Here is a 144,179-nt window from a genome sequence, read left to right on the forward strand (position 1 = left end):
CTTCCAGGTTCCTCCGTGTTATGAAATGTTTCACGGGTTCGTCATTGTTCTTTATTGATGTGTAGTATTCCATTGTGTGACCATACCATAATTTATTTATCCTTTCATCCATTGACGGGCACCTTGGCTGATTCCATCTTTTTGCTGTTATAAACAGTGCTGCAATGAACATGGGTGTGCATATATCTGTTCATGCAAAGGCTCTTATTTCTCTAGGATATATCCCAAGGCATGGAATTGCTGGATCGTACGGTAGTTCTATTTCTAGTTTTTTAAAGAAGTACCAAATCGATTTTCAAAGTGGTTGTACCATTTTACATTCCCACCAGCAGTTTAGAAGTGTTCCAGTCTCTCCACAACCTCTCCAACATTGATTATTTTGTGTTTTTTGGATTAATGCCAGCCTTGTTGGAGTGAGATGGAATCTCATTGTAGTTTTGATTTGCATTTCTCTAATGGCTAATGATCGTGAGCATTTCCTCATGTATCTGTTAGCTACCTGAATGTCATCTTTTGTGAAGTGCCTCTTCACATCCTTTGCCCGTTTTTTAATTGGCTTATTTGCCTTTTCGTTGTTGAGTTTTTGCAGTATCATGCAGATTTTAGAGATCAGGCGCTGATCAGAAATGTCATAGCTAAACACTTTTTCCCAGTCTGTAGGTAACCTTTTTACTCTTTTGGTGAAGTCTTTGGATGAGCATAGGTGTTTGATTTTGAGGAGCTCCCAGTTATCTAGTTTCTCTTCTGGTGTTTGAGCATTGTCAGTAATATTTTGTATACTGTTTGTTCCACGTATTAGGGCTCCTAGCATTGTCCCTGTTTTTGCTTCCAAGATCTTTATCATTTTAGATTTTATATTTAGGCCTTTGACCCATTTTGAGTTAGTTTTTGTGCATGGTGTCAGGTATGAGTCTTGTTTCATTGTTTTGCAGGTGGTATCCAGTTTGCCAGCACCATTTGTTAAAGAGACTGTCTTTCCCCCATTTAACTGAGTTTGGATCTTTTTCAAGTATCAGCTGCTCATACGTGGATGGATTTATGTCTGGATTATCAGTTCTGTTCCATTGGTCTATGTATCTGTTGTTGTACCAGTACCAGGTGTTTTGACTACTGTGGCAGTATAACAGGTTCTAAAATCAGGTAGTGTGGGGCCTCCTACTTTGTCCTTCTTTTTCAGTAATGTTTTACTTATCTGGGGCCTCTTTCCCTTCCATATGAAGTTGGTGATTTGTTTCTCCATCTCATTGAAAAATGCCTTTGGAATTTGGATTGGAATTGGGTTGTATCTATAGACTGCTTTTGGTAGAATAGACATTTTTACAATGTTAAGTCTTCCTATCCATGAGCGAGGTATGCTTTTCCACTTACGTAGGTCTCTTTTGGTTTCTTGCAGTAGTGTCTTGTAGTTTTCTTTCTAAAGGTCTTTTATGTCTGTGGTTACATTTATTCCTAAGCATTTTATCTTCTTGGGGGCAACTGTAAATGGTATTGATTTGGTGATTTCTTCTTCTATGTTGTCTTTGTTGGTGTAGAGGAATCCAGATGATTTTTGTATGTTTATCTTGTATCCTGATAATCTGCTGAACTCGTCTATTATTTCAGTAGGTTTTTTTTTGGAGGATTCTTTAGGATTTTCTGTGTATGAGATCAAGTCATCTGCAAATAGAGATACTTTTAATTCTTCCTTACCAATCTGGATGCCCTTTATTTCTTTTTCTAGCCTAATTTCTCTGGTTAGGACCTCCAGCACAATGTTAAATAAGGATGGTGATAAAGGACATCTTTGTCTGGGTCTTGTTCTCAAGGGAAGTGCTTTCAGACATCATTTAGGATGATGTTGGCTGTTGGCTTTGTACAAGTGCCCTTTATCATGTTGAGGAATTTTCTTTCTATTCCTTTTTTGCTGAGAATTTTTAGCACTAATGGGTGTTGGACATTGTCAATGTCTTTTTTATGCATCAATTGATAAGATCATGTGGTTCTTGTCTTTTGTTTTATTTATAGTGATTGTATTTCTAATGTTGAACCATTCCTGCATACCTGTTATGAATTCTGCTTGGTCATGGTGAATTTTATTTTATTTTTTGATATGTTATGGAATTTTATTGGCTAGAATTTTGTTGAGGATTTTTGTATCTAAGTTCATGATGGATATAGGTATGTAATTTTCTTTTTTTGTGGTGTCTTTACCTGGTTTTGACATCAGGGATATGCTGGCTTAATAGAGTGAGTTTGGGAGTTTCCATCCTTTTCTATGCTCTGAAATACCTTTACTAATAGTGGTGTTTTCTCTGCAAGTTTGATAGAATTCTCCAGTGAAGCCATTTGGGCCAGGGCTTTTTTTTTGTTGGGAGTTTTTTAATTACCTTCAATCTCTTCTTTTGTTATTGGTCTATTTAGTTGTTCTACCTCTGTTTGTGTTAGTTTAGGTAGGTAGTTTGTTTCTAGAAATTCATCCATTTCTTCTAGGTTTTCAAATTTGTTAGAGTACAATTTTTCATAGTAGTCTGATATGACTGTTTTAATTTCAGTTGGGTCTATTCTGATATTGCCCATCTCATTTCTTATTCGGGTTATTTGCTTCCTCTCCTGTTTTTCTTTTGTCAGTTTTGCCAATCGTTAATCAATTTTGTTAATTTTTTTCAAAGAACCAGCTTTTGGTCTTGTTAACTCTTTCAATTGTTTTTCTAGTCTCTAAAAAAAAATTTTTTTTATTTCATTTAATTCTGCTGTAATTGTTATTTTTTCCTTTATTATGGTGTCTGAGGGTTTCTTTTGTTGCTCTGCTTCCATTTGTTCAAGTTGTAAGGATAATTCTTTGATTTTGGTCCTTTCTTCTTTTTGGATGTGTGCATTTTTTGATATAAATGGACCTCTGAGCGCTGCTTCTGCTGTGTCCAAAAGGTTCTGATAGGAAGTGTTTTCCTTCTCATTGGATTCTATGAATTTCTTTATTCCATCCTTCATGTCTTCTATAACCCAGTTGTTTTTGAGCTAATGTTGTTCAGTTTCCAGGATTTAATTTCTTTTCTCTGCTTTTTCTGTTATTCATTTCTACTTTTATGGCTTATGGTCAGAGAAGGTGTTCTGTAATATTTCAATGTTTTGGATTCTGTTAAGGTTTGCTTTATGATCTAATATGTGGTCTATTCTAGAGAATGTTCCATGTGTGCTGGAAAAGAAAGTATACTTGGCTGCTGTTGGGTGGAGTGTTCTGTATATGTCTAAGAGGTCAAGTTGGTTGATTGTGGCATTTAGATCTTCTGTGTCTTTACTGAGCTTCCTCCTGGATATTCTGTCTTTCACCAAAAGCGGTGTGTTGAAGTCTTCTGCTATAATTGTGGCACTGTCTATCTCACTTTTCAGTGCTGTTAGAGTTTGTTTTATGTATCTTGCAGTCCTGTCATTGGGTACATAAATATTGAATATGGTTATATCCTCCTGGTATGTTATCCGTTTAATCATTATGTACTGTCCTTCCTTATCCTTTGTGTTGGATTTAACTTTAAGGTCTATTTTGTTAGAAATTAATATTGCCACTCCTGCTCTTTTTTGATTCCTGTTCACTTGATATATTTTTTCCATCCTTTTAGTTTGTGTCCCTAAGTCTAAGGTGTGTCTTTTGTAGGCTGCGTATAGATGGAACATGTGTTTTTATCCATGCTGCCTCTCTCTGTCTCCTTATTGGTGCATTTAGTCCATTTACATTCAGCGTAATTATGGATAGGTATGAATTTAGTGCTGTCATTTTGATGTCTTGTTTTGTATATTGTTGACAGTTTCTTTTCCCCACTTAATTTTTTGGTGCTGAGAAGTTTATCTTCAAATATTGTCTTCTTATTCATTATTGTTTATTTTGTTTTTTTCTGAGTATTTTTTTCTTGTATTTTATTTTGATATGTAGGATTGTTAGTCTTCTTTGTGGTTACCTTAATATTCACCCCTATTTTTCTAAATTTAAACTTAACTTTTATTTCTTTATATTGCCTTGACTTCTCCATATGGAAGATCTATGACTGCATTTCTTAGTCCCTCTTTATTGTTTTAACGTTGTCTTCTTTTATATAATGACATCGCTGTTTACCTGTTTTGAGCGTTTTTTATCTTGATTTATTTTTGTGATTTCCTTATTGGGTTGACATCTGGTTACTCTGTCCTGTGTTCTAGTCTTGGGTTGATATCTGATATTATTGATTTTTCTAACCAGAGAACTTCCTTTAGTATTTCTTGTAGTTTTGGTTTGGCTTTTACAAATTCCCTAAACTTCATACTTGAGAGACAGTTTTGCTGGATATATGATCCTTGGTTGGCAATATCTTTTCCTTCAATGCTTTATATAAGTCATTCCATTGCCTTCTTGCCTGCATGGTTTCTGCCGAGTAGTCCGAGTTTATTCTTATTAACTCTTCTTTGTAGGTGACTTTTCATCTATCCCTAGCAGGTCTTTATCTTTGGTTTTGGCAAGTTTGGTTATAGTATGTCTTGGTGACTTTCTTCTAAGATCTACCTTATGTGGAGTTCAATGATCATCTTGGGTTGATACTGTCTCATCTTTCACGGTATCAGGGAAGTTTTCTGCCAACAAATCTTCAGCAATTCTCTCTGTATTTTCTGTTCGCCCTCCCTGTTCTTGTACTCCAATCACTTGTAGGTTATTTGATAGAGTCCCACATGATTCTTAGGATTTCTTCATTTTTTTTTAATTCTTTCATCTGATTTTTCTTAGACTATGTTGGTGCCAAGCATTTTATCTTTAATCTCACTAATTCTCCCTTCCACTTCCTCAATCCTGCTCGTCTGACTTTCTACTGAGTTGTCTAATTCTGTAATTTTATTGCTAATCTTCTGAATTTCTGATTACTGTCTCTCTGAAGATTCTTGCAGCCTATTACATTTTTAATTATGTTCTTGAATAACCTTTTTAATTACTTCAACTGCTTTATCTGTGTGTTCCTTGGCTTGTTCTGCATTTTGCCTGATCTCCTTCCTGATTTTGTTCCTGATGTCATGAAGAGTTTCTGTATATTAATCTTTTGTATTCTGTATGTGGTAATTCCAAGAAGGCACCTTCATCCAGAAGATTACTTGATTCTTTGTTTTGAGAGCTTGTTGAAGGGATCATCGTCTGCTTCTTTATGTGATTTGATATTGACTGTTGTCTCCAAGCCATCTATTAGTTATTATATTAGTTTATTTTATGTTTGCTTACTGTATCCTAGCTTCTTGCATTGTTTAGTTTTTATGTGCCCAAATAGGCTGCTTGAGTGAGCTAGCTTGATTATTTTTGCCTTTGAAGCTCTAATATCCTGTCTCCAGATGCCTAGAGTTGTTACCAGGTATATGAGCTTAGGAGTCCATTCAATTTTCTTGCATGGATTCAGCTCAAGTGTCCAGGTAGTTGGTCACCAAGTGTGTGGTACAGGCTCTGTCTTACAGTTAGAGGGGCAGGGTGATTGGTATAGGTACCCCTATCTCATTGCAGCAGGGGGTCACACTCTGAACAAGGCAGGGGGCTGACAACAGTCCCCCAAGTGTCTATGAGGAAAGCGTGTCCCTGTTGCCTAGAGTGCACAGGTTGGGGGGTTCTGAAGCCAGACCATGGGTACCCAATGCTTTTGGTTATAAGGACTGGGAGGTACCAGTTATCCTTGGACCCCTGTCATGGGTGGCTAGGTGACATGGGTGGAGCCACCAGTCCTTGGGCCCGTGATGTGGGTAGGTGAGGACCCTGTTTAATAGGCAAAGGGGTGTCAAACATCAAACACCCACATCTCCACTGCACAGCTGAAACAGTTGCAGTCTTCCAACAAGGGCCTATTTTCCTGAAATGGGCCCACACAGGTCCATGCAGGGGGGAAAGGTATTCAAAGTCCTCAGACCGTTTGTGCCTGGACAGGAGCTACTTCTGTCCCGAGCTCCCCAGCTTAGTGGAGTTGGCAGATTATCTTTTCCCCCAATTGTGGATTTGTTCCTTTTTCCAGTGCTGGGAGAATAGCTTCGAGAGCTCAGCAGGGCCTATCTCAGGCCCAGGAAAATCGACAGCCACTGAAGCCTGCTTGAGGCCTGGGGCCTGGTAAAATAAATGCAAGTACTTAGCTTTTGTTGAGAGCACTGTTCTCCTCTGATTCTGGAGATGTGAGTAGGCAGTGTGGCTCACTGTTTTTCACTGAGCAAGCCGCTACCACCGGCCCTTCTGTGGTTTCTCCAGGGAATGATGCCTGAGGGTTCCTGGTGATTCAGGTCCAGAAACTCCTCTCTGTTTCTGAGCCGCCTCTCCCACCCCCTGCTGCTCCATCCATTTTCTAACTTTGCCTTTGATGTTCAGGCCTCATAGGTTGTCATAAATATAATTGTTTCACTTGTTTTTTCTTCTCTTTGTTGTAAGAGGGATCACCAGAAATGTCTGACTACTCTGCTGTCTTGGCCCTGCCTCAAAGATTGTTTCTTTTTGTGTGTGAACATTTTCATAAGTTTTTACAGTAGTGGTCTCATACAGTATTTGTCCTTTTGTGATTGACTTATTTCCCTCAGCATACTGCCTACCAGATTCATCCATGTTATGTGATGCTTTGCAGATTCATCATTGTTCTTTAACGTTGCCTAATACTCCATTGTGCGTATATACCATAGTTTGTCATCCACTCATCTATTGATGGGCATCTAGGATGTTTCCATCTTTTTGCTACTGTGAACAATGCTGCGATGAACATGAGTGTGCATATGTCTACTAGCGTGACCTATCTTATTTCTCTAGGATATATTCCTAGGAGTGGAATTGCTGGAACATATGGCATTTCTATTTCTAGCTTTCTAAGGAAGTGCCATATCGTTTTCCAAAATGGTTGTATCATTTTGCATTCCCACCAGCAGTACATAGGAGTTCTGATCTCTCTGCAGCCTCTTGAATACTTCTTTTCTTTCTTTTTTTTTTTTTTATTCATGCCAGTAATGCTGGGATGGGATGGGATTTCATTGTGGCTTTGATTTGCATTTCTCTAATGGTTAGTGATCTATGAGCATTTCCTCATGTGTCTGTTGGCTGCTTGAATGTCTTCCTGAATGAAGTGTCTGTTCATTTCCTTTGCCCACTTTTTAATTGGTTTATTTGTCTTTTTGTTGTACAGGTATTGAATTTTCTTGTAGATTTTAGAGATTAGACCTTTGTCTCATTTGCAATAGCTAAAATTTTTTTTCCAAGTTTGTAGGTTCCCTTTTTATTCTTTTGGTGAAGTATTTTGATGAGCATAAGTGTTTAATTTTTAGAAGTTATCCAGCTTATCTTCTGGAGTTTGTATGTCGTTGGTTATGGTTTTTATCCTGTTAATGCCATGTATTAGGGCCTCTAGCATGGATCCTATTTTTTCTTCTATGAACTTTACAATTTTGGCTTTATATTTAGGACTTGATCCATTTTTAATTAGTTTTTGTTTTCGGTGTGATGTATGGGTCCTATTTCATTTTTTTGCAGATTGACATCCAGTTTTGCCAGTGCCACTTGTTAAAAAGACTGTCTTTTCCCCATTTGATGGACTTTGGACCCGTGTCGAAGATCAGGTGACTGTAGGTGGATGCATTTGGTTCTCAGTTCTATTCTATTGGTCAATGTATCTGTTGTTGTACCAGTACCAGGTTGTTTTGACCACCGTAGCTGTATAGTAGGTTCTGAGATCAGGTAGTGTGTGTCCTCCTACTTTATTCATCTTCAATAGTGCTTTACTTATCTGGGGCTTCTTCCCTTTCCATAAAACTAATGGTTAGTTTTTCCACCTCTTTAAGGAATGTTGTTGGTATTTGGATTAGGATTGCATTGCATTTGTAAGTTGCTTTGGGTAGAATTGTCATTTTCACAATGTTGAGCCTACCTATCCATGAGCATGGTATATTTTTCCATTTATGTAGGTCTCTTTTGGTTTCTTGCAGCAGGGTTTTGTAGTTTTCTTTCTATAGGTCTATTACATCCCTGGTTAGATTTTTTTTTTTAGATTTATTCCTAAGTATTTTATTTTTTTAGGGGCTATTTTAGATGGTGTTGTGTTCCTGATTTCCTTTTCATCATTCTCTTTATTGGTGTATAGGAATGCAACCGATTTTTGTATATTTATTTTATATTCTGCTACTCTGCTGAATCTTTCTCTTAGTTCCAGCAGTTTTTCTCTTTAAGTCTTTTGGGTTTTCTACATATAGTGTCATATCACCCACAAGTAGGGACAGTTTAACCTCTTCATTACCAATTTCGATGCCTTTATTTCTGTTCCATGCCTTATGGCTCTAGCTAGAACTTCCAGCACAATGTTAAATAGGAATGGTGACATAGGGCATCCTTGACTTGTTCCTGTTCTTGAAGGGAATGTTTTCAGCTTCTCTGCATTAAGAATGATGTTGGCTATTGGTTTTGCATATATGCCCTTTATTATGTTGAGAAATGTCCCTTCTATACTTATTTTATTGAGAATTTTTATCAGGAATGGGTATTGGATCTTACCAAATGCCTTTTCTGCGTCAATTGAGATGATCATGTGATTCTTTTCTTTCCTTTTATTTATGCGGTGGATTACTTTGATTGATTTTCTAATGTTGAACCATCCTTGCATACCTGGTATGAATGCCCCTTGGTCATGATGTATTATTTTTTTGATATGATGCTAAAATCTACTAACTAGAATTTTTGAGAATTTTTGCATCTCTATTCGTGAGAGATACTGGTCTGTAGTTTTCTTCTTTTGTGCGGTCTTTGCCTGGTTTTGGTATCGGGTTATGTTGGCTTCACAGAATGAATTTGGCAGTATTGCTTCCTTTTCTATGTTCTGAAATACTTTGAGTACTACTGGCATAAGCTCGTGTCCAAATGAATTCTCCAGTGAAGCCATCTGGGCCAGGGTTTTTTTGTGTGTGTGTGTTGTTGGGAGTTTTTTTTTTTTTTTTTTTTTACTTATCTTTTTAATCTATCATCTTGTTATGGGTCTGTTCAGATTTTCAACATCATTTTAGGTTAGTTTGGGTAGGTACTGTGTTTCTAGAAATTTGTCCATTTCCTCTAGGTTTTCAAATTTGTCGGAGTATAGTTTTTTGTAATACTCTGTTATGATCCCTTTCATTTTTCAGTTGAGCCTGTTGTAGCATCCCCCATTTCGTTTCTTATTTGGGTTATTTGTGTCCTCTCCTGTTCCTCTTTTGTCAGTTTGGCCAGTGGTTTGTTGATTTTGTGGATTCTTTCAAAGAATCAACTTTTTTTTTTTTTTATTCTGTCTATTGTTTTTCTATTCTCTAATTTATTTCTGCTCTGATCTTTATAATTTCCTTTTTTCTCATGGCGTGGGCTTCTTTTGCTGTTCTCTTGTTTTCTATTTGTTCAAGTTGTGTAGCTAATGTTTTGATTTTGTCCCTTTCTTCTTTTTTGATGTCTATGTCTATTGCTATAAACTGAACTCTGAGGACTGCCTTTGCTGTGTCCTGCAGGTTTTGGTACGATGTGCTTTCATTCTCATTTGACTCTAGGAATTTTTTATTCCCTCTCTGATTTCTTCTATTACCCAGTGTTTTTTAAGCAGGGTGTTATTCAGTTTCCATGTTATTGATTTTTTGCCCTTGCTCCTGTTGTTAATTTCTGCTTTGATGGCCCTGTGGTCAGAGAAGAGACTTTGTATTATTTCAGTGTTCTGGATTTTGTTGGGGGTTGCTCTGTGGCCTAAGATGTGGTCTATTCTGGAGAATGTTCCACGTACATTGGAAAAGAATGTGTACTTTGCAGCTGTTGGGAGGATTGTTCTGTATATGTCTGTGAGATCAAGATAGCTGATTGTGCTCTTTAGCTCTTCTGTATCTTTGCTGATGTTCTTTCTAGATGTTCTGTCCTTTACCAAGAGTGGTGTGTTGAAGTCTCCTACTATTATTGTAGAAATGCCAATTTCTCTTTTAAGTACTTTTACAGTTTCTCCTATGTATTTTGGAGCCCTGTCATTGGGTGCACAGATGTTTATTATGGTTAAGTCTTCATGATGGATTGTTCCTTTAATCATTATATAGTGCCCTTCTTTGTCTTTTATGGTGGATTTTGTTTTAAAATCTATTTTAACTGAGATTAGTATTGCCACTCCTGCTCTTTTTTGGTTATTATTTGCTTGATATTTTTTTCCACCCTTTGGATTTTAATATATTTATGTCTTTTTTTCTAAACTGTGTCTCTTGTAGACAGCATACTGGTGGATACTATTTTTTTATCCATTCTGTCACTCTCTGTTTCTTTACGGGTGTGTTTAGGCCATTTACATTCAGTGTAATTACTGATAGGTGTGAGTTTATTGCTGTCATTTTGTAGTGCTTTTTTCTGTGGTGCTGACATTTTCTTTGTTCCTCTTACTCTCCTGTGCTGAGTTCCTTTTGTTTGTGGATTTCTTTCTCATTTCTTTTGTTTTTATTGAGATTTTGTTTTTCTTCTTTATTTTGATGAGTAGGTTTGCTAACTTTCTTTGTGGTTACCTTGAAATTTACCCTTATCTTCCTAGGTTTGAACTGGTCTATTATTACTTGCTATTGCCTTGCCTTCCTTTCCAATAGAAAGTTCTATACCTACACCATTTATTCCCTCTTTTATTGTTCTGACATTGTTGTCATTTACAGATTAAGCTCTCTGGTTCCCAGTTGTGATTCTTTTGGTTTTGGATAGTCCTTGAGAGTTCATTTCCTTCATTGGTATCTGGCTGGTACAGTGTTGCATCCTAGATTCAGGCTGTGGTCTGATGTTTGTTCTCAGACAGAAGGATTCCTTATAATTCTTGTAAGTTTTGTTTGTTTTTACATATTTATCTTAGTCATCTACTGCTACTGTAACAGAAATACCACAAGTGGATGGCTTTAACAAAGAGAAATTTATTTTCTCACAGTCTAGTAGATTACAAGTCTAAAATCAGGACTTTGGCTCCAGGGGAAGGCTTTCTCTCTCTGTCAGCTCTGGAGAAAGGTCTTTGTCCTCAATTTTCCCATGGTCGAGGAGCTTCTCAGGTGCAGAGACCCCAGGCCCAAAGGACACCCTCTGTTCCTGGTGCTGCTTTCTTGGTGGCATGAGGTCCCCATCTCTCTGCTTGTTTCCCTTTCTTTTTAGGTCTTGAGAGCTAAAATGTGGTGCAGGCCACACCCCAGGGAAACTCCTTTTACCTTGGATCAGGGAGGTGACTTGAGTAAGAGTGGTGTTAAAATCTCACAGTAATGCTCTCAACATAAATTTACTCTCGACATAAATTTACAATCACAAAATGGAGGACAACCACACAATACTGGAAATCATGGCCTAACCAAGTTGATACACACATAATTCAATCCATGACATTCCACCCTTTGGCCCCCAAAATCACATCCTTGCAACATGCAAAACATAATCATCCCATCGTATCATAGCAAAAGTCTTAAATCCAAGTCCAAAATCCAAAAATTCCTCTTCATCTGTGAAATCTAGAATATGAGTTATCTGCTTCCAAAAGTACAATGGCAGAACAGGCACAAGTTAGACATTTCCATTACAAATGGGAGAAACTGGAGGGAAAGAAGGCACAACAGGCACCAAGCAAGTCAGCAGAACACATTACATTAGCCCTCAAAGCTTTTAAAATAATCCTCTGTTCTCTGAGACAATTTACATAATAGCCCTGCCCTCCAGACTCTAGGTATTGGCCACCCTCTCCAGATTCTGAGTGGAGGCCCCTTGACACTGGGCTTAAACTCTGCCTTCCAGGCCCAGTGGAACAGCAACTCTGCTCCCTCAGCTTTAGACTCACTATTCTCCTCTTCAATCTGAGTGACAACTCCACCCTTAGAAATACCAGAGGCCATGGCTCCACCCTTTGAAACCCCTGAGGTCATGGGTGTACCTTTTGAGACTGAGGCAGCTCTTGTGTTCTTTGTCTCTTCAGTTTTTGCTTCCTGGTTTCTTGGCCTCTCTGCTCCTCAGGCCTCACACCCGCATCTGCCTGCTGGGGCAAGTGTTCCAAAGCTCTGTAGCACACCGATAAGTGCCTGGAGGCACTCCCACTCCACCAGGAAGCCTCCTGCACACAGGCACTCAGCTCTGTCACTCCGTGGGTCAGCTCCAATGCCATCTTACACTGGTCTCCTGATTCTGCTGCTGCTGGTTCTCTTCTGTTACCACTTCTCTGCTGCTGCAGATTCTCTGCCGCACTGGTCCTCCCGCTATCACAACTCTATCCATTTACAGTTTCAAAACAACTTCCACATTTTACATATCTATTAGAACCGCACCCCACTCTCTGGGTACCAAATTCTGTCTTGGTCAGTCTAGTGCTGCCATAACAGAAATACTGCAAGTGGATGGCTTTAACAAAGAGAAATTTATTTTCTCACAGTCTAGTAAGATATAAGTCTAAATTCAGAGCATCGGCTCCAGGGGAAGGCTTTCTCTCTCTGTCAGCTCTGGAGAAAGGTCTTTGTCCTCAATCTTCCCATGGTCCAGGAGCTTCTCAGGTTCAGGGACCCCAGGCCCAAAGGACATGCTCTGCTCCTGGTGCTGCTTTCTTGGTGGTATGAGGTCCCCAACTCTTTGCTTGCTTCCTTTTCCTTTTATCTCTTGAGAAATAAAAGATGGTGCAGGTCATACCCCGGGGAAACTCCTTGGATCACAGAGATGACTTTAGTAAGCATGGTGTTACAACCCCACCGTAACCTTCTCAACATAAAATTACAATCACAAAATGGAGGACAACCACACAATACTGGGAATCATGGCCTAACCAAGTTGATACACACATTTTGGGGGGGACATAATTCAATCCATGATAATATTCCCTTAATTTCTGTTTATCTGGCAATGTCTTAATTTCACCATCATATTTGAATGAAACTTTTGCAGGGTATATTATTTTTGGTTGGCAATTTTTTTTTTTTTTATTTCAAGGCTTTATGTATGTCATCCCATTGCCTTCCTGTTTGCATGGTTTCTGCTGAATAATCAGATCTTAGTCTTACAAAAAAAAAAAATTTTTTTCTTTAGTCTTATTGTTTCTCCTCTGTGACTTTTTGTTTTTCTTGAGCTGCTCTCAAGATTTTTTCTTTGATTTTAGTGGGTGTGATTATGATATGCCTTTTCTTTTGGAGTCTATCCTATATGGGGTTTGTTGAGCTTCTTTGATGGTCAGCTTTTCATCACTCATGATATTAGGGAAGTTTTCTGTTAGCAATTCTTCAATGATCCTCTCTGTGTTTTTCGTTTTCTCCCCATTTTAAAACTCTGAGTACTCGCAAATTTTTGCTTTTGATTGTATCCCACATAATTCTCAGGGTTTCTTCACTCTTTTTTCTGATATTTCCTCAAACAGAGTTGTATTCCAGTATTTGTCTTCAATCTCACCAATCCTGTCTTCCATCATTTCAAACCTGCTCCTCAGCCCTTCTGTGATACTGTCCATTTCTGGAATCTTGTTTATCTTTTGGGTTTCTAATTGTTGTTTTTCTATGATTTCCAGTTGTGAATTTATTTTGGCATTTTGTTCCTCTGTCATTTTCTTGAGTTTTTCCATTTTTGTCCATATTTTCCATGAATTTGTCTATTTTTTCCTCATTTTTATCTGCTTTTTGCTTCAACTCTTGGATAGCTCTGAATATTAGAGATTTGAATTCCCTTTTCCATGAATTTGTCTATTTTTTCCTCATTTTTATCTACCTTTTGCTTCAACTCTTGGATAGCTCTGAATATTAGAGATTTCAATTCCCTCTCAGGTAGTTCTAGTGCCTTTTCTTCTACTGGAAAGTCATCTGCAGTTTTATTTTGGATGCCTACTGTAATCATCCTGTCCTTTTTTTAAAATATGGTTTGATATTGTCTGCTGTCTTTGGGACATTCAGTAGTTATTTTCTTCATTTATTGACTGTAGATTTGTTTGTTTCATCCTGATTTTTTGTTTTATTTCGTTATGTTTGAGCAGGCAGGCTGTGCATTCTTTGTTGTTTGGTCATCTGTAGTCATGATACTTTTCACCTCCTTGTCCAATGGGCATGGACAGTCACTCAGCTACGGTGCAGCAGGGTGGGCCCAGCTAAAGGGGAGGGGTTGGAATGGGTTGTTTGTGGCCCACACTAGGGCCGACAGGTGCGCTAGGAATCAGTGCTGGGAACGTTCTGGTAGGCTGTGCCTGTGCATTTCAGTGGTATGATGTTCAGCGCACAGTGCAGGTAAGCAGGAAAAAGGGGGGAGGTTGTGATGCGTGGAGCCCATGTGGTTATGGGAAATAGGAGAGAGAGGAGAGATAAAAAGAAGGCAAAAACAAAGGGAAAAAATGTGCTAAGGGAGCTTGTCATTGGAATGGAGAGATGAGAAACTGAGAAATGGAGAAAAACAAAAATGAAAAAAAAGAAAAGGAAATAAGAAGGAAACAAAATAACTATATAAGAATTTGGAAAAGAAAGAAAAAAGAAGAAAAGCCCCTAGAGGTCCCACTGGTGCAGCTGCAAAGAGCAAGGAAGTGGCTCCCAAGCTGCACATAATAGCCTGACTAGAAGGGATACAGATGTCACACAGTACCAAGCATTTAGGAGACAGGAAAAGAAGGTAACTATAGAGAGATGAGAACTGGGAAATGAAGAAAGACAGAGGAAGAAAGAGAGAAAAGAAAGAAATGCCTCCAGGGGTTGCGTAGCCTGGTGAAGTGGCTCCTAAGCCTTGCAGTGCAGCCTGGCTAGAAGGGGCTCCCAAGCCATGAAAACATTTAAAAAGTAATAAAACAGAGAAACAGAACAAAGCAAAACTAAACAAAGCAAAAAAAAAAAAAAAGCCCTAGGTATCCCACCAGCATGGTGTCCTGGGCTTGGGAAGTTGTTCCCCAGTCAAGTGGCACTTTACAGCCTTTCAAGAAGAAGCAAAGATGGGACACAGAGCCAGGTGTTCAAAAGAAAGGAGGGAGAGGTGTTGGGAGGAATGGAAGAAACCAAAAGAAATGGAAAAAAGCAACAACAGCTCAGGGAGCTGGACAGTGTGGACAGGGTGGATCCAGCGGGCCAGGGGCAGAAGCAGTTACCTCCCAGCCAAGAGACTGAGGCCAGAGGGAATCAGAGGAGGCCAAAGAGTGGGTGGGAAGAAGGGTGAGGTTAGGAAAGCATATATTGCTGGTTACCGGATGCTCTGTTTCCTGCTGGGAGCTTCGTGACACTGCTTTCCCTTACTCCTTGTCCCTCAATCTCTGATGTGTGTGGGATGAATCCAAGTGGGCGTGGGCACTGCACGTCCCAACTGGCCGAGCCACCACAGCCAGCCAGGAAGTGAGGAGGTAGAGCAGCAGGGAGAAGATGGGAGTGGGAAAGCTTGTATTGCTGGTTACCAGGTTTTCTGTCACCTGCTGGGAGCTCCGTGAAGCTGCTTTCCAGTGTTTCCTGTCCGATGATCTCCAACAGGAGTCCAAGATGGTGAAACCATGCTGCATTAGCTGTTAGGGGACTGCCACATGTATCTGTCCTTGCTCTTTGTTCTCTGTCAGTTTCTTATTCGATCGGTGTTTGGTTGAGTTCATTATATCTTCTTTTGACACTTCAGGTTCCAGGAATGATGTTTGTCTCTGTTTTACTTAGATTTTCAGGTCTTTGCTGTGGAGTGACAGCATGGTGCGTCTGTCTATAGTGCCACTTTGGCCAGAAGCCTCACAACTGCTTTTCAATATAAAGGTTACAGACTAACTGTTAGCAACATGCAAAACCTCCAAGAACATCTTTGCCTTGATCCCTCCCTGAGAGATCTCTCAGAGAGCAAGCCTCCCAGCTTACTACACATTCTTAGTTAAGCCTCACGATAATGCTCTGAAGTAGGCATTAAACCCAGTGCCGTCAAGTCTCTATTTTACAGATGGAGAAACTAAGCCTCTATGATACTGAGGGATTTGTTAACTAAGAAGTGATGGAGATGAACTCCAGCCCTACCTCATTCTTCTCCATAATGTATGCCACAATATCTCTGATTCCAACCTGACACTTAAGACTTCTAGCTTTTTATTCAGAAATGCCCATCAAATTGTTGAGTCTTCTCCTGCTTTTCCTGTGCGCTCCAATTAAACTGTTCTAATTTTTCTTAAGATATGATCAAGCAAGAAATGATTACATTCACCTTACTTGACAAGTGGCTTTATCCGTTCTTGTCACATTATCACCATTCAGTTTGAGTTTGTTGGCCCAGAAACTAGGACACAGGTATGTCTTGTCTGGAAGAGACCCCTACATGCCACATACCCCACTTCAGTGCATCAAATTGGCACCAGGAACAGTATTAAGAACGCTTAGGTCTGTAAATGACCTTGCAAAGTTACTTAGGCAGGCACTGATGGGGAACTGCCTTCTTCCTTTCTGGTACAACCATGATTTTATTTGGGTCCATGCTTTCCCCATGTACCCACCCTCAGTTCCAGGGGTAATTTTTTTTGGACCTTGCCAAACATGTGACCCTCCCTTAGGTTCAAGGCAGGGTGTTTAACCCATTTCTAGCCAATAAGACATAAGAGGAAGTCTGCTGGGAGTCTAGAAAATGGTCCCTTCTCCTCAAATGAAACCACCAACAAGGAGCCTCCGTTTCTTCATCTGGATATTGGCACGCATGGATGTGATGGCTACAGGTACAAAGGCCATGAGAGAGTCATCCCAGAGGTCAAAGTCCAGTCACTCAAAAGGCAGGCCCTTGATGGCATAGCCGAATCACAGGCTAAGGAAAGGTTAACATAGTCGTTTTCTTCCTGAAAAGTTTTCTTTTGTTTCACCTGGAGAAAAATTAAGACTGGGAAAGTGAGAGGAAACTCAACAGTTTAATGAAGATTTCTAGAATCCAGACTATTGACTTCCTATTATATGAGAAAATAAATTTCCTTTCTTTGTAAGCCAGTTGAGTTAGTATTTTCAGATACTTGCAGCCAAAGTCACCCTAATTGGAAGTTACTGAATCCACCCTGTTATTTTTGGGCACTCTCTTATTGTGCCCCATCAATGGGGGAATCTACCTACTTTAAAGTAAAATCCCACAGTCATAGATCTGCTATAACAAAAACACCACAAGTGGATGGCTTAACAAACAGAAATTTATTCCTTCACAGTTTAGGTGGCTAGAAGTCTGATTTCAGGAAGCTGGCTCAAGGGGAAGGTTTTCTCTCTCTGTCAGCTATGGAGAAATGTCCTTGTCTCCTTTCAACATCTGCAGGCCTGGTGTTCCTTGGAGATCTCCATGTGTCTTGGCATCGAACTTTCCCTGGGCCTAAGAGTTTTTCAGTGCAGGGACCCTGGGCCCCAAAACATGTTATACTTCCAGCTCCTCTCTCTTAGTGATAGTAAGTTCCCTTTCTCTCTGCTCACTTCTCTCTAATTTTATCTCTTGTAAGCTAAAAGGTATGATTCAAGTAAAGGTGTGACTTGAGTAAGGGTGTGACTTAAGTAAGGGTGTGATTGAGTAAGGGTGTGACTTGTGACCCTTTTGTAAGGCTGTGACTCAAGATACACCCCACAGTGATCCTGTCTTATTATCACATAGAGGTGTGTATTTACAACACATCACAAAATGCAGGATAGTTACATCAGATCAAAAAATGGAGGACAATACCAAAAAAATGGAAGTCAATACACCAGGAGGCTATAACCATAGTAAATATATATGCACCCAATGACAGGTCTCCAAAATACATAAAACAAACTCAACAAACATTGAAAAGAGAAATAGACAGCTCCACAATAATAGTAGACTTCAACACACCACCTGTGGAAGATCTAAATACCACAATCAACCAACCTGACCACATAGACATATACAGAACACCCCACCCAACAGCAGTCAAGTAAACTTTCTTTTCCAATGCACATGGAACATTCTCCAGAATAGACCACATGTTAGGCCACAAAGCAAGCCTTAACAGAACCCAAAACATTGAAATAACACAAAGCATCTATTCTGACCATAAACCCATAAAAGTAAAAATCAATAACAGAAAAACCAAGGGAAAAAAAATCAAATACATGGAAACTGAAGAACACCTTGCTCAAAAACTACCGAGTTATAGAAGAAATCAAGGACAGAATAAAGAAATTCATAGAATCAAATGAAAATGAAACACATCTTACCAGAACCTTTGGGACATAGCAAAAGCAGTGCTCAGAGGTCAATTTATAGAAATAAATGCATACAACCAAAAACAAGAAAGGGACAAAATCAAAATGCTAACCCTACAACTTGAACAAATACAAAAACAGTAGCAAAAGGAGCACTTGGGCACCAGAAGAAAGGGAATAATAAAGATTAGAGCAGAAATAAATGAAATAGGGAATAGAAAAACAACTGAAAGAGTCAACAAGACCAAAAGCTAGTTCTCTGAAAAGATCAGCAAAATGGATAAACCATTGGTCAAACTGACAAAAGAAAAACAGGAGAGGAAGCAAATAACCCAGATAAGAAATAAGATGCGTGATATCACCACAGACCCAACTGAAATTAAAAAGGATCATAATAGAATAATATGAAAAATTGTACTCCAACTAATTTCAAAACCTAGAGGAAATGGACAAATTTCTGGACACATACTACCTACTTAAACCAACAACGAGGTAGAAAAACTAAGTAAACCTATAATGAAAGAAGAGATTGAAGAGGTAATAAAAAAAAATCCCAATATTAAAAGCCCTGGCCCTGACAGCTTCACTGGAGAATTTCACCAAACTTTCACAGAAGAGTTAACACCAATACTACTAAAGGTATTTCAGAACATAGAAAACGATGGAATACTCCTGAAATCGTTCTATGAAGCCAGCATAGCTCTGATAACAAAACCAGGTAAAGACACCACAAAAAAAGAAAATTACAGACCCATATCCCTAATGAACACAGATGCAAAAATCCTCAACAAAATTCTAGCCAATATAATTCAATATATCAAAAATAGAAGTCATCATGACCAAGTGGGATTCATATCAGGTACGCAGGGATGATTCAACATTTGAAAAACAATCAACGTGATCTATTACACAAATAAACAAAAGATAAGAACTACGTGATCTTATCAATCAATGCAGAAAAGGCATTTGATAATGTCCAACATCAATTTATGTTTAAAAACTCTCAGCAAAATAAGAATAGAAGGGAAATCCCTCAACATAATAAAGGGTGTTTATTCAAAGCCTACAGCCAACATCATCCTAAATGGAGAGAGTCTTAAAGCAATCCCCTTGAGAATAAGAACCAGATAAGGATGCCCTTTATTACCACTTTTATTGAACACTGTGCTGGAGGTCCTATCCAGAGCAATAAGGCAAGAAAAAGAAATAAAGGGCATTCAAATTGGTAAAGAAGAAGCAAAAGTATCTCTATTTGCAGATGATGTGATCTTATACACAGAAAACCCCAAAGAATCCACAAGAAAACTACTGGAACTAGTAAAAGATTTCATCAGCACATCAGGGTACAAGCTAAACATACAAAAATCAGTTGGATTCCTCTGCACCAACAAAAAAAACTTCCAAAATGAAGTTACCAAATCAATATCATTTACAATAGCCCCCAAGAAGATATAATACTTAGAAATATATCTAACTGGAGACGTAAAAGACGTACACAAAGAAAACTACAAGACACTACTGCAAGAAACCAAAAGAGACCTACATAAGTGGAAAACATACCATGCTTGTGGACAGGAAGACTCAACATTGTAAAAATGTCTATTCTACCCAAAGTGATGTGTAGATACAATGTAATTCCAATCCAAATTCCAACGATATACTTTAATGAGAAACAACTCACCAACTTCATATGGGAAAGGAAGAGGCCCCAGATAAGTAAAGCATTACTGAAGAAGAAGAACAAAGTGGGAGGCCTCATACTACCTGATTTTAGAACCTATTATACTACCACGGTAGTCGAAAACAGACTGGTACTGGTACAAAAACAGATACAGGGACCAATGGAACAAAATTGAGAATGCAGATGTAAAGTCATCCACCTATAAGTGGCTGATATTTGACAAAGGCCCAAAGCCTGTTAAATGGGGAAAAGACAGTCTCTTTAACAAATGGTACTGGCATAACTGGATATCCATCCACAAAAAAATGAAACAAGACCCATATCTCACATCATGTACAAAAACTAACTCAAAATGGATCAAAAACCTAAAACGATGAAGATCATGGAAGAAAAAATAGGGACAATGCTAGGAGCCCTAATACATGGCATAAACAGAATACAAACCAAAACTAACAATGCACAAAAGCCAGAAGAGAAACTAGGTAACTGGGAGCTCCTAAAAATCAAACACCTATGCTCATCCAAAGACTTCACCAAAAGAGTAAAAAGAGAACCTACAGAGTGGAAAAAAAAATTGGCTATGACATATCCAATAAAGGTCTAATCTCTAAAATCTACAAGACACTGCAACACTTCAACACCAAAAAGACAAGTAACCCAATTAAAAATTGGGCAAAGGCTATGAACAGACACTTCACCAAAGGAGACACTCTCGTGGCTAAAGATACACAATGAAATACTCACAATCATTAGCCATTATGAGAAATGTAAATCAAAACTACAATAAGAAACCATCTCACCCCAACAAGGCTGGCAATAATCCAAAAAAGACAAAATAATAAATCTTGGAGAGGTTGTAGAGAGACTGGAACACTTATGCACTGCTGGTGGAAAGGTAAAATGATACAATCACTTTGGAAATTGATCTGGTGCTTGCTTAAAAAGCTAGAAATAGGAGCTCCATACGATCCAGCAATCCTACTCCTTGGAATATATCCTAGAGAAAAAAGGGCTATCACATGAATAGGTATACGCACACCCATGTTCATTGCAGCCCTGTTCACAATAGCAAAAAGATGGAAACAACCGAGATATCCATCAACAGATGAATTGATAAACAAAATTATGGTGTATAAGCTCAATGAAATACTATGCAACGATACTGAATGGTGATGAATCCCGAAACGTCTCACAACATGGATGTATCTGGAAGGCATTATGCTGAATGAAATTAGTCAGTCACAAAAGAAAAAACATTGTACGAGACCACTATTATAAGAACTCAATAAAAGGTTTAAACACAGAAGAAAACATCGTTTGATGGTTATGAGTATGGGGAGGGAGGGAGAGGGGAGTTCACTAGCTAGCTAGACAAGAATCATCTCAGGTGAAGGGAAGGACAACATACAGTAAGGGGAAGTCAGCACAACTGGACTAAAACAAAACCTAAGAAGTTTCCTGAACACAACCAAACATTTTGTGGGACAGAGTAGCAGAGGCTGGGGTCTGAGGGCCATGGTTTTGGGAGACATCTAGATCAGTTGGCATAACAAAGTTTATTAAGAAAATGTTCTGCATCGCACTTTGGTCAGTGGTGTCTGGGGTCTCAAAAGCTCGCTAGCAGTCACCAGTGACCACCCGGACAGGGAACACAACAGAGTCCTAGATGGAGGCGGAGAAAAGTGTGGAGCAGAGATCAAATTCTAGTAAAAAGACCAGCCTTAATGGTCTGACAGAGACTGGAGGAACCCCTGAAACTATGGCCTCCAGGTGTTCTGTTAATCCAGAACTAAAACCATTCCCAAAGCCCACTCTTTAGACAAATGTTAGACTGGATTATAAAACATAAAATAATACTTTTGAAGAGTGTGCTTCTTAGTTCAAGCAGATGCTCAAGACCAAATGGGTGGCTCCTGTCCGGAGGCAGGATAAGAAGGCAGGAAGGGGCAAGAACTGGTTGAATTGACACAAGAAGCTGGGGTGGAAATGGGAAGTGTGTTGTCACACTACAGGGATTGCAACTAATGTCACATAACAATACGTGTATACATTTTTGTATGAGAAATTAACTTGAACTGTAAACTTTCACCTAAAGCGCGCGCACACACACACACACACACACAAAAAAAACACTATTGTTACATAAGACCACTACTTTATATACTGCTAAGAAAGAAAACCCTCTGCCAGAAAAACAATGATAGGTCATCACCTGTAGATTTATCCTTGTTTTGGAGAAGACAAAATGTATTTTGAAAATGTGTGTGCCATAAAATAAGAGTCATAGAACTTGGTATCTTCCCCTTGCACAACTGCCCCAAAGAAACACAAAGGGAGAGAAATCACACCCGGAAGCCTTGCCTGCAACTGAGGAAACATCTCTGTACACAGCATCCCTGGGTGCATTCTCCTGGGTCCCATGGGAGTAGCCTGTGCTGGGAAGCCACTTCAGGTCATAGTGTCCTGGGTTCAGGAGTGGGATTCCTATCACAGTGCGTTCCACAACTTTCCTTAAGAAGCTTGACTCTGTACGGTGTCATTTGGGTGGCCTGAAGTTAACGCCTGCTGAGACGCTGCTGTACGCCTACCTCATCCTCTGCCATGGGGACCCGGAGGTTTCTGAACATCTCTTTGAGGCATTCATGCCTTTTTCTCCACGATCCTGTGTGTAAAGATATCAGGCAGCCAGAGTAGAGTGTACAGGATCAGCTTTCTGACCTAGCTGTGTAGTTTTGTGTCCCCAGCACCTCCTTCTGAGCTTTCTCTGTGTCACTCATCCAACCTTTTGTCTAACTGGGGTATGTGCCTATGTGTTGGCGCATATGTGCATGTGAGTGTATGTGTGTCTATGTTTGCATGCTTGTGTGCTGAGTTCTGTGTGACCGAAGCCACAGATGTAACATGTATGGCATTCAGTGGATAGGTTTCCTGCCACACGGAAAAAACTGGCTTCAGTGAGAGGGAAGAATGAAGCCCGTGTTCCAACAGAAGCAGAGGAGAGACAGGAGAACAAGGGTCTGTGGTGTTTTCATGTCTGGTTCCAGCTTTGTTTCATTTAGTTGAAGCCCAGTCACATTCCTGCTCTTGGGACTATGGTACACTTTAGAAATCTTAGAATAAAACATTTGTTTTATTGCTTTCAATTAGGATTCCATCTCTCACAACAAAATGTCAATTCAGTGTATCAGCCTTCACTGAGCAGTGTGTGGGGTTTGAAAAAGAAGCCCTCCAGACTCGGCACTGCCACCTTCTCTTACAACAGAGTGAAATTTTCTTGGTAAAAGTCACCAGTTGGGTAACCCTGGGTTTCCTAGTCTTACTGTTCCTATAGTTACAAACTTCTGCCACTTAGTCTTTGAAAGAAACAAACACAACTTAGACCAATTACATTACTAAATAAAGAAATTACCTTGCCCAAACCACACATCTTTATCATTGGAAGTCAAATAAATATCAAACTTTTACAAGTATGCATAAGCTCGTTCACAGAAAAAAAAAAGGCAGGGAAGTAGTTGTCAAAAGGGAAATGATTACTTGCTTTCAAGATATGGTTTCTGGGTATAATGAAACATGCAATAAATAAATGACCCTGCCAATAATGACACATCAACATTAAGATTGCCAAGGGAACAGTGGGCCTGATGAATTTACTTTTCAGCAGGGATAACAAATGTCATGCCCACAGTAGGATATTGACTGCTAAATATCTTTCCTACAGAGCAACCTTTCCTACCGAATTGGAAACAATTCATGTGTCCATAAACCAATGAATTGATAAACAAAATGTGGTATATATGTATAATGGAATATTGCTCAGCCATAAAGAGAAATGCAGTCCTGATGCATGCCACCATAAGGACGAACCTTGAAAATATGATGCTGAGTGAAATAAGTCAGACACAAAAGGACAAATATTATACAATCTCACTTATATGAAATTTCTAGAGTAACAAAATGCATGGAGACAAAAGTTTGTTAGTGAGGAAGAGCCAAGATAGTGGATTAGTAAGACACACCATACTGTGCCCCTACAGCAAAGACCCAAAAAAACCAAGTGAAACAGAGGCAAATAAAAATCCTGAAACTCTGAACAACAAAAAAGAAGGATAAAGAATCTAATCAAACACTGACAGGAAGGAAAAATTACGAGAAAGCAGTGAACGAGGAGTAACATTAAACGGAAAGGCTCTGCCAGCCATCCCGGCTCAATATGGCTACCGTAAGACCAAGCCGTAGTGATCCTGGGTGAGGAACACAGGGAGGGAACCTCAGGGCATTCTCATAAGAGACGAAGACACTGTACAGACACACCCAGAAAGAAGTGGGGTGAGTGGGTTGTGATCTGGGTCTAAGGAAGGAAAACACAGAAAGGAGAGCAAGAACTACAGGGATCCTCCTGTCCACAGGGCGGGGACAGAACCGAGATCCAGAGCCAGACATACTCATTAGCAGCAGTCCCTGACCTCTAGGGTGAGTGGCATGCTCAAGGAGGTGGATCTGTGGATATCAGCAGGAGGTCTCCCACCGGAACCTGGGTGGCCCCACCTCCTTGCATTAGGTCAGGGGCAGGTCCCAACTGCTGGCTGCAGTGAACAAGAAGTGTCCTGGCACCCACATCTGAGAGCCAGAAGGGTGTACTCCCCTTCCCCCCATCCTCCTGATCGGGATTGGCAGAGGGTCTTACACCCCAGCCACCCTGCCTGACTGGAGACCATATTATGAGTCCATCCTTTCCCCTCCACCCAGCCCTGTTCACAACCCCCCTCCTGCCCACCTCATGAATGGTAGTAGGTGCACTCCCAGACCTCCTACCACTCCCTCCCCCACCTACCACATAGTGAGAGGTGGCAGCAGCACTTCCATGCACACACCTGCCCACCACTCTCTTCCCCCTCCTTCTACCCAATGAGAGGCAGACACAGGACGACTGCATGTGCACCACCAGTTGCTTTCCACCCCAACCTGCACGCCTGCCTGTAATGTGCACCGCACCCATCCGAGCAAGAGGCAGCATCAATGCAACCCCCCACACACCTGCCCACTGTCTCCTACCCATTCTCCTCACCTGGGGAGGGGCAGTGACCACATGCATGCACTCATCCATTGCCCAAGCCCTGTCTAGCCCTGTGAGAGGTGGCAGTGGAGAGGTCACACACGCCTGCCCACTGTTTGCCCTTCTGCCTCCTCAGAGAGAGTCAGAGGCAGTGCAACTGTGCACACGCCCATCTGCCACTCACCCCCCACATCCAGCAGAGGTGGAGACCACACCCCCACTAGCCCCACCTGTTACCCACCAACTGTCTGCTCTTGCACCACTAGTCCAATGATAGATGATGGCCAACACCTGCCAAAACCCACCCTCAGCTGCTCCACAAGACCAGCAAGCAGCAACTGATGCTCACACACCCAGCTACTGCCCCACCTGGAGAAAGGTAACGAGCACTCCAGTGCAGCCAGACTAGTGACCAGGGTAGCATGCCCATCATGCCTGCACAGATACATCAAAACAAAACAAAAAAAATCAGGATGCAGCAAACAAACATACAATCGATCAATAAATGTAATAACACCTTAATGCCTTGGAGACAAAAAAACAGTATCAAATCACCTAAAGAAGTAGGACAAGATGGCTCCAGGAAGTGACAAAAATAAAGAACCAGAAAACCTCCCCAAGGGAGAAATGGTAATGGAGCTACTTGATAAGACACTCAAAAGACTCTCCAAGAGAGGACCCTATATATGTCTTTTGAGTGTCTTGAAAAAAAAAATTTTTTTTTTCCTCCAAGAGATCAAGAAGGAGATTGAGGAAAACCTAGACAAAATCAAAGAAAACACAGGCAAAACACTAGAAGAATTCAGGAAAACAATACACAAATAAAACAACAAAACAAATAGACAATTAGAAACCATACAAAAACAACAACTAGAAATCAAGAAGATTAACAATAAAATATTAGAAATAGATAATGAATGCACATAGGAGAAAAATCAAGTCGATGGAAGATAGAATCAGCAAAATAGAGGACAAATCCCTTAACACTAATCTGTTTGAAGAACAATCAGAAAAATGAAGAAACCCTAAGAGTTATGTGGGGCACTATCAAAAGAATAATTTACACGTGATAGGAATTCCAGAACAGGAGGAGAGAATAAAAAAGCACAGAGAGAATTTCTGAAGATTTGTTGGTGTAAAACATTCCTAATATCATGAAAGGCGAGAAGATATCCGTCCAAGAAGCACAATTAACCCCATACAGGATAGATCCAAAAGATCACCAAGACATATCATAATCAAATGTTCCAAAACCAAAGACAAAGACGAAGAAAATCCTGAGATCAGCTTGGGAAAAACAAAAGATCTCCTAAAAAACGGAACCAATAAGACTAAGCTCTGATTTCTCAGTAGAACCATGCAGGCAAGAGGGCAATGCAAAAACATTGCCCATTTATGGTTTGTGTTTTTTTATAAGACTCTGAAAGAAAAAAATTGCAAGCTAAGAATTACATATCCAGCAAAATTACCTCTCAGACACAATGGCAAAATAAGGAAATTTCCAAATAAAAATTAAAGGAATTTGTGAAAACCAGAACAACTCTACAAGAAATATTAAAGGGAGTCCTTCTGACAGGAAACCAACAACATAAGACAAACATCTGAGATTAAGACAAATGACAGCATCAGCCAGATACTAACCCAGATGAAAAATCCTCAAAAGTGAAATAAAGCTATACTGAAAATAGAGTACCAGAGATGTCAATCTGTAAACGACGACAACTTCAAACCCAAAGGGGGAAAAATGGTATAGCTGTAGAACTTCCATATGGAGAGAAAGTCAAGGCTATATCAAGAAATAAAAGACTGCTTTAAACTTTAGGAAGGTAAAAGTAAACTTCAGGGTAACCACAAAGAAAACTAACAAACCTACTCATCAAAATAGAAAAAAAGAAAATCATAAAGACTCAGTAAACACAAAACCAACAACAACTAAGGAAATGAAAGAAAATCCACAAACAAAAAGAACTCAGCACAGAAAATTATGCAGAATAAAGAAACCATCAACACCACACACACACACACAAAAATGACAGCAGTGAATTCTTACCTATCAATAATCACACTGAACGCAAATGGTTTAAATGCACCAGTAAAGAGACAGAACGGATTAAAAAAAACATGACCTATCAATATACTGTGTCTGTAAGAGACACACCTTATACACAAAGACATAAATAAACTAAAAATCAAAGGCTGGAAAAAATATATCAAGCAAACAGTAACCAAAAAAGAGCAGAAGTGGCAATATTAAGCTCAGATAAAACAGGCTTTAAGGCAAAATCCACCATAAACAACAAGGGTGGACATTATATAATAATTAAAGGGTCAATCACTGAGAGGACATAACCATAATATACATGCACCCAATAATAGCACTCCAAAATACATAAAACAAACCCTAACAGCTTTGAAAAGAGAAATAGACAGCTCCATAATAACAGTAGGAGACTTGTAACACATCACTTTTGAGGAAGGCCAGAACAACTAGAAAGAAATTCGACAAAGATACAGAAGACCTAAATGTCACAATCAACCAACTTGACCTCTTAGACATACACAGAACACTTCATGCAACAGTAGAAAAGTACACATTGTTTTCCAACACATATGGATCATTCTCTACAATAGACTGCATCTTAGGCTACAAAGCAAGTCTCAATAAATACAAAAACATCAAAATAATACAAAGTATCTTCCCTGATCACAACTGTATAAAATTACAAATTAATAACAAGAAGAACAATTAAAAAAAAATCAAATACTAGGAAACTGAATAAAACTTTGCTTGAAAACCACGGGGTAACAGAAGAAATCAAAGATGAAAATTAAAAAATTGCTAGAATCAAATGAGAATGAAAATACAACATACCAAATCTTTGAGACACAGCAAAAGCAGTGCTCAGAGGTCATTTATACCAATACCTGCACACATCAAAAAAAGAAGAAAAGGCCAAAATCAATATATTAACCCTAAGACTCAAACAGAAAAAGAGCAGCAAAACAAGCACACAGCCGACCAAAAGAAAAGAAATAATAAAAATTAAAGCAGAAATAAATGAAACAGAAAAACAATTTTTTAAAACTCAACAAAACTAGAAGGTGGTTCTTTGAAAGGATCAATAAAATCAACAAACCACTAGCCAAATTGACAAAAGGAGACGATACAAATAACCCAGATAAGAAATGAGATAGGTGACATTAGAACAGAACCAACTGAACTAAAAAGAATCAGAATACCATGAAAAACTGTACTCCAACAAATTTGAAAGCCTACAAGAAATGGGCAAATTTCTAGAAACACGCTACCTACACAAACTGAAGTAGAAAATCTGAACAGAACCATAACAAAAGAAGAAATTGTAGAGGTCATTTAAAACAAACAAACAAACAAACAAACTCCCAACAAAAAAAAAAGCCACAGCCCAAATGGCTTCACTGGAGAATTCTACCAAACATTCAGAGAAGAGCTGACACCAATACTACTCAGACTATTCTAGAACATAGAAAAGGAAGGAATACTCATGAATTCATTCTATGAAGCCAGCATAACCCTGATGCCAAACCAGGCAAAGACACACTAAAAAAGAAAACTACAGACCAATATCCTTCATGAACATAGATGCAAAAATTCTCAACAAAATTCTAACCAATATAATTCAGCATCATATTAAAATAACAATAAAAATACATCATGACCAAGTGGGATTCATCCCAGGTATGCAAGGATGGTTCAACATTAGAAAATCAATCAACATAATCCACCTCATAAATAAAACAAAAGAATCACGTGATCATCTCAATCGATGCACAGAAGGCATTTGATAAAGCCCAACACCCATTCCCGATAAAAACCCTCAGCAAAATAGAAGGAAAATTCCTCAGCATATGAAGGGCATATATACAAAACCAGGAAACCCTGGTGGTGTAGTGGTTAAGTGGTACGGCTGCTAACCAAGAGGTCAGCAGTTCAAATCCACCAGGCGCTCCTTGAAAACTCTATGGGGCAGTTCTACTCTGTCCTATAGGGTCGCTATGAGTCGGAATCGACTCAACGGCAGTGGGTTTTGTTTGGTTTTTGGATACAAAACCAACAGCCAACATTATTCTCAGCAGAGAGAGAATGAAAACATTCCCCTTGAAAGTGGGAACCAGACAAGGATGTCCTTTATCGTGACTTTTATTCAATATTGTACCATAAGTCCTAGCTGGAGAAATAAGACAAAGAAGGGAAATAAGGGCATCCAAATCGGTAAGGAAGAAGTAAAACTATCCCCATGCACAGACAATATGATCCTATACATAGAACATCCCAAGAATTCCACAAGAAAGTTACTGGAACTAACAGAAAAAAAAAAAAAAAAAAAAGGATTCAGCAAAGTGGCAGGGTAGAAGATCAGTTTACAAAAATTAGTTGGATTCCTCTACACTAAAAAAGAAAACTCCAAAAGGGAAATCAGGAAATCAATACCATTTACAACAGCCTCCCAAACAATAAAATGCTTAGGAATAAATCTAACTAGGGATGTAAAAAACTTACACAAAGAAAACTACAAAATACTACTGCAAGAAGCCAGAAGAGAACTTTGTAAATGGAAAAACATACAGTGCTCATGAATAAGAATACTTGTTGTTGTTAGGTGCCATTGAGTTGGTTCTGACTCATAGCGACCCCTATGTACTACAGAAAAAAACATTGCCCAGTCCTGCGTCATGCTCACAATCGTTGTTATGCTTGAGCCTATTGTTGCAGCCACTGTGTCAATCCAACTCATTGAGGGCCTTCCTCTTCTTCACTGACCCTGTACTTTACCAAGCATGATGTCCTTCTCCAGGGATTAACCCCTCCTGATAACATGTCCAAAGTATGTAAGATGTAGTCTTGCCATCCTTGCTTCTAAGGAGCATTCTGGTTGTACACATGGAGGAAAAATACTTAGCATTGTGAAAATACCAATGCTACCCAAAGTGATCTATAGATACAATGCAACCCCTATCCAAATTCCAACAATGTTCTTTAAAGAGATGGAAAAACTAATCACCAACTTTATATGGAAATGAAAGCACACCTGAGTAAGTAAAGCATTGTTGAAAAAGAAGAACAAAGTAAGAGGTCTCACACTTCCTGATCTCAGAACCTGCTATACAACCACAGTAGTCAAAACAGCCTGGTACTGGTACAACAGACACATAGACCAAAGGAACAGAATTGAGAACCCAGAATGAAATTCATCTGATGAACACCTATGAACACCTGACCCTCAACAAAGAGTTGAAGTCTATTAAATGGGGGAAAAGATAGTCTTTTCAAAATAGTGCTTGCAAAACTGGATATCAATTTGCAGAAAAAATGAAACAGGATCCATACCTCACACCATAGGCAAAAACTAACACAAAATGGATCAAAGACCTAAATGTAAAACTTAGAACTATAAAGATCATGAAAGAAAACAAAGGAACAACACTAGGGGGTCCTAATCTGTGGCATAAATAAGTATCAACCGTAACTAAAAAAAAAAAAAAGAACATGTTTCAGAAGATAAGCCGGATAACTAGAATCTCCTAAAAACTAAACACCTATGCTCATTAAAAAACTTTACCAAGAGAGTAAAAAGATAACCCACAGACTGGGGAAAAAAATCTTTGGCAATGACATATCTGAAAAAGGTTTAATCTCTAAAATGTATAGAAAATGTCAACAATTCAACAACTAAAAGACAAACAACCCAATCACAAAATGGGCAAAGGACATGAACAGACACTTCATCAAAGACGACATTCAGGCAGCCGACGATAAATGAAAAAATGCTTGTGATTATTAGCCATTAGAGAGATGCAAAAGAAAACTACAATGAGATACCACCTCACTCCTGTCAGAATGGCACGGATCAAAAAACGAAAAACAATAATTACTGGTAAGGCTATGAGGAGATTGGAACTCTTATACATTGCTGGTAGGAATGTAAAATGGTAAAAGCACTATGGAAAACAATACGGCGCTTCCTTAAAAAGCTAGAAATAGAAATACCATATGATCCAGCAATCCCACTCCTAGGAATATATCCTAGAGAAATAAGAGCCATCACTGAATAGACATATGCACACCCATATTTACTGCAGCATCATTTGCAATAGCAAAAAGTGGAAACAACCTAAGTGCCCATCAACAGACAGATGGATGAACGAACTATGGTACTTACACACAGTGGAATACTACACAACGATAAAAAAAACAACGATGAATCCATGAAACATCTCACGACATGGATGAATCTGGAGGATGTTATGCTGAGCAAAATGAGGCAATCACAAAAAGACAAACGTTATATGAGACCAGTATTATAAAAAGTCAAGAAAAGTTTTATACGCAGAAAGAAACAATCTGTGATGATTACCAGGGAGGGGAGGAGAGTGGAGGGACAATCACTAACTATACAATAGACATGTGTTAACCCTGGTGAAGGGAAGGCAATACACAGTATAGGGAAAGTCAGCACAACTTGACCAAGGCAAAGGAATACACTGAGAAAAACACACACACACACAACATGCAAACATAGTAAATATTGTGATACAAACAACCCTACAAACAATAATTTACAAGCAGATGCATAGGTAGATGAGTATGCTGAATAGGGGTAGGAGGGAGTATAGGAGTACACCCACGTACATAGATAGGTTTGGCTGTGGATATTTTTACATACATATTTGTATGCAGCATGGATATTCATATATATAATAGAACGCACAGGGAGGACAGCCATAGAAGCTTCCTAGATACCACCGAACACCTCGCAGGACCAAGTGCTGGGGCTGAGGGGTAGGGAACACGGTCTCAGGGAACATTTAGGTCGACTGGCATAACATAGGTCGTAAAGAAAATACTCTATATTTTACTTAAGTGCCTAGTTTCTGGGGCCTTAAAAGTTTGCAACTGGCCATCTAAGATACAACTATTGGTCTCATCCCATCTGGAGCAAAGGAGAATGAAGAAAAACAAGGACACAAGGAAACAATTTGTCCAAAGGACTAATGTACCACAGGAACCACAACCTCTCCTAGCCTGAGACCAGAAGAAGTGCTACCACCCAGCTACCACCACCTACCTGTCTGACAAGGATCACAATAGAGGGTCCTGGACAGAGCGGGGGAAAAATGCAGAACAAAATTCAAATTCCCAAAAAAGACAAGACTCCCTGTTCTGACAGAGATTGGAGGAACCCCTGAGACTAGGGCCTTTAGAAAACCTTCTAACTCAGAACAGAAGCCACTCCTAAAGTTCACCTTTCAGCCAAATATTAGACAGTTTATAAAACAAACAGTAACACACATGAGGAACGTGCTCCTTAGAACAACCAGGCAAATGAGGCCAAGAGGGCAACTTCTGCCCAAAAGCAAGGATAAGAAGGCAGGAAGGGGCAGGAAAACTGGAAGAAAGGGAATGGGGAAACTGGGGTGGGAGCAGGGAGAGTGCTGACACATTGCAGGGATTGCAATCAATGTCATGAAACAATTTGTGTATAAATTATTGAATGGGAAACTAATTTCCTCTGTAAACTTTCACAGAATGCACAATAAAATGTTAAAAAAAAAAAAAAAAGAAAGAAAAGTTTATTAGTGGTTACCAGAGGCTGCGGTGAGGAGGAAATGGGAAGTTATTGCTTAAGGGGTATTGAGTTTCTGGTGGTTGTTTTCGTGCGTGTTGAGCTGATTCCGACTCATAGCAATCCTGTAGGACGGGGTAGAACTGCTGCATAGGGTTTCCTAGGCTGTCATCTTTACAGGGGCAGATCACCAGGTCTTTTCTCCCACAGAACCTCTGGTGAGTTCAAACCACTGACCTTTCAGTTAGCAGCTGAGGTCTTACCCATTTTGCTACCAGGGCTCCAGTTTCTGGTGAGAGAGATGACGATCATTTGGAAAAGGATAGTGGCAATAGTGGCACAACATGGTGAATGTAATTAATGTCACAGAACAGTATACTTAAAAATGGCTCAAATGACATGTGTTTTGTTACAGAAATTTTACCATGGTAAAAAAATTTTTTAACCTGTAACCACAGTTTCAATATAAAGAAAACATCGGGCATATCTAAATTGAGAGACATTCTACAAAATACTTGACAGTACCCTTCATAACTGTCAAGGTCCTCATAAACAAGGAAAAACTGAGAAACCATCACAGGTCAGAAGTGACTAAGGACATAAGATGACTAAGTACAATGTGGTATCCTTCATGGGATCCTGGAACAAGAAAGGGATGTTATTGGAAAAATTGGAAAAACTGGTGAAATACAAATGCAGTTTGTGTTTATGCTGTTAGTTTCTTAGTTTGGACAAATATACCATTGTTATGCAAGATATTAACAGGGAAAGCTGGGTCAGCACCAGTCAATGCAAGGACCTGAGAGCACTTTAACGAGCCCTAGCGGCACAGTGGTTAAGCGATCAGCTGCTAACTAAAAGGTCAGTAGTTCGAACCCACCAGTGGCTCTGTGGGAGAAAGATGTAGCAGTCTGCTTGATAAAGAATGGAACCCTATGAGGCAGTTCTACTCTGCCTATAGGGTCTCTATAAGTGGAAATTGACTCCATGGCAACGGGTTTGCCCTGGGGCTTTTTTCTGGTGAAAGTTATATGGGAAATCTGTACTATCTGTGAAACTTTTCTAAAAAATCTAAAATTATTCCCCCCCAAATATTTTAAATACCAAAACGACAATAACTTCTGGGTATTTTTAAAAGTCAAGTTGAGCGTCACTGCTTTAAGAGGAAATAGAGAAGTATATAAAGCATTCCAGTTTGGGGGTAGGGGCAGAGGTCTAAGTTCAGCATCCTTAAGGTTGGAGATCCCAGTAAATCACCACCACCACCATTTTGCATAGGGAACTGAAGCGCTTCCTGCAGGAAATATCTGAGAGGAGCTGGAGGGACTTAGGTGGACATCCTAATGAAACACCCACTCTGGCCTGGGACCCTGAAGGACTACAATCTAGAAGTGGGAACACAGGTTTTGATCAGGAATGGGTGGGGGTAGCTTTTGACATGCTAGCAATGTCTCATATCATGACCTCAGTGGAGGTTACCTGGGTTTTTGTTCTACATCAGTTCATTAAGCTGTACATTCATGTTTTATATGCTTTTCTATATTTGTTATATTTCAAGCCCCCCCCCACAAAAAAAAAAAACTTTTTTTTTTTTCCCGATACTATTGCCTAGCTTGAAAGCATTTTCTATCCAGGCCACTATCTTAAATTGAAATAGAAGGAAAAAAATTTAGTGTTTCCCCAAAAGCTGTTCACCTGGGCCTGGCTGGTAGTATAAAGCACCAAATGTAAAAAGTAGAGTCCTGGACCCCGATCTCTGAGATTCAATCTCAGTAATTCTGGGAGACACCCCAGGAATCTGTATTTCCATCGAGCAGATGGATGAATTTGGCAATGATCTTTAGAAACTTTGTCTGTGACCACCAAGTGCTCTACAGAGAGCAGGACTTAGTGAACTTTGGGCCCAGATGAGGGACGTTGACTTTGAAGGCCCTCTGAAGCCGAAAAGTTTCACAACTCTTGGAGTAGCAATCAGCATGCAACAGTTTTGAGAGAATATAAAAGTTATTTTTGTCAGTGTCTTATTTCAACTCAAGAAAGCAGAACTCTCCATCCAACCCGACAGTTTGCAAATAAAATGTTAAAACAAGAAGTTGCTCCCAAAACATGGTTTAGTGTAAGGGAATTTTATAATAAAGTGCCCCTCTTGGTCCTCAAATATGAAAGTTATACAAAATATCTTCTTAAGACCGAATCATAAAGGCTATTTCTGAACCAAAGTTCCACATAGAGACAAATCTCAAAGACTGTATTAAGTAATAACTGCAAAACTGGTTAAGATAGACGTGAATATACAGATTCAAGAAGCCCTACCAAACCCATAGCAGGATAAATAAAAACAAATCCCCCCCCCAAAAAAACTACTAAAAACCAAAGACAAGGAAAAGAATATTAAAATCTGCTATAGGAAAAATGGTAGATTACCCTTAAATGATTATCAATTAGTCTAAAAGATGACTTCTCAACAGAAACAATGGAAAGCAGGTGGGAATAAAATCTTTAGAGTCCTAAAAGAAAACCAGCCTAGAATTAAAAACCCGTGAAAATATTCTTCAGTAATGAACGTGAAATATGTATTTCAGATAGATGAAAACAGAATGAATATTTTACCAGCAGACCCACACTAAGGGAAGTTACAAAGGGCACTTTCAGGCAGGAAGAAAATCATCCTAGTGGGAAGCTGGAAGATGTGGAAAGGAAATAAAAGCAATAAGTAAATAAATAAATAAGGTCATGGGTAAATCTAAATGAATATTGTCTGTATAAAATAATAATATTTTACTAAAAATAAGAATAATACCTTATAGAATTTAAAATACAGACAATTAAAATGCATGATATGTAAGTCACGAGGAAATCATGTGTTGTTAAAGTGTTACATCTTGGCATTGACTAGCAAGTGGATAAAGCTTACCAATTGATATGAGAGCTTAATAAGTCAAGGATACAACTTGTAATCTAGGGTAAAAACTAAAAGAGTACTAAGTTTAAACTTCCAGCTAAAGGGGAGAGGGTAAGGAATGGAATAATACAATCTTTAGGGAAGGCAAGAAACAGGAAAAATAGCAAGCAATTAGTAAAACGGCAGATTTAAACCCAAATATATAAGTAATTACGTTAAATGTAAATGAACTAAATGTATCGCTTAAATTACAAATATTTTCAGAGTGGCTTAAAAATGAGAATCTACATCTCATTAAAATGAAATTTTATTTTTAAAAACATATTGAGAGCAAATGGAGGAATATGATATGTAGTTCCATGGATTAAAGACAGAGATACCAATTCTCCCTAAACTGATCTATAGGTTCGGAGCAATTCCAAACAAGATCCCCAGAGAGAGAGAGAGAAGAGAAATTTAATAAGCTGATTCTGAAGTATGGAAATGTAAAGGGCCAAGAACGGCCAAAGTACTCTTGAAGATAAACAGGGTGCAAGGGCTTATTGTTGCATTGCTGTGTGGACCATGAGGTGTTAGCTTGTGGACAGGTATGTAAACCAGCGTGTGTCGGGGGGCGGGTATTTGGTTAGCATCACCGCAGAGTCTTTTTAAAAAAAAAATGGTGATGGGTCAATTGGCTATCTATACAAAAATAACTGGAAACAAGACAGTATCTCACAACATATGCAAAAATGAATTTCAGGTGGATTCTAAACAAAGCTTCTGGGAAGAAACAGGAAAATAGCCTCATGACCTTGGGTAGGAGAGACCTCTTTAAAAAGGCACAACAGAAAAGATTAATAAGTTGGACTAAATTGTAAGTGAAGAACTTTTGTTCATTCAAAGACACCATTAAGAGAATTGTAAAAAACAAACTACATGGTGAGAATAGATATTTGTAATGTAGGACTCCTACTCAGAATACCTAAAAAACTCCTACACATCAATGCAGGAAAAAAACAGACAGCAATTTACACAGGCACTTTATCAAAAAGGCTAGTAAACATGAAAGGGTGCTCAATCACATTGGTAATCAGGGAAATAAAAGTTAAAATACAATGAGATACCTTGCTGCCGGCCAAGATGGCGGACTAGGTGGACGCTACCGCGGATCCCTCTTGCAACAAAGACTTGGAAAAACAAGTGACTCGATCACATACATAACAATCTACGAACTCTGAACAACAAACACAGACTTAGAGACGGAGAACGAACAAATATGGGCAGACAGCGATCGTTTTCAGAACCAGGAGCCAGCATACCAGGCAGGTGACCTTCGGAGCCCAATCTGGGGCAGAGCCCAGGGGGGCAGACGGCACAGACAAGGGGCCCAGCCCTACCCCCTGAACCCATCCCAGGAGGGAGTCTAGCTGGTTGGCGCAGGCGGCGTAGCGGCGCAGCCGGTGGGAGAAGCACCCAGGACGCAGTGACTGATCTTGGAGCGGGGAGAGCAGCGTCCCAGCCGGGAGTATGGTGGGAAGCGGGCGTGGCGCGAGCGTGAGGATCAGCTATATTTCCCTAAAGGGACCCTGGGGGGGGTCAGGCGTTCTTGCAGGGGACGCCCACCCAGTTCGCGCGTGCAGCGCGACGCACCGGAGGGAGAAGTCCCCGGGAGGAAGTGACAGGTCTTGGAGCGGGGAGAGCAGCGTCCCAGCCGGGGAGCCGTCCTGCAGGGATTTTGGCGAGAGCGGGCGGGGCGTGAGCGTGGGGTCCAGTTATATTCCTCTGAATAGACCTCGGGGGTGGGCCCAGCCGTTCGTGTGGGAGACGCCCACCCAGTTTGCGCGAGCGGAGCGGAGCGCCGGAGGGAGAAGTCCCCGAGAGGAAGTGACTGGTCTTGGAGCGGGGAGAGTAGCGTCCCAGCCAGGGAGCCATCCCGCTGGGTTTTTGGCGGACGCGGGCAGAGCGTTAACGAGGGGATCAGCTCTATATTCTGTGGTGCTACACTCCTAGCTCTCTGATCCCTCCCCCACCCTCCCCAGGCGGCTCCATTAACATCCGAATACCCTGAGCCAGAGGGAGAATTCAGACAGGGATCTGACTGCATTTTCTTTTAGCCGACTACCTGGAAAATCTAGTTTCCCAGTGATGGCTCGGAGACAGCAGTCCATATCAAACCACATAAAGAAACAGACCATGACAGCTTCTCCAACCCCCCAAACAAAAGAATCAAAATCTTTCCCAAATGAAGATACAATCCTGGAATTATCAGATACAGAATCTAAAAAACTAATTTACAGAATGCTTAAAGATATCACAAATGAAATTAGGATAACTGCAGAAAAAGCCAAGGAACACACTGATAAAACTGTTGAAGAACTCAAAAATGTTATTCAAGAACATAGTGGAAAAATTAATAAGTTGCAAGAATCCATAGAGAGACAGCATGTAGAAATCCAAAAGATTAACAATAAAATTACAGAATTAGACAACGCAATAGGAGGTCAGAGGAGCAGACTCGAGCACTTAGAATGTAGACTGGGACATCTGGAGGACCAGGGAATCAACACCCACATAGCTGAAAAAAAATCAGATAAAAGAAAAAAAAGAAGAAACCCTAAGAATCATGTGGGACTCTATCAAGAAGGATAACTTGCAAGTGATTGGAGTCCCAGAACAGGGAGGGGGGACAGAAAACACAGAGAAAATAGTTGAGGAACTCCTGACAGAAAACTTCCCTGACATCATGAAAGACGAAAGGATATCTACCCAAGATGCTCATTGAACCCCATTTAAGATTGATCCAAAAAGAAAAATACCAAGACATATTATCATCAAACTTGCCAAAACCAAAGACAAACAGAAAATTTTAAAAGCAGCCAGGGAGAAAAGAAAGGTTTCCTTCAAGGGAGAATCAATAAGAATAAGTTCAGACTACTCAGCAGAAACCATGCAGGCAAGAAGGGAATGGGACGACGTACACAGAGCACTGAAGGAGAACAACTGCCAACCAAGGATCATATATCCAGCAAAACTCTCTCTGAAATATGAAGGAGAAATTAAGATATTTACAGATAAACACAAGTTTAGAGAATTTGCAAAAACTAAACCAAGACTGCAAGAAATGCTAAAGGAGATTGTTTGGCCTGATGACCAATAATATCAGGTACCAGCACAATACAAGGTCACAAAACAGAACGTCCTGATATCAACGCAACTCAAATAGGGAAAGCACAAAAACAAACAAATTAAGATTAATTCTAAAAAATAAATAAATAAACAAAATAATACACATAACAGGGAATCATGGAAATCAATAGATAAACGATCACAATAATCAAAAAGAGGGACTAAATATAGGAGGCTTTGAACTGCCAGATGGAGAGTGATACAAGGCGATATAGAATGATACAAGTTAGGTTTTTACTTAGAAAAATAGGGGTAAATAATAAGGTAACCACAAAAAGGAATATCAATTCCATAACTCAAGAAAAAAGCCAAGAAAAACGTAACAACTCAACTAACATAAAGTTAAACATTATGAAAATGAGGATCTCACAATCTACTAAGAAAAACGTCTCAGCACAAAAAAGTATGTGGAAAAATGAAATGGCCAACAACACACATGAAAAGGCATCAAAATGACAGCACTAATAACTTATTTATCTATAATTACGCTGAATGTAAATGGACTAAATGCACCAATAAAGAGACAGAGAGTCACGGACTGGATAAAGAAACACGATCCATCTATATGCTGTCTACAAGAGACACACCTTAGACTTAGAGACACAAACAAGCTAAAACTCAAAGGATGGAAAAAAAATATCAAGCAAATAATAAGCAAAAAAGAAGAGGAGTAGCAATATTAATTTCTGACAAAATAGACTTTAGACTTAAATCCGCCACAAAGGATAAAGAAGGACACTATATAATGACAAAAGGGACAATTGATCAGGAAGACATAACCATATTAAATATTTACGCACCCAATGACTGGGCTGCAAGATACATAAATCAAATTTTAACAGAATTGAAAAGTGAGATAGACACCTCCACATTTATAGTAGGAGACTTCAACACACCACTTTCGGAGAAGGACAGGGCATCCAGTAAGAAGCTCAATAGAGACACGGAAGACCTACCTACAACAATCAATCAACTTGACCTCATTGACTTATACGGAACTCTCCACCCAACTGCTGCAAAGTATACTTTTTTTTCTAGTGCACATGGAACATTCTCTAGAATAGACCACATATTAGGTCATAAAACAAATCTTTACAGAATCCAAAACATCGAAATATTACAAAGCATCTTCTCAGACCACAAGGCAATGAAGCTAGAAATCAATAACAGAAAAACTAGGGAAAAGAAATCAAATGCTTGGAAAATGAACAATACCCTCCTGAAAAAAGACTGGGTTATAGAAGACATCAAGGAGGGAATAAGGAAATTCTTAGAAAGCAACGAGAATGAAAATACTTCCTATCAAAACCTCTGGGACACAGCAAAAGCAGTGCTCAGAGGCCAATTTATATCGATAAATGCACACATACAAAAAGAAGAAAGACCCAAAATCAGAGAACTGTCCCTACAACTTGAACAAATAGAAAGTGAGCAACAAAAGAACCCATCAGGCACCAGAAGAATACAAATAATAAAAATTAGAGCTGAACTAAATGAATTAGAGAACAGAAAAACAATTGAAAGAATTAACAAAGCCAAAAGCTGGTTCTCTGAAAAAATTAACAAAACTGATAAACCATTGGCTAGACTGACTAAAGAAAAACAGGAAAGCAAACAAATAACCCGAATAAGAAACGAGAAGGACCACATCACAACAGAGCCAAATGAAATTAAAAGAATCATTTCAGATTACTATGTAAAATTATACTCTAACAAATTTGAAAACCTAGAAGAAATGGATAAATTCTTGGAAAAATACTACCTACCTAAACTAACACATTCAGAAGTAGAACAACTAAATAGACCCATAACAAAAAAAGAGATTGAAACGGTAATCAAAAAACTTCAAACAAAAAAAAGTCCTGGCCGGGACGGTTTCACTGCAGTTCTACCAAACCTTCAGAGAAGACTTAACACCACTACTACTGAAGGTATTTCAAAGCATAGAAAAAGACGGAATACTACCCAACTCATTCTATGAAGCTACCATCTCCCTGATACCAAAACCAGGTAAAGACATTACAAAAAAAGAAAATTATAGACCTATATCCCTCATGAACACAGATGCAAAAATCCTCAACAAAATTCTAGCCAATAGAATCCAACAACACATCAAAAAAATAATTCACCCTGATCAAGTGGGATTTATACCAGGTATGCAAGGCTGGTTTAATATCAGAAAAACCATTAATGTAATCCATCACATAAATAAAACAAAAGATAAAAACCACATGATCTTATCAATAGATGCAAAAAGGCATTTGACAAAGTTCAACACCCATTTATGATAAAAACTCTTACCAAAATAGGAATTGAAGGAAAATTCCTCAACATAATAAAGGGCATCTATGCAAAGCCAACAGCCAATATCACTCTAAATGGAGAGAACCTGAAAGCATTTCCCTTGAGAACGGGAACCAGACAAGGATGCCCTTTATCACCGCTTTTATTCAACATCATACTTGAAGTCCTAGCCAGGGCAATTAGGCTAGACAAAGAAATAAAGCGTATCCAGATTGGCAAAGAGGAAGTAAAGCTATCACTATTTGCAGATGACATGATCGTATACATGGAAAACCCTAAGGAATCCTCCAGAAAACTACTGAAACTAATAAAAGAGTTTGGCAGAGTCTCAGGTTATAAAATAAACATACAAAAATCACTTGGATTCCTCTACATCAACAAAAAGAACACCAAAGAGGAAATAACCAAATCAATACCATTCACAGTAGCCCCCAAGAAGATAAAATACTTAGGAATAAATCTTACCAAGGATGTAAAAGACCTATACAAAGAAAACTATAAAACTCTGCTACAAGAAATTCAAAAGGACATACTTAAGTGGAAAAACATACCCTGCTCATGGATAGGAAGACTTAACATAGTAAAAATGTCTATTCTACCAAAAGCCATCTATACATATAACGCACTTCCAATCCAAATACCAATGTCATATTTTAAGGGGATAGAGAAACAAATCACTAATTTCATATGGAAGGGAAAGAACCCCCGGATAAGCAAAGCATTACTGAAAAAGAAGAAGAAAGTGGGAGGCCTCACTCTACCTGATTTCAGAACCTATTATACAGCCACAGTAGTCAAAACAGCCTGGTACTGGTACAACAACAGGCACATAGACCAATGGAACAGAATTGAGAACCCAGATATAAATCCATCCATGTATGAGCAGCTGATATTTGACAAAGGCCCAGTGTCAGTCAATTGGGGAAATGATAGTCTTTTTAACAAATGGTGCTGGAATAACTGGATATCCATTTGCAAAAGAATGAAACAGGACCCATACCTCACACCATGCACAAAAACTAACTGCAAGTGGATCAAAGACCTAAACATAAAGACTAAAACGATAAAGATCATGGAAGAAAAAATAGGGACAACCTTAGGAGCCCTAATACAGGGCATAAACAGAATACAAAACATTACCAAAAATGATGAAGAGAAACCCGATAACTGGGAGCTCCTAAAAATCAAACACCTATGCTCATCTAAAGACTTCACCAAAAGAGTCAAAAAGACCACCTACAGACTGGGAAAGAATATTCAGCTATGACATCTCAGACCAGCGCCTGATCTCTAAAATCTACATGATTCTGTCAAAACTCAACCACAAAAAGACAAACAACGCAATCAAGAAGTGGGCAAAGGATATGAACGCACATTTCACTAAAGAAGATATTCAGGCAGCCAACAGACACATGAGAAAATGCTCCCGATCATTAGCCATTAGAGAAATGCAAATTAAAACTACGATGAAATTCCACCTCACACCAACTAGACTGGCATTAATCCAAAAAACACAAAATAATAAATGTTGGAGAGGCTGCGGAGAGATTGGAACTCTCATACACTGCTGGTGGGAATGTAAAATGGTACAACCACTTTGGAAATCCATCTGGCGTTATCTTAAACAGTTAGAAATAGAACTACCATACAACCCAGAAATCCCACTCCTCGGAATATACCCTAGAGACACAAGAGCCTTCACACAAACAGATATATGCACACCCATGTTTATTGCAGCTCTGTTTACAATAGCAAAAAGCTGGAAGCAACCAAGATGTCCGTCAGCAGATGAATGGGTAAATAAATTGTGGTATATTCACACAATGGAATACTACGCATCAATAAAGAACAGTGACGAATCTCTGAAACATTTCATGACATGGAGGAATCTGGAAGGCATTATGCTGAGCGAAATGAGCCAGAGGCAAAAGGACAAATATTGTATAAGACCACTATTATAAGATCTTGAGAAATAGAAAAAACGGAGAAGAACACATACTTTTGTGGTTACAAAGGGGGGAGGGAGGGAGAGGGTTTTTTATTGATCAATCAGTAGATAAGAACTGCTTTGGGCGAAGGGAAAGACAACACTCAATACAAAGAAGGTCAGCCTAATTGGACTGGACTAAAAGCAAAGAGGTTTCCGGGATAAAATGAAAGCTTCAAAGGTCAGAGGAGCAGGGGCTGGGGTCTGGGAAACATGGTTTGAGGGGACTTCTAAGTCAATGGGCAAAATAATTCTCTTATGAAAACATTCTGCATCCCACTTTGAATTGTGGCGCCTGGGGTCCTAAATGCCAACAAGCGGCCATCTAAGATACATCAATTGGTCTCAACCCACTTGGAGCAAAGGCAAAGGAAGAACACCAAGGTCACACGACAGCTAAGAACCCAAGAGACAGAAAGGGCCACATGAACCAGAGACCTACATTATCCTGAGACCAGAAGAACTAGTTGGTGCCTGGCCACAATCGATGTCTGCCCTATCAGGGAGCACAACAGACAACTCCTGAGGGAGCGGGAGACCAATGGGATACAGACCCCATATTCTCATAAAAAGACCATACCTAATGGTATGACTGCGACTAGAGGAATCCCAGAGACAATGCTCCCCAGAACTTTTGATGGCACAGGACAGGAACCATCCCCGAAGACAACTCATCAGGCATGAAAAGGACTGGTCAGCGGCGGGGAGAGAGATGCTGATGAAGAGAGAGCTAATTAAATCAGGTGGACACTGGAGAGTGTGTTGGCAACTCTTGACTGGAGGGGGGGTGGGAAGATAGAGAGAGAGGGAAGATGACAAAATTGGCACGAAACGAGAGACTGAAAGGGCTGACTCAATAGGGGGAGAGCAAGTGGGAGAAGGGAGTAAGATGTATGTAAACTTACATGTGACAGACTGATTGGAATGGTAAATGTTCACTTGAAGCTTAATAAAAATTAATTAAAAAATACAATGAGATACCTTTCTGTACACATCAGAATGGTTAAAATTAAAATGACTGATAATACCACATGTTGGCAAGGATAAGGAGAAATGGGAATTCATATACTAAAGTTGGAAGTATAAATTAGTACAACCACTTTAGAAAACATTTGGGTTTATCTTCCAAAGGTGAACATATGCATGGCCTTATGACCTGGCAATTTCCATCTATAGACCCTACAGAAATGTGTGGACCAGTGAACCAAGAGTCACTCACCCACAGGAATGTTCATAGGAGCACCACTTATAATAGCCTCAAACTATAAACAGCCCAAATGTCCAACGACAGTAGAATGGATAATACGTAAACACGTACATACACACACATGTATTTATGTAATGGAAAACTACAGCAATGAAAATAGAAACAGCAGTTATATGCAACAATTTGGATGAATTTCCCAAACATAACATTGAACGAAAGAAATCGGACACCATAGAATATATATATAGTTTGGTTCCATTTATATAAAGTTTAAAAAATTGGCAAAACTAGATGCCGTGTATGGGATGCATGCTTAGGCAGGTAAAACGATAACAAAAGTGAGACAGTAAGTAACATAAAAGTCAGGCCCTCCCTGACATTTGGACCTTCTTATTCGAAGGGACACAAGGAGGCCTTTGGGATTCCTGACAATGCTGTATTTTTTTACTTTGGCTAAACAGGTGTGTTCTCTTTGTGATAAATCACTGGACTATACGTTTTTATTTTATGCATTTTTCTGTATGTGTGCTACTCTTTACAATTAAAAATATATTTTTTTAAGTAATAAGGCATACATTTCATGTGCTATATAACATCCCCAAGGGATCCTAGACAACACCTCATGTCAACCATTTTATTATTGATGCAGCAAAATAGATGAATATTCTCACCAAGTAGGTTAAATAAAGGCAATGAATAGCTTCACTTAAGTTCAAGATGGGCTTGAGACAAAATTTTGAGGGGAAAAAAAGGTCTGTTTCTAGAGTTTTTTAGATTTCAGAATGATGGTAGTAACAACAACAAAAAAGTTGTGAAAATCTATACCATTGATCCAGTCTTATTTGGAAAGGAAGCAGGAAAAAATGTGGCAGAGAACCTTCCAGATTTCTGTGAATGTATATTTATTATGCCAAACAGTTTGTGGTCACTGGGATGGTGGCAAGCCGAGTCTGGGATCATGAAGCACTGTTCTTTTACATTTATCCATTCCTGTATTGTTTAAATTATTTTCATTTAGCAAAAAACAATAATAATAATTCAAATTGAGGAAAATGTATGTTGTGCCAAGGATGGTGCTTGTGCTGCAGATGGAGAGTGACACTGAAGTTTGGTCTGGCAGATGGTTCCTTAACTGAGGCAAAGATGTTGATGTGCACCAGAAACTGAGCTAGAAGGCAGACCCTCTAATGTTTGCAGAAGTCGATGGCAAGCCAGGAGCCCTGGTGGTGCAGTGGTTAAAATGTTTGGCTGCCAGCCGAAAGGGCAGCAATTCAAACCCACAAATCTCTCAGCAGGAGAAAGACGTGGTAGTCTGCTTCCATAAAGGTTTACAGCCTTGGAAAACCTATGGGGTAGTTCTGCCCTGTCCTACATGGTTGCTAGGTTTGGTTTTTTAATTGCAAGCCAGGACTGCTCTTCCCAAAGGCTGAGTGCCCTCTCCCAACTGAACCTGCCATAGATTGGGTGAGGCAGGCTGGACATCCAGCCTTTTTACTCTTACAGCAATTTCTTTAAGGAATACCAAAGGGGCATTGCATCAATGTCAAATGAACACAGGAAAGAAATCCTGGAAGATGGAGAAAAAGGGAGCCTTGATCAGAAGCTCAGGAACACTGTTAATTATTTCTGTGGTAAGCAGGGGAGCATCAGTGATGACCATGTAGGGTAACTGCAAGGAAACATCAAAGTAGGAAAGTAAATGGCCCAATGGCTTTTTATACACCTTAGTTTTTCTTTTCCATATCTATCATTTGAGGGAGGCAGGTTCCTTCACAGATCAGTTAGTCGTGTATATTAGGGAACAGTTCAGAATACCTTTCTTTCTTGTTCACATAGTCTGTGTAATATGAAATTGGAAAGTTGTTTGATACCCTAGATAAGAACCAACTGGTATTCACAGGCCCAGAGATCACAAATTTATTTGATTTAATCCTATTATGCAGCAAAATTCTCAATGATACAGGAAAATATTATATAACTCAGATTAGAGATCACTAAAACTCAAATTGGCAACCCCTCCAAAAAAAAACCACCATCTCCAGGAAGTCTTCCTCATGGTTCCAATTTCCTCATTTCTGTATCCAACATACTAATTCCTGTATCTACTTAGAGTGCAATAGCAAGAGCCTTTAAGAAAATGAAGCAAAAAGCTGTCACCAAACACTTGGTTTGAACCTGGCTCATGAGTGCAGGCTCAGACAGATCAAGTCCAGCCCCAGCTCAGCCACATTTCCACCTCTTCTGTGGGGTGTGGGTATCTCCCTCCAAAGGTGATAGTGAGGGCAAGAGAGGAAATGGGAGCTACAGGGGTGGTCCCAGGGCTTGGGGCAGGCGCTCAATAGGTTTGCTGGGGACCATGCTGCAGATGACATAGCACATGTACACCTGGCCCTGTGGGATCTCCCTTCTTGAGGTTCTGTTAGCTGTGTGCGGCTCAGTCGGATCACCATAGTGGCCTCTCTGCTAGTAGATGAGATGGAAATACGCAGTGCCTCTTCTTCACCATATACTTCGCTGCTGTGGATGAATCAGGGATGAGGGTGTGCTCAACACTGTCTCATAATCTACCATTAGGTAAATATTGTGCAATCAAACATTAGCCACGATTAAAAGGTACTGCTTAATTCCTTCTTTCCTAATCAGACTATAACTTACCTTCATGGCTTATGGCCATTACCAATGTAACTGACTGCACTGGCTTGTTGGTGCACTTAATTCGCTCAGATGGGCCCTCTTTGATCCTGCTCTCAAGCTATCAGACGTCTCTCTCTGCTCTCATGGAGCAGCCTGCTCTTCTCTTTGCTACTCAGTTGTGTTGACTGGGGCCTTGGTTATGAGTGACAGAAAACCAGAAGCAAAGGGTGCAGTCCGGGCAGGGTGGGTACAGTTTGACTGGAGGGCCTCATGGGTCCCATCTCTCCTGGACTTGCCCCATTCACAGGCAGACTCTCCTTCTGTGCTGTGAGAAGGCTACTACCTAGTCTTCTCATTCTCTCTGGCTCCAATCCAGCAGGGTGGACAGCCATCCCTTTTCCGAAGGTGTCTCTGCACTGTTTCTCAGTGTCCCTGACAGTGTCACATGCACAGCCCTGGACCTGTCACTTAAACCAGAGTAATGCAAAGCTGTGAATAATACAGCTGGAGGTGGGGTCATCAATGAAGTAGGAGACAGGGTGGATCTCAGACAGCAATGAAGGTATCTTTACCGGAGAAGGCTGAGCAGGAAAAACAGGGGCCCTGGCTTGTTTAAGTTCTGTATGTAACCCTTTGCTGTTCCTGCCTTGGTGAGGGTGTGTGGTCCAGCAAGAGAGCAGTCCTGCCATGAACCCCCACAGGACCCCCAGGTGCTACAACGGGTCTCTTCCAGCACATTCAGTCTACCTCAGATGGCATCTGACCCACCCCCTCAGCCGCTGCCCTCCCCCCAGCCCCAAGCTCCATGGCACAGGAATGAAACACTGCCACCTGGGTCCAGCTGCCCCTGACTCCAGCTTGTGGACAGTGTTGGTCCTGGCCTTGTAGAGCTTACTCAGGCCTTCAGATGCCATCCCTAATGGCACAAATTTACCATGTTCTCCTCAAAGACCTGCTTCTTGATTTGGTGATGGAGACAGAAAATCCCTCCGCCCACATCTGCAGACAGTATCCCTCCCACTGGAGAGACTGTGCTACCTGCATGTGTCGTCATCGGCCCTGACTTTGGCTGCCTTGACATCTTTTCTGCTTCCTCATTCTCGTCTGTGTTCTCAACCAGCACTGACCAATAGAATGTCCTGCAATGATGAGGGTGTTATCCCTGCTGTCCGGCATGGCAGCACATCGATCACGTGTGGTCTTACACATTTTAAATGTGGCTACTGTGACCAAAGAACTAGTTTTTAATTTGATTTGATTTAACTTAATTTAAATCTAAGTGGTCACATGTGGCTAGTGACTGGACAGCACAGTAATCTAGAAACAGGTAAATTTACTAATCACAGTCAAGATCGGTGGGATATTATTGTATATCTCCACTCTGTAAGAAGATAGGAAAACCCTGGTGGCCTAGTGGTTAAGAGCTATGGCTACTAAACAAAACGTTGGCAGTTTGAATCCTTGGAAACCGTACGGGGCAGCTCTATTCTGTCCTACAGGGTCACTATGAATCGTAATCCATTCGGCAGCAATGAGTTTTTGGTAAGAAGATGGACTTTTTAAAAAAAAAAAACTTAAAAGTTTTCTTTTTACAGTGAATAGGCCCCTTACAGTTTTATCCTTAGGATTATATTCAGCAAAAGAGAATAGCATTATTTGATCAAAAACATCACAACAAACAAGAGAATGAAACAAAGTAAAGCTTTATTGGACACCCCGGCAGATCAGTCTGTGTGGCTCTTATACCCCTGTCCAGCTTTCTATCAGCAATTTTGTGGATTGCATCATGATAAGCACAGATGAGACAACCTGACCCTGCTTGGCACTCTCCCCATGCACGCTTAGGTAGTGAATACTAAGATTTATTGATTTACATCATTTCGCTAATGTTCAGAAGACTTAAGGCACATTAATTTAAAAAGCAAAACAAAAAACCCTTGATTCAGTGCTTCAAGTCTCAGCATAGGGCATCAGTTGCTACTATCACCCAGCCCCATAATGAGGAATAGGCAGTTGTTTTCCCAGGGCCCAAACCCACAAAATCAGTGCTGTAACAAGTTGCCTGAGTTCTCACTGATAAGCCCATGTATGGGAGCAGTCTCGATCCCCAATCAAGGGGCATGAAAGGAAAAAAAAGCTTTCCAGATCACAGCTTGGAGAAAAGAACACGTGACTGGGTGAGCTACTGGGTGAGCTTTCTGGAGTTGTTTCATTATGACAAACCAGGCCCAGTAAAGCAACACACAAGGACAGGGTACTGCAGATCTATCCCTCTCAAGATGGCTGTGTTTAGATGGAGTACAAATAATTCCAAGTCAGACTGCCAAGTTTGCTAAACAGTAATCAAAAGTGCTCCCTCTGATCCTCAGTACAACTCCCCACCAGGAGAGGCAAAAAGGGAGATTTTCCTAACTCTAGGTGTTATAAAGAACGTGTACTATATTTTCCCAAAATACAAATGTACAAAAATAAAATCTCTGCTTTTTGTACCTAGAAACATCTGGGAAAACAGTACTGCTTCTAGTTCTAAGGTATCTGGGCAGGTATGTTTTACCGAGTTTCTCACCTTCATCTCAAGAGGACACAGAAGTGGGGACAGGAATGACTTCCACCCCAGGAAGCCAAATTCAGGACAAATGAAATGAATCCCACACACGTTTGATTGTACCTCCTATGGGTTACACTTCTTGGTTTGCCAGCAGAAGAACAGGATTTAAACACAGACTAATTCACATTAGTAACAGTGGTGACTATGTGTTGGGAGACGACTGTGTCTGGGATGTCTAGGAAAAAACCAATTTCAGAGCTACATTCTGAAAAAGAAAATTAGGGACCTAGGCACTTGGTTTTGATAAAGATTCACAGGTTGAGGCATGTCCTCCTGACTCAGAGTTAGGCCACTTGTCTTTGTGCTTCTGGTAGGCGCTCAATATCTCCATGATGACACTGGGGTCCTCCAGGGTGGTGGTGTCTCCTAGGTCCTGAGTCTCACCGGTGACTATCTTCCTCAGGAGCCGCCTCATGACCTTTCCAGACCGTGTTTTGGGGAGACGTTTCACCACCTGGCAAGGAATGGATACAGCATTAGTGTTTGGGGTGGTAACATTAGCACTCAGTACTGGTTGGTTGATGAGTACGTCCCTACTCAGAGAATGGTAGGGGCCAAAGGACTCCTCCAGCTTTTTTCTCCTACAATCTGCACCTGAAGCTGAAAGCAACCCAAGGGCAGGATAAAAAATTCTCAAGGTGTCTGTGATCAAGTCAGGGGTCTCTAAGGCCCCCCCGCCCCTGCCCGCCACCCAGGGTTTATACCTCACTGCTGATGCTTCTGTTTCCTGCAGTTGCCTGTGCCACAGGAGAGCTTCCCACAGCAGCACAGCCATGCACAGAGCAAGGTGCCTCATCCCCACCCTGGCCTGGGACTCACTGGGCTTTGTCTTACGTAAGAGCAGAGAGCTACTTAAGAGGAAACCCTTGTCTTAGTGTTTGAACGTTTAATCTTTAACATTTTCAAACAGTCATGACACATTCTATATAAACGATGATACATGAAGAGCCGTGTTTAAGATCTTTGATAGCAACACTGTTTATAAATAAATCGGCTCATCTAAGCTACGGCTGCTAACCAAAAGGTCGGCAGTTCAAATCCACCAGCTGCTCCTTGGAAACACTATGGGGCCGTTCTACTCTGTCCTGTAGGGTTGCTATAAGTTGGAATCAGCTTGACCGCAACAAGAAGAGGAATTCAGGTATCCCTGAAACTGGTCAACAGGCCATCGGTTTGACATTTAAAATGTCAAATGTTCTGATGGAGCAGAAGAACAGTGGGATGCAGACCTCAAATTCTCATAAAAAGACTAGGCTTAATGGTCTGACTGAGACTAGAGGGACCCTGGGGTCATGGTCCCCGGACTCTTTGTTAGCCCAAGAGAGGAACCATTCCCAAAGCCAACTCTCCAGACAGGGATTGTACTGGACTGTAAGACAGATAATGATACTGGTGAGGAGTGAGATTCTTGGCTCAAGTAGACACATGAGACTATGTGGGCAACTCTTGTCTGGAGGTGAGATGAGAAGGAAGAGGGGGACAGAAGCTGATTGAATGGACACAGGGAATACACGGTGGAGAGGAGGAATGTGCTGTCTCATTAGAAGGAGAGCAGCTAGGAGTACATAGAAAGGTGTGTATAACTTTTTGTATGAGAGACTGACTTGATTTGTGGACTTTCACTTAAAGCACAATAAATAAATAAATTTAAAATAAATAAAATGTCAAGTGTTGTTGGGTGCCATCGAGTCAGCTCTGACCCTATGTACAACAGAATGAAAAACTGCCCGGTCCTGCGCCATGCTCGCAATCATTGTTATGCTTGAGCCCATTGTTGCAGCCACTGGGTCAATCCATCTCATTGAAGGTCTTCCTCTTTTCACTGACCCCCTACTTTACTAAGCATGATGTCCTTCTCCAGGGACTGATTCCTCCAGACAACATGTCTAAAGTTTGTCAGACATAATCTTGCCATTCTTGCTTCTAAGGAGCATTCTGGTAGTACTTCTTCCAAGACAGATTTGTTCATTCTTTTGGCAGTCCATGGTATATTCAATATTCTTCCCCAATGCCACAATTCAAATGCATCAATTCTTCTTCCATCTCCTTTATTCATTGTCCAGCTTTCACATGCACAGGAGATGACTGAAAACACGATGGCTTGGGTCAGGCACACTTTAGCCTTCAAGGTGACGTCTTTGCTTTTCACCACTTTAAAGAAGTCTTTTGGAGGAGATTTGCCCAATGCAATGCGTCTTTTGATTTTTGACTGCTGATTCCATGGGTGTGGACTGTGGATCCAAGTAAAATGAAATCCTTGACAACTTCAATCTGTTCCCCATTTATTAAAACATCAAGTAGTAAGTGAAAATGGTGAAGACCAGAGGCTTCCAACCGCCATCTGAAGAGAAGTTGGGCCTCCTACCTCAGAGGACCATCACCAAGCCAAGACATCACTAGAAGTGGAGTATTGATAAAGGAGGGCACAAAAAGGCTGAGGGAGCTGAACAGGTGACCCATTTCTTCCCACCAAGGGACTCAAACACGGACTCCCTCAGACAAGGTCTAGCTATACCTACCTTGCTAGCACCAGGAAGTATGGGGAAAGAAATTGTTAAGAGACCACATGAAGGCTGGAGAACTCTAATACTGCCTACATGTTTCTCTATTTAAAACCCCTAATTTCTTCACCACCCAGTCCTTTTGCTATAACCAGCCTGCATAAGCCAAAGGAAGAGCCCATCTAACCCTGACTAGAACTGTTTCCTAGAAAGGGGAGCTGTGTAAAATTTGGGTGCTATGTCCCCCCCTCCAACACACACATAATGCAGCAATGCACCATCCTTACCTACCACCCAGGAAAAACCAAACGGCTAATGTTAATTTGGTAGCACTATGCTCATGTGAGATCATGTTACTTGTTACGTGCAGGAAGGGGAGAGGAGGCTGAAGAGCCACTCACCAAAATCTGATCAGGCACAGCATACTTGGCGATCTTGGTGGCCACTGCTGACCTGAGCTCCTCCACCACCATGTCTGAGTCATCTGGCTCAACTTTCAACACAACGAAGGCAAAGGCAGCTGGAAGGAAAGCAACAGTTTGGGTGTGCTAGACTATAAGCCATCCCCAAGGAAGAATGCTATACACAAATCACCATCAACCCAAAGGACTTTCAAACCACATGAGGATGACACTGCAGCAGCTCTTTTCTTTAGCTGCAACCTTAAAGTTGCCTTTTGGTGGGCACTCCTATTTCCATTCGAAGTGAAAGTGAGTCTAACAGCTCTACAGGAGGTCTCTGTGGTGGTCCTGTGTAGGATGGAGAACTTTACAGCATGGCTATTCCTGACTGGCCATGTGTGGCCCTGGGCAGATATTTAACCTCCCTGAACGGATCCCTCCCTGGGGGATTCCCATAATACAGGGTGACAGGAGATACCTGTGAGGTGGTACATGGGGCACAGCAAGCTAACACTCGCCTCGTGTGCATGTGCTGGCTAACACAGCAGCCCTATTTCACATGTTCTCCAACCCCCACGTGGCTGGTGGCAGAGCAGTTCCATCACAGCAGAGTTCTGTCGGGCTATGATGCCTACGCAGATTAACATAAGCACTAGGTTTGGTTTTCCAATGTTCTACCATGTACCACAAAGGACTGAGTGGCTCTCAGTGTCTCCACCTGGAATTAATCTTGGTTTGGGGTGTGATGCAGGAATCAGACTCCACTCTTATCCATGTGAAGAGCCACCTTGTTCCAGCAACAAAGGCCCAGCCAAAGACACCTGACGGTCCACAAGACCCACAGGCTTCACTTAGATCAAGCACAGAACAGACGGAGTGGGACAGAGAACCACACAGCATTGGCAAGCCATTGTAGCACCTGCCAAGAACTGCTATGGATTACTCTTGTGCTACAGATAAGCATTGCCCACATTGTTAGAAGTCAAGAAATGTCCATCACCAGAGCTGTGACAGATGAACTTGTCACGTGCTCAGGGTGTGAGAGAGACTGCGTGGCTGCAAAGAGCCCATCAAGCCCCTGTCCTAGGGCCAGAGCTCCACACTGGACCAGCCCCAAGGAATCCCTGTGAGAGCAGTACCACTGACGAGACCTCTGCCCCAGTGCAGCTGCAGAAGGGGAGTCCCACCAGAACACCCCAAGAGACAGGGTGACTCTAATATGCCCTCACACTGGGTCTGAAATTCACAGCTCAGTGAGCTGCCCTTGGTCTTGCACTTTTTTTCTAGGGTTCCTCCAGGACTGACAAGCTCCCAGAACAGTAAGGAAAAGGCCTGGGATGTGGCTCAGAGTCAGGGAGAGGGAACTTGCCCCTTCCACCACCCAGGCCCCGCCAGTGTGCTCTGGCCTTAGCCGGGAGTCTCAGGCGCAGGCGGTCTCCCAATCCTGAGAAGGTACTGGTCCCCTCAAGCCCAGACACAGGGGTTTGCCTGCACTCTGAGTAGTGCACAAGGCCCCTCGGAGACTACACGACCATGTCTTCTATGCATCTCCCATGTGTCTCCCTTCATAGCACAGAGACAGCAGGCCTCAGGGGCACATTCTTTTCATGGAAAGGAAAATGCTATTTTTAAGCATTTGAAGAAAAGTGTAAAGAAAGTGTCTGAGTACGGACAGAACAGTGCAAACAACAGTCGAGGGGTAGATGACACTGGGGATACACTGCGACATGGGATGCCCCTGCCTGCGGGCAGCAGAGGCCATCTGCTGGCACTGCCCTAGCACAGTGGCACTGTCCTGGTGCAGGGTCAGCATGTGTCCAGGCCACATCAGGCCAGTGAAGTCCGAGCAGACTTGACATTTTGATACTGAGTGTTCCTGCCCATCCCCAGTTTACCCCACAGTGTGTCCTCAGTACAGAAGACCACCCAATCACTCACTCTGCATCCATCAGTATGTCCATGTGCAGTGGGGGCTAGTGGTCAGATTCCTCCAGAAAGAGCACCACTAGCTACAGAACAGGTCAAGGGCACACCCAGACCTGCATAGCCACCACCAGGCACTGGGCCATGCCAGTGGGAGGAGATGATGTGAGCAGGGCAGGGGACACTTCATTACGGAAACTCTGACAGTGTCCTTGGCTGCGAGCAAGGCCGGGTGAGGACATTCTCTGAGTTCCAAATCAGTCATGGCTCCTTGGAATGTCAGAATTGGCCCTAATCCCACACACGTGCCGTTCAGCACCATCACCTAATATCCGTGCTCATGAGAGCCAGTTTGACAACAGTTCCCCCATCCCCACCCACCATGTCCCCTTCCCCTCAGAAGGAACAGGAGGAGCCCTGCTTGGACACTCACCTTCACCCTTAATATCGTGGGGGTAGCCAATGACAGCAGTTTCTGGCACAGAGGGGTGGTCAGCCTATGAACAACAAAGAACAAAAGGGGACATACAGTGCCACCAGGTACCAGAGGTGAAGCCACAACTCAGGGTGCCAATTCCTGACCCATCCTGCCCAATCTGAGGTCAGCAGGGGCACCCTGGGGCAGAGGGGGCCTGCCTTGCTCACCATTGCATCCTCGATCTCTGCTGTCCCAATTCGGTGCCCACTGATGTTGATGACATCGTCCATCCGCCCTGTGATCTGGTAGTAGCCACCTTTGATGCGGTGTGCACCATCCCCAGAGAAGTAGTAGCCTGCACCCCAGAAAGGGGGACTCAGTGCCAAAGCTCCCAGTTCCCATCCTCCAATGAGGACTACCAGGGCCATGTCTGGGCCACTCAGCCCAATTCTTGCCTGCTGGGCCCCACTTCTGCCTCACCCAGTCCTACTGGAGACACGTGCCTACATGGTTCTGTGTGGCTGTATTCTAGTAAGGAGTTCAAAAACAACAGAACGCTGACAGCGTCAAGACTGGAACTGTCTAGGGAATAGAAGATACATAAGGAGCACAAACCAAGAAGCTTCCAAAAAAAAAGAACGATCCTTGTTTACAAGCTTGAGACCGAAAACTACTGATGGCACCAACACACAGGAGATGGTGCTCAAATAAGCTTCCAACCCAGTGACACAAAAACAAACTGGGAAAAAATTTTAAAATGTCCCAGAAGGAAACTCCCTGCCATTAACAACATCTTCCAGGGTGATTTCTCCACTGTTTCTTTTGAGAGCTTGCAGGAGTACCTCCCTGAGTAGGGTCATTCCCCATGAGATAAGGAGAGTCAGGGGGGCAGAGTTGCAGGCAGGTTTGGGGGGGGGAGGTTCACACCGGTGCCTCTGAAGTGCTCATTCTGAGCTGCAGAGCTACACTACACTCTCACAGTACTAATCTAGAAACATCTCTGAGAGTGTGGCCCAGCAGTCTACAGAGAGGTCTGCAGGGCCCCACCTGGCCTGCTCACCGGGGTAGGCCATGAAGTAGGCATCCATGAATCTGGGGTGGTTCCCGTAGATGGTCCTAGCCATGCCGGGCCAGGCCTGTGAGATGCACAGTGCTCCAGAGACGTTGTCACCCTCCAGAACGCTCCCCTGCAGACAGGCAGGTCCAGGCGTGAGGGACAGGCATGTCCTGCCTCAGCCCAAGTCCAACAAATGAGAACTGGATCCAAAGGAGCTGCCTCTAAGGGTCTAGGGTGGTCCCAAGCTCATCCCTGCCCCCTGGGCGTTTTCTTAGAGAGAGACGGGTGCTGGTGCAGGACCCCCAGCCTCCTCGTACCAGCTCTGGGCCCATGTGATATGAGCGCAGCATGCCTAGACATGCAGGGACTGTGGGGGTACAGTGGCCCTGGATAGGGAGGGAGGCTGCCCTGTGAACACACACACACCTTCTCGTCCATAATAACTGGGACAATGCCAAAGAAGGGTCTCATGGCCATGCTGGGAATGATCTCTGCACCCTCTTCTGAGGGCCGTGGCGCGATGCAGATGCCGCCTGTCTCTGCAGAAGAGGAAGGGAGCCAGTGGGCCTGGGGCATCACCACCTTGTCCAGATTACACGACAAAGGGGCACAGCCAGCCACACACTGGTTCCCCTTGAAGAGTGTGTTTTAGGGAGGGGCAAGGAAGCAGAGGTCCTTATGGCCTGAGGACCTTTTTTTACAGCAACCCAGACCTGGCTTCTGACCCCTGAGCTACAGAAGCAAGATTGGCCAGGGCTCCCGGTACCCAGCTGCTGGTAGGTGCTGACCCCCACTGCTCCTCACATCCTGCTTCCGTCAGGCCGTGGCTTAAATGCAGATGATGCAGCCTACCCACTCACAGGGAAGACAGAGGAGAAAGCTCCGGTCTGCGCCCTCCACACAGACCAGTGAGGAGGTATGCACATATGCAGTCTTCACACCGTTTCTAGGCTCTGTGGGTGTGGACACGTCTCTAGACTCAGTGCAGGGAGCCTCTGGGGGTGCCCTTATGAGTGTGATGGCAGCTTAGCCATCCAGACATCTCACTTCCTGCTGCTCCAAGAACAAGTCCCCCAATAGCTACATTCATTATACCATTATATACAAGGATGTGCCCCAGACGTTGTAGTAAGTCAGATACCCAAGAGGAGAGGGGACAAACCAAATAAAAGTGCCACAGAGAAAATTCTGTTTCCTACTAAAATTTAAATGTAGACTCATGGTCCCTTAGACAGTATTAGGACTTGGCCTCTACAGATACGAGTGAGCATTAAACTCAACCTGACTCTATGCAAGGCCCTGAGCAACACGCTTTAGGTGTACTACCTAACCTAACCCTCCCCAGTAGCTGTGAGGCAGCACCTCCAATTTATGAAGAAGCAAACTGGGCTCAGAGAGATCACTACACACCTCACATCTCACCATAGCCTGACTGCAGAGCTTCCTCATGCTGAGTGCCACATGGCTGTAGGGTTGAGGCCTGGGTGACTGGACTGCACTCACCTGCTGTGAGTGCTAAGCTCACCCCACCCTCACCCTACACCCCCAAGCTGGCACCCAGCAGACCAGGTTCAGTGTCCTCACCCAAGACAACAGCTGCCCAGGAGAGCCTGTGCCCAGTGATCCCACCACATCCTCAGGGATGTTCTCACCTGTCTGCCACCAGGTATCAACCAGTGTGCATCTGCCATCCCCCACCACATTGTGCAGCCACTCCCAGGCCTCATGGTTGATTGGCTCTCCCACTGAAACCACACAGTGAAAGGAAAAAGGCATCAATAAACCTCAGAACAAGCTGAAACTAAAAGGATGGACTGTGGAGGGGGAGAAACCACGTGACTTCTCTGCAGTACACAAAAAGAGATTGAAAAGGCAGTAGGGTATGTCACGCTATGTCATCCAAGAAGTGCAGATTTCACTGCCACACTCTGCGTTACAGAGTCAAAAATCAAGAAGGTGGCAAGAGTGTTCACATACACCATGGGATGTAATTTGGTACAGCAATTTTGGGGAGCCATCTGGACATTTACCTTAACATTTAAAAATACAAACACCCGATACTACTTTTTTGGACCACTGTTTGTTTGGCAAAATCTACTAAATACATTGTGACTTGTTGTTAGTTGTGGCCAAGTCAGCTCTGACTAATGGCGACCTTATGTGTAACAGAAGGAAATGTTACCTGGACCTGCACCATCCTCACGATCATTGGTATGTTCGAGCCCATTATTGCAACTATTGTGTCAATTCATCTCATTGCGGGTTTCCTTCATTTTCCCTGACTCTCTGCCCTACCAAATACGATGTCCTTTTCGACCAAATGCTCATTCCTGAGGATGTGTCCAAAGTAAGCAAGACAATGTCTTGCCATTCTCGCTTCTAAGAAAAATTCTGGCTGTATTTCTCCAAGACGAATTTGTTCCTTCTTCTGGCAGTCCAACACCACAATTTGAAGGCATCAGTTCTTCTCTGTTTTTTATTGTCCAGCTTTCACATGCATTATGATACAATTGAAAAGACCATGGCTTGGATCAGATGCACCTTAGTCATCAAAGTGACATCTTTGCTTTTTAATAAAAAAGCAATTTGTAGCAGATTTGCCCAATGCACTACGTCGTTTCATTTACTGACTGCTGCTTCCAAGGATGTGGACTGTTGAACCAAGTAGAATGAAATCTTTGACAACTTCCATTTCTTCGCCATTTATCATATTGTTTATGGGTCCAGTTTCGAGAATATTCATTTTCTTCACATTCAGGTGTAACTCATACTGAAAGCTGTATTGAACATATTACCAAACATAAAACCCAATTACTCAAAAATATCACTCTTGGGTAATGCAGAAATGAGTGTTTATGTCCCCCAAAAGACAATGTCCAGAACAGCACTCCTCATAACAGGAAGAAACCAAAGATTGTCATCAAAAGTAAAATGGAGAAGTGAAGAGTGGTGCGTGCAGGCAATGAAGTACCATATGGCAGTGGACATGGGTGAAGCACTGCCGCGGCAGGGGCACGATGAATCTAGAGCACGGGGCTGCTGAGCAGAGAACAGCACGGAGAGTACACGCGGGGGACCCCATGTGTGTGGGGCTCAGGAGCAAGCAGCAGAGGTCAGAAAGAGGGTAGACCGGGTTTCTGAGTGGGAGGGGCACCCTGGAGACTTCTGGGCTTGGTATGGGTGGTAGGGATAGGTAGGTGTATGTGCAGACACTCCTCAAGCTGAACACTCAAGATGTGTGCACTTCACAGTATTTTATACTTCAACAGGAGGGAAAAAGAAGTACCTATCTCCTGTGACTCCATCAGCCAACCTTCTGTGTCTGCCCTGGCGAAAGGCCCACACAGGGCTCACATAAGCCACAACTTGCCAGTTTAGACATATTGCTGCTCATGCAATGAAATGTTTTCACACAGGTTGCCTCTCGCTCAGAACTACCCACAACCCAGCAACTCTCTGATGTCTGTGGTGGCAGGGGTCTCTGGGGTCCCCACAAGGGGGAAAGAAGAAGATGTCCACGGCACATTCTCTGGGAAACGCCAGTGCCACGTGTCCAACCCTGTGGACAGGGTGAGTAAGCCACAGTAGTCCCCCAGAGTGTGGGCACCTCTTGCCACGTTGCTGAGTGATGGTCAACAGCGCAGGACAATGGTGCAGTATGAGAACGTTCCTGCCAAGGAGAAGCCTCCCTACAAAGCTGAGTCTTTGCACATGACCACACCTGTGCAGAAAGGGCTAGGGGCTCACAGACACACAGGGGCCTCTCTGGGCCTTTAACTTTCATTGCCGTGTTCTCATTCTTCCTTTTCACAACAAAAACATATTTATGAGTTACTTATGAGATTGAACATTAAAAAAAAAAACAATGTTTTTAAGAAAATTAAATCTAGGGGTAAAAGTCTTCAATTAGCTGGATTCCCCATACTGAGAAGATAAAAGAAAGTCAAAATACCCGAAGCCTACTGTACCTGAGGGTTACTTCCAGCTGGCCTGAGGTGGCCTCTTGAAATAGGAGATGTGCCAACTTAGCGCTGGCATCCATCCCCCCAGACATGAAGCACATGGGCTGACGATGGTGCTGGGTCTGAGGACTTGGGCGTCCGTGGCTGCTCACCAGCACTGCGTACTGATAACGGTAGATGGGTGATTTGCACCTGGTCTGTTGAGAACCCACAAGGCTCTCGCTGCAGCTGGTGACATGGCAAGGATGTGCCCCAAAAAAACGTGTTGCCATCAAGTCAGTTCTGACCATAGTGACCCCATATGGAGGAGTAGATCTGCTCCGTAGGGTTTTCTTGGCTGTAATCTTTACAGTAGATCACTAGACCTTTCTTCCACGGTAACGCTGGGTGGGATAGAGCTACCAATCTTTTAGTTAGCAGCCGAAAGCAAACCGTTAGCAACACCAAGGGACCCTAGAACTGTGCTTAGAGACCCACCGATCCTCTGTCTTGGGATCCCTGGTTCAGAAAAGTTCCTGGTCCAAGAGAAAAGTTGTTGGCCTCAGGCCTCACAGGGGAGGCCAGCAGGGCTTGTGCGTGGTCGCGGGGGGACCCCTCACTCTCGTGCAGTTGCTGCAGTACACTTTGTCCTGAAGTATACTACAAAGCAGCCACCTTGTCACAGGTCCTGTGAGTCTCCTTAGCAACCAGTCCTGTGGGTGCTCTTTGTCCCTGTCCCCACTTGGCCCCATTCAGTGGCGCCTGTGAAGTATGAACCCCCAATCAGAGCCCGGGGCCCACCCATAGGCCAAGTGTTTGTGCAGGCAGCCATGGTGCTGGGCACACATGCATTTCCTTTAGGTCCCCAGGCACTGCTTGAACAGAGCACAGACGCGGCATCACTGAGCCTGCGCTGGGTGGCAGGCCCTGTCCCTGCACATTGGGCCACCAGGCAAGAACCAACATCCTGCCCACCACAGCTCTGGAAGGCTGTGAAGGGGTCTTAGACTCACAACCCGCCCAGAAAGGGGCCTGGCTCTTACTGAGGTGATGCCATGTGTCCCCATTTCTGCTGACCCCAGGCCTGGTCACCCAGAAACACCTATGCCCACACATGGAGGGCCTGCCATCTGAAAAGGAGTCGCCTCTCCTCATCAGGTGCCCTCAGGGCAGCGTTGGGCCTCACGCTCCTGGGTGGTCAGTCCTCGTCCCTGCCTGTGCGCTGCCATGCCCTGGGTAGCACAGCTGAGGGTGGCCCTGACTCTTACTGATTGCACAGGAAAGCATATCACTCACTGTCCACTCAGCTTCTCTCAGGCAGGGAGCTGGAGCTGTGTGCCAGTCAGGAGACAAAGCTAGGCCAGCCAAGGGCTCGTGGCTACACTCCCATTTCCTCCCCACCCAGTGAGCGTCACAAGTGAGAACACAGGATGGCTGTGCTGCATTGGGCTCTGCGTGCACACACACCCAGCAAAGCCAACAGCACAAGGACAGATACACTATCTGCAGCACAGGTTCACAGAAAATATGCCAGACACTGGGAACACGGAGAGGAGGCCAGGAGGGAGGGCTGTCATCCTGAGAGGCAGAGGGGAGTGAGGCTCTCCAGGGGACGGGGTGAGCTGGGGCCCTAGGCACCTGTAAGGGTTACTGGGGGCGGGTGCCAGAGGGGCTCTGCAGCCAGGCACAGTGCTCAGCACAGGCTTTCCGGCTTGTTTGTTGAGTGACATTGGGCAAGTTCTTCGACCTCTCTGTGCCTTGGTTTCCTCCTCTGTAATGGGGACGACATCAGTGCTTAGCTCACAGGGTTGACATGAGGATTAAGGTATTTAATAAATATTGGCCACATTAATAGGGGAAACCGTGGTGGTGCAGCGGTTAAGTGCTACGGCTGCTAATCAAAAGGTCGGCAGTTCAAACCCACCAGGCGCTCCTTGGAAACTACGGGGCAGTTCTATTCCATTCTATAGGGTCACTATGAGTCAGAAGTGACTCAACAGCAATGAGTTTGTTTTTTTATTATTATTATTAATAGGTGGAAGAAAGATGTGGCAGTCTGATTCCGTAAAGATTTACAGCCTTGGAAAAACCGTATGGACAGTTCTATTCCGTCCTTTAAGGTCGCTATGAGTCAGAATCAACTTGACGGCAATGGGTTTGGTTATTACTAATAGTATTCAAATCCCTCCTGTTATTTAATCTCGAAAGTTCTTTGAGAAACAGAGAAAGTTTTTTATTGTTATGCAAAAAGGAGAAAGAGGAGAAAGGTAACTTGAGAGCAATTCTTAAGGCTGCCCGGCTGTGTCAGAACTCTACATGTGTCCCTTCATCTCATCCTCACAACCCTGCGAGGGAGGTTTTACCCCCTTTTCGTACAGGAACAATGGTGAGCCACCCACGGGGGAGCAAGCTGCCAGGAGCGTTTGGGATCCATCGCCGACATGATCTCAGCACTGCACATACACACACAGCAGGCCTCAGACCCACGGTCCTGACGACCCCACACACCCATGTGTACGTTTCACTCCTGGACTCTGTGTGAACTGCTCCCATAGCACCTTACCAAGATGCTTTGCACAGGGTTTGGCAAAGTCTGCTGAAATCAAAGACAGAGATTACATTTGGTCTAGCAACTAACTCTCTGCTTGGACATGTCTATGGTAAGAACAGTGCAGAATGAGACTTAGGTCACAGGCAATAGGGGGGACATGTTTAGTGGATTAAAGTACCATCATAGAGCCATACAATTAATTTTAGTTGCTAAAGAAATGACGAGGGCCTTAATTTACTGAGTTGGTAAGTATTTGTAATAAAGTTCAAGCTCCAGAACTCAGACAAAGAACATGTCAGGAATGACATCCACTCCAGGGACAGGGTTATGGGCAGGAGGTGGGTGGGGTGGGGTGGGGGCAGGGATGTGCCCCTACCTGTGCAGCCGCGTAGCTCTCATGAATAAGATCGTTTGAAAGTGTGTTCTGCCTCCGCCAGACCCCGGCCTGCCCACCGTCCCCTGCCGAATGGCAGGCTCACCTGAGCCCAGGGTCCGCAGGGAGGAGCGGTCGTACTTCTTCACCCAGGTGTCTCCGTACTTCAGCAACAGCCGCACGGCTGTCGGGGCGCAGTAGAACTGGTTGATTTGTAGCCGCTGCACCATCTCCCAGTACCGGCCTGCAGAAAGGCCCAGTTCGCAGTCAGGGCAGCCCGCTGAGCACGACTGACTGCCCCAAGCCCGTCAGAGATAAGCCAGCAGCTCCCACGTGTCAGATCCACACACATGTCTCATGTGTTCACAGAATGCGTGCAGTTGTTCATTGGAAGATGATGGAGCCCTGCACCCACACAGCTCGTCCAGCCCTCTGAGCACCACACCCCGATTTGGCAAAGTCTGCCCAAATTAAAGACAGAGATAACTTTGATCTAGCAACTCAGCCTGGATGTCTACAGTAAGAACAGCACACGAGTGCAGAATGAGACTTAGGTCACGTGCAACAGTGGGGCAACGTTTAGTGAACACTGGCACTATTTCCATCTGTACTCCACATGACACAGTGAGGCTTGGGTCAAAGGGACACAACTGGGAATGTTAAAACCACCCTGTGGCTGACACAGAGCTTTTGTTCGGTCACATTTAAATAGTGTCTATGTGGTGACTGGTGCTCCTGGAAGCGCTCAGCATGTACTAGACTTCACACAAGCCCCACTCCACAGAAGGGAGCAGAGCCTGGAGCGGTTATGGTGGTCAGCCTGAGATTACTGTAAAGATGGGCTGTCAGCCCCTGAGCTGTGGTCCTGACATGTTCTTCCTGGGGCTGCCATCAGTCCGTCCAGCTGATGGCAAGAGGAGCTGAAGGAGATGGTAGAGAGCTCAGTGCACACAGACCAGTTTGGGTAAGAGCCTCCAGCAGAGCCACTCTGATTCGACTCAATTAAAATGAATATCTGGGGGTGAGCTGGGGGTGGGGGGGAAGACGCCAAGGGGGGCCATCAGGAGAGCACCCCCACTCTCCCACACGGCCTCAAAGCTCCTCAAATCAGCCTTGATTTACAGAGGTGATGCCAGGCCATCCCTCAGCCTGATGTAGATGCACTCTCAGAACAGCCCTGAAGACAAAGAGCAGAGAGACCTGAGGGGCTGACTGCCAGCCAGGCTTTAAGGAAGCTCTGGATGACCATGGAGGTGAGAGGGCAATGCTAAGGTGACTGGCTCGAGGAGGCAATGCAAGTCAGAGGGGCAAGAATCCTGGAATAGTGGCCTATAGATGTCTTCCAGAGCCTACCAGACTCCCTCCTCCCACTTATCTGATCTCACAGAGATGGGAGGCAGCCCAATGAGCCCAGGTCCAGCAGCTCCAGGTCTACCAGCATCTGCTCAACGGAGCCACACAACCATACGGGTCCAGAGTGCAGGCCTCCACCTTTTCATGTCCCCACCTCAATCCTCTAGCTCCCTCCCTGCCCCAGCAAAGGACCCCAAACAGGGCCCCCAGTCCTCACCGGCATCAGGATAAACTGGAGTGCTCTCAAAAAGGACGCTGGTGGCTCCGTTACAGAGCGGTCCATACACTATGTAGCTATGCCCTGTGATCCAGCCAATGTCGGCCACACAGCTAAAGATGTCTCCTGGCTTGTAGTCAAACACAAGCTGCAGACAGAAGGAGGGGTTGTCAGGAGAGCACCCCACTCTCCCACACCACCAGAAAACAGCATGCACACACAGCTTCTTGTAAGTGCGGCCACTCAGCGGGCCACCCACCCTGGGATGGGGAATTGCTCCTCAGTGGCCCACAACCATGTACACAAAGTTCAAACCCAGACAAAATGATCTGTGCTGACAGTTTGGGATCGGGGCTGTCCTTGATAAGCAAACTGACTTGGGGTGGGTAAAGGGCAGGGGAGAGGGCACACAAGAGCTTTCAGGGAGCTGAGAACCCCCCAAGTCTTGATGCGGGTGGGGGTCACATTTTGTATCCATAGGTAAAAATCTACCTAGTACATTAAGATGTAGGCACCTTTCTGCATTCAGTGATACCACAGTTTTTAAAATCCTTTAAAGAACTGCAAAAGCAAAATCCCAAAACACCAAGAACTGCGTCAGCATCATCAGCTTCTAAGGCCACAGAGCAGAGACACATGGGTCACCACAACCTTGCCAAAGGACCCAACCCAAGTCTGACCCGGTCTCTAGACCCAGCCGCGAATTTGCAGGGACACAGATGACAGACGGACAATGAGCAACACCCAGCCACAGAGCCTCGAGGAACCAAGGGCCCATGTTCTACCACAGATCCAAGGAAATGAAGTGGGTGGGGGAGGGAACCTACAGATCTGAAAGACTTAAAAGGCATATTGAACTTTTTAAATGGGCAACAGTTAAGGTATAGTGTGTAGCCATGCATGTCTGGGTGACACACTATAGAAAGAAAAGCACAGTAAGTGATGGAGGTAAAAGTCAGAGGGAACTCTGTGGGGGCAGGGGGCTGGGCAGGAAACATGGAAGGGGCTTCTGTGTGGATTCTTGGCCAGAGTGGCATTTGCCTTATAATTATGCCTTAAGTCATCATTCGATTTGGGCAGGTTTCTGTATCTGTGTCCTGTTTTACAATAAAAATGTGTATTTTTAAATCTTTGCATGTGTGTCCTGCAGCCTCGCACTGCCACAGACAGGTTCAGATTCTCCAGGAAATGTTTCCAGATGGCAGCAGTGGCCACATGGTGGCCAGGGTCCTGCAGAGCTCTCTCTCAAGGGGGAAGGGAGGATTCCATCTAGGAAGAACGCGTTTTTACTCTTGAAAAAGGCAGTGCATGCTGGTACATCCTGATGCCCACATCCTGAAGCCCCACAGCATGCAGGAACCCAAAAGAATTTCTAATTCTGCCAGGTCTGTTGTAGGGATAGACATGTTCTCTCCCTGTGGTTCTTGAAGGGAGAGCAGGAGGCTGGGCCAGCCTTTCCTCAAAGGACCCAGCAGCAGCCCAAGCCCTGGCCCCACCTCACACTTGCCCAAACCCACTCATATCGCAGGCACCCCTTCAGATTCAAGCTCTCTTCCCTGAGAAACCACAGCCCTTGACATCCTCCCCCAGAGAGGAAGAAACCAGCTCCCCGCCCCCAACCCCAGCCTTACTGCCTCAGGGCCTGCTCAGGAGCGCTGTGAGAAAGCTCCAGCACCCCACATCTGTGTGCCAGGACTCTATAGCAGCAGGGGCTTGGCCCTAAGTCCAGCACCCCCCACGCACCCAGAGCCTGTGTGCTGAGTGGCCTCGCCTCCATCACCTGTCCTCAGAGGAGGCTGCCCGCCCCTGCAGAGGCCATGCACCTTGTGAGTCACGGCTGCATACAGCAGGTAGCCCGCCTGGGTGTGCACGAGCCCCTTGGGTGTGCCTGTGCTTCCCGAGGTGTACAACAGGAAAAGCATATCCTCACTGCCCATGCTCTCCGGGGCACACTCTGGGTCCTCCTTGGCCATTTCCTGTGAGGAGAAGACACAGCAGGGTGTTTTGCCACTCCCAGAGACGCTTCCCCTCAGTGCCGCAGGACTGAGCAGACTGAATCCAGAGCTCATCCTCTCCGGAGCTCTGGATTCTCAAAGGCAGAGAAGACACAACGTAAAGGACAGGTCCAGTTCGAATGGCACATTTACATCTTTACATGTCCCAACATGTCTGGGCATTTGAGTTCGACCTTCTGACCCAGATGTCACTCACTAGGAGTACAGGGGGCACGGACACCTCCGGGGACCCAGGTTGAGAACCACAACCAGCAAGCCTCAGACCCTGGAAACCCAGTAGTCATCTCCTTCCTCAGGCTATGCCATGCAACATGAACCTACCTGCTCCAGGGAGACATCCAGCTCCCCCATGGTGACCTTGCTGTCAGTCCTGTGGGCCACCAGGACACGGCTTACGGTGGGGCAGAGCCTCACAGCCTTGTCCACGGTCTTCTTCAGCTCCATCACTCGGCCACCCCGGAGCCCCTGGTTGACAGTGATGACCACCTTGCATTTGGCTGCAGAGACAACACAAACACTATGGTCAGTTTCCCTCCCACATGACTGGTATAGCTGTATTCAATCTGCACGCTCCAGGTCTGAAAGTATGATAAAGTCCAATCCTGACTAAGAGAGTCAACAACAGCATCTGGGCCGGCCACTTTGCAACTGTTCTGCATGATGCAAGCACCAGGGTGGTCCCAGCTCCAAAGGCATGCTGGAAGCAACTGGAGATCATTATTTGGTAGCTCTATTCTCTCCCAGTCTGGATAGCATAAAGCCAGCTCCCAATTGGAGTCCTGCCATTCCCTCCCAGCTGCCCTGGAGGTTCCCGAGGGGAGGGCTGTGACGCCGCCCTGGTCACTATGGCGGCAGAGTACAGCTGAGGCAAAAACAGTGAGGGCATAGCAGCCAGAAGTCATTTCGGGGGCTCTGTGTGGGCCCAGAAGCATCTCAGGGAACTAATAACTGGGGGAGAAGAAATTTCACTGCCCTAGAGGGCCAAGAACCCACCCCAGTGTACCAGGAGCTACCCATCCCTTACCTTCACCTTCAAGCCTCCTGCCCTTCCATGGCCCAAACAGGCCTAGGGCTATGGCAGGGAGACCTGAGCTTCCAAGGCTAACCCAGGACTGAGGCCTAGAGAAGGGAATCAGACAGACAAAACCTGGGCCACAGGACCACAGGCAGATGAATCACCTCCACACTGAGCCCCTGTGTGGGGTAGCCCAGAGCAGAAGGGGACCAAGGATCAGTGGGTTATTGTACAGTCTGGGCCTACAGAAGAGACTTGAAGAAATATCCAGTCATCATACTGACTGGCAGTGTCCCATCCATACCCCTTGGACCTTTAATCACCATCAGGGTCTCTCTGCAGTATGGGCCAAAAAAAACTAGGATTAGGAGGCAGATTCATTAGCACAATAAAGAACATTTATGAAAAAACCCACAGCTAACATTATACTCAAAGATGGAAAGCTGAATGCTTTCCCCCTAAGATCAGGAACAAGACAAGGATGCCTGCTCTCACCACTGCTATTCGATATTATACTGGAAGCTCTAGCCAGAGCAATTAGGCATCAAAATTGAAAGGAAGAAGTAAAGCTGCCTCTACTCACAGATGACATGATTTTATATGCAGAAAATCCTAAAGAAGCCATATAAAAAATTGTTAGAGCTAATAAAGCAAATTCAGGGAAGTTGTTGGATACAAGATCATCATGCAAAAATCAGTTGTATTTCTACATTCTAGCAATGAATAATCCAAAAAGGAAATTAAGAAAATAACTCCATTTTCAGTTGTACTGAGTTGGATCATGTTCCCTCAAAATCTACGTCTTTATGGAATATGACCTTATTTGGAGACAGGGTCATTGCAGATATAATCAGTTAAGATGAGGTCGTACTGGAGTACCCATAAAAATAGTGGACCTTAATCCAATATGACTAGTATCCTTATATGAAGAGAACAGGCACAGAGAGACTCAGAGGGGAAAAGTCCACATGAAGATGGAGGCAGAGATTAGAGTTGTACTACACCTGGAGCTACCAGAACCTGGAAGAGGCAGAGAAGGATTCTCCCCTAGCTAAGTCTTTGGAGGGAGTATGGCCCTGCTGACACCTTGATTTCATAATTCTAGCCTCCAGAACTGTGAAAGAACAAATTTCTGTTCTTTTAAGACATCTAGTTTGTCATATTTTGGTTTGGCAGCCCCAGAAAACAAACACAGATTTTGTTACCAGGAAGTGGGCTGCTGCTGTTAACAAATACCTAAAAATGTGGAAATGGCTTTGGAACTGGGTAATGGGTAGAGGATGGAAGAATGGTGTGGTGCCTGATAGAAAAAGCCTAAATTTCCTTTAAGAAACAGTTGGTAGAATTATGGATGTTAAAGATGTTTCCAGTGAGGCCTTAGAAGGAAACGACGACCATGTTATCGGACATTGGAGAAAGGTAAGCCTTGTTACTAAAGTGGCAGAGAACTTGGCTGAATTATGTTCTAACATTGGGTGGAAAGTGGAACTTGTAAGTGATGAACTTGGATATTTAGCTGAGGAGATTTCCCAGCAAAGTGTGGAAGGCGCAGCCTGGTTTCTCCTTGCGAGGCTTATAGTATTGAGGAAGGAACCAGAGCTTGGTGATTGGGATAATTCTCAGCCTATCCAGACAGTGTGCTCTGGACTCAGTGCCAAGAGAATGGAGGGACAATCTTTTGATGAAGAAATTAGGTGTGTGACTCATGGATCCAATCAACCATCTCAGCAGAAACACTGCCAGCTTATACTGAAGGGGGCAGACAAGGGACAAAATGAAGGAAGGCATCCTTCAGAAAAGGGAAGAAAAGACTTTGAGGGGCCTCAGAGGTCAGAGGTGTTATGCTGCCACCAGGGCCCCTGTGAGCAGGGCACAATCTTCTGGGTTCCAGAGGTGGGGCCACCACCAACAAGGGCTGACATGGTGGGCCTGCTGTGAAGGACCAATACAGTGGGCACAGAGGACAGAGCACAGAGTCACAGATAATTATTCTTAAGCTTTGAAAACTAACGGAATTTTCTCTGCTAGGTTACAAACTAAATTTGGACTACCCAGAAACCCAGTGCCGTCGATTAGTAACTCCTTTATTTTTTCTGTTTTCTTCCTTTTGGAATAGAAATATCTATTCTATACCTGTGTCACCACTGTATTAAAAAGAGGATAACTTTTTTTCTAGTTCCACAGGTTCATGGATGGAGAAGAATTTTCCCCAAAAATGAATCACACCAGAGTCCCACCCATACCTGATTTGGATGATACTTACATGAGATTTTGGACTTAGAGTTGATGCTGGAATGGATTAAGACTTTTCAGAATGTTGGGATGGTATATATATATTTTGCATGTGGGACAGATGTGAATTTTGGGAGACCAGAGGGAGCACAGGAAACCCTGGTGGCACAGTGGTTAGGTGCTACGGCTGCTAACCAAGGGGTCGGCTGTTCAAATCCACCAGGCGCTCCTTGGAAAACCCTATGGGGCAGTTCTACTCTGTCCTACAGGGTCGCTATGAGTCGGAATCGACTCGATGGCACTGGGTTAGAGGGAGCAGTGTACTGGGTTGGATAAAGAGACACAAAGACAGAAACACAGACAGAAGATAGCATGTGAAGGCGGAGGCAGAGATTGGAGTATTATGTCTACAAGCCAAGGAACACCTGGGGCTACCAGATGCTGGAAGACACAAAGAAGAATCCTTCCCTAGAGGCTTCAGAGGGTGCATGCCCTGTGAACATCTTAATTTCGGACTTCCAGCCTCCAGAACTGTGAGAGAATAAAATTCTGCTGTTATAAGCCACCTGGTGTGTGGTACATTTGTTATGGCAGCACTAGAGAACTAATATAAGCATCAAAAAGAATGCAGTTCTTAAAAATAAATTTAACCAAGTTGGTGCAAGACTTGTACACTGAAAACTGCAAAACACTGCTGAAAGAAATTGAGGAAGTCCTCAGTAAATGGAAAGACATCCTGGACTCTTGGATTGGAAGACTTAATATTGTTACAATGTCAATTTCTGTAATATATATATTTAATACAATCCTGATGAAAATAACATCCTTTTGTGCATAAAGGAAAAGTCTATCCTCGAATTCATATGGACTTGCAAGGGACCCTGAATAAGCAAAACAATCTTGGGGGAAAAAAGTGAACGGACTCACACTTCCTAATTTAACAACTTACTACAAAGCTACAGTAATCCAAAGAATATGGTAGTGGCATAAGGAAAGCCATATAGATGAATGTAACAGAATGGAAGTCCAGAAACAAACCCATACATCGATGTTCAACTGACTTTTTACAAGGGCACCGACACTATTCAGTAGGAAAAGAAGTGCCTCTTTAACAAACGGTGGTGGACAACCAGATATCTGCATGCAAAAGAATGAAGCTAAATCCTTACCTTGCACTATATACAACAATTAACTCAAAATGGATGAAAGACCTAAATGTAAGAGCTGAAACTATGAAACTCTTAGAAGAAAACATAGGGGCAAATATACATGACCTTAAATTTGGCAATGGTTTCTTAACCAAAAGCATGAACAACAAAAATAGATAAATTGGGCCTCATCAAAATGAGAAAGGACACTATTAAGACAGTAAAAAGACAACACAAAGAGAATGGAAGAAAATACACATCCAAAAAACCAAACTCATTGCTATCAAGTCAATTCCGACTCACAGAGACCCTATAGGACAGAGTAGAACTGCCCCATAGGGTCTCCAAGGAGCACCTGGTGGATTTGAACTGCCGGCCTTTTGGTTAGCAGCCATAGCTCTTAACCACTACACCACCAAGGTTTCTGAAGATATACATGGTAAATATATATATATATATATATCTGAAGTACCCAAAATATATAAATAACTCTTAAACCTCAACAACTTGAAAACAACCCAAGTTCCCACCAACAGAGGAACAGATAAGCAAAATGTGGTATGTCCATACGTGATCATGAAGGTTCTGTGTCTGTTTGGCAGTTATGATGTAGTTTGGCAGTCATATGATGATGCGATCACTTCTATGATGAGAGTTGATATAATGTGATCACTTCCATGATGAGAATTGATATAATGTGATCACCTCCATGATGGGATCTGCTGTGAGTAGCCAGTCAGATGAAAGGGAGTTTCCTTGGGAGTGCGGCCTGCATGAAATATAAGTGGATTCTCTGGCAAGGTTCACAGGCTTTTGGTTGCTCTGGATCCTGCAGCTGGCTCCTGTTCGTCTGACCTTCAGTTCTCGGGACTTGAGCTAGCAGCTTAGATGCAGCCTTGCCTACCGATCTTGGGATTCATTGGTCTTCAGAGCCTGTAGGCAAGAGACCTGCTGTCCAACCTACCAATCTTGGGTTCACCAGCCCCTGTGGCTATGTGACTCAGAAGCCTCCAGGCTGACCTGTGGATTGGGGACGTTCTAGACTCTACAACTGAGTGAGCCATTTTCTGATATAAATCTCTTTATATAGACATTTATATGCTTTCCTGGTTTTGCTTCTCTAGAGGACCCTGCCTAGGATATTTGGTACCGTGTGGCTCTAGAGAAACAAAACTATAGGGACGAGTTTGCTAAATTGGCTGTCAAGTCTGGTTAGTCTTAAAGATGTTGGTGACTCTGCTTCCAGTACTAGTGGACACTGCTACTCCATGGCATGAGGTGGCAATACAAATACACAAAATATCACCACCAATAGTTCAGGTATTGGTGAAAGGCGAGGCTCTAGGTGATCTCATGTGTGATACTTTTCTACAATTCTGTCATAATGAGAAGTATAAGGAAGCTGGTTGGTTGGTTGGTCCTACTCTTATTAGACCAAGTACTGAAAGAAAGAGATGAGCTCAGTGCTTCACAGTCAAAGATCAAGTGCTGCATAAATGACCTCAAAATTTCCACTTGTGCCTTGAAAGTCTTATTTCTTATAGTAACACAGCAGATATTGCTGAAAACCAAACCTGGAGTCTTATTATAAGAATGACTGAATTATAACGCCAACTCAATTGCCAACCTTGAGAAGAGTCTGAAGTTAAAAGAGGGCATTGATTGGGAAGAAATGGGATCCTGAACCCTGGGATGGGGACATACGGGCAGATAGCCAGGAAGCTGGGGACACTGAGCCCCTAAATTCTGCTGAATTCCTGCCAACAAAACCAACCCTCTCACTCCCATCTGGAGATTACTCCACCTTTGTCTGCTAAACCACTCTCCCCAGTGAAACCATTAGCCCCCCACCCCCATCTAAGGAGATTAACCCAGCTATGTCTAAAGAGGAAACCCTGGTGGCATAGTGGTTAAGTGCTACAGCTGCTAACCAAAGGGTCAACAGTTCGAATCTGCCAGGTGTTCCTTGGAAACTCTATGGGGCAGTTCTACTCTGTCCTATAGGGTCGCTATGAGTTGGAATCGACTGGACGGCACTGGGCTTGTTTTTTTTTTTTTTAAGTCTAAAGAGCCTTTGTCTGAGTCATTGCCTAGGGCATCACCTGAGGATGATGCTTTACAAGACAATGCTGAATGTTCTCATAAACAATTCCTCACCATGGATTTTGGCTTCTAAACCTGTAACTAGACCTAAGTCCCAGGAGCCCCAAAAGGTGAAGCACATGTGACCCAGGCAGAGTTTTGCTACACTCCCAAAGAACTGCTTCAGTTTTATAATATGTACAAATAAACCTGGGGAATGTATGTTGGAATGGCTATTAAGGGTATGGGATAATGGTACGAGGAATATACAGATGCATCAGTCTGAGTTTATTGATGTGGGAGAACTAAGTGCAGATTCTTCAATATTTCAGCTCAAGAAGTTACAAAAGGATCTAAAAGTTTATTTGGTTGGGTCACCGAAGCATGGATTACACAGTGGCCTACACTAAATCAAGTTGAAGTACCAGACCTGCCTTGGTATACTATAGAAGAAGGTATCAAAAGGCTTAGGGAAATTGGCATGCTAGAGTGGATTTATCAGGTTAGACCCACAGACTCACACATGGAGTGCCGAGAGGACATCTTTTATCACAACAGTGAGGAACAAAATTTGTGAAGGGAGCCCCAGCATCTTGAAGACTGCTGTGATTACTATTTTATGCAAGACGATAGGAACGTCCCTAACTGAATTAAAACATCTAAATACAATCGGGAGCCCTGGTGGCACAGTGGTTAAGAGCTCTGCTGCTAACCAAAACTTCAGCAGCTCTAATCCACCAGCTGCTTCTTGGAAGCCCTATGGGGCAGTTCTACTGTGTTGTACAGGGTCACATGAGTTGGAATCAACTTGACAGCAATGAGTTTGGTTTTTGGTTTTAACTACAATGGAGTTGATTGGACCCCACGGTGGTACGGGCCAAGTGGCAAGCACTCAGTCAACAAAGACGAGGTTGGCATGGTTACCGTAATGGACAGCAGAGTCAAAACAGTAATCAGAATAGTCTGACTTGTATGTACTTATGGTGTTGGCTACTTAGTCATGGTGTCCCTAGGAGTGAAAAAGATAGGAAATCTACTAGATATTTACTTCATCTGAACAAGTGAATGGATTCTAGGTCAAATGAACAGCAGCCTAAAACTAATCACCAGAATAGAAAGTCACCGTCTCTCAATCAATTCCCAGATTTGAGCAAGTTTAAAGACACGCAACCCCTTGAACGAAGGGGAGACCAGGTTGCCTTGAGGAAGGACTCCAATACATTGCCCAAAACTTATACCGTTAATCTCTCTCCCAGCTTTCCCCAAAGGAATCTATGGCCTTTTACAAGAGTGATTGTTCACTGAGGAAAATGAAATAATCAGGCTTTTTGGGAATTATTGGATACTGGCTCTGAACTGACACTAATTCCAGGAGACCCAAAACATCACTGTGGCCCACCAGTCAAAATGGGGGCATATGGAGGTCAGGCTATTAATTAAGTCCCCAAACCCATCCTGTAGTGATTTTTCCCAGTTCCAGAATGCATAATTGGAATAGATACACTCAGCAACTGGCAGAACCCCTACATTGGATCACTGAAAAACAGAGTAAGTGCTATTATGGTAGGAATAGCCAAGTGGACACCCACGTGTCTGTCAATTTGTCGTACTGTGGGGGCTTGTGTGTTGCTGTGATGCTGGAAGCTACGCCACCGGTATTCAGATACCAGCAGGGTCACCCATGGAGGACAGGTTTCAGCTGAGCTTCCAGACTAAGACAGACTAAGAAGAAGGACCTGGCAGTCTACTTCTGGAAAGCATTAGCCAGTGAAAACCTTATGAATAGCAGGGGAACATTGTCTGATATAGTGCTGGAAGATGAGCCCCCCAGGCTGGAAGGCACTCAAAAGATGACTGGGGAAGGGCTGCCTCCTCAAAGTAGAGTCGACCTTAATGACATGGATGGAGTAAAGCTTTTGGGACCTTCATTTGTTCATGTGGCACGACTCAAAATGAGAAGAAACACCTCCAAACATCCATTAATAATCGGAACCTGGAATGTACGAAGTATGAATCTAGGAAAATTGGAAATCACCAAAAATGAAATGGAACGCAAAAACACCGATATCCTAGGCATTAGTGAGTTGAAATGGACTGGTATTGGCCATTTTGAATTGGACAATCATATAGTCTACCATGCTGGGAATGAAAACTCGAAGAGGAATGGTGTTGCATTGATCATCAAAAAGAACGTTTCAAGATCTATCCTGAAGTACAACGCTGTCAGTGGTAGGATAAAATCCATACGCCTACAAGGAAGACCAGTTAATATGACTATTATGCAAATTTACGCAGCTACCACTAGGGCCAAAGATGAAGAAATAGAAGATTTTTATCAGCTGCTGCAGTCTGAGATTGATCGAACACGCAATCAAGATGCATTGATAATTACTGGCGATTGGAATGTGAAAGTTGTAAACATAGAAGAAGGATCAGTAGTTGGAAAATACGGCCTTGATGACAGAAACAATGCCGGAGATTGAATGATAGAATTTTGCAAGACCAATGACTTCTTCATTGCAAATGCTTTCTTTCACCAACATAAACAGCAAGTATACACATGGACCTCGCCAGATGGAACACACAGAAATCAAATTGACTACACCTGTGGAAAGAGAGCATGGAAAAGCTCAATATCATCAGTCGGAACAAGGCCAGGGGCCAACTATGGAACAGACCACCAATTGTTCATATGCAAGTTCAAGCTGAAACTGAAGAAAATCAGAGCAAGTCCACGAGAGCCAAAATATGACCTTGAGTATATCCCACCTGAACTTAGAGACTATCTGAAGAATAAATTTGACTCATTGAACACTAGTGACCAAAGACCGGACGAGTTGTGGAATGACATCAAGGACTTTATCCATGAAGAAAGCAAGAGGTCACTGAAAAGACAGGAAAGAAATAAAAGACCAAGAAGGATGTCAGAGGAGACTCTCAAACTTGCTCTTGAGCGTTGAAGAGCTAAAGCAAAAGGAAGAATTCATGAAGTAAAAGAACTGAACAGAAGATTTCAAAGGGTCTCTTGAGAAGACAAAATAAAGTATTATAATGACATGTGCAAAGAGCTGGAGATGGAAAACCAAAAGGGAAGAACACGCTCAGCGTTTCTCAAGCTGAAAGAACTGCAGAAAAAATTCAAGCCTCGAGTTGCAATAGTGAAGGATTCTATGGGGAAAATATTAAACAATGTAGGAAGCATCAAAAGAAGATGGAAGGAATACAAAGAGTCATTGTACCAAAAAGAATTGGTCAATATTCAACCATTTCAAGAGGTGGCATATGATCAAGAACAAATGGTACTGAAGGAAGAATTCCAAGCTGCTCTGAAGGCACTGGCGAAAAACAAGGCTCCAGGAACTGATGGAATATCAATTGAGATGTTTCAACAAACGGATGCAGTGCTGGAGGTGCTCACTCGTCTATGCCAAGAAATATGGAAGACAGCTTCCTGGCCAACTGACTGGAAGAGATCCATATTTATGCCTATTCCCAAGAAAGGTGATCCAACCGAATGTGGAAATTATAGAACAATATCATTAATGTCACACACAAGCAAAATTCTGCTGAAGATCATTCAAAAATGGCTGCAGCAGTATATTGACAGGGAACTGCCAGAAATTCAGGCTGGTTTCAGAAGAGGATGTGGAACCAGGGATATCATTGCTGCTGTCACATGGATCCTGGCTGAAAGCAGAGAACACCAGAAGGATGTTTACCTGTGTTTTATTAATTATGCAAAGGCATTTGACTGTGTGGATCATAACAAACAACGGATAACACTGTGAAGATGGGAATTCCGGAACACTTCATTGTGCTCATGAGGAACCTTTACATAGATCAAGAGGCAGTTGTTCTGACAGAACAAGGGGATACTGATTGGTTTAAAGTCAGGAAAGGTGTGTGTCAGGGTTGTATTCTTTCACCATACCTATTTAATCTGTATGCTGAACAAATAGTACGAGAAGCTGGACTATATGAAGAAGAACAGGGCATCAAGATTGGAGGAAGACTCATTAACAACCTGCGTCATGCAGATGACACAACCTTGCTTGCTGAAAGTGAAGAGGACTTGAAGCACTTACTAATGAAGATCAAAGACCACGGCCTTCAGTATGGACCACACCTCAACATATAAGAAAACAAAAATCCTCACAACTAGACCAATGAGCAACATCATGATAAATGGAGGAAAGGTTGAAGTTGTCAAGGATTTCATTTTACTTGGATCCACAATCAACAGCCATGGAAGCAGCAGTCAAGAAATCAAAAGACGCATTGCATTGGGCAAACCTACTGCAAAGGACCTCTTCAAAGTGTTGAAGAACAAAGATGTCACCTTGAAGACTAAGGTGCGCCTGACCCAAGCCATGGTATTTTCAATCACATCATATGCATGTGAAAGCTGGACAATGAATAAGGAAGACCAAAGAAGAGTTGATGCCTTTGAATTGTGGTGTTGGCGAAGAATATTGACTATACCATGGACTGCCAAAGGAACGAACAAATCTGTCTTAGGAGAAGTACAACCAGAATGCTCCTTAAAAGCAAGGATGGCAAGACTGTGTCTTACGTACTTTGGACATGTTGCAGGAGGGGTCAGTCCCTGGAGAAGGACATCATGCTTGGCAGAGTACAGGGTCAGCGGAAAAGAGGAAGACCCTCAACGAGGTGGATTGACACAGTGGCTGCAACGATGAGCTCAAGCATAACAACAATTGTAAGGGTGGGTGGCGCAGGACTGGGCAGTGTTTCGTTCTGTTGTGCATAGGGTCACTGTGAGTCGGAACCGACTAGATGGCACCTAGCAATAACAACAACAGCCAAGTGGAAGCCATTAGAACTGCCCCCACCTAGGAAAATAGTAAACCAAAAGCAAAACCGCATTCCTGGAGGGATTGCAGAGATTACCACCGTCATCAAGAACTTGAAGGATGCAGAGATGGTGATTTTCATCATATCCCCATTCAACTCACCTATGTGGCCTGTGCAAAAAACAGAGGGATCTTGGAGAATGACACCAGATTATCGTAAACTTAACCAAGTGGTCACTGCAATTGCAGCTGCTGTTCCAGTTGTGGTTTCATTGCTTGAGCAAATTTATACATCTCCTGGTGCCTGGTATGCAGCTATCAGTTTGGCTAATGCCTTCTTCTCCATACCTATTTCAAAGGACCACCAGAAGCAGTTTGCCTTCAGCTAGCAAGGCCAGCAATACATCTTCAGTTGCATATCTCAGTGCTACATCAACTTACCAGCCCTATGTCATAATTTAGCCTGCAGGGACCTTGATCACCTTTCCCTTCCACAAGACATCACATTGGTCCATTATGCTGATGACATAATGCTGATTGGACCTATTAGGAAGAAGAGTCAATGACTTAGGACTTACTGGTAAAATATTTATGTGCTAGAGGGTGGGAAATTAATCCCACAAAAATCCAGGTGCCTTCCACCTGAGTGAAATTTCTAGGGGTCCAGTGACATGGGGCATGCCGAGATGTTCCTTCTAAAGTAAAGGATAAGTTATTGCATCTGGCCTCTCCCACAAATAAAAAAAGAGGTACAACACTAGTGGGCCTCTTTGGATCTTGGAGGCAGCATATTCATTTGACTGTGGTACTCCAGCCTATTTATCAAGTGACTTGAAAAGCTGCTAGTTTTGAGTGGGGCCGAGAACAAGAGAAGGGTCTGCAACAGGTTCCAGCTGTTGTAAAATCTCTGCCACATGAGCCGTATGATCTGGCTGATGCGATGGTGTTTGACGCATCAATGGCAGACAGAGATGTTGTTTGGAGACTCTGGCAGGCCCCTATTGGTGAATCACATCACAGACCCTTAGGATTTTGGAGTAAAACTCTGCCATCCTCTGCAGATAACTATTCTCCTTTTGAGAAACAGCTTTTGGCTTATTACTGGGCCTTAGTAGAGACTGAACACTTAACCATGGGACACCAAGTCACCATGCAGCCTGAGCTGCCCATCATGAACTGGGTGTTGTCTGATCCACAGAGTCATAAAGTCGGACACGCACGGCAGCACGCCATCATTAAATGAAAGTGGTATATATGAAATCGGGCCCGAGCAGGACCTGAAGGCACAAATTGCATGAGGAAGTGGCCCAAATGCCCATGGTCTCCACTCCTGTCATATTATCTTCCATCTCCCAGTCTGGACCTATGGCCTCGTGAGGAGTTCTTGTGATCAGTTCACTGAGGAAGAGAAAACTCGCGCCTGATTTACAGAGAGTGGAAACCCTGGTTGCATAGTGGTTAAGAACTACAGCTGCTTACCTAAGGTTGGCAGTTCAAATCCACCAGGTGCTCCTTGGAAACCCTATGGGGCAGTTCTACTCTGTCCTATAGCATCACTATGAGTCGGAATCAACTCAATGGCAACAGGTTTGTTTTTTTTTGTTTTGGTTTATACATGGTTCTGCGCAGAACATCAAGCAGTTCACCTGGTTCTTTGCTTGGAAGGAGAAATGGCCAGTTGTGCAATTTTATACTCATTCATGGGCTATGGCCAATGGCTTGACTGGATGTTCGGGGACTTAAAAGTAACACGGTTGAAAAGTTGGAGACAAGGATTTATGGGGAAGTGGTATGTGGATAGACATTTCTGAATGGGCCAAAGAAGTGAAGATATTTGTGTCCCATGTGAATGCTCACCAAAGGGTGACCTCCACAGGGGACAATTTTAACAGTCTAGCAAGTAGGATGATGTGTTCCGTGGAAACCTGCCATACTTTTTCACCAAACGCTCCTGTCACCGCACGATGGGCTCATAAACAAGTGGCCATGGTGGCAGGGATGGAGGTTATGCATGGGCTCAGCAGCATGGACTTCAACTCAACAAGGCCAACTTGGCTACAGCCACTGCTGAGTGCCCAATCTGCCAGCAGCAGAGACCAACAATTAGTCCCCAATATAGCACCATCCCTGGAGGTGATCAGCCAGCAACCTGGTGGCAAGTAGATTACATTGGACCACTTCCATTGTGGAACGGCAGTAGTTTGTTCTTACTGAAATAGACATTCCTGATATGGATTTGCCTTCCCAGTGTGCAATGCTTCTGCCAAAACTACAATCCATGGACTTACAGAATGCCTTATCCACCATCATGGTATCCCACACTGCATGGCCTCAGATCAAGGGACTCACTTCACAGCAAATGAAGTGTAGCAATGGGTCCATGCTCATGGAATTCACTAACCTTACCATGTTCCCCATAATTCTGAAGCAGCTGGCTTGACAGAATGATGGAAGGGCCTCCTAAAGACACAAATATGGCATGAGCTATAGTAGTAATACCTTGCAGGGCTGGGCCGGTGTTCTGCAGCAGGCCGTATAGCTCTAAACCAGCATCCAATATATGGTGCTATTTCTCCCATAGCCAGGAATCATGGGTCCAGGAATCAAGGGGTGGAAACAGAGTGGCATCTTTCACTATTACCCCTAGTGACCCCATCACAAAATTTTTCCCTGCAAGCCTACGCTTTGTGGGTCTAGAGGCCTTAGTTCCATAGGGAAGAATGCTCCCATCTGGAGACACACCCGTGATTTCATTGAATTGGAAGTTAGGAATGCCACCTGTCCACTTTGTGCTCCTTATGCCACCGGATCAAGAGGCAAAGAAGGGAGTTACCACACTGGCTGATGTGATTGATCCTGATTACCAAAAGGAAATCAGGTTGATGTTACATAATGGAGGTAAAGAAAAGGATTTCTGGAATGCAGGGGGATACCTTAGGGCATCTCTTAGTACTACTATGCTCTGTGATTAAAGTCAATGGAAAACTACAGCAACACAGTTCAGACACTACTAATGGATCAGACTCTTCAGGAATGATGGTTTGAGTTACCCCACCAGGCAAAGAACCACAACCAGCTGAGCTGTTTGCTGAGGGCAAAGTGAATATGGAATGAGTGATGGAAGAGGGTAGTTCTAAATACCAGTTACACTCACATGACCAGTTGCAGAAACATGGACTCAAACATTGTTATGAGTATTTCTCCCTTGTACGCGTGCATCAAATATTTTCATTTTCTTCGCTTATAAAATGTAAACAGGGCTAGTGTGTATTCAGTTGTACATGTGTTTGTTTGTATCGTGTTAGGTGCAGGTATGACTTTATAATTGTCTTTACTCAGGAGATGTGTACAGGTACCAAGCTAACAAGGGGTGGAATGTGATAGTTAAGGTTGTGTGTCAAGTTGGCTGGGCCATGATTTTCGGTGGTTTGGCAGTTATGATGTAGCTTGGCAGTGGTGTGATGATGTGATCACTTCCATGATGAGATCTAATATAACATGATCACCTCCATAATGGGATCTGCTGTGGATAGCCAATCAGTTGAAAGGGAATTTCCTGGCGTGTGGCCTGCATTGACCATAAATGAACTTTCTGGCAAGGCGTGTTTTTGCTCACTCTGGATCTTGAAGCTAGCCCCTGTTCATCTGACCTCTGGTTCTTGGGACTTGAGCTAGCACCTTACCTGCTGTCTTGCCTGCCAATCTTAGGACTTATCAGTCTTCACAGCCGGTGAGCCAGAGCCCTGCTGTCTGACTTGCCCATCTTGGGTTTGCCAGCCCCTGCAGCTACGTGAATCAAGAAAATCCTCCAGCCTGACCCACATTCCAGACTCTACCACTGTGTGAGTCATGTCCTTGATATAAACCTCTTTATATAGATATTTATATGCTTTACTGGTTTTGCCTCCCTAGAGACCCAGGCTAAGGACCATACAATGAAATATTCATCCATATACAGAAATGAAGTTCTGATAAGTGCTATCTCACAGATGAGCCTGGAACATATTATATTGAGTGAAAAAAGTCAGACACAAAAGGACAAATGTTGTTTGATCTCACTTATATGAAATATCTAGAGCATGCAAATGAATACAGAAGAAAGTATATTGGTGATTACCAGGAGCTAGGGGGAGAGGAAATGGGTAGTTATTGTTTAATGAGTTTCTGTTTAAGGTGATGAAAATTTTTGGAAATGTATAGTGGTGACAGTTGCACAACATAGTGAATGATATTAATGTCACTAAAATGTATGCTTAAAAGGGTAAAGACGACAAATGTTTTGTTACATATATTTTACCACAATAAAAAAAAACTCAATAAAGAAAAGACAACCCAATTAAAAAATGGGCAAAAGACTTGAACAGACATTTCTCCAGAGAAGATATAGAAATGACCAGCAAGCACATGTAAAGATGCTCAGTGTTATCAGTCACCATACATATACATATAAAAATCTCTGCGAGATACCACTTCACCCCCACTAGGATAGCTATTATCCGTAAAATGGGAAAAAAATGAGTGTTGTCAAGGATATGGAAAAATTGGAACCCTCATACATTGCTGGTAGGACTGTAAAATGGTGTCTCCACTATGGAAAACAGTTTGGAAGTTCCCCAAAAAGTTTAACATAGAATTACCACATGATCTAGCAATTCCACTCCTAGGAATATGCCCCAAAATAACTGAAAGCAGGGACTCAAACACATACTTGTACACGAATGTTCATTTCAGCATTATTTACGATAGCCAAAAGATGGAAACAACTCAAGTGTCCATCAACACATGGATGGATAAACAAAATGTGATATATATGTACAATGGAATAGTATTCAGCCATAAATACAAATAAAGTACTGATACATTGTCCTGTATGAAGCCTGAAAACATTGGATGAACAAACCTTTAAAACATTATGCTAAATGAAAAAGCCAGACACATTTACACAAAATATCCAGAATCATCCAATCCATACAGACAAAAAGCAGATTAGTGGTTGCCTAAGGCGGGGGGTAAGGGGAATGGGGATTGCCTGCTTAATGAGTACAGGATCTCCATTGTTGTCGCTGGGTGCCATGAGTCATTTTCAACTCAAAGCAGCCCCATGAGACAGAGCTGAAACTGCCCAATAGGGTTTTCCTGGCTGTGATCTTTACAAAAGCAGATCAATCTGCAGGTCTTTCTCCCACGGAGCCACTTGGTGGGTTTGAACCACCAACCTTTCAGTTGGCAGCCAAGTGCTTAACTGTTTGCACCACCATGGCTCCTCCATGGCAATGAGCATCCCTAAATGCAACTTCTCAGCAGAGGGAACCGAGGCATCTTGGAGAAATGGCCGATTCAGGCAAGGGCAGGAAAGATGAAAGATCGTGGGAACCATCAGACCACTGGGGTCACATCAAAAGGACACGAAGCCACCTGGAAGAGGCTCTGACTGGTCTGAGAGGTGACAGTTTAGCATCAAAAAGAATAATGACTACCGGGGATTGGAACACACATTCATTTATTTTTAAATCAAGGAGTTTATAATGATAAAGATTCATCGGTCACTTTTGGAATATGCCAGGAGGTCAGCTCATTAGCTTGGAAACTGGTAAATAAAAAGAAAAATCAACCAACCTGTGCAAACTACATCCCAACCAGGCATTGGTTAGTGTGTCTGCAGGAAATATTCTGGATAATAAAGGAAAAAGGAGCCGTACAGCCTGAACTTTATTACGGTACAGACCCAAAGGTGTCAGTGGACCCAGGCAAGGGCTATCACTAGCTGCCACACTCACACACTTGGCACTTTGTACCTCCTGCCAACGCCACAGGAAGTATGCAACCCCACTATGAGGGAGCCTCCCCAAAACTGCCTCAGGGCCTAACCCCCAGTATGCAGGGAATCCAGGGACAGAGGAACCTGTTACACCACTCCTGGGGATGCCACCAGCAAAACCCAGACTGTAGAACCTCTGAGACAAACAACTCTGACTCTTCCACAAATGCTTCACAACAGGCGAAAAATGGAGAGAGGACATATTGGTTAAAAGAGGCTAGACGAAATCAAGTGCAGCAAGTTGAGTTTAAGAAAAAAAAAAAAAACCTTTTTTTCTTGCGTGATTGTTGATGATGATATTTTAATGTGTAAGCAGAAGTCTTACCTTTCAGAAACATGCAGTGAAGTCTTTACAGACGAAATGACTGGGGAGTCACCTCAGAGTAAAGCTTAGCCAAGAATTAATCATTGTTGAAGCAGGCACCAGGCACCAGGGGGCTCATCATGCTATCCTTTTGTACTTTTGTATACATTTGAAATTTCCCGTAATGAACAAATGAAAAAGTCCAGTAGACTCTTCCTAAGCTCAAAACTCCCTTCTCAAATCAGGTTACAAGTGCACCCCCTCCCCTGTGGGCAGGTGTGGTCTGTGCCTTCCCCTCCCTTGGAGCGGAGGGGGAGCCTTGTTTGGCTCTGGGCATTTGCAGCCCTTCCTCTCCTGGCTTAGACTCTCTGGAGTTGGGCCAAGGAGGAGGAGACAGGACACAGGCTTGTCTTAGTTAACTGGAGGCATCGCCTTCTGGCTGTGGGGCTGTCAAAGTCTGGATCTGTCTGTCTCTGGCGACCTCCATCAATGTACATGGAACATGAGGCCTTCCTGAGGAACATTAGGCCTCATCCTGGACCCCTCACTGCTGAGGCTGTGCTTCCCTATGGCCCCTCCCTGCGACCCACAACCCCTCCTCTGAGATGCAGCATCTCCTCCGTGGGCCACCAGCTCAGAGCAGCCTGGTGGCTCCTGCCCCTCCCTCTGTATCCTCTGAGGGTTGTGGGGACAGTGTGGACCCTTCTCCCATGCACTTAACTGTACACTTTAAAAGAGGGAAGGAGAACAGTAAGAGCATCATCATATAATTTTTGTGAGGATTAAGCTAGTTAAATTAAAGGAGATAACTCTTGCAGAGTGCTTAGACCAGGGCCTGGCCCAGAGTTGGTGCTACAGAAGGTTTGGAAAGAAAAAGGGACAGCAGCACAAACCCTTGGAAGGGGGAGGAGATGAAGAGACCAGTCCACAGAGGAAAAGCTTCCACCTTTTCTGAAGAGGTGGCCAGCAGGGGCCTGAGAACAAAGCCCTACAGCTCTGCTCACCACCCGTAGGTAAGTCTTCTATGAGACACAAAGAACTCCCAATGGCCCCCAGAACATGGCGCCCTCCTTGGGGAGCCAACTCAGCAGACTCTGTGGGATCTCTTTAGAGCAGGGAATGGCACTGGGGCAGACATGGGCCACCTGCCAGACACTCAGCCTTCCCCAACCAGAAAAAGAAGAGACATGACTGTTCTCCACACTGTCCAGGACACTATGAACCACCTGTGGACAGAGAGCCTTAAAAATACACTTTGAAATCCTGTCCCCTGACTCCGGGCCTAGTGGATGCCCTGCCTCACAGGTACTCTTGGTGGAAGGCTTCCAGTTGTTGGCTATGCACCCTTCCCATGGATCTCTAGCCTCATCTCACCCTTCACAGTTCTTGCCTCTAGCACTGTGGCCTTGCCAGACTCTGCCAGGTCTCTCACAGGTGCTGTGCTCCTCCCACCACTTAGCCTGTCCTATGTGGTCCTGTACCTGGCACTCTTCCCTTCCTTCTTTGCAATTTAAGCCCAGTGCACTCAGATTTCAGCTCACAGAACACATGCTCATCTTGCCACGTGCCTGTCCCTGGTAGAATCTGTCATTTGTCTGTGTGACCTTTATTAATGTCTCTCTGTGTTCTGAGTTCCTGCTGGCCAAACCCCAGGAAGAAAAAGGACTAGGGGACTCCCAGCCTCACCCTCCCCTCCCGTGTGCTCACCATCATTGATTCTCCCAGCCAAGGACTCTGCACTGAAGCCAGCAAAGACAACCGTGTGGACAGCACCAATCCGGGCACAGGCGAGCATCGCTGCCACAGCCAGTGGGGACACAGGCATATAGATGGCCACACGGTCCCCTCGACGAACTTCATGCCTCTTCAGCGTGTTGGCCAGGCGGCAAGTAGTCTCCAGCAGTTCCCTGCAGCAGATGGAAAACACAGCCATCAGAGATGGGGGAGGGAGCACAGAATTTAGTGTGGAATAATTCTGCAAACTGTAAATACTGTATACCAGGCCCAGTGCCTGGGGCACAGGAGGCACTCATATGCTTGTTTCATGGAAAGTTCTTCACCTGAAAGAGATATTTTTGAACATTTTAGTCTGGTAGTGACACAGAGGTATAATGGATTACACCTCAACATAAAGAAAACAAAAATCATAACTAGACCTCACAACTGGACCAATAAGTAATATCATGATAAACGGAGACAAGATTGTCAAGGATTTCATTTTACTTAATCCATAATCAACGCCCATGGAAGCAGCAGTCAAGAAATCAAATGAAATCAAATGATGCATTGCATTAGGCAAATCTGCTACAAAAGACCTCTTTAAAGTGTTAAAAATTAACTATGTCACTCTGAGGACTAAGGCAACAACTGACCCAGGCCATGGTATTTTCAGTTCCCTCATATGCATGTGAGAACTGGACAATGAACAAGCAAGACCAAAGAATTGATGCCTTTGAATTGCGGTATTGGTGGAGAATATAGTATATACCTCGGGCTGCCAAAAGAATGAACAGATCTGCCTTGGAAGAAGTACAGCCAGACTGCTTCTCAGAAGTGAGGTTGGTGAGACTTGGTCTCACATACTTTAGACATGTTATCAAAAGGGACTGGTCCCTAAAGAAGGATATCATGCTTGGTAAAGTAGTCAGCAAAAAAGAGGAAGATGCTCAACGGGATGGACTGACACAATGGCTGCAATAATGGGCTCAAACAGCAACGATTGTGAGGTTGGTGCAGGACTGGGCAGTGTTTTGTTCTGTGGTACACAGGGTCACCATGAGCTGGAACTGGGTCAATGGCACCTAACAACAGTGACAGACATTTACTGCCTCATGGCTGAGGTTTAGAGCAGGGCTTCTCCTTATCAGCACCCACAAATATCCAAAGCAAAACTATCATATCACTGTGACTACTGAAACCCCTCACCTCCCAAAAGGATGATCTTTCATAAGACATTTCCTGGGGAATAATAACAGCCCAGTTTTCTAACCCTGCACAGGCCCATGGAACCAAGCAAAACTCTTGCCCGGTGCTGATACTCAAGTAGGACACCAGCTCCCACGCTTACAGAGGTGGTGACTGAAGATAGTCACCCTCCCTGCAGCCCGGAGGCTGGGTGAGGGGCAGTGAAAACACCCGTAATTCATCAAATAGTCCCGGCGATTCTCCACTCCCTATGGGACGAGGAATGGGGTGAGTATTTGCTGCTCTGGGGCACTCCAAGCTCTCCAGGGACGTCCCACCCCCACTGGAACCCTTGCTCCAGCTGGTGTGGGCTGACCCCTCTCCACTCCTGAGGTTAGGGCAAGGTTCAGTCCGCCAATCAGAGTACTACATCTCCCTTGTAAGTGAGGGACTCAGAGGTTAGCACGTGACCGAACATGGCCTAATCAGAGTCCAAGACACAACTCTATGGAAACAGGGCATAAGCCCAACAAAATGGAGAAAAGCCACAACGGGACTGAAGCAAGCAAGCCTAATCCCGTGAAAGTTGCTCCAGCGCCTGATCCCGAAACCAGCATCACCTTGGATTTTGCAATTGCAGTACCCAACCATTTTCCCTTCTTTGCCGTCCATAGTTTTGCTTTAATTTATAGTTATTTGCAGTAAAAGAAGACCTGACAGAGGACAGATGAGAGGAGTGGAAACCAAGGCCCCTTCCAACTGGGTTGGGGCGGGTGGTCAGCACCGACGCACCTGCCCTCTTCAGGGCCGCAGAGCAGACCCTCGTTGCAGCGCCCCCTACCCCTGACAACTGTTCGCATACTCCCCTGTGTTCAAAGGCTGTCAAGGAAAGGGCTCCTGAGAAAGGCCAAGCTCAACAAAAGACAGCCAGGAAACCACAGCGGAATGAAAATGAACGACCAGTCTCAGGCAGGGACCTGAAGGGGGTCTTTGTTTCCCACAGCCATTCTGCAGAGTAGACCCATCATGAACCAGATCACAAGCCCCACCGCCAGGACCACGGTGTCTCATGCCCAGGCTGGCTCCAGGACACCACTTCTGCTGGATTTCGTCGTTTCTCCTTAAAGCATTCAGGAAGAGGACAAAGATGCCATTCATGGGCGCCCACCCACCCCTAGCTTAACTTTATGATGAAAGAAGGAGCACCCCAGCCCCCAACACCAAACTGCACAGAATCCAGGGCCCAGAAACACTTCTACTTCTCCAAGAGTGGAGGCTGGGATGCCCTGAGAGTGTGAAGAGGCAGCAGCATCCGTACTGCAGAAGGGTAAGTCAGGTCTGCAGTGAGGCTCCCTTTACACAGCTCCAAGGGAGTTAATGGTGGTGAAATTCAGTGAGGACCAAAGGCATCAGTTTGAAGTCAAGGAAAGAACACGAACTTTCCAGACAGAGAGACCTGGCTTAGATCTCTGCAGTAGCTACTTAAACGCGGAGCATACTTCTCTCAGCCTCCATGTGATCATCTGAGAAACAGTAAGGCCGTCCACCTTGTAGAACTGCTGCAAGTATTGAGAAACGTGACCCACCCGGGACCCTGCCAAACATTCAGAAGGCATTCTCTTTCCCACCAAATGGAAACTGCCAGAAACATTCGTTTGACATTATTTTCTAAAATGACTAAAATTGGCTAACTCACTTTGATGGATTCCCAAGATGTTCAAAATTCTGTTATAGGCATAGGGGGGTGAGGGTGAATGAGAGCATTGGTGACAGAAAAAGGAAATAAGAGGGAAAGTATCCTTCTCAAGGAACATAGCTCTGGCTAGGGAAAATGCAGAACAAGACACCAAGGGCAACTGTGAAGGGTGGATGGGCAGTATGGTTGGCTTTGGGGAGAAAGAGCAAAGCTGCAGAGAGGAAAGGAATGACCGCATTTAGCCCTCTGGACAGAAGTCACTGGGCCCCCTGCCTGCAGCAGATAAAGGCAGCAGGGCCGGGCAGCCAGCATGCACTGATGGACAGCCTGGAGAGATAAGGCTGACAGGCTGCAACGTGCTGCTCATGTTCCCTGAAGGACCAAGAGGCCTTCCACATGCACCCAGGAGCCGGAGCTGGGTCTGGTGCGTCCCACACTCTTAGTGCTACACCCAGAGGCGAGGCTTCTGATAAAGAATTTGATCTGGGCTCTAGGTAAAAGGGGTAAATTCCACACACGCCACTTCTTATTCACTCTGCCAACGTAGTATACCTTGAGGCCAATGAGATCCTCAAAGGCCACAGAGCCCAGCACACCACGAGGCAGCAGCTCCTGACAGAGGGACAGCCAGGGGCTAAGCACTGCCCTTCCCAGGCCCCAAGAGGACTGAGCCCACATCACTGGCAGGAAGGAGTCTTCACACCTGGCTGTACCCCAAGAACACTTCAGACCTCCCTGTGCCTCCCTATTTCCTCTGCGCCTGCCTCTCCCCTTCTTACTCCCTGACCCTTTCCCTCTCCCTGCCCTCTTCCGCCTTCCTGCCTGCCCATCCCCCGTCTCTCCCTCTGTCCCTCCAGGTCTCTCTTGAGCATATTCCCAGCCCCCATCACACACTTCTCCCCTGCACTTCCTAATTCCACACAGGGGCAGGGAGATTCAGGGGGACAGGGAGGAGGAGAGGGGCAGAGAGGAGTTCCCATGACCAGACTGCCCGACCACTCACTTCTGCTCAGGGTACTCAGGTGGAGATCCTGGGAAACCGGTCCACTAGCTCTCCCAAAGGCCCCAGACACACTGGCACCTCTAATGGTGGAGCCTGGGGTCAGGGCATAGAGGTAGAAATGCCAGCCCCCATGTCTTGGGCAGGGCATCACCTGTCCACAACAGGAGCATTTGATTAATGGCCAAGATTCTGGAAGATGACCAGCTCCTTTGCCAATAGCAGCACCGACATTGCACTCTTTGGACGTGCTGTCTTGGGCACTGCCTCAGACTCGCGCGTGGCTCAATTTCTCTCTACCTCCTGCTCCCTCAGCAGCGGAAGGAAGCTCAGCTGCTGCATTTTCAGAGAGCCCACCAGAGATGGGAATGGGACTCTTCTGTATCTGGCACAAGGATGGGAGGTAAACTGGCTAACCATATTGGCATGTGGTGTAGGACAGACAGACACAAAACGTTTCATTAGCACAGTCACCACTCTCTCTAAGCCTGGGGCAGATGGGTGGTTAGATGCAGAACTAGAAAAGAGACTCATCTTTCTATCGGTGCACTCTCTAGAATATGGAATTTTCTTCAGCAAGCCAGTTTTGAAAGGTGGAGGAGGTGAGAGAGAAAGAATCAGGTTTAGGAAAGGGGACATGGCAAGACAAGCCCCTCCTGGCCCGGCAGGGCATGGAGGGCTACACAGGACATGGAAACAGCCTGGAGTCAGGCCTGCGATAAAAATCCCTTCCCTCCTGACAGACTCCTCTGACCCAGGTGTTAGTGGAGCCACTAAATCTGATTTAATAGTGATGGAATTTTGCTCAGTGTGCTACTTACTACCATTGAGAGATCGCAAACCCAGGAAATTGGGCTGACCAGGCTCATAAAGCAAGTATGAAGTTCCTTACATGTCATTATTTGATTTTCTGACCTTGGCCTTTGGCAACGAGAAACTGCAGTGAGCATATAAAACAGTTGCCACACCCAGGAAAAAAACGCCTGAAACCACTCTGCCAAGCAAGGACCCAGACCCAGGCAGGACTTGCCTGAGGCAAGAGCTGAATTGCCAGTGGTGATACCAGGTCAGTCAGCAAACTTCCAATCACCAAAGCTGTGAGCTTTCTCAAGTTCTTACAGAAAGTAAATGTTTTTTCTTGAGGCCTTTCTAGACCCTGAGGGAAGTGTTGAACGCTGCAAGTCGGTCCTCAGGGGAGTGTCTCACTGGAGACCCATCAATGCCTGACTGGAGAGATGGTTCCCGCTCAGCCCCCACACTTCCCATGGGGTCTTGGTTGTCTCCTCATCATGGATCCCACCACCCACAGCATTTGTGGGGACCAAACATGACGCCCCCAGGCCCATTTACAGGTGTTCTCTGAGAGGCGCTATAATTACTGCAAAGGCGACAGGAAAAGAAATGTGAACAAGAGAACCCAACCCCCAAAACAGTTGGCGCCCTGGCAGAACATTTACCTACTGGCAGACAAATGTGTTCACCTCTCAGGGGCAGTCACAGAAACACTGTCCAGTCCCTGGTGGAATTTGGAGAATGTAGGTTTTTAACTTTCTAATACCTTCATTTTTCCCTATGATCGAAAAAAATGCCACGGGATGTTTTTCAGGTCCTGCTTACCTTCACATGCCCCAGGTGATTTGTTGGTCTCTTGAGATTGCTCTGTGTTAAGTCCATTTGGCAACAACAGCAAAACACAGGGAACATTTCAGACCAGACGCAAGCTGGGGGTTGCTCTATTTCGCAAGCTTTCCTGGGAGCCCACAGAAGGCTCCGAGTTAACACCCAGAGGAAAGCGAACAGTGGAGGTTTGCTCCTGCAGACACAGCAGACCCAGACACTTGGGATGCAGACGATAGAACAGCGTATTTAGACCGTCCCTGGCCCACCTTGCTCTCCCAGCCTCTTGGCAGGGGTTAGGAGAAACAGGAAGCTGAGGAGAACGGGAGGCCCAAGTAGACCGAGCGGTACACTCGCAGGTTTCTAACAATCACTTTTCTCAGAGAAAAAGCCCTGATTTACGGCATTTGCCAATTGTTGTTGTTAGTTGCCTTCGAGTTGGTTCCAACCCATAGCAACTCCATGTGTGCAGAGCAGAATTGTTCCACAGGGTTTTCAAGGCTGTTACCTTTCAGAAGTAGATTGCCAGGCCTGTCTTCCAAGGCGAGCTCTGGGTGTGTTCCAACTGCCAACCTTTCGGCTAGTAGTTGAATGCTTAACCGTTTGCATCACCCAGGGTCTCCTGATTTGCCAATTACCGCGGTGTAAATACTTCCACCATGGCCACTGAATGAGGAGTTGAGGATAGTCGTGCACAGTCAACCCTCATGTGCCCATGTGACACCAGACCTGACACGTGAGCCCTCAGCACCAGTGACCGATCTCCCCCAGCCCCAGGACAGTCACCTCCTCCCTCCTCACAGAGACACCCCAAAACCTGGCCGTGAACCCCTGTTGAGTCTGTCCTTAAAGTTCACCTCAACTAATTTCTCCTTCATAAAAATAATTGTTCATAAATAATTCATTATTTACTTATTTAATAGTTATGTATTCAGTAATTAAAAAAATAATAATAAATAGTTAATAAAAATTAAAGCTATTAACCTGGAAGGAAAGAGAGTGAATACGTAACTCTTTTATTCCTATTATATATGCCTATATAATGTTTTCAAATCACCTAAGTATAAGTCACTATTATGTATCTTTTTATAAGGCTTTTAACACTGTTATGCTTACTATAATGCTTTCAAACTGTATATGTACAACTCACTCAATATGATGTTAGATACAGAAATATATATACACTTCTGTGATGCCCTCTAACCAGAAAACTTATAAGTCATTAGAAACTTACCAGCTGTTAGAAACTGTAAGTCGTTAGAAAGTTATTTAGAAAATTTCTAACTTTAGAAATTGATAAATAGAAGAATGTGGTAAACAACCTCTAGAAGTGGGCATTGTACCAGCATGCTGTGATACAGAAATTGTAATGTATAACTGGTTAGGGGATTCTAAATTGGAAATAGAAAATGTTGAAATATGTTGCATGATGTAATTGGAGAAAATGCAACATATAGTTGAACCTCCCTAAGCTGGCTTGTTGCATACATGATATTATAAAGGAATTATGACATAAAGTTTTATCTCTGTAAGGTGACCTTGAAACTTAAGTAAGTTGTAAACAACCCCCTAATCTCTGACCTTGAAGACAGAAAGGTGACAAACAAGTCTTTGTTAAACAGGATGTCACCTAGCCCTGATTGTATGAGGCCAAAGTTAAAAATCCACATATATACCCTGGGGTTCAGCTCATGCTCTGAGAAGGCACCGGCAAAGAATCTCTCTTTGCTCTCTGACCCTCTCCAAAAATCGAGAGCTCGCAGAGACTTTGCCTGCTACTGCCGATCTCATACCCTAGCCACAAGGGACGTCCATCGAGCTCGAGCCGTAGTCAAGCCTTCCTCCCTAGACCTCTCATAAAAGGTAAAAGCCTGACCCTGGGTTTGAGCTCAGAAACTGGGCTCCCACCTGACTCCACTGCACTCCTGTGTACAGGGTCAGAGGCACTGACGTCTAGAAGCAGCACGTCCCAGAGGAGCATAGCCAGGTTCATGGGTGGGAGATTTTCAAGCCCATACCCAGCTCAAAACCCTGCTGCCACCAAGTTCAGACAAGGTCCAAAAGTGTGGGGAGGTGGAGAGGTCATGAGGAAGAAAAAGGGGAGTGCCAGGGCCAGCACCCCTCTTGAGATGGCAGCCCTGCACCACAGGAAACGTTGCCTGCCTCCGAGGCCCCAAGGGCCTGTCTTCTAGCCCTCCCACACTCACACTCCTGCCAGCCCCGGTGGAGGGGCTGACTCCTCACTAACCCTCCAGCAAGGTGTCCCTGGACACTGGCCCTGAGGGTCCTCTCCTTTCCTGCAGGCTATAGCACTGACTCTGTACCTGCTTGTCCTGGGGGCCCACAGAAATCTGGGGCACTGGTCAGTGGAAGGGTGCATTGTCTCCTCAGAGAAGAGACCACTGCCGCAGAACACGTTAAAACAAATGGTGCTTACTTAGATGATTTTTGGAGGTGGCAAAGGGTCTGTCACCAGACTGAATGCAGGTGCTCAATAAATACCACCCAATGGTGAGGGCCCTATCCATGCCTTCCCTCTTCCTCAGGGTCAGGACTGCAGAGGCCTCATTCGACAGGCAGCAGCATCTACAACCCTGGCCTCAGGATGTGGCGGAGTGGACGGGGCCACAGGACAGCAGGCCGCTGAGGGCACTCCAGCCCAACTCTGACTCCAGCTGCTGTGGAGCCCACCCAGCTCCTGAGGCCACCTGGGAATCAGTGCCCTAGTCTGGAAAACCGAGGGCAGCTATGACTTGAACTAGGACAATCAGCAAAGCACCTGCCCGAGGGCCTGGCCAGGAGACTGCAGGTGAACACAGGGCTGGCACAGAAGCCTGCCTGCCCCTCCTGCCACAGCCATGCAGCCCCTTGCCCCAGCAAGCAGGAGCCTCAGCCACAGAAGTCACCCCAGGTCAGCGCTGGAGGAGGCTGAAGCACCTGCCTGCTGGCTTGGCACTGGGACAGGCCATCCCAGAACAGGAGGGCAGTCACTCATTCACCCACATCCTTCCTCCTGAAGGTCACCACCAAGAAGAAGGAAAGCCATGGGGTGAATGCCTGTCAGCATGAGTGGTCCTCTGGCCCTCACCCCACTCGGAGGTTTGTGGGAAGCAACCACCACTGAGATCCACGCAAACTGGAAGGCAGGTGGCTGGCTGTACTGAGAGGCACACAGACTGGCTCCTTGCTAGGAGGTTTCATTTCTAACCCCGTAGTCAGTCAGCACACATGTCTGACCCCCTAACCTAGGGCAAGCACCTTCTCTCTGGGGGCATCAGGGAGGGGCTGGAGGGAAGGTGTATACCTTGTGGGGAGTGAGCCCCATGCAAACTTGTACACAGGCCGGAAGGGCTTCACCGGCCTCCCTGCTGGCCGTGCTACTTCGGATGGTCAGTCTTCATCTTGCCTCACTGTCTGGACCCTCCAGAAGCAGAAGGAAAAAAACTAAAACAGGAACAACAAAGCTCCATCCTTGCCCTGGAAAACTCATCTCCAAGGGGCCATAGTATCTCAGGCTGTAAATGGGGCCAGCTCTCACCCCTCCATATCTCTCCCCCACCTCATTCCAGGGTCCTGCGCTCCACCCAACCCCATGCCCCTCACCCCAGGGCTTTGCGACATCCCCTCGACAGGCTGCCCTCCCTGGTATCCAAGCCTTTGACCACCCCAAACGGCCCCTGCATGGCAGAAGGGAGGTCACAAACACAGAGGTGCTACTCCTGGGGAGGCAGTTGTAATGAATAAACTCTTATGTATGTTCTCAGCGACTCCTCCCCCACCACTGTTTTCCCCCAGGGATTGTCAGGCAGGCCTGTCCAGGTGATTTAGCTCCAATTAAAGACTCAGCATGGGTCATTTGTACCACAGTCCCGAGATATAGCCATTCTGAAATATGATATTCAAAGAACCAGAGCTTGCCCAAAAGAATGACAGAGAAAGGTCATATATGGAGAGATTCAAAATGCTGCCAGTGTCCACATCTGCACCAAAGCCTGAAGAAGAGGTAGTACAGGTTTCAAACAAGCTTTGCCCAAGTGCCACGGAGTGTTGTACTGGAGTCTGAGCATTGCCACATGCACTCCTGGGCGAGGTTTGCAATCCAAGTCACTCAGAGGTCAGGCCAGAGGAAGAACCAACCCAGGGAGCAGCCCTCCTGGGTCAGAGGGCGGCCTCTGTCTCCCCACCCTGAGGGAGCCCCACCCAACAAACGACTTCGCCCCAAGTACCTACGTATCAACTGGTCCGTTAATGACCCTCCCCTTAGCTGCCTCGATCTCCTGATAAAGAAGTTTGCTCCCTAGTAATTACTTTGGGGGTGAGAAGAGCAAGGTGCAAGGGTGAAGCACCCGGAGACTGGAGGCCTGCCTTTTAGCTGAGATGCATATCCTCCCAGCTGAGGTTACACTGTGTGACCTTACACAGCTGCTATGAACACAGCCCTGAAAAACACCAGCTGCCTGCCCAGCACCAGTGGCCACAGGCCACTCTGGCCCATGGAATCTGAGATTCTCTGCTGACCTTCCTTCAACGGCTACAACACAGCTAAAAGAGGCCCTCCCAGGACACGGGCCCGTGCTGGGCTCTCGTCCCATATCCCACTCAGCACTCATAGCAGCCCAGGGAGAAGTCATGGTCCTATTTTGCAGATGAGAAAACTGAGGGTAAAGTCACACACGGGCAGAGGGCAGAACAGCCCCTCTCCCAACCATGGCCATCTCACCCTTCAGCACACCCACTGCCACTGCCCCTCTGCCTCCATCACCGATGCCTCTCCCCGTCCCTCTGCCTCTCTGTACCCAACACGAGATTTCCCCTAAAAGCTTCTACAACCAGTGTCGACATGAAACTTCCTACTCCCGATCACTTGAACCCACAGGGAGCACTTCCGTGGCCTCGATAAATGGCCGCATTGGAAGATAACCCAGGCTGGGAAAGAAACAAAGGAAGGCCTCCTTCTGCTGACTTGTGTGGCATAAGGTTTCACAGCACCTGAGAAAACATGGGCTGCAAATTCCTCCCCGTGCACAGGGCAAAGGCCACGGTGCCTGCTGTGGGGCTGAGCCCCTGGCCAGGGCAAGTCTGGGATGTGCTGACTTGCCCCCTCTGTGCCTGAGGCCATGCTGGCTAACCATCAGGGAGTTTCTCTCTCCGAGTCGCCTTAGCCTTGGGGGGCCAGTTAACAGCAGAATCCTGGGCTAGCCCCATGCTTCAGCTCCCCGTGGCTGGTGTCGTATCCAGGGAATGGCATTCCTACCACCACCCTAGCATCTGAGAACCACAGGGACCCAGGCTGTGAGTCGGGAGCTTGGCCTTCCAGCTCGTGAGGTCTGTGACTGTCCTGAGGCCCCTTGAGTGCCATTTGCATGACATGGACAGGAAAGCAGCTTGTTTTAGTGGTCTACACAGTGGCAGTTTGTGTCCCACAGGACAACCAGCATCAATGTCTAGGTAGTTTTCCTCTGAGGGGGAGAAAAGAGCAAACGTCAAAAACCCAAAATGCCACTCCACCCTCACTAGGATGGCTATTATCAAAAACAGAAAGCAACAAGTGTTGGCAAGGGTGTGGAGAAACTGGAGCCCTCATGCATTGCTCGTGCGAAGGTAAATGGTAAAGCCACTGTGGAAACCAGTGTGGCAGTGCCCCAGAAGTTAAGCTATGCAATTACCATATGACCAGCCTAGGTATATACCCAAGAGACTTGAGAGCAGGGTCTCAAAAGGTACTTGTCTACCAATGCTCATTGCAGCATTAATCACAATAGCCAAAAGGTAGAAACAACCATGGCCATCAACAGATGAATGGATAAACAAAATGTGGCATATTCATACAATGCAATATGATTCAGCCATAAAGAGAAATGATGTTCTCATACATGCTATGACATGGATGAACCTTGAAAACATTATGCTGAGTGAAATAAGCCAGACAAGGGACAAATATTGTATGACGACACCACTTCTACGAAATATCTAGAGTAGGCAAAGCCTCGAGACCAAAATACATTGTGGCCAACAGGATCTGGGGGAAAAGGGGGTGGGGAGTGGCTACGTAAAGAGCACTGAGTTTCTGTTTGGCGTGAAGAAAACGCTTTGGAAATGAATAGTGCTGATTATTGTACCACATGGTGAACATAACTTTCTCAGCAAATTATACACGTAAAAATGGTTGAAACAGAAAATTTTTGTCACATATATTTTACCACAACAAAAATGTTTTAAAAAGAAAGTAAAACCTAAAATGACCGGGAAAATAATTGACCCAAATCCCTTAAAAAATGGCTGCAATTACAGACCCCCTGTGCATACAATTGTTTTCCTTTTCGACATTCAAACAGCAAATAGAAATAATCACCTGTTACTAAGCCTGAGAGAGGAAGAGAAAAGTAACATAACCGTTTGCCTGTACCCATAACCGTCCCTTGCTTGGGGCTGCTTTGGTGAACTGGAGCTAAGCCTGTTCTCAGCTTCAACGTGCTGGCTCTAGTCCTGAAAATTCCTGCTTTGTTTACATTTAACCCAGGAGCAGATTAACCAGTAAGCAAGGCACACATGGGCTTAATTGTGTTTACTTACTAATCTGTAGTGCACAACTGCACGTGGGTTTCACCACATCTTTGATGTAGTGAAAAACAGGTGAAATTGTGCGCCACAGGTTAGTAAGCACACACGTGTAAGCCCGAGCGAGCCTTGCTCTTGGGTAATCCGTCCTTGATTTAACCGCATTTCTCCACAGGCCCAATGGCGCTGTGCTCACTGCTGGTCTGATGCTGCTTCACAGTAACTCGGTGTTCAAACAGGGCACTCCCAACCCAGGGGGGCATCTGCAACACCCACCATCCCTGGGGCCCAGGCACAGGGAGGGAGATGTGATGAAAGTGAATTAGTTCTCAGGAGAGCTCCTTAACTGAGCCAGCTGGCCTTATCTCCCCGCCATCCAGTTAGTCACACCCTCCACCTGCCCCCATTCAGTCTTCGTTTTAAAGCAGAAGGGCTCCCCAGGGAGTTTGTGTACCGAAGCAGGGCTCCCCAAACCTCAGTGTGCATGGGGAAGGTGGACAGTGCCCCAGGCGGTCTGGGGTGGTGGGGTCGAGACCAGGAGAGGGAAGGCTCACCTGGCTCTAGCCAGGAAGTGGAGATGAGAAATGTACACAGTCCCTGAGCCTATCCCTGCAGAAGAAGAGGGACAACCCCCGAGAGCTGTGGAGGGGCGGTATGATAGAACAGTGCAAGCTAGGAGCTGGGGCAGATTAACGAGCAGCTCAGGATTCACCTGTGATAAAACCTGAGTTCAAAAACACACAGGAAGCTACGAGTGGCCAGCCACCACCCCAGTCGCCCAATGCCAGGAAGTAAGTACCTGCTGCTCTCAGCCCGACATCTGGACCTGCTTCTCTGCACACTGCTCATACCACGTCCCCCACTCCCATTGCCAGCCACGTGCACCCACTTCAGGGCCTGGGACACACTCAGCTTACCCCCCTCAGGGCCTTGGCATGGGCCTGGGATGTTCCTTCTGGGTCTTCTCATGGCTGCTCCACCTTATCGGTAGGACCTCAGCTTACATGTCACCTCCTCAGAGAGGCTCTCCTTGACTATTCAATCCAAAGGAACCACCTAGCCACCCCCTACCATGCCTTCAGGGATCCTTTGTTGCTACAACATACCCCATGGGGGCAGTGGTGGAATGCTTGCCTTTCATGCAGGAGGTCTGAGTTCAATTCCTGGCCAATGCACTTTATGCATGCCACCACCCATCTATCAGTGGAGGCTTGTGTGTTGCTATGATGCTGAACAGTTTTCAGTGGAGCTTCCAGACTAAGACAGACTATGAAGAAAGGCATTAAAACAGTGTAGGAAGAAAGGCCTGGCTTTCTACTTCAGAAAATCTGTCAATAAAAACCCTATGGAGCACAGCGGTCTGATCTACAGCCCATCAAGGGGATGGCACAGGACTTGGTAGTATATGGGGTCACCATGAGTCGAGGACCACCTGGACAGCAGCTAACAAGAACAAATACCCCAGCCTGTCCTGAGTGATATAAAGTCACTCAATGAAAGCTTATTGATGATTGGACGAGAAAACCCCAAGCCACCCAGGGAGAGCGTAATCATACTTGATGGAGAGGGAGAAGAGGCGTGGTGAGAAGGACACAGGACTCAGAGACAAAGTGGGCGGCAGATATCATTGTAAAGGTGAGACGAGGCTTAAGCAAGGGGCTTTTACTCAAGGGAAATAAGAGCCAGTGCCCTGCAGTGACAGAGAACCAACGACTTCTGAGCAAGGCCCCACCCTACAGGAAGCAGTGCCTCAGGAAGGCAGTTACCGTTCCCGGACAGTGGGCTCGCTTAACGCTGACTTGCTCCACGTCTCCCCCCGATAAGCACACACAATATCTAGAAGAGTGCTTGGTGCATAGAATGTGTGAAGCATTTGTTTAAGGAATCAAAGAAGAAACATGTCAGGCGCTTGCTGCTGTTGTTAGTTGCTGTCAGGTTGGCTCTGGCTCGTGGCGTCCTCTTGTACAACAGAATGAAACATTGTCCAGTCCTGTGCCACCTTCGTGATCAGTGGTGTGGCCGAGTCCATTGTTGTGGCTACTGTGTCAGTCCGTCTCACAGAGGGTCTCCCTTGTGTGCACTGACCCGCTCAGTTTTCTTTATCGTCTCGCTCTCACAAAGGAACAAAGAGTAAGAGACTGAGTGGGCTGGTTTTTATCACTTCAATTTGTATCTTATTCAGCTTGCATTTGTGTTTGCTTTTCTGGGATGAGAGGACATTTCCAAATCTCAAGCACACTCCCTGATACTCAGACACCCCCCAATCCAGACATAAGCACATGGAACTGTGCCAAAAGCTTCCCTCTGCCCTGAGTGTTCATCACATTAACTTCAAAAGACTCAGCTCCTTCTATCAGAATCTGAAGACACTCTGTATTGCCAAGCCAAGGTAATAAAGACAGCCAGTCCTCCTTCCAAGTTCTGTTCCTGTTCCTAGATCCAGCAGATGATGTGGATTCGTCCCCAAAGACAAAAAGACACAGGACATCTGCCAGGTGCTGAGGTGCGAAGGTCACAGTGGACACCCTCAGGGACACACGATACCTGTAGGTAATCCTCACTTCGGTACCAGGCTCGTCTTGCTCCCAGATCAAAGCGATACTCTCCGGGGACTTCTGAACATGCTGGTCCAAGCAGTTGACTGCACAAAAACAAAAGGGTTTATGGAAATTACACGTGTTGCTTTTAGTATAAGATCAGCAGAGTATCTTGTTTGCTGTGACTTGCTTAACTCTCCACTGAGGTGGACCCTTCCCTCATCAGTGAGGTTTTCTACCTCCTTGCAAGAATGGCGCTTGCCAGACCTGTGAGAGTAAGGGTGACCACTATAAAAAGATGCTGTCAAAGGCGCATTGTGATTCAGCAAATACTCTGAAACAGTTCCCTCTGGCCCCATTAGCATCGTCCAGGAAACTTTAATAACTACAGAAGCCAGGCTACCCCAGAGACTCCAGCTCAATTAGCCCAGGGTCAGACCTGGGCCTTGATGTTTTAAAAGCCTCCTGGATGATCCCAGTGTGCAGCCAGCGTTGAGCACCGCAGCCAGGCTGCTGGAAAGAAGACTTCACGCAAACAGGATGCTCCTGTTTTTAGTGCTCAGAACATTCCATGAACTCTCACTTGCCGGGAATTAATCTTGCCCCACAGATTGGAGGTGTAATCCAGGACAAGGATTCAAGTCCTTTCTCAGGTATACAACCAGTAGCCCTGCAAGTCAGCTTCTGCCCCCAAGAAGCGATGCAGCAGGGAAGATGCTGCCAAAAGAACGAACATATCTGTCTTCGAAGAAGTGCGGCCAGAATGATCCTTAGAACCAAGGATGGCGAGACTGCGTCTTACATACTTTGGACATGTTGTCAGGAGGGATCAGTCCCTGGAGAAGGACATTACACTTGGCAGAGTACAGGGTCAGCAGAAAAGAGGAAGACCCTCAACGAGGTGGATTGACACAGTGGCTGCAACAACGACCTCAAGCATAACAAGGATTGTAAGGATGGTGCAAGACCGGGCAGTGTTTCGTTCTGTTGTGCATAGGGTTGCTTGAATCGGAACCAACTCGACGGCACCTAACAACAGCAAAAACGTCTATGGTCAACTGATTTTTAACAAGGGTGCTAAGTTGATTCAATAGGGGAAAAAGGGTCTCTTCAATAAATGGTGCTGAGAAAATTGAATTTCTACACGCAAAAAAATGAAACAGGGTCCATGCCTCACACCATACACAAATCAAATTAAAAATGGATTAAGGACCTAAATGTGCAAAATAAAACCATAGAATTTTTAGAAGAAAATGTAGGGATAACACTGTGGTACCTAGCTTTTAACAATGGATTATATGATATAATAACAAAAGCACAAAAAACAAAAGACAAAATAAATGGGACCTCATAAAAATTAAAAACTTTTGTTCATCAAGACTTCACCAAAAAAGTGAAAAGTCATGCTATCAACTGGGGGAACATCTTCAGAAACCATACATTTGACAAGAATCTAATAACCAAATTATATACAACTTAAGCTTTGTAACTTCAACAACTTAACAACAAAATACAAATAACTCAATCAAAAAATGGGCAAAGGACTTGAATAGACATTTCACCAAAGAGGACATTCAAATGGCCACCAAACACATGAAAAGATGCGCAGTGTCTTTAGCCATCAGAGATGCAAATCAAAACCACAGTGAGATACCATTTCACTCCCACTAGGATGGTGGTGCCGTGGTTAAGAGCTGTGTCCGCTAACCAAAAGGTTGGCAGTTTGAATCCCCCAGATGCTCCTCGGAAACCCTCCGGGGCAGTTCCACTGTGTCCTATGGTGTCGCTATGAACTGGAATTGACTCAACAATAATGGGTTTTGTTTTTTTTAAGACGGCTAAGATTAAGAAAAAAGCAGAAAATAAAAAATGTTAGCGAGGATATAGGGAAATTCAAACCTTTATCCATTGCTGGCAGAAATGCAAAATGGTACATCCATTGTGGAAAACAGTGTGGCAGTTCCTCAAAAAACTAAAAATAGAACTACCATATCACCCAGAAATTCCACTTCTAGGTATATACCCAAAAGACTTGAAAGGAGAGATTCAAAAAGAGGCTTGTACACCAATGTTCATTGTAGCACTATTAATAATAGCCAATAAGTGGAAACAGCCTAAATGTCACCAACAGATGAATGGGTAAACAAAGTGTGGCATGTACATACAATCAGCCAGTAGGAGAAATGAAGTCTTAATACATGCTACAGTATGGATGGAGCTTGAAGACATTATGCTGAGCAAAATAAATCAATCACAAAGGTCAAATATTGTATGACCTCACATAAAAAGAAAAGAAAAGGCAAATGAATAGAGACCAAAGTTTATTAGTGGTTACCAGATGTGGAAAAGAGGGAGGAGGGAGGGTGTCTTAGGCTAGGTTCTCTAGAGAAGCAAAACCAGTAAAGTGTCTAAATATCTATATAAAAACCTTTATATCAAGGAGATGGGTCACGTACTTGTAAAGGCTACCATTACTGAACATTTTGATCAAAGAGGCCATAGAAGAATCCTGATCAAAAGGGGGGAAATGTAGAACAGAATTTTAAATTCTCATGCCCTCTAGACTTTCTGGAGCCATGGAGGGTAGATGAATCCCTGAAACCATTGCCCTGAGACAATCTTTAAACCTTAAACCAAAAATATACCCTTAAGTCATCTTAAAACAGAATGATAGAATAGTTTAGCTTAACTTGTAAAAAAAGTCTGCCTCAAGGGTAATGGTCTTTTAAGAACTACCTATATGGGATCAAGTTGAAAACAGCAACTACGAAGATTAGATAGAACTTTGGGAGCAGTGAGTTTATGTTAATGAGAAAGGAACAACTCAGAAAAAGAGGGTGAGAAGGATTGCACAGCTCAAAGAATGTAATCAATGTCACTAAATTGTACATGTAGAAACTGTTGAATTGGTGTATGTTTTGCTGTGTATATTCTCAACAACAACAAAATAAATAAAATTTAGGGGAAAAAGATGAACTGAGGAAACAAACAAAAAAAAAAAAGATTTATGGGATGAAGCTAGTGAGGCGGGGAGTGAGGGAAGGCATGGTCTTGGCCCCAGAGCTCACCTTTAGCTTTAGGCTTCCTTGTCTCTGCACTGTGCCACCAGGAGTCCAAATCAGACCACCAAGAAACCAGCCACCCCCACCCCAGGATGTCCCCTCTAAGATGTCCATGCTGACGTCATCCTGGTGGCTGCAGCCATCCTGCGCCGCCCACTAAACCCTCCTGCCTCCTCTCCTGGCAGTTACATGCAGGCTTTGCCAGGTGAGCAGGATCAAGGCAGAAAGGAGGCAAATTTGACATCCCCATACCCGCAACTCCAATGTGGTAGCCGTGAGCCACGTGTAGCCATCAGACATTCGAAGCACAGCTAGTCCTAGCTGAGATGTGCTATGAGTGAAGGAAAACACACACAGGGCTTCAAAGACTTGGGGCCAAAAAAACAAACAAAAATGTATACATACAACATCTCATTAATACATTTTCATACTGGCTATATGTTGAGATGATATTTTGGATAAAACAAAAAAAAAGAAAGAAAAAAACCACACCCATTGCTGTCGAGCTGACTCAGTAGAACTGCTCCGTAAGATCTTCTTGGCTGTAACCTTTACAGAAGCAGATGGCCAGGCCTTTCTTCCATGGCACCTCTGGGTGGGTTCAAACTGCCAACCTTTAGGTTAGTAGTCAAGTGCAAGCCATTCGTGCCACCCAGGGACATTTTGGGTACAGTAGGCTAAAATAAAATATATTACTAAAAAAAAAGACTGCGGGACCCTGAGCCTAAAGGACTCAGGCCTGGAGGCAGGCATGAGGCAGGGTGGAGCCAGCCAAACGAGCTGGGGGAGGTTCTGCTGCCATCTCCACAGGGACACAGGGCAGACCCTGCTGCAGGGAGCCACTTACTGTCAGCTGCTGCTCCCGCTGGTGACTAAGCATGGGTACTAAGGGTGGCGGTCAGGCAGGCAGCCATGGACTTTTCTGATGCCCTCTGTAGCCGGGCTGAGCCTTCCGCAGATGTTGGTGGTCCAGGATTTCCCACCCCCACCCACCACCTGCCCAGTTCCCACACACGGGGTCACCCTACCACAGTCCTGTCCCCACTTACGGAGGATGGACAATGCAGTCAAGGAAGGGGAGGTGACCAGGAGGGTCCTGGCACCTGTGGGCCCAGGCTGCACTGTCCTCAGTGCTGCACGTAAGGGCTGCTCCCTGGACAATCTGGCTTGTCTCTCCAAACCCCTGGTCCAGTGACTGGCTATCCTTTCCATCTCCTGTCTGTCCTTTACTCTGCTTGCCTGCACCAGGCTGACCACTCTTCAAGTCCACCCCAAGGTGAGAAGTGCCTGGTACCCAGAGCTCTCACCCTGGTTTGACCTTAGCCAGTGCTCCCACAGGCTCTTTGGGTACTAGCAGCAGGGCAGAGTGCAGTGTGCTTCCCTGTTTCAGAGACGGAAGACGAGCTGTACACACAGAGCAGTAACCCACCTGACTGCTAAGTGTAAGAGCTACACTGGCAAAGCCCAGGTGCTTTGGGTCAGGCCCTACCTCTAATTTACAATTATGATAGGATGAAGTTTTAATCTAGAGTCTAAGGTAATATTCCCATTACCTATCCAGAAAAAAAAAAAAAAAACCCAGTGCCGTCAAGTCGATTCCGACCCATAGTGACCCTATAGGACAGAGTAGAATCGCTCCATAGAGTTTGCAAGGGGTGCCTGGTGGATTCCAACTGCTGACCCTTTGGTTAGCAGCTGTAGCACTTAACCACTACAATAAAAAAAAAAAAAAAAATAGGCACCTATAAATAGAGATCAAAACAAAACCCATTGCTGTCGAGTCCATTCTGACTCATAGCAACCCTACAGCACAGAGTAGAACTGCCGCACGGGGTTTCCAAGGAGCACCAGGTGGATTCCAACTGCTGACTTTTTGGTTAGTACCCGTAGCTCTTAAACACTATGACACCAGAAAACAAAAAACCAAACCAAACCCATTGCTGTCGATTCCAACTCATAGCAACCCTGCAGGAAAGGGTAGAACTGCCCCATAGGGTTTCCAAGGGGCGCCTGGTGGATTCGAACTGCTGATCTTTTGGTTAGCAGCCATAGGTCTTAATCACTACACCACCAGGGTTTCCATGGCACCAGGGTTTCCATAAATAGAGACAGGCAGTAGAACTTTACAATGATCTGCTCCTCTTCCACCCCATTTTTAATTTTGTATACAAAACACAAAGAAATAAAAGGCCATTAAATGGCTTAGAATAAGCTAAAGTTATCTTTAGTTATTTTAGCCTACTTTCAAGTTTGAAGATACATTGGAATTCGAAAGCTACTGATATGAGGTTGCTTCTGAGAGGGAGGCTGCTGGGTGAGGGGCTCAAGAGAAACTTCTGGGGTGATGGAAACCACCTGTGTTGTTAGGAGAGGGGGTGACACGGCTGTATGCATTTGTCAAGGCTGACCTAACTGCGCTGGAGACTTGTGCATTTCACTGCACTTCAATTATACCTCAAAAACAGAAAGAAAGAAAAAGAATAACTAAGTAAAGATAGACACAAGGAAAAACTTTTACTAATACTACTTACTGGTGCAGGAAGATTTTTGAACTGTTTTAAAAGCGGAAGAGAAAAGTGTCCAAAAAAATATAAGAGGGGAAAAGCAAACTGAGGACAAGGGCTCAGCAGCAGAGCCCAGGCTTACACAACAAACCAGACATCTGTGTGTGTGTGCTTGTGTGCATACATGTGTGAATATGCGCTTGTGTACATGTGAGTACGTGTGTGTGATGTTCGTGAGCGCTCATGGTGAGGCCACCCTGTGCTATAAACCCCACACGAGGCACTAATTCCCACCAAGGGTCTCTGGTGTTATTTCCAGCATAATACACCACGACGCAAGAGCATCCAAGGCTAACATCAAGCAGGCTACAGGGTCTTATTTTGTTTCATCACAAAAAGGTTTAAAAACCCTCTCCCACTGCTGGTGGGACTATAAAATGGCACAGTCACTGTGGAAAACATTTGGCAGTTATTGAAACAGTTGAAATAGAGCTACCATATGATCCAGCAATCCCAATCCTAGGCATATACCCAGAAGAAGTGAAGGCAAGAATACAAACAGAAACCTCTACAACAATGTTCATTTCTGCCCTCTTCACAATCATCAAAAGGCGGAAATGACCAAGATGTCCAACAACAGATGAATAGATAAACAAGATGGTACACACATACAATGGACTATGACTCAGCCATGAAGAGAAATATAAATGAATGAACCTTGAAAACATCATGCTAAGTGAAATAAGTCAGACACAAAAGGACAAATATTGTATGACTCCACTCATATGAAGTATCTACAACAGGTAAATGTACTGGTGTAGCGACCAAAGATTTTAATGGTAACCAGGGGCAGGAGAGGGAGAGAAGGGTAATGGAGACTTATTGCTGAAAACTGAAGTTTTTTTAATTTAAAAAACACTGGCATTTTCCATCTACCCCCACCCCCACCCCACCCCAGAACCCTCTCCCCTTTTACCAAATGTTTGTTTCTTTGGTTTTCTGGATGGCGTGGTCTTTAAGAAGCACAAGGTACAAGGAGCATTTAAAACCCCAGATTGAACCAACGTACCGGGCACCAATTCTGATCAAGGCATCAGGCTGAGTGCCAAGGGAAGTGCAAGGGCAAATATTCAAGACATGGTAAGAGAAAAACATGCAGCAGTAACCAAAAAGACAGAGTAGGCTGGGGCAAGCACCACAACATTTGCCCAAACTGGACATGGGAGCTGAATTTACCTAAAGAAGGCAAACCCCGTGGAAGTTAACACAATCCCAGACCAGGGAAGTAGGAATGGCAAAAGCCTTCACGTAGGCAGCAATCCCTGTGGGCCAGGCCCTGCACTGACCCAGGAAGAGGGACTATCATTGTCTCTGTGCTATGGATGGGGAAACTAAGGCACAGAGAGGCTAGGTAGCAAGTTCAAGGTCACACAGCCAGTCAGGGGAAGAGCTGAGGTTCAAACACAGGCTGACTAGCTGGATGCTCCTATGCTTCACTGTGAATCCACAACAGCCCAAATACCAGCAGCCAAATACTTGCTCCACAGACTAGTGGGAGAGAGGATAAGCCACTGGGGCTGGGATGGCAGAGAAGAGGGGGAGAGGTGAGATTAGAAAAGTAGAGAATGGAGAGGCCAATTCAGGCAAGTGGAGAGAAAAAAAGTGAGCTGTGGGGGAAGTGGAGAAAAAACAAGGTTGTTGGGAGAAAATTAGGAAACCAGCTTGGCAAATCATAGCACAGGGGTCACCAACTGTAGTACACAGGCTACAGACGTGTTTTGTTTCTCTGACTGATGTGTGTGTGTCCAGTGTCTGTGTGTATGTGTCTCAGGTTGGTCCAATGTTGAAAATTCGAGAGTTGTCACACTAAAACCATGGGCTTCTGGCTTCTCTTGAGCAGTCAGCAGGCCAGACCCATCCTCGAGGGAGCTGAGGTGAAGGCCACCTCTCAGGAGGGCTCCTCCTCTCACCCAGCTGCCTCATTGCCTACCTTGCAGAGACTGGGTTATAGCGCCAGATCCAATGGAACAGAAGGTGGTTAAGACCCAGGTCACACAAAGCCTGACAACTTAGCTAAGGACCAACACTGCAGGAAGACAAGGGAGAGGTCAGACCTGGCCAGTGTGATGCATGAGCGGACCTCTCCTGGAAGAGGGAGGTCAGACCTGGCGATGATGCATAGAGGGGGTCTTGCAGGAAGATGGGGAGAGGCCAGATCCAGTCAGCATGAGGGAGTCTCACAGGAAAGGGACAGCTGCTGACAGTGCACACTGGCCTGTTTAGCACCTGGCTGCTCCAGGCATCACCTCGGAGCAGTAGCAAATACAAATTCTCAGCACCACCCAGGCCTGCTGAATGAAAACCCACACAGGGAGAAGACCAGGAGGTGTGTGCATCCATATCTGAGAAGTGCTGCCTTAACACACTTACTCTCACCCCAAGTCTTGCCCTCAGTTGCCCTGGAAAGTGGTCTGCTCAGGTGTAGGTAGGAAAGAGCTTCCAGCTGTGCAAGACCTGTGAGGCCCAGGCCCTCACACCGAACCTGGGCAATGGGTTCTCCCCACCTGAGCCTGAGAGCTGCAACTTCAGCTGAGAGACCCTTGCAGGGCATCCTGGGCCCTTTTCACACCAAGCAGGAGGCAAAACTGAGGAAGGCTGACAGGAGCCAGAGTCAGCCGTGTGCCCCGAGGGCAGCTGTATGCTCAACTCTCCCAGCTGGGCTGACACTGGATCCAGGCAGGTCAGAGCTGAGCCCGAAGAGCAGTGTCCCTGGTGCCTGCAAGACACCTTCCCTGCACACAGCACATGCTAGCTGTGGTCCTGTGTGATCTACCCTCCCTGTGTGCCATGCTCCAGCCACCCTGCATCACCAAGTCCTGCCTGGCTCCTGCCTACCTGCCCCAGGGCCTTTGCACTGGCTTCCCTCTTCTCATGCTGCTCCCCATCTGTCCCCACCATCCTGGGGGCCTCAGCCTCCATGCCATGTCCTCAGAGAGGCCACCTCCCTTCCACCCTCTCTCACTGCACACCTCACTTTCCTTGGACTCCACATCTTCCCTCTGAGGCATCATGAGCTCTGTTTGCTGCTTCCTGCACCATCTGCAAGCCCCCTGAGGGCAGGCCCGGATGTCTGCTGGTCTCTGCAGGCCTGCTGCCGAGCCAAGCACAGACCAGCAGCGGAAGCACCCTCTCTGGGGCGATGCTGGGGTCTAAACAGGCCCAGGGAGGGGGCCTCTTCCTGTCTCCATGACTCGTCCATCTAACATGTCTCTTTTTGGCCTAAATCCGCACTTTTCAACCTCTAGTGGCATCAGAGCCCCCTAGAGGGCTGTGGATGGCTGCCCCACCCCAGTCTCAGATCCATCACTTGTGGGAGAGCCCAAGAATTTGCATTTCTACATGATGCTGATGCGGCTGGCCAGGGACCTGGCTCTGACACAGACAGACATGTACAGACATCCACACACACGTCTACTATGAATGGGACACTCATCACCTATGTAAGACATCACTGCATGGCATTAGAACCTGTGGTCTACAGCCAGCTCCTGTCCAACCACTAAGTGACTGTAGACCACAGGCTTGTGGTTTAACCCCAGTCTCAGTTTCAGAATCTGTGGGGCAGGGCGAGGATGCCTGTGAGAACTGGGCTGTCTTTGAGTGTTTATTGACATGGGGTCAGATGGCTTTGCAGCGTTCCCAAGGGAAACAAACAAAAAAAAAAACCACAAATGGAATAATCCCCCTATTTGCTCACAGTTGCCCTGAATGAGACTCAGAGACACAAGCACCTAGAGAAAAGCACATTACGGGTTTGTTTTTTTTTTTAAGTTATCTAGTGCTGCTATAACAGTTTTAGGGGAAAAGTTTTCTCTTTCTGTTGACTCTGGAGGTAGGACCTTGTCTCTTCCGAGCTCCTGCTCCTGGGCAATCTTCATGTGGCATGGCATCGCTCTTCCTACGCTTGTGTTAATTTCTTGCTTCTCTCAAAAGAGATTGACTCATGATACAGGACATACTAATCTCACCTCATTAACATAACAAAGTCAACCTATTCCCAAATGGGTTTATAACTACAGGCATAGAGCTTAGGATTTACAACACATATTTTGGGGGGACTCAATTCAATCTATAAGAGCGGGGTCTCAGAGGCCTGCAATGCCACACACGTGCTGGTACTTAATACACTTTCATGGCTCCCACTGTGGCTTCAACTGCAGGAAAGATAGAAAAAAAAGAAGAAAAGAAGAAAGAACAGAAGGAGGCAAGGAAGGAGGAAGGGTACAAAATTCTTACATATAAAAAAAATTTTTTATACATGTTAAAAATACATATATATTTAAAAAGAAAAAACTTCTACCCAAAGAACTGGGCAGTGGGGCAAAAAATGTCATTTCCAAGCATTTCCAAAAAGAGCTGGGCAAAGGACTGGGTGCATTTAAAGGCTCAGCTCAGTCCCCACCTCCTAGTTCAAGCCTTTTCCAAATCTCCCAGCACGCAGCCATCTCCCCTTTTCATCACTCCAACCACCCGTCGTCCTGGCTCACACCATTTAACATTTACTGCCCAGTGCTTCTGGAACACAGGCTGGTTCTCCTAACCTTCTGAGAGCAAGGACATGTCCCTAACATTCCTTTCTCAGGGGGGTGGGAGTGACATCCTAATTCTCCACTGAGCAGCTATAAAAGCCTGGAGCAAGTTACCCATGTGGCTTTGTTTGTTTACTTACTGTCTATCTCCTCACTAGAAAGAGAGCTTTCTGGCACTGGAGCATTTTCCAGATTGTTCATCACTCTGCATGAGCTAGAGCCTTTATTTACAAACCTGTACAATGGGACCACCACCCACACGTTGGTATTCCGAACATCAGACGAGACTAGGCATGTGGAAGCAGTGCCATGGGGTTCCACCACAGGGCTCCAGAAATGTTCACCCAGGTTCAGGTGCCCCCCAGCCCAGGGTCTGAGGTAGCACTGAAGGCATTTAAGCAAATGTCTGTAGGTGATTCATGGCTTTGGGGAGTAATTTTAAAAAAGAACAATTTAAAAATGTCATCATTTTCATTATAAAAGTGACACTTATTTATGTAGAAATTCTCAAGAGCTCTTGTCAGTTGTTTAAATACATTCCTTCTCCTCCACCCCCAACTTTAAATAAACCCAACATAAAGAAATTTGATTTTAATCAAGAAAAACTAGGGAGTTGATATTCGCTAAAGGATTCACAATGAATTTTCTTTAAATAGCAAATTTCCATGGCACATTTTAAGATATTACATCAGTCACAAAAATTGTATTTGCCACCTTTCCAGAAGCATTTGCTATTTTAAGTAAGCCATGCTTGTGACACCTGGGGAGAAGCCAGAAAGGACAAGCCTCCTGGAGCACCCTCTTCCCAGGCTGTGAGGTACACGCTTATTTAGACTTCCTTGAAAGACTCCAGACAAGTTACTGTCATCACTGAGTGAAAAAGAAAAGAGGGGAGTGTGCTGTCTTGCCACCTCAGTGTATCTGCCTCCTGAATACTGTGAGAAGTGTCAGAGAGAGAATATGGCAGTAAAGTTCCCATTCTTGCAATTCATGTCCCAAAAGCATCCAAGCAATCTCTCTGTGTTAAATGCTTGGTTAAAAATAGTTTCTCCAGTCCCTTGCTTGAAAGTAAAAATACACTCATTTTTTTAAAAATCAGAAAGACTCAGAATTTGAAGTTCAGGAAATGGAGCTTAGCTGTGTTTCTAAAACAGCACACATGGTTACTCTCAGGCTGTGCGTTTGCAACCTGGTGACATTTTTAGTTGATATACCACAGAGCTGAAACAGCTGTTGAGCCCAACAAAGGACAGAGCCAAATTTCAAAGGCTGGAAAGAATCCGTTTTAGAGCTGGACTTTCCAAAGAATCTTCTGCAAGCAACTTTATGTAAACGCAGTTGAGGCAAGTCACTGAAGGTGGGTGGGGACTCTGCCCCCACACTCAGTGGTCCTCAGAAGTGCTGTACCTGGCCTCCGACACCACAGCCCCACCTGGCTACCTGGCCACGCCAGGGCACGGGATGGGCAGACACTGTGGTGCTTCAAGGGCCATTTAGGCAGCTGGCTTGCTACCTCCCCCAGGCTGTTCGGACACAGACCCGTGGGTCTCAGCCCTGCTGGAGGCCACACGTAGAGGTCACAGCATCCCCCAGGCCTCATTAATAAATAGCAACCACCAGTTATTGGGTGCTAGTAATGTGCTATGGGCAGTGCTGCGTGCTTTGTGAGCTTTTTCTCCTGTAATCCGAACAATAGCCCTTGAGGCGGGTGTGTTGACACTCTCGTTGATAAGGAAGCTGACTCCAACAGACCAGGTAACCTGTATGTATCAGATTAAGTCAAGCAGGGAGGGTCAGAAGAAGCCTAACAGCTTCTGCCTGGGTCTCTGGGACCTCTCCTCTCCAGCCATGCCCAGGCCCACAGAGAAGCCCCGTGCAGGTGTTTGGATCACAGCTCCAGCTGAACTCAGCCTTCAAGTCCTCCCAGCCCAGTCCCAGCCCAGGCACTAGATGTGCACCTGATTACTCTGGGCACAGATATTCCTGTATTCCTGAAGGCATAATGGGAGTTTCTAGAGTAATGTTTCTTTGGAACAAGCCATGCTGACTTTATCAGCCACGACAGACGTATCAGGCCACACCCCTTTCACAACCTTCTAGCGCGAGCGTGGCACTTCTTCTTATTGCCACCTCTATTTGTAGACACAGGCTGAAAGCAGAGACACTCCTGGCCAGATGAGTGGATGGGCACTATATCTGAGGTGAGAATGCTGCTGAAAAGCTGGTTTCCTATGAGTCAGTTTTCTGAAACTCCATTTCTGGCTCATGTAGCTGTAAAGGCAGCGTCTTTGCAGGGAATAAGTGAAGAAAGAGGGAGGCAGAAGAATTGCTTACTAAACACACTCAGCCCTGACAGAAGGGGCTCCGGGACCTTGCTGTCAGCCTTGTAGGACCTCCCACAGTCTTATCTGAGAGTGCGAGGCTGCAGCTGTGCACCATGAGCCAACCAGGGGTTTCCACGTGGCCCTGGGTCTCCAAGTCGGGGCACTTCCCCCAGGAACTGCACAGTTTCTGCCCTGTTTCTTCTATAAGTTGCTCTTCTCTTCAAGGGCACATTCCACCAACTCTGCAAACCTCAGGGCTTTCTCACCTAGTTCAAGGTCACTTGCTGCTGACTCAATTTTAAAGAAAAAAACTCATTCTGATCAAGTCGGCAAAGTAATACACAATACAAAATAAATAAATAAATCTAGTCAAAGTTTCCCTAAGTTTCTTTGTTTGAAAAGTAGCTGCAAGACACTGCATGTAATTTTATGGCTATTTCTGAGTACAATAAATTTAAGATGCTACATTTTATTGAATGCCAATAGGTACTAGGGCCTGGGCCGGACCTGTCAGACACCTTACAGCCCTCCATCCTCACAGTCAGCCTAGGGGTTAGGCATTATCACCCCCATTTTACACATGAGGAAACTGAGGCAAGGAATAGAATAACTCCCCTCCAAGCTCTGATCTTTGCCAGGACATTAGCCTGGCAAATGAGCACGCCTGCCTAACTCTTATCCCAGTCCTTCAGGAGAGCTCAGCTCCTCCCAACCCCGCCTAGCCCAAGGCCCCTCCTGCCCAGCCCCCAGCCCCACTGGCCACTGAATCCTGTTCAGGGCCTTATCCCCTTGCTGCCTAGGTAGCACCTTAGAGCGGGATGGGGCATGGTGTATGTCTCCTCAACCCCAAATCTTAACAAAAGTCGTGGGTTCCATCTCAGCGAAGGCCAGAGAATGCGACTGGCCAATGGAGCTGCTTTCTGGGACCTCAGGCGACCCGACCTAAAGCAGGCATTGGGGCTCTGAGGACTCAGCAAAGGCTGAAGACTGTAATGGCCCGACGTGCCTTTCTTCCCACACACAGGCCCGGAGCAAGGACAGAACTGATTCCCGCAGCTGGGCCGGAATTTTCTCAGCTCAGGGTCCCGCCACAGCGAAGTTTGTTTACTTGGGCAGGGCTTGTCCCCAAATAGCGACTGCGCACTGCGCTCCAGCTCCGGGTATCAACCAGCAGACTGCCTTTCGTTTTCGCCTCCACCGGGAGACGAGAGCCAGGGAGCCCCAACTCCCGACCGCCCGCACCCACCACGCCAGCTTAACCCAGGTGTCGCCAGCTGCCCCTTGCAGGCTGGCGCTCCACGGCGCTGTCGTGGGACTGTCATTAAACTTCGTAGTCAGCCGACCGAGGAGCCGCCTGGAGCAGCAAAGCCAGCAGCTGGACTCCCAAGCTAACTTCGGCCCTAGCGGGGAACATGGATTTCGGCACAGCGTACAGCCGCCGGTGCTGGAGTCTCTGGGACCGGGTGGGATCCCGATAGAGGGATCACACAGCACCGTGGATTAGGGCGGGTGTGGCAGGATAATTGGAAGGGGCCTTCGGTGGTGCTGCCAAGACACCAGCTGCGATCCGCCTGGCCCAGCGACTGCTGCTGCTGGTGGGGAGCTCTTTGGGCTCATTGAGACGCATGAATTGGGGGCGCCCTAAGCTACCCCCAGCCCACTCACCGGACACGTTTAACTGGCCTCCCAGGAACCAGCCGATCTTGCCACTGCTGAAGTCGCAGTCCCACACTGTGTGGTAGGGGGTGTCCCACACCAGGGTATCCCGCGCTAGCGGCCCCCAGAAGGCGGCCGGCTCCCGGGCCGCCCGCGCGCTCAGTGCCGAGTACGAGCCGGGCTGCGCGGCGGCGGCGGCGGCGGCGGCGGCGGCGCTGCTGGGGCCCCGGGAGGCCGGTCCGCTAGGCGCGCTCGCCAGGCGCAGCGGCCGGACCTGCTGCTCTGAGCGCCCGCGCAGGCTGCGGAGGAGCCGCCCGACGCCGCGGCCCAGGCTGCGCCCCGCCATCCGGTCGCCGTGCGCCCGGAGCCGGTCCCGCCCGCCGCACCCGTCGAAGCCAGCAGAGGCGCCACGAGCCGGGTGAGCCCCTTAGTGTCTTCGCGGGCCCGCCCCCTCTCCGCCCTCCTGGCACCACCCACTCACCGGGGCTCCTGGGGGTCTGAAGGTACCTCCCGCAGCTCGCCCCGGAGAAGATGAGCGCGAAGGGAGTGTGCCTGTGGAGCTGCTGCAGGGGCGCGAGGGCGGAACCGGGTCTTGGCCTGGCAAGACCGCGGTGCGCCCACCTGGTCTGCAATCCGGAACTGACAGTTGAGCCCAGATGTTTTGCTTTCTGTTTGTGCGCCCTTCTTGAAACTCGGGGCGGGGGGGGGGGGGGCTGGGAGGAGGAGGAGGGCTTCGCCAAGCCGGCAACAAGAGAGGTACCGGTGGAGGGGCGCAGGTTCCAGACTGGAGCGAACCGCACAGCTGCGTCCGACAACCAAAGGGCAGTAAGTTCAGCCTCTCAGAGGCTGGAGTCAAAGCATTAATCTATTTGTGCTCCCCTAAGAGTGAACCCCTCACCCCTCTGGGCCTGTAACCCCTCACCCCTCTGGGCCTGTCTGTACCCCCACCACACACACACAGACATGCCCCATGGGATAAATGGACTAACCACGATGCCCTCAGGCCAGGAGGCGGTGGGGCCCCAGGTTCAAGGTCTGGGTCCTGTGTTCATGTCACCCAGCTCCCAGCCCCAGCCCGGCGGAGAAGTGAGGGGTGGGGGTGGGGGTGGGTAGGGTTACCTCCCCCACAGGGGAAGATGTGGCAGAGAAACACCACTCCTGGGAACCTTAAGTGATTTGAGGTGATGGGAATTTTCTCCAATTACTTCAGCATCCTGGTCTGGGTCCAAGCCCTGACTCCACTATTTACTAGCTCTGTGACTTGGTCCTCTCAGTACCTGTTTCCTTTTCTGGAAAACGGATATATACCTCTCTTACAGGGGCGCAGTAAAGGATAAATGAGGTGATGTCTGTAAAACATCTAGCCTGGAACTGGCACACAGGAAGCTGGATATATGGCTATGTGCTCATCGTTCAAGCCAGAATAGATTCTGAAATATTTCAATACCCAGAAGGAACAGCTAATAAAGAAGGCAAACACAGGGAAAGGGGGATTGAGGAAACTGGTCTGTTGAGTTCTTTGGGTTTGGGGAAAATTCCCTCCTGTCAGCTGTGAAGTCTGCTGGGGAGATGCCATTCAGAGAAGCCCAGGTGTACTGAATGACCTCCAGGGCTGCGGACACAGCGGTCACAGCTGACACAGACACAGCGGTCACAGCTGACACGTGGTACGCAGCTGGCATGTGTCTGACACTGTGCCAAGCATTTCTCCACTTAGTTTAAAAGTTATCTAGGCCAACCCCCTGTGGAACGATGGAGAAGCTGAGACCCAGACAAATAAAGGACTTCTTGAAGAGCACAGGGTTGGCAGGTGGAAGGGCAGGACAAGCACTCATCACCCCAACTCCTGCTTCAACATCTGCTATACCACTTAGCCTAGTTTCCCGTTTTTAATTAAAAAAAAAAAAAAAAACATTGCCATCGAGTCGATTCCAACTCATACCAACCCTACGTTTTTAATTAAAAAAACCCTGCCGCCAAGTCGATCCCGACTCATAGCGACCCTATAGGACAGAGTAGAACTGCCCAATAGAGTTTCCAAGGAGCACCTGGCAATTTCGAACTGCCAACTTCTTGGTTAGCAGCTGTAGCACTTAACCGCTGGGCCATGAGGGTTTCCACATTTTTAGTCGAGTATATGAAATTGTAAATACTGTGGTAGATGGTCTCCATCACAGTGCATCTTATCCTCTAGACTGGAGGGCCTGTCCTTGAATCTGGGCTGGCCATATCATTCTGACCAACAGAAAGTGACAGAGTGGAGCTGTGCAGACCCACGTCTAGACCTGATGAGACCGGGACGCTCCAGCTGCCATGCAGTAAGAAAACTCATCTGGCCTCTTGGGGAGTCCATGGCCAAGCCACCTTGGTTTACAAACAGGACCCACTCCCAGACATTGAGGCCCCAGGCAAGGCAGCCAAATGAAGGCCACCTGGTAGCACCACAGGTCCAGAAGAACCACCCAGCGAACTTACAAAATTGTGAGAAATAATAACTGCCGTTTTAAGCCCCTCAGTTCAGGGTGGTTTGTTACACAGCAATAGATAACTGATACAAAAACTGTGACCACAAATGCATGGTCCTCCTTCTACTCCCTGGCTGCCACTTCCCAACCCTTCACAGCTGTTCCTGCTTCCTCTGTTCTCAAAGTTTTGGAGGATTCCAGGCTCCATCCACAAATCTCTTGTCTTCTCTCCTACCCCCCCCCAAAATAGCTATTTTTTGGCCCTCCAGCCTTGTCCTTCCCTCCAAATTTCAGCCCTATATTCAAAGGTCTGATTGATACCTCAGCCTATCATGTCCCAGGGGCTCTGCCCTCAGACACTGGTCATTCCACAGTCTCCCCAGGTTAGTAAACAGAAACGACAAGGTTTCAGCTTGAAGCATCCTAGCTTCCTTCCTTTCATACTCCACATGTCGTCTGCCAGCAAATCTTGGTGGCTTGCCTTCAAAATATCTACGGTGTCTGATTGCTGCTTCCCATGGTGACCCTCCTGTCCAAACCTCACCCCTCTCATGTGAATTATTGCTCCCACCCTTGCCCCTTTCAGACTAACTCCTGCAGCAGCCGGTGCAATCCTTTAAGATAAGGACCGATCAAGTTGCCCTGCAATTTAGGGTGACCCAAAGACTCTCCATGCCCCTCAGAATAAAAGCTGCATCCTTACCCTGGCCCACAAGGGTACACCCTTGCCTGCACCCTTGTTCCCCAAAGTGTGGTTAATAGATAGCATCGGCATCACTGGGAGCTTGTCAGAAACACAGAATCCACACCCAAACCTTCATTGAGTCGGCATTTTAACAAGTTCCCAGGGTATCCATGCACATTCAAGCTTGAAAAGCACTGCCCTATCTCAACCAGCCCATCACTTCCAAGACCCTTCTCCTCCCCCTCTCCTCTGGCTGACTCTGCTGCAGTCATCTGGCCTCCTCACTGTCCCTCCAACCCACCAGGTGCACTTCCACCACAGGTCCTCTGTGCTGCTATTCCTTCTACCCCGAACATTTTGCCTCCAGATGTGCACGTTGATCCCTCACTTCATTCAAGTCTCTTCCAGCGTCCCAAAGAGACCTTCCCTGTCACCTAATTAGAATTGCCTTCCCAACCCTACGCTCCTTTGTCCTCACACCTTACTTTGTTTTTCTCTGTAACTCTTCTATAACCCGCTGCTGTCGAGTCGATTCCAACTCATAGCTCTTGTATACCCAGTAACCCAGTGCCATCGAGTCAATTCCGACTCATAGCGACGTATAGGACAGGATAGAACTGCCCCATAGAGTTTCCAAGGAGCACCTGACTCTTATAAAAAAAAAATTTTTTTTTACTATAGTAGCCCTTTATTTTCTCTCCGTCCCACTAGGGGGAAGACTTTGAGAGAAGAGACACCAGCTGTTCTCTTCTGGGACTGTGTCACCAGCACCTAGGCCCATGCCTGGCAAGTCTTAAGTGCTCAGTAGGTATTTGTTGAATAAATGGGAAAAGACTAAACAGAAAAACACCTAAACGATAATTCATGGGTGATGTCCCCCTCTTTCTAATACCTCCCTTTTCTAAATAGGTATAAACCTTTACAATGAAAAGCATGTATAGAATTAACTCTATTTTAAAGTAAAGAAATACATAGTTCTGCTTCCTTCAGATTGGATAAGGGAAGTGACTGTGTGTACTTAAAACGTTTCAGAACCGGTTAGGGCAGAATTGCCCTTCTGGCAGCCAGCTTGGGCCCAAGAACTTCCTCCTGTGAGTCACAGTCACTAAGGCCAATCCCTGTTGCCTCCATGCTGGCAGTCAGTGGTCAGGTGCCCAGGAACTGGCCTGCACCCTGTGGCCTGAACAATTTGTGTAGAAATTGTTGAATGAGAACCTAAACTGTTGTGTAAACCTCCAAAAACACAATAAAATATTATCTAAAATAATATTTTATTTTAAATAATAAAATGCATTGTGGTCACAGTTTTTGTATCAGTTATCTATCACTGTGTAACAAACCACCATAAATATTTTTATTATGGATTTATCTATTTATTTTAAATAGAGAGTGAGAGTAAGGAAATGGCTTCATGAGGACCACACAGTTCACTTCCCCTATGATCCCCACTTCCTGTGGGAGCTTAATTTGGTGTGAAAGGTTGAGTCTGCCTCCACTTCGGCAGTGAGGGCTGGGTGGTTCCCATACTACTTGGCATACGCACTCTTGCACCGCCCTGGAATTATGTACCCAACACTTGTGCATACGCACGTGCCACCCACACTCTGCAAGGATAACCCAACCATGCCCAACAAACCCCAGGATGAAGGAGTTCACCTTTGTTAAAAATAATAAGACTGACAATTAGGAGATCAACTCTTTATTGAGAGAGAGAGTGACATTTGCAAAAGGGCAGTCAGTTCCAGAGAAACTGCTACAGCTATTGCAAAGTGGCTTTTGCTTCTATGCCTTTTACAATGTGATAAAAGAAAGAATGTACAGCTGGTTCTTTGAAGAAGATACAGTAGGGCAGAAGAGCAGCCCCATGGAATACGCAAATCTTAGATATGCATGTCCTGGGAAAAAGAAACTTTTAGGCTAAACACCCACCATCTGTTACTTCAAAGTGAGCAAGGTCCTTGGGAAAACAAGAGGGGGCATTCTTGAGAGATTAATACTGTTGGTTTGCAGAGGCATATTTAATGATAAGACACCCAGAAGTCTTGGAGTGGTATCCAGACTTCTGAGGAGTTATTTAATTTTAACACATCAGAAAGCAAGAATAGATGGGAATGACAACCAGGACAAGCCAAGGCAGCAGGAAGCCCACACTGAAAACAGAGAGGCCTTCCAGAGCCTCAGGACCCCTTCTGAGGCAGGTTTACTCATGGATGTTGCTGATGGCAGTGCAGGATGTAGCACAGCAGGAATTCCTGATGGCCTCTATCTCAGTCAACTCTAACAGCATGCTCGCTAAATCCAACAACACCAAGTTTTGGTAACTCTTCATAACCCACTGCATAAACAAGAAAGGCTGTGGACTTATGAGTCCACAAAAAGAACTCACACTTTTGGATTCATTTGAGACCACCAGGAGATCCCCCACAGCCCCCAGTGGTCAAGAATGATATCATGAGAGTAATCAGCAAGACAGCTCATTTGAACCTGGGAGAACAAGTCTCCTAACAATCCACAGCCATGTGAGGTGCACGCCAAAAACCTCCACCTCTGTCTTAGGCTGGGTTCTCTAGAGAAGTAAAACCAGAAAAGCATATAAATATATAGAGAGAGATTTATATCAAGGAAACAGCTCGCTCGACTGTAGAGGCTGGGATGTCCCAAGTTCTTGGATCGAGATAGGGACTTCTCCTGACTCATATAGCCTCAACAGCTGGCGAATCCAAGATCACCAGGCCGGAGAGCAGGGCTCTTGCTCACAGGCTGTGAAGAGTGACAAATCCCAGGACTGGCAGGTAAGCTGCTAGCTGAAGTCCCAAGAACTGGAGGTCAGACAAACAGGAGCCAGCTGCAGGATCCAGTGCAGGCAAAAGCCAGAACACACACTTATATTCAGATGCAGCCCACACACCCAAAGAAACTCCCTTTCAATTGATTGGCTATTTACAGCAGATCCCATCATGGGGGTTGCCATGGATTGAATTGTGTCCCCCAAATATATCTGTCAACTTGGCTAGGTCATGATTCCCAGTATTGTATGATTGTCTATCATTTTGTCATCTGATGTGAATTCCCTATGTGTTGTAAATCCTATCACTATGACGTAACAAGATGGATTAGTGGCAGTTATATTGAGGAGATCTACAAGATTAGATAATGTCTTAAGCCAAACTCTTTTGAGATATAAAAGCAAGCAGAAGACATGGGGACCTCATATGACCAAGAAAGAAGCACCGGGAGCAGAGCGCATCCTTTGGACCTGGGCTTCCTGCACAGAGAAGCTCCTAGTTCAGGGAAGATTGAAGAGAAGTACCTTCCTCCAAAGCTGACAGAGACAAAAAGCCTTCCCCTGGAGCTGACACCCTGAATTTGGACTTCTAGCCTACTAGACTGTGAGAAAATTAATTTCTCTTTGTTAAAGCCATTCACTTGTGGTATTTCTGTTATAGCAGCACTAGATATCTAAGACAGGGGTGATCACATATAACACTGAGAATCATGGCCCAGTCAGGTTGACAGACAATCTTAACCATCACAGTCCCTCCCTTGTCCTCTTGGCAGCTATACACATCTCCTTAAACCATATGTAATCTCAGAATAACAACAATTATAAAGTCACACTTGTGCCTAGCATGATACAACGAATACTCATACAACTGAAAATGCAGTAGCCCTCTTTTCATCTTAAATTTTTAAGTAAGAAAACAAAAATATTTGATGCACACATACAAAGCAGAAATATTCATAACAATTACAGTCCTCGTTTCTGCCACTGGTCATGTGGCTGTAACTGGTATTTAGAACTACCTTCTTCCACCACCCATTCCACATTCCCTTTGCACTCAGCAAGCACCTCAGCTGGTGTTGGTTCTTTGTCTGGTGGGGTGACCCAAACCATCATTCCTGAAGGGTCTGGGCCATTAGTAGTCATGTCAGAATTGGGTTGCTGTAGTTTTCCACTGACTTTAATCACAGGGCATGGTAGTACTGAGACACCCTGAGGGATCTCCTGCATTCCAGACATACTTTTCTTTACCTCCATTACGTAATATCTTGGTTTCCCTCTTGGTAATCAGGATCAATCACACCAGCCAGTGTGGTAACTCCTTTCTTTGCCTGTTGATCTGGAGGCATAAGGAGCCCAAAGTAGCTAGGTGGCATTCTTAGCTTCCCGTTAAATGGAATCAGTGATATGTCTCCAGGTGGGAGCATTCCTCCCTTTGGAACTAAGACATCTAGACCTGCAGAGTATAAGGTCATGGGAACAGGAAGCAAAAATCTTGTGGGTGGGTCACTAGGGGTAATAGTGAGTGGTGCCACTTCCATTTCCACCCTTTGATTCCTGGACCCATAAATCCTGGCTTTGGGAGAAACAGCACCATATATTAGATGCTGGTTTAGAGCATATACAGCCTGTTAGAGAACATTGCCCCAACCCTGCAAGGTATTGCTGTTATAGCTAGTGCCATAGTTGTGTCTTTAGGAGGTCCTTCCATCATTCTATCAGGCCACCTGCTTCGGGATAATGGGGAACATGGTAAGACCGGTGAATTCCATGAGCATGAGCCCACTGCCACACTTCATTTTCTGTGAAATGAGTCCCTTGATCCAAGGCAATGCTGTGTAGGATACCATGGTGGTGGATGAGGCATTCATTAAGTTCATGGTTGGTAGTTTAGGCAGAAGCATTGCAGACAGGGAAGTCGAATCCATATTCAGAGTAAGTATCTATTCCAGTAAGGACAAAATGCTGCCCTTTCCATGATGGAAGTGGTCTAACATAACCAACTTGCCACCGGGTTTCTGGCTGATCACCTTGGGGGATGGAGCCATATCGGGGACTTGGTGTTGGTCTCTGCTGCTGGCAGATTGGGCATTCAGTAGTGGCTGTAGCCAAGTCAGCCACAGTGTGTGAAAGTTCATGCTGCTGGGCCCATGCATAACCTCCACCCCTGCCACCATGGCTACTTTGTTCATGAGCCCATTGAGCAATGATAGGAGTAACTGGGGAAAGAGGATGACTGGTTTCTACAGAATGCATCATCCTATTTACTTGATTGTTAAAATGCTCCTCTGCTAAGGTCACCCTTTGGTGAGCATTCACATGAGACCCAAATATATTCACTTCTTTGGCCCACTCAGAGAGGTCTATCCACATACCTCTTCCCCAGAAATCCTTGTCTCCTATTTTCCAACCATGTTCCTTCCAAGTCCCTGACCATCCAGCGAAACCATTGGGCACAGCCCAAGAATCAGTATGCAATCGCACATTTGGCCATTTCTCTGTCCAAGCAAAGTGAACAACCAGGTGTGCTGCTCAAAGCTCAGCCCATTGAGAGGATTTCCCTTCACCACTGTCCTTTAGGGAGGTCCCAGAAAGAGGCTGTAGTGCTGCTGCTCTCCACTTTTGAGTGGTGCCTGCATATCACGCAGAACCCTATTTTTTTTGCACAGGCCAAATAGGCGAGTTGCATGGGGACATAGTGGGAATCACCATCCCTACATCCTTGTAAGGATGGCGCTGGACCGGGCAGTGTTTCATTGTATTGTGCATAGGGTCGCTATGAGTCAGAACCGACTCACAGCTCCTAACAACAACAACATCCTTCAAGTCCTTGATGGTGGCAGTAATCGCTGCAATCCCTCTAGGAATGTGGTATAGCTTTTGGTTTACTATTTTACCAGGTAGGGGCAGTTCTAATGGTTTCCACTTTTCCTGCCAAAATGGCTCTGACTCCATTTGTCAGGGATCCAGTGTGGGAGTTCTGTCAGTTGCTGAGTATATCTATTCCAATATGCATTCTTGAACAGGGGAGATCACTACAGAATGGGTCTGGGGACCCACTGGACCTACTGTAAGATGGACATGAGCCAAGACTCCATTAATAACCTGACCTCCATATGCCCCCATTCTGACTGGTGGGCCACAGTGACATTTTGGGTCTCCTGGAATTAGTGTCAGTTCAGATTCAGTATCTAGTAATCCTGAAAAGTCTGATTATTTTCTTTTCCCCAGTGAACAGTCACTCTTGTAAAAGGCCGTAGATCCTTTTAGGAAGGCTAGGAGAGGGATTAACAGTATAAGTTTTTGGCAGCGTATTGGAGTCCTTCTTCAAGGGGGCCCTGCCTCCCCTTCATTCAAGGGGTTGTGGGTCTTTAAACTTGCTCAAGTCTGGGAATTGACTGAGGGACCATGACTGTCTATTCTGGCGATTTGAGTTAGACTGCTGTTCATCTGACCTAGAATTCATCCATTTGTACATACAGATCAAGGAAATAGTAGATTTCCTACCTTTTTCATTCCCAGGGACACCATGACTAAGTAGCCAACGCCATAAGTCTATATGAGTCAGACTATTCTGATTACTGCTTTGACTCCACTGTCCATTAATGTAACCACACCCACCTTGTCTTTCTCGATTGAGTGCCACCACATGGCCCCTACTACTAAAAGGTCCAATCAGCCCCATTGTAGTTAGGTGTCTTAACTGTTAAATCTGATTTGCATAAAATAGCAATCAAAGCAGTCTTCAAGGATGCTGGAGCTCCCTTCACAAATTTGTTTCTCACGGTTGTGGTAAAAGATGTGTCCTCTGGGTATTCCATGTGTTGGTCTGTGGGTCTAATCTGATAAATCCACTCTAGCATGCCAATTTCCCTAAGCCTTTGGATACCTTCTTCTACAGTACACCAAGGCAAGTCTGGTAGTTCAGTTCGAACGGATTAGGCCACCACATAATGCATGCTTCAGCAACCCAACCAAATAAACTATTATATCCTTTTCTAACTTCTAGACCTGAAACATTGAATGAAGAATCTGTGCTTAGTGGACCCATATCAATAAGCTCTGACTGATCCATCCTTATGTTCTTTATACCATTATTCCACACCCTTAATAGCCATTCCCACACATATTCCCCAGGTTTCTGTTTGTACATATTAGAAAAGTCAAGTAACTCTTTTGGAGTGTAGCATACCTCCTCCTGGGTCACACTTTGGACTTCACCTTTTGGGGCCCACTGGGACGTAAGTCTAGTTATAGGTCTAGAAGCCAGAATCAGTAGTGTAAAATTGTTTTGAGAACATTCAGCATTGTTTTTTAAAGCTTCTGCCTCAGGCAATGCCCCAGGCAATGACTTAGGCAAGGGCTCTTTAGAGGCAGCTGGGCTAGGGCTAATCTAATTAGATGGGAGTGGAGGGGCTAATGGTTTTTCTGGGAAGGGTGGTGAAGCAGACAAACATGAAGTAATATCTTCAGACAGGAGTGGTTCTGGTGGCAGGAATGACTCAACCGATTTTAGGGGTTTAGTAACTCCAGCTTCTGATTATCTGCCCATATGTCCCCATCCCAAGTTTCAGGATCCTATTTCTTCCCAATCAATGTTTTTAACTTCAGGCACCTCTCGAGGTTGGCAATTGAGCTGGCATTGTAATTCAGCCACTCTTACAATAAGATTCTGGGTTTGATTTTTGGCAATATCAGGTGTTACTACAAGAAATAAGGCTTTCTTTCAAAGCACAAGTGGAAAATTTGAGGTCATTTGTGCAGCACTTGAGCTTTGACTCTGAAGCCATGAGCACATCTCTTTCTTTCTCAAGTTTGTCTATTGAAAATAGGACTGACCAACCAGATTCCTTATACTTCTCATTTTGACAAAACTGTAGAAAAATATCACACGTGTTCATCCAAAGCCTCGCCTTTCACCAATACCTGATATTGGTGGTGATATTTTGCGTATTTGTGTCGTCACCTCACACCATGAATTAGCAGTGCCCTCTTTACTGCTGGAAGCAGAGTCATCAACAGCTTTAAGACTAACCAGACTTGAGAACCAATTTAGAAAACTCATCCTTACAATTTTGTTTCTCTAGAGCCACTCTCGGTACCAAATGTCTTAGGTTGGGTTCTCTAGAGAAGCAAAACCAGTAAAGCTTATAAATATATCTATACATAGAGAGAGAGATTTGTATCAAGGAAACAGCTCAATGATTGTAGAAGCTGGAGTATCCCAAGTCATGGATCAGGATAGAGGCTTCTCCTGATTCATGTAGCCACAGGGGCTGGTGAACCCAAGGTTGGAGAGCAGGGCTCTTGCTCACAGGCTGTGAAAATCAATGAATCCCAAGACTGGCATCTAAGCTGCTAGCCCAAGTCCCAAGGACCAGAGAGGTCAGACAAACAAGAGGCAGCTGCAGGATCCAGAGAGAGCAAAAGCCAGAACATCCACTTATATTTGGATGCAGGCTACACACCGAAGGAAACTCCCTTTCAACTGATTGGCTACTCACAGGAGATATCATCAAGGGGATGATCACATATAAGCACAGACTCATGACCCAGACAAGCTGACACACAACCTTAACCATGAAAACCTCCAACCTTCCCTCCCTAAGTGCCCAGTTGCCTCTCCTCTAAGCAAGGCCCTTGATGTGTTGCCAGCACTGCCTGTTCATGCTCAAGACCAGGCTGGAAGCAGGTTATGCAGTGAGCCCTGGATAGAGGCCAGGAGACCAGGAACAGACATCACTCCTGCCCTGGCTCTTCCCTGGCTCTGACTCTACCTTGCTGTGCAGCAACTCCCACGAGGTCAGTGGGCCTCAGTTTCTCATATGCAAAATGAAGAATGTGAGCCAATTTCCAAATCCTTCCGCTCTAATATTACGGTGGAATAGTAGTCTCAAGAAGAACATATTAGCCTTACTCCCCAGAACTTCTGCCAGTGTGGGGGGTTCCATAGATTTATATAAGGGCTATTGCCACATTCTCTTTGGAGATCTCACACCATGCTTCTTTCCCCTCCTTGTCTGTCTTTGGCTTCCAATTCCCCAGACTGCCTCACACCTAGCTCAGTGCGTGCTTTCAGTCCTGGTGCCTCTCCCTCGACCAGGGCAGCCATTATTCCTCACACTACTTGAGGTCACAAACGGAGACTCATATCCACCCATTCTCACATCTGAGTATGTAGTCAAGAACACCCTTTGTGGGTTAGGTTTTTGTTTTTTGTCTTTTTTTTTTTTTTGTCAGCTGACTAGAATTAACATTATCCTGGACTTAAGCGCAACCAGAGTTTAACAGATTTTCTGGTTCAGCAGCTTCTGAGAATGGCATAAAGTTTTGGTTTCAACTTGCACCAAATAAAAAGTTGGGAGATGGAGCAGCAAGAAAAGGTGTGTCCTAAGTTCACTCCTGAAGTTCCCTCTCAGGTGAGTTCATATGATGATTCAGAGTGGAGATGTGAGTGGGGGATTTACATATAAACCCTAGAGGTAGAGGGACAATCAAGTTAACAATGTACTCAGAGAAATAGACCAAGACAGGGTCCTCATGAACAGCAGGATTCCCCACACCCGTCATGAAGGCCAGGTGACCACTTTGCCTTGGGTTCATCATCCAGCAGAGGCCTGCACCAGTCCACTCACTCTGAACCCAAAGGCCCCAATGCCCACTGACTACGCACCCTGTCCCCTCGATGGTCTGAGTCAAGTGCCCTCTCTCCCCAGTGAAGCAAATGCATGGATGCTTGTTTTGCAGTTATCAGCCTGGCTTTGGTTGCTTGGTTATTCTACAATAACAGGCTACAAGGAGGGAGGGAAACTGAGGGAACAGCATTTGGGCAGATCTGAGGTCTTCGGCTCCACTTCCCTGCCTGAGGAGGCAAAGGCAGCAATTTCAGAATTTCTCCTTGGGCTTCCCAGCCTCTCACCTCAGCAACCCTAGTGTGAGGATGTATGATATGGCCATGACTTGGAGAAAGACACCACAGTGTGCAGGCTTGAGAATGGACACAGTCGGTAAATGAGTGCTGGTCTCCTGGGTGGAACTTGTTCTTTGCAGCCAGTCCCTGTGGGCCCCAAGACAGTTTAAACATAGCCCCAAACCAGGAGTACCATCTGGGGACCCAAGAGGATGTGTCAACAGAAGGATAGCCCTGCTCTAACTGACCCAAGTTTCTAATTAAGCCCAAATGGTTAGTTTTCCTCAGGGCTTAGACCTTAGTAGGACCTCAGTAAATATGAGTTTATTGAATTACTGACTGAATGGAAATGTAAGTTGTAGAAAATAGAACAGATCTAATGTCATCAACTGAATTTCATACAGCACTGGATTTGAGAATTTTTTAAATTGGCCAGTGCTGCCACCTCCTGATGAAATTCTAGCTTTAACTTCAAAGCTACTTTCTTTTCTGTTTAGGAAATCTAATGCTTGTAATCTACAGGACAAGTCAACTGGAAAAATACAATGCTTTCCTTGAAATCATGTCACCATCAAAGGAAGTTCAAGCGTATTTCTTAAATTATGAGGCCACCTGGAGTAGCCTTTGTCTTTAGCGAATTAATTAACAATGATGGATGATCTCCAAGGCACTATGAAAGTACTTAACTCAAGGGACCTATACTGTGGCTAAGGAAATGGGAGACTTATCGTATATGGCAAAGAGATATTGGATCGAAGTTGTGAGATAACTGAAAATATTTATTTTAAAATCCCATAAGGCAAGAAAACAGGAAGCCCTTGGTTGAAAAGAAACTGTGAAGAGGCCCCGACAATGGAAGAAAAGGCTAAAACTACAGCCCAGAGCATGTGCAGAAGTCGGAAGTGGCTCAGACGGGGCAAATGGGAGTAGTGGCAAGTATTCTGGGAACCTATCCAGTCCTGTGGTTGGGGAGAAGTAGGGGTGATTGAAAATAAAAGTTCTTGTCTGAATTCAAGAATGACACAGATAATGTGTAAGTTTAGATACTGATAGAAAAAAAGTGTTTGATTATATATGCTTATAATGTAAGGGTAACTCTTAGAAAGCCGAAAATAAAATATGTAACGTAAAAAAGTTGGTGAGGGAAATGCAACAAGATTTGACCAACCAAAAAAATAAAAATAAAAAGCAGGAATGTTGGGCTGAGGAAGGAACAAGTGAGCATGGTTTAAGTTGGAAAATATAAGATCAAGTAATATATTCAAATATCATATCAGCAATAAAAAAAAAACTAAAATAACCATGAATTTATTGAGTTTCCTAATTAAATTGAAGTGCAGAGTCAAAGGAATAAAAAAAATTTTTTTTATTTGTTCTTTATTTTATTGAGCTACCTTGTTAAATAATTCTATTATTTCTAAGTATTTGTAGATTATTTGGATTTCCTATGCAAATAGTTTTGTTTTTCCTTTCCAATCTTTCTGTTTCTGGTTTATTTTTCTTCCATTTTTTAATTTATCTTTTAATTTTTTTATTGTACTTCAGATGAAAGTTTACAGAGCAAACTAGTTTCTCATTAAACAATCAAGACATATATCGTTTTGTGACATTGGTTGCCAACCCCACAACATGTCAATACTCTCCCCTTCTCAATCCTGGGCTCCCCATTACCAGCTTTCCTGTCCCCTCCTGCCTTCTTGCCCTTGCCCCTAGGCTGGTATGCCAGTTTAGTCTTATTTTGTTTTATGGGCCTGTCCAATCTTTGCTGAACAGTGAACCTCAGGTGTGACTTCATTATTGAGCTATAAGGTTGCCTGGGGGCCATACTCTAGGGTTTCTCAAGTCTCTGTCAGATCAGTACGTCTGGTCTTTTTTATCTGAGAGTTAGAATTTTGTTCTACATTTTTCCCTAGCTCTGTCCGGGACCCTCTATTGTGATCCCTGTCAGAGCAGTCAGTTGTGTTATAGGGCACCATCTAGTTATGCTGGACTAAGTCTGATGGAGGCTGTGGTAGTCGTGGCCATTAGTCCTTTGGACAAATCTTTCCCTGTGTCTTTGGTTTTCTTCTTTCTCCCTTGCTCCAAATGGAGTGAGACCAGTGGAGTGTCTTACACAGCCGCTTACAAACTTTTAAGACCTCAGATGCTACTCACCAAACAGAATGTAGAACATTTTCTTTATAAACTATGTTATGCCAATTGAGCTAGATGTTCCCCGAGACCATGGTCCCCATAGCCCTCAGCCCAGTAATTTGGTTCCTCAGGAAGTGTAGATGTGTCTCTGGAGCTTCCATGACTTTGCCTTGGACAAGTTTTGCTGGCTTTCCCAGTAATGTGTACTGTTCTGCCCTTCAGTGAAGTTACCATTTATCTATTATCTGTTTTTCCCTTTCACCCCTCCCCTCCCTCGTAACCATCAAAGGTTGTTTCTTTTTCTGTGTAAACCTGATCATGAATTTTTATTGTAGTGCCCTCATATAATATTTGTCCTTTTGCGATTGACTTATTTCAACCAGCATAATGCCCTCCAGATTCATCTATGTTGTGAGATGCACTGCACATTGACCAGCAGTGTGTAGGGGTTCCAATCTCCCCACATCCTCTCCAATATTTGGTATTTTCTGTTTTGTTTTGCTTAATTGTACTATAGATGAAGGTTTACAGAACAAACTAGCTTCTCAATAAACAATTAGTACACATACTGTTTTGTGACATTGGTTACCAACCCCATGACATGTCAACACTCCCCCTTCTTGACCTTGGGCTCCCTATTACCAGCTTTACTATCGTCCCCTCCTGCCTTCAAGTCCTTACCCCTGGGTTGCTGTGCCCCTTTAGTCTCATTTTGTTTTCTGGTCCTGTCTAATCTTGGGCTGAAGGTGAGCCTCAGAAGTGACTTTATTACTGAGCTAAAAGGGTGTCCAGGGGTCATATTCTTGGGGTTTCTGCAGTATCCTTCAGGCCAGTAAGCCTGGTCATTTTTGGGAGTTAGAAACTTGTCCTACATTTTTCTTCAGTCTGTCCGGGACTCTCTACTGTGATCCCTGTCAGAGTAGTCAGTGGTGGTAGCCCAGCACCATCTAGTTGTGCCGGATTCACTCTGGTGGAGGCTGTGGTAGTAGCGGTCCATTCGTCCTTTGGACTAATCTTTCCCGTATGTCTTTGGTTTTCTTCATTCTCCCTTTCTCCAGATGGGGTGAGACCAGTGGAGTATCTTAGATGTCTTCTCACAAGCTTTTGAGACCTGAGATGCTACTCACCAAAATATATTGTAGAACATTTTCTTCATAACTATGTTATGCCTCTTGAGCTAGATGTTCCCCGAGACCATGGTCCACGCAGCCCTCATCCCAGTAATTTGGTCCCTCAGGGAGTTTAGATGTGTTTATGGAGCTTCCATGACCTTGCCTTGTACAGTTTGTGCTGGCTTCCCCAGTATTGTGTACTGTCTTACCCTTCACCCTTATCTACTGGCTATTTACTGTTTTTCCATCCCCACCCAACACTTCCCTCCTAACTATCAAAGATTTTTTCTTTTTGTGTGTTTTTATAGTTCTTTCCATGAGTTTTTATAGTAGTGGCCTCATATAATATTTGTCCTTTTGTGATTAACTTATTTCATTCAGCATAATGTCCTCCAGATTCGTTCATGCTGTGAGATGCTTCAAAGATCCATCATTGTTCTTTACCTTTGCATAGTACTTCATTGTGTGTATGTACCACAGTTTGTTTATCCATTCATCTGTTGATGGGCTCCTAGGTCGTTTCCATTTTTTGCTATTGTGAACAATGTTGCAATGAACATGGATGTGCATTTGTCTGTTGGTGTGATGGCTCTTATTTCTCTAGGATATATCCCTAGGAGTGGAATTGCGGGCTCATACGTTATTTCTATTTCTAGCTTTCTAAAAAAGAGCTATATCCTTTTCCAAAATGGCTGTAACATTTTGCATTCCTACCAGCAGTGCACAGGAGTTCCAATCTCCCTGCAGGCTCTTCAACATTTGTTATTATCTGTTTTTTTTTCTTTCTCTCTCTTTTTTTTTTTTTTTTTTTGATTCGTGCCGGTAATGCTGGAGTGAGATGGATCTCATTGTGGTTTTGATTCACATTTCTCTGATGGCTGGTGATAGCGAGGATTTCTTCATGTGTCTGTTAGCCATTTGAATGTCTTCTTTGGTGAAGCGACTGTTCATTTCTTTTGCTCATTTTTTTTCTTTTATTGTGCTTTAAGTGAAAGTTTACAATTCAAGTCAGTTTCTCATACAAAAACTTACACACGCATTGTTATGTGACCCTAGTTTCTCTCCCTACAATGTGACAGCACATTCCTTCTCTCCACCCTGTATTTCATGTGTCAGCCAGCTCCTTTCCCCCTCTGCCTTCTCATCTCACCTCTGTACAGGACCTGCCCACGTAGTCTCATGTGTCTACTTGAGCTAAGAAGCACGCTCCTCACCAGTATCATTTCATGTTTTATAGTCCACTCTAATCTTTGTCTGAAGAGTTGGCTTTGGGAGTGGTTTTAGTTTTGGGTTAAGAGAGAGTCTGGGGGCTGTATTATCTCTGGGTTTCCTCTGGTCTGAGTCAGACCATTAAGTCTGGTCTTTTTACGAGAATTTTATGTCTGCATCCCAATTTTCTCCTGCTCCTTCAGGGATTTGCTCTTGTGTTCCTTGTCAGGGGAGCCATTGCTGGTAGCCGGGCACCATCTATTTCTTTCAGTCTCAGGCTAATGGGGTCTCTGGTTAATGTGGTCCTTTCTTTCTCTCGGGCTCATCTTTTCCTTGTTTCTTTGATGTTTTTCATTCTCCTTTGGTCCAGGTGGGTTGAGATCAATTGATAAATCTTTGATGGCCCCTTGCTAGCTTTTTAGACACCAGGTGCCACTCACCAAAGTGGGATGCAGAATGTTCTCTTAATACACTTTGTTATTCCAGTTGACCTAGATATCCCCTGAAACCATGGTCCACAGACCCCCACCCCTGCTACCCTGTCCCTTGAGGCATTTGGTTGCATGCAGGAAACATCCTAGCTTTTCATTTAGTCCAGTTGTGCTGACTTCTCCTGTATTGTGTGTTGTCCTTCCCTTCACCTAAAATAATTCTTGTCTACTATCTAATTAGTGAATTTTTTTTATCTAATTAGTGAATACCCCTCTTCCTTCCTCCCTTGCCACCCTCGTAACCATCAAAGAACGTTCTCTTCTGTGCTTAAACATTTTCTTGGGTCCTTATGATAGTGGTCTCATACAATATTTGTCCTTTTACAACTGACTAATTTCACTCAGCATAATACCTTCCAGATTCCTCCATGTTATGAGATGTTTCGTGGATTCATGGTTGTTCTTTATAGTTGAATAATGTTCTATTGCGTCACTATACCATAATTTATTTATCGATTCATCCATTGATAGGCGCCTTGGTTGTTTCCATCTTTTTGCTATTGTAAACAGTGCTGCAATGAACATAGGTGTGCATATACCTATTCTATTCATGTGAAGGCTCTTATTTCTCTAGGATATACACCAAGGTGTGGGATTGCTGGATCTTATGGTAGTTCTATTTCTAGCTTTTTAAGGAAGTGCCAAATCAATTTCCAAAGTGGTTGTACCATTTTACATTCCTGCCGGCAGTGTATAAGTACTCCAGTCTCTCCACAACCTCTCCAACATTTATTATTTTGTGTTTTTTGGGTTAATGCCAGCTTTGCTGGGATGAGATTTGCATTTCTCTAATGGCTAATCATCATAAGCATTTCCTCATGTATCTTTTCGCCACCTGAATGGCTTCTTTGGTGATTGTCTGTTCATATCCTTTGCCCATTTTTTAATTGGGTTATTTGTCTTTTGTTGTGGAAATTCTGCAGTATCTAATTTTAGGAATTAGACACTGATCAGATTTGTCATAGCCAAAATTTTTTTCCCAGTCTGTAGGCTGTCTTTCTACTCTTCTGGTGAAGTTTTTGGATGAGCATAAGTGGTCAATTTTTAGGAGCTCCCAGTTATCTAGTTTCTCTTCTGGTGTTTCTGCATTGTTAGTAATGTTTTGTATACTGTTTATGCCATATATTAGGGCTCCTAGCATTGTCCCTATTTTTTCTTTCATGATCTTCATCATTTTAGGTTTTATATTTAGGTCTTTGATTCATTTTGAGTTAGTTTTTGTGCGTGGTGTGAGGTACGAGTCTTGTTTCATTTTTTTGCAGATGGATATCCAGTTATGACAGCACCATTTGTTAAAGAGACTGTCTTTTCCCCAATTACGGGACTTCGTTCCTTCGTCAAATATCAGCTCCTCGTAGGTGGATGAATTTATGTCTGGATTCTCAGTTCTGTTCCATTGGTCTATGTATCTGTTGTACCAGCACCAGGCTGTTTTGTCTACTGTGGTGGTATAATAGGTTTTAAAATCAGGTAGTGTGAGACCTCCCACTTTGTTCTTCTTTTTCAGTAGTGCTTTACTTATCCGGGGAAACCCTGGTGGCATAGTAGTTAAGTGCTACTGCTGCTAACCAAAGGGTCTGCAGTTCGAATCTGCCAGGTGCTCTTTGGAAACTCTATGGGACAGTTCTACTCTGTCCTCTAGGGTCACTATGAGTCGGAATCGACTTGACGGCACTGGGTTTCGTTTGGTTTTTTTGGTTTTGCTTATCCGGGGCTTCTTCTCTTTCCATATGAAGTTGATGATTTTTTCTCCGTCTCATTAAAAAATGCCATTGGAATTGGGATCGGGATTGCATTGTACCTGTAGATCGCTTTGGGTAGAATAGACTTTTCACAATGTTGAGTCTTCCTATCCATGAGCAAGATATGTTTTTCCACTTATGTAGGCCTCTTGCAGTAGTGTTTTGTAGTTTTCTTTGTATAGGTTTCTACCTGTCTGGTTAGATTTATTCCTAAGTATTTTATCTTCTTGGGGGCTATGTTAAATGGTATTGTTTGGTGGTTTCTTCCTCGATGTTCTCTTTGTTGGTGCAGGGGAGTCCAACTGATTTCTGTGTGTTTATCTTGTATCTTGATACATTGCTGAAATCTTCTATTAGGTCCAGTAGTTTTCTTGTGGATTCTTTAGGGTTTTCTGTGTATAAGACCATATCATCTGCACATAGAGATACTTTTACTTCTTCCTTACCAATTTGGATGCACTTTATTTCTTTTTCTAGCCTAACTGCTCTGGCTAGGACCTCCAACACAATGCTGAATAAGAGTGGTGATAAAGGGCAACTTTGGTTCCCCTTCTCAAGCGGAATGTTTTCAGACCCTCTCCATTTGGGATGATGTTGGCTGTTGGCTTTGTATAAATACCGTTTATTATATTGAGGAATTTGCCTTCTATTCCTATTTTGCTGAGAGTTTTTATCATGAATGAGTGTTGAACTTTGCCAAATGCCTTTTCTGCATCAATTGATAAAATCATGTCAATCTTGTCTTTTGTTTTATTTATGTGGTGGATTACATTAATTGTTTTCTAATATTGAACCATCTCTGCATACCTGGTATGAACCCCATTTGGTCATGGTGAATTTTTTTTTGATATGTTGTTGAATTCTATTGGATAGAATTTTGTGGAGGATTTTTGTGTCTAAGTTCATGAGGGACATAGGTCTGTAATTTTATTTTTTGTGGTGTCTTTACCTGGTTTTGGTATCAGAATTATGCTGGCTTCATAGAATGAGTTTGGGGGTATTCCATCCTTTTCTATGCTCTGAAATACCTTTAGTAGTAGTGGTGTTAACTCTTCTCTGAAAGTTTGGTAGAATTCTCCAGTGTAGCTGTCAGGGCCAGGGCTTTTTTTGTTGGGGTTTTTTTTTAATTATTATTACCTTTTCAATCTCTTCTTTTGTTATGGGTCTATTTAGTTGTTCTACCTCTGTTTGTGTTAGTTTAGGTAAGTAGTGTGTTTCTAGAAATTTGCCCATTTCCCCTGGGTTTTCAAAGTCATTAGAGTACAATTTTTCAAAGTATTCTTTTTTGATTCTCTTAATTTCATTTGGTTCTGTTGCAGTATCACCCGTCTCATTTCTTATTCAGGTTATTTGCTTCCTCTCCTGTTTTTCTTTTGTCAGTTTGGCCAGTGGTTTATCTATTTTATTGATCTTTTCAAAGAACAAGCTTTTAATCTCTTTAACGCTGGACTGTTTTTCTAGTCTCTATTTCATTTAAGTCTGCTCTGATTTTTAGTATCTGCTTTCTTCTGGTGCCCAGGGGATTCTTTGGCTGCTCTCTATTTGTTGAAGTTCTTGGATTAAGTCTTTGATTTTGGCCCTTTCTTCTTTTTGGATGTGTACATTTATTGCTATAAATTGACCTCTAAGCACTGCTTTTGCTCTGTCCCAAAGGTTCTGGTAGGATGTGTTTTCATTCTCATTTGACTCTATAAATTTCTTTATTCGGTCCTCAATTTCTTCTATAACCCAATCGTTTTTGAGCAAGGTGTTGTTCAGTCTCCATGTGTTTGATTTTTTTTTTTTTTTGCCTTGCTTTTTCTGTTATTGATTTCTAGTTTTATGGCTTTATGGTCAGTAAAGATGTTTTGTAATATTTTGATGCTTTGGATTCTGTTAAGGCTTCCTTTATGGCCTAATTTGTGGTCTGTTCTGGAGAATGTTGCATGTGCATTGGAAAAGAAAGTATACTTGGCTGCTGTTGGATTGAGTGTTCTGTATATGTCTCTGAGGTCAAGTTGATTGGTTGTAGCATTTAGATCTTCTGTGTCTATAATGAGCTTTTTTTCTGGATGTTCTGTCCTTCACTGAAAGTGGTGTGTTGAAGTCTCCTACTATTATTGTAGAGCTGTCTATCTCTCTTTTCAATGCTGCTAGAGTTTTTTTAAATGTATTTTGGAGCCCTGTCATTGAATGCATAAATATTTATTATGGTTATTGACCCTTTTATCACTATATAGAGTCCTTCCTCATCTTTTGTGGTAGATTTTACTTAAAAATCTATTTTGTCAGAAATTAATGTTGCCACTCCTGCTGTTTTTTTTATTGTTGTTTGCTTTTTTTTTTCCATCCTTGGAGTTTTAGTTTGTTTGTGTCTTTGAGCCTAAGACGTGTCTTTTGTAGGCAGCGTGTAGACGGATCATATTTCTTCAGTCCTTTCTGCCACTGTCTCTTTATTGTGCGTTTAGTGCATTTACGTTCAGCATAATTATTGGTAGGTATGAGGTTTTTTTTTATGAGTTTAGTGCTATCATTTTGATGTCTTTTTTCGTGTGTTGTTGACTGATTCTTTGTTCCACTTAATTTTCTGTTGACTCGTTTTTCTTTATATATTTCTCTTCCTCTTTTTCATTGTTGTTGATTTTGTACTTGCTGAGTCTTTACGTTTTTGTTGTTTTTTATTTTGATGTGTAGGATTGTTAGTTTCCTTTGTGGTTACCTTAAAATTTACCCCTATTTTTCTAAGTTTAAACCCATCATTTATTTCTTTATATCACTTTGACTTCCTCACCATATGAAAGATCTATGACTACACTATTTAGTCCCTCTTTTTTGTTTTAATGTTGTCATCTTTTATGTAATAATGTCTCTGTTTCCCTGCTTTGAGTGTTTTAGCTTTGATTTGTTTTTGTGATATCCCTATCTGGGTTGATATCTCATTGCTCTGTCCTATATTCTAGTTTTGGGTTGTTATCCAATGTTATTGACTTTCTAACAGGAGGACTCCTTTTAGTATTTCTTGTAATTTTGGTTTGGTTTTTTCAAATTCCCTAAACTTCTGTTTGACTGGAAATGTCCTAATTTCGCCATCATATTTTAGAGACAGTTTTGCTGGGTACATAATTCTTGGGTGGCAATTTTTTTCCTTCAAGTCTTTACATATGTCATCCCATTGCCTTCTTGCCTGCATGGTTTCTGCTGAGTAGTCCGAGCTTAGTCTTATTGACTCTCCTTTGTAAGTGACTTTTTGTTTACCCCTAGCCACTCTTAAAATTCTCTCTTTATCTTTGGTTTTAGCAAGTTTGCTTAGAATATGTCTTGGTGACTTTCTTTTGGGATCTACCTTGTGTGGGGTTTGATGGGCATCTTGGATAGATATCTTCTCATCTTTCATGATATCAGGAAAGTTTTATGCCAACAAATCTTCAACAATTCTCTCCATATTTTCTGTTATCTCCCCTGTTCTGGTACTCCAGTCACTCAGAGGTTATTCCTCTTGATACAGCCCCACATAATTCTTAGGGTCTTTTCAATTTTTTGAATTATTTTATCTGATTTTTCCTCAGATAGGTTGGTGCCAATGTTCTGTCTCCAATCTCACTAATTCTGACTTCCATTGCCTCAGTCCTGCTCTTATGACTTTCTACTGAATTGTCTAATTCTGAAATTTTATTGTTAATCTTTTGAATTTGTTTGCTGTCTCTCTATGGATTCTTGCTGCCTATTAAATTTGTCATTATCCTCTTGTCTAACCTGCTTAAGTTCCTCTAATGCTTTGTCTGTGTGTTCCTTGGCTTGCTCTGCATTTTGCCTGATATCCTTCCTAAAGAGTTCTGTATATTCACCTTTTGTAGTCTACCTCTGATAATTCTAGGAAGTTCTCTTCATCTAGAAGATTTTTTGAGTCCTTCCTTTGGGACCTTGCTGAAGCCATCATGGCCTGCCTGTTTATGTGATTTGATATTGACTATTTTTTTTTTATTGTCTCAGAGCTATCAATAAGTTATTGTATTTATTTATTTTGTGTTTGCTTACTATGTCCTAGCTTCTTGTTTTATTTTGTTTTGGTATGCCCAAATTGGCTGCTTGAATGAGTTAGTATGATTATTGGCATCTTTGAAGCTGTAATGTCCTGTCACCAGATGGTTAGAGCTGTTACTTGGAATGTGAGCCTAGGAGTCTGTTCACTTTTCTTGTATGGATTCAGCTCAGGTGTCCAGATAGTCAGTCACCAAGCATGTGGTACAGGCTTTCACCTATAGTCCTAGGCAAGCAGGAGCAATTGGTGTAGGCACAGGTATCTGGGTGCAGTACGGGGTCAGGCACTGAGCAAGTTGGGCTGACAACCTACCCTGAGTGTCTGTGAGGAAAGCGTGCCCCTGTTCCCTAGAGTGCATAGGTGGGTGGGTTTCACATCTGGACTATGGGCACCCAATGGTCTTGGCTATAAAGATTGGTAGGCACTATTTATTCTTGGACCCCTGTGGCAGGTGGCTAGGTGTCATGGGTGGAGCCACTAGTCCATAGGCCCCAGGTATGCATAGGTGAGGACCCTGCTTAATAGGCAGAACAGTGTCAAATGACACAAACTTGCCTCTCACCATGTAATTGAAACAGCTGAAGTTAGTACCCTGTTGTACTGTGCTAATGAGGGCCTACACTGTTGAAATGGGCCCACACAGGTCTATGAAGGGGTGAAAGGCATTCAAAGTCCATGAAACCCTTATGCCTGTGCCTAGGCAAAGGAGCTGTTTCTCCTCTGAGTTCCCAGCTTAGGGGAGCCAGCAGATTGTTTTCTCCCCTGTTTGTTAATTTGTTCCTTCTCCAAGGCCAGGAGAATGCCTCAGGGTGACTTCAGGGTCCTTCTTCCAGCCCAGGGTATGCAGCTGCCTGGGACTCACTGTAGAGCAGGAAGGGAGCAGGGAAGTGGGTGAGAGGTTTTTCATGAAGGGGTATTTTTGGGTTGTGGTAGGTTAAATGCAGGTACTTATCATTTGCGGATTGTGGGCTGAGTCTAGCTTGTTCTGGAGGGCTGAGCAGACTCTCCACTCTTCGCCCTCCACCGATGTGGAAAATGTGTCCCAAATGCTTCTGCTTACCTCACCACACTCACGGCAGCAGCAGAATCAGCCTGCGGGGCACCAATCCCCGCTGGGTCAGGTCTGGCAACTCCTTGCTGCTTCTGAACCATTGCTCCCTCCCCCTGTTGCTCAGTCCAATGCCTCAGCTTTGCCTTTGATGGTCAGAGCTCCTAGCTTGTCATATATAATCAATTCAATTGTTTTTTGGGGTCTTTGTTGTAAGAGAGGCCACAGAAAGTGTCTGACTACCCCGCCATCTTGACCCCACCTCCTTTGCTCATTTTTTAATTGGATTATTTGTCTTTTTATGTTAGAGGTGTTGGATTTTCTTGTAGATGTTGGAAATTAGACCTTTGTCTGATTTGCCACAGCCAAAAACTTTTTCCCAGTCTGTAGGTTCTCCTTTTACTCTTTTCGTGAAGTCTTTTGATGAGCATAGTGTTGAATTTTTAGAAGATTCCAGTTAACTAGTTTATGTTCTGGAGTTTGTGTGTTGTTAGTTATGGTTTGTATCCTGTTAATGGCACATATTAGGTCCTCTAGCATTGATCCTATTTTGTCTTCTATGATATTTATACTTTTGGGTTTTATATTTAGGTCTTTGATCCATTTTGAATTAGTTTTTGTGTGTGGTGTGAGGTACGGGTCCTGTTTCATTTTTTTGCAGATGGACATCCAGTTTTGCCAGCACTATTTGTTAAAAAGACTGTCTTTTCCCCATCTGATGGACGTTGGGTCCTTCTCAAAGATCAGATGACTGTAGGTGGATGGATTTACATCTGGGTTCTCAATTCTGTTCCATTGGTCAATGTATCTATTGTACCAGTACCAGGCTGTTTTGACTACCATAGCTGTACAGTATGTTCTGAGGTCAGGTAGTACAAGTCCTCCTACTTTATTCTTCTTCTTCAATAGTGCTTAACTTATCCAGAGTCTGTTCCCTTTCCATATAAAATTAATGATTCGTTTTTTCATCTCTTTAAAGAATGCTGTTGTTATTTGGATTGGGATTGCATTGCATTTGTAGATTGCTTTGGATAGAATTGACATTTCCACAATGTTAAGCCTACCTATCCAAGAGCATGGTATGTTTTTCCATTTATGTAGGTCTCTTTTGGTTTCTTGCAGTAGCGTTTTGTAGTTTTCTTTGTATAGGTATTTTACAATCATAGATAGATTTATTTCTGAGTTTTTTTTTTTAAGGGCTGTTATAAATGGTATTGTTTTCCTGATTTCTTTCTTGTCATTCTCTTCAGCAGTGTGTAGGAATCCAATTAATTTTTGTATGTTTATCTTGTATCATGCTACTCTCCTGAGTCTTTCTATTAGTTTCAGTAGTTTTCTTGTGGAGTCTTTTGTGCCTCTGTATGCATAAAAAAAAATTTTTTAATCTTTTTTTTTTTATGTATAGTATAGCTTCATGCATTTGCCTATTTGTTGTATGGTAGGGGCTTGTGTGTTGCTGTGATGCTGGAAGCTATGCCACCAATATTCAAATACGAGCAGGGTCACCCATGGTGGACTGGTTTCAGCTGAGCTTCCAGACTAAGGAGAACCCAGCAGTCTACTAAAAAAAAATAGCTAGTGAAAACTTTAAGAGTAGCAGCAGAACATTGTCTGATATACTGCAGGAAGATAGGACCTTCAGGTTGGAAGGCATTCAAAAGACGACTGGGGAAGAGCTGCCTCCTCAAAGTAGAGTGGGCTTTAATGATGTGGATGGAGTCAAGCTTTCAGGACCTTCATTTGATGATGTGGCATGACTGAAAATGAGAAGAAACAGCTACAAACATCCGTTAATAATTGAAACATGGAATGAATGAAGTATAAATCTAGGAAAATTGGAAATCATCAAAAATGCAATGGAACACAGAAAGATCAATCTTATAGGCATTAGTGAGCTAAAATGGACTGGTACTGGTCATTTTGAATCAGACAATTGTACTCTATGGGACAGTTCTACTCTGTTCTATAGGGTGGCTATGATTCGGAATCAACTCGACGGCACTGGGTGGTTTGGGTACTATGACAGGAACGACAATTTGAAAAGAAATGGCGTTGCATTCACCACCAAAAAGAACATTTCAAGATCTATCCTGAACTACAATACTGTCAGTGATAGGATAATATTGATACACCTACAAGAAAGACCAGTTAATACAACTATTATTCAAATTTACATACCAATCACTAAGGCCAAAGATGAAGAAATTGAAGATTTTTACCAACTTCTGCAGGGTTAAATTGATAAAACATGCAATCAGAATGCACTGATAATTATTGGTGATTGGAATGTGAAAGCTGGAGACAAAGAAGAAGGATTGGTAGTTGGAAAGTATGGCCTTGGTGACAGAAACAATACTGGAGATCACATGATTGAATTTCATAAGACCAATGACTTCTTCATTGCAAATACCTTTTCACCAACATAAACGGCGACTATATACATGGACCTCACCAGATGGAATACACAGGAATCAAATCAACTGCACCTGTGGACAGAGTGGAAAGGCTCAATTTCATCAATCAGAACAAGGCCGGGGCAGACTGTGAATCAGACCATTGACTGCTTATATTCAAGTTCAAGTTGAAACTGAAGAAAATTAGAACAAGTCCATAAGAGCCAAAGTATGACCTTGAGTATATCCAGCCTGAGTTTAGAGATCATCTCAAGAATAGATTGGAAGTGCAGAACACTCATGACCGAAGACCAGACAAGTTGTGGAATGATATCAAAGACATCATACATGAAGAAAGCAAGAGTTTATTAAAAAAGACAGGAAAGAAATAAAAGATCAAAATGGATGTCAGAAAAGACTCTGAAACTTACTCTTGAATATCAAGTAGCTAAAGCAAAAGGAAAAAATGATGAAGTAAAAGAGTTGAACAGATTTCAAAGGCTCGAGAAGACAAAGCAAAGTATTATAATGACTTTGCAAAGACCTGGAGATGGAAAACCAAAAGGAAGAACACGCTCAGCATTTATCAAGCTGAAAGAACTGAAGAAAAAAAATAGAACCTCGGGTTGCAGTATTGACAGATTCTACGGGGAAAATATTAAATGATGCAGGAAGCATCAAAAGAAGATGGAAGGAATACACAGAGTCACTATACCAAAAAGAATTAGTCGACATTCAACCATTTCAGGAGGTAACATACAATCAGGAACTGATGGTACTGAAGGAAGAAGTCCAAGCTGCTCTGAGGGCATTGGCAAAAACGAGGCTCCAGGAATTGATGGAATATCAATTGAGATGTTTCAACAAACAGATGTAGCACATCTATGCCAACATATTTGGAAGACAATGGGCTACCTGACCAACCAACTGGAAGAGATCCATATTTATGCCTCTTCCCAAGAATGGTAATCTAATGGAAAGTGGAAATTATCGAACAATATCATTAATATCAAATGGAAGCAAAATTTGGTTAAGATTATTCAAAAGTGGCTGCAACAGTACATCAACAGGGAACTGCCAGAAATTCAAGCCGGATTTAGACGAGAACGTGGAACCAGGGATATCATTGCTGATGTCAGATGGATCCTGGCAGAAAGCAGAGAATACCAGGAAGATGTACCTGTGTTTTATTGACTGTAAAACAGTTAGCATATCGCATTGGGCAAATCTGCTGCAAAAGACCTCTTTAAAGTGTTGAAAAGCAAAGGTGTCACCTTGAAAACTAATATGCACCTGACGCAAGCCACGGTATTTTCAATTGCATCATATGCATGTGAAAGCTGGACAATGAATAAGGAAGATCAAAGAAGAATTGACGCCTTTGAATTGTGGCGTTGGCAAAGAATGTTGAACATACCATGGACTGCGAAAAGAATGAACAAATCTGTCTTGGAAGAAGTACAACCAGAATGCTCCTTCAAAGCAAAGATAACAAGACTATGTCTTACATAATTTGGACATGTTGTCAGGAGAGATCAGTCCCTGGAGAAGGACATCATTCTTGGTAAAGTACAAGGTCAATGAAAAAGAGGAAGACCCTCAATGTGATGGATTGATACAGTGGCTGCAACAATAGGCTCAAGCATAACAATTGTGGGCATGAAGCAGAACCGGGAAGTGTTTCGGTCTGTTGTATATAGACTTGCTATCAGTGGGAACTGACTTGATGGCACCCAACAACAAGGCATTTGACTGTGTGGATCATAACAAATTATGGATAACATTGCGAAGAATGGGAATTCCGGAACATTTAATTGTGGTCATGAGGAACCTGTACATGGGTCAAGAGACAGTTGTTCGAACAGAACAAGGTGATACTGCATGGTTTAAAATCAGGAAAGGTGTGCATCAGGGTTATATTCTTTCATCATACCTATTCAATCTGTATGCTGAACAAATCATCCAAGAAGATGGACTATATGAAGAAGAATGGGGCATCAAGATTGGAGGAAGACTCATTAACAACCTGTGATATGAAGGTGACTTCAAGCACTCACTGATGAAGATTAAAGATCACAACCTGCAGCATGGATTACACCTCAACAGAAAGAAAACAAAAATCCTCACAACTGGACCAATAAGCAACATCATGATAAACAGAGAAAAGGTTGAGGTTGCCAAGGATTTCATTTTACTTGGATCCATAACCAAAACCCATGGAAGCAGCAGTCAAGAAATCAAAAGATGCATTGCATCAGGCAAATCGGCTGCAAAGACCTCTTTACAGCGTTGAAAAGAAAAGATGTCACTTTGAAGACTAAGATGCACCTGCCCCAAGCCATGGTGTTTTCAATTACCTCATACACATGTGAAAGCTGGAAGGTGAATAAGGAAGAGGGAAGAAGAACTGTCGCCTTTGAATTGTGGTGTTGGTGAAGAATATTGAATTTACCACTCACTGCCAAAAGAACAAACAAATCTGTCATGGACGAAGTACAACCAGAATGCTCCTCAGAAGCAAGGATGGCGAGACTATGTCTCACATGCTTTGGTCATTTTATCAGGATGGATCAGTCCCTGGAGAAGGACATCATGCTTTGTAAAGTGGAGGGTCAGCAGAAAAGAAGACCCTCAGCAAGATGGACTGACACAGCGACTGCAACAATGCGCTCAAGCATAGCAACAATGCGCTCAAGCATAGCAACAATTCTGAGAATGGCACAGGACCAGGCAGTGTCTTGTTTTGTTGTTCATAGGGTCTCTATGACTTGGATCCATTTCAATGGCACCTAACAACAACAACAACATGTATAGTATCATATCACCCACAAATAGAGACAGTTTTACTTCTTCCTTACCTATTTGTATGCCCTTTATTTTTTTTTCTTGCCTTATTGCTCTTGCTAGGACTTCCAGCACAATGTTAAATACAAGTAGTGATAAAGGACAACCTTGTCTCGTTTCTATTCTCAAGGCAAATATTTTTAGCCTTTCTTCATTAAGAATGCTGTTGGCTACTGGTTTTGTATAGATGTCCTTTCTTATGTTGAGGAATTTCCCTTCTATACATATTTTATTGAGAATTTTTATTAGAAATGGGTGTTGGACTTTGTCAAATGCTTTTGCTGCATTGATTGAGATAATCATGTGATTCTTTTATTTTGTTTTATTTATGCGGTGGATTATGTTGATTGATATTCTAATGTTGAACCACCCTTGCATACCTGGTATGAATCCCACTTGATTGTGGTGTTTGTTTTTTTATATGATGCTGAATTCTGTTGGCTGGAATTTTGTTGGGAATTTTTGCATCTCTATTCACGAGAGCCCCCCAGGTTGAGAGGCACTCAAAAGATGACTGGGG

At 44.2% G+C, this 144,179-nt stretch overlaps 1 protein-coding gene across 1 annotated transcript; it reads right to left on the bottom strand.

Annotated features, from left to right (window-relative positions):
* Window positions 1-48,293: 48,293 nt before the first annotated feature.
* Window positions 48,294-114,230, bottom strand: ACSS1 (acyl-CoA synthetase short chain family member 1). Its single transcript, XM_049869568.1, has 14 exons — window positions 113,837-114,230; window positions 99,700-99,796; window positions 85,088-85,287; window positions 66,289-66,464; window positions 65,776-65,928; window positions 63,953-64,100; window positions 62,489-62,626; window positions 57,170-57,262; window positions 55,944-56,056; window positions 55,521-55,647; window positions 54,688-54,815; window positions 54,476-54,539; window positions 52,120-52,238; window positions 48,294-49,671 (listed from the first exon to the last, which is right to left on the bottom strand). Exons 1-14 carry the CDS (start codon window positions 114,171-114,173, stop codon window positions 49,444-49,446), a joined length of 2,121 nt encoding a protein of 706 aa, XP_049725525.1. The 5' UTR covers window positions 114,174-114,230; the 3' UTR covers window positions 48,294-49,443.
* Between the last annotated feature and the right edge of the window lie 29,949 nt (window positions 114,231-144,179).

The sequence above is a fragment of the Elephas maximus genome, chromosome 25 (genome assembly GCF_024166365.1).
Source record: "Elephas maximus indicus isolate mEleMax1 chromosome 25, mEleMax1 primary haplotype, whole genome shotgun sequence".
Lineage (NCBI taxonomy): Eukaryota > Metazoa > Chordata > Mammalia > Proboscidea > Elephantidae > Elephas > Elephas maximus.

What these genes read in the sequence shown, in the direction of transcription:
- ACSS1 (XM_049869568.1), bottom strand. Translation starts at nt 114,173, where the DNA reads ATGGCGGGGCGCAGCCTGGGCCGCGGCGTCGGGCGGCTCCTCCGCAGC. An exon ending in TGGATGTCTCCCTGGAGCAG is followed by an intron (nt 65,929 to 66,288) that starts GTAGGTTCATGT and finishes TTCTCCTCACAG; the next exon opens with GAAATGGCCAAGGAGGACCC. An exon ending in TGATACCTGGTGGCAGACAG is followed by an intron (nt 56,057 to 57,169) that starts GTGAGAACATCC and finishes CCTCTTCTGCAG; the next exon opens with AGACAGGCGGCATCTGCATC.